The 129,860-nt window shown below is 43.8% G+C and overlaps 7 protein-coding genes and 1 long non-coding RNA gene across 9 annotated transcripts; 4 read left to right on the forward strand and 4 right to left on the reverse strand.

Moving 5' to 3' along the window:
• Window positions 1-7,653: 7,653 nt before the first annotated feature.
• mc5ra (melanocortin 5a receptor) lies at window positions 7,654-13,063 on the forward strand. Its single transcript, XM_034528781.1, has 4 exons — window positions 7,654-7,824; window positions 9,766-9,872; window positions 12,028-12,216; window positions 12,493-13,063. The coding sequence occupies exons 1-4, from the start codon at window positions 7,657-7,659 to the stop codon at window positions 13,061-13,063; spliced, it is 1,035 nt and encodes a 344-aa protein (XP_034384672.1). The 5' UTR covers window positions 7,654-7,656.
• A 2,276-nt stretch (window positions 13,064-15,339) lies between these two features.
• Window positions 15,340-16,992, reverse strand: mc2r (melanocortin 2 receptor). Its single transcript, XM_034528493.1, has 2 exons — window positions 16,637-16,992; window positions 15,340-15,916 (listed from the first exon to the last, which is right to left on the reverse strand). The coding sequence occupies exons 1-2, from the start codon at window positions 16,981-16,983 to the stop codon at window positions 15,340-15,342; spliced, it is 924 nt and encodes a 307-aa protein (XP_034384384.1). The 5' UTR covers window positions 16,984-16,992.
• An 8,441-nt stretch (window positions 16,993-25,433) lies between these two features.
• On the forward strand, window positions 25,434-36,285 carry zdhhc3a (zinc finger DHHC-type palmitoyltransferase 3a). Of its 2 annotated transcripts, none has more exons than XM_034528547.1 (7): window positions 25,434-25,527; window positions 26,399-26,873; window positions 27,320-27,444; window positions 27,674-27,770; window positions 28,028-28,109; window positions 29,082-29,212; window positions 34,898-36,285. In XM_034528547.1, exons 2-7 carry the CDS (start codon window positions 26,532-26,534, stop codon window positions 35,102-35,104), a joined length of 984 nt encoding a protein of 327 aa, XP_034384438.1. In that variant the 5' UTR covers window positions 25,434-25,527; window positions 26,399-26,531; the 3' UTR covers window positions 35,105-36,285. The 2 variants fall into 2 exon arrangements, with proteins under 2 accessions (XP_034384438.1, XP_034384439.1); XM_034528548.1 differs by lacking the exon at window positions 34,898-36,285 and adding an exon at window positions 30,332-33,947.
• On the reverse strand, window positions 35,817-38,011 carry LOC117727972 (transmembrane protein 42-like). The gene is made up of 3 exons (XM_034528551.1): window positions 37,613-38,011; window positions 36,686-36,832; window positions 35,817-36,598 (listed from the first exon to the last, which is right to left on the reverse strand). Exons 1-3 carry the CDS (start codon window positions 37,751-37,753, stop codon window positions 36,455-36,457), a joined length of 432 nt encoding a protein of 143 aa, XP_034384442.1. The 5' UTR covers window positions 37,754-38,011; the 3' UTR covers window positions 35,817-36,454.
• A 72-nt stretch (window positions 38,012-38,083) lies between these two features.
• kiaa1143 (KIAA1143 ortholog) lies at window positions 38,084-39,588 on the forward strand. Its single transcript, XM_034528549.1, has 3 exons — window positions 38,084-38,281; window positions 38,478-38,625; window positions 39,094-39,588. Exons 1-3 carry the CDS (start codon window positions 38,168-38,170, stop codon window positions 39,387-39,389), a joined length of 558 nt encoding a protein of 185 aa, XP_034384440.1. The 5' UTR covers window positions 38,084-38,167; the 3' UTR covers window positions 39,390-39,588.
• A 1,617-nt stretch (window positions 39,589-41,205) lies between these two features.
• Window positions 41,206-73,016, reverse strand: LOC117728032 (dolichyl-diphosphooligosaccharide--protein glycosyltransferase subunit STT3B-like). The gene is made up of 16 exons (XM_034528699.1): window positions 72,369-73,016; window positions 56,063-56,171; window positions 54,578-54,865; window positions 53,551-53,616; window positions 51,147-51,246; window positions 49,713-49,811; window positions 49,453-49,599; window positions 48,604-48,652; window positions 48,006-48,160; window positions 46,278-46,489; window positions 45,159-45,346; window positions 44,434-44,605; window positions 43,797-43,970; window positions 43,484-43,597; window positions 43,179-43,388; window positions 41,206-42,932 (listed from the first exon to the last, which is right to left on the reverse strand). Exons 1-16 carry the CDS (start codon window positions 72,671-72,673, stop codon window positions 42,852-42,854), a joined length of 2,469 nt encoding a protein of 822 aa, XP_034384590.1. The 5' UTR covers window positions 72,674-73,016; the 3' UTR covers window positions 41,206-42,851.
• A 4,465-nt stretch (window positions 73,017-77,481) lies between these two features.
• On the reverse strand, window positions 77,482-104,024 carry tgfbr2b (transforming growth factor beta receptor 2b). Its single transcript, XM_034528939.1, has 10 exons — window positions 103,782-104,024; window positions 97,417-97,561; window positions 97,137-97,330; window positions 89,309-89,604; window positions 88,969-89,217; window positions 88,434-88,547; window positions 88,071-88,208; window positions 85,320-85,461; window positions 79,682-79,809; window positions 77,482-78,443 (listed from the first exon to the last, which is right to left on the reverse strand). Exons 1-10 carry the CDS (start codon window positions 103,885-103,887, stop codon window positions 78,183-78,185), a joined length of 1,773 nt encoding a protein of 590 aa, XP_034384830.1. The 5' UTR covers window positions 103,888-104,024; the 3' UTR covers window positions 77,482-78,182.
• Window positions 96,177-99,504, forward strand: LOC117728170. The gene is made up of 3 exons (XR_004609097.1): window positions 96,177-96,363; window positions 97,089-97,547; window positions 97,713-99,504. It is a non-coding gene; the product is annotated as an uncharacterized LOC117728170 (long non-coding RNA).
• Window positions 104,025-129,860: the final 25,836 nt, after the last annotated feature.

Here is a 129,860-nt window from a genome sequence, read left to right on the forward strand (position 1 = left end):
TTCTGTTTTTGTCCCCAATACATAACAATGTTGTTATTCAACAGACCTTTCGGACGTTAAAGGTCACAGATTATGTAATTCCCAGAGGAATCGACGTCCTGCCATCAATTCAATTTTTTTCCCCGAGTGGGAATACAAATGTTTTTACTGCAGTAAAATCTAAAATAGGTATAATCTGAGTCGAGCTCAGCAACATAGAATATCTAAATATACAATGTTTAATCAGTAAACACAACTGAATGATTCGGTGTGTCTCCCAATGAAGATGAGCTAATTGTGAAGAAAAGCTCTCAATTGATTAAAGTCACACACGCTTTAAAAAAAAAAAAAAGAAAGAAAAGTTCATGTCGTTCTTTGTCCTTCTGAAGGAGCGGAACATTATTTTATGTTCACGGTTTCTTGCTGAAACAGAGTGACATTTGTGTCTCTTGAAGGGACTTTTTGTATCCTGACCTCAGGCCGTGCATGCACTGTTTTTTATAGGCCGGCGCGTGTTGGAGCTGACGCCGACGACAAAGTGCATTATTCATGGCGCTATAATGTCTCCCTGTGTCCAACAGGTCGTCCTCGTGGCAATTTAATGGACACAAAGGAGAAGCAGCAGAAAACCCAAAAACACCCGATGTATTGAGCTTCTATAAAGAACATAAACAAGAGATAAGAAATAACCCCCGCGGCTGAAAGAACGGCACAAAGCAGGCGGGAGGAGAAGACTTTGTGAAGACGGCCTCTTTGTGCTGAAAGCCTCTTTGCTGCATGTGGGAGATAGAAAAGGGAGGAAGTGGAGAACACAAGCGAGCCGGTTGCCTCTGACTCGGCTTCATGCTGCCAGCTTGTCAGTTAATTAGTTCACACTGCGAAGCGCTAAAACAATGTTATTTCTTTTGTGCACAACTTCCCTTTCATTGTGTCCGTGTCGCTACAGTGTAGTTTACGTAGTTCTACTGAGCTGCAGCCCTTAAGGGGTCCATGGTTCCACAGGTCTGTTCTGTATGCGCTGAATTATGAAGTTAGTAAATCTGACAAATATGAACTGTGAGAGGGAGCTGGTGACGAAATAAACACGATATGAACATTTAGTCTTTTTTGCTTATTTACTATCTTCCCTTTGACGTCAGTAATACTGCAAAGGAAAAGGTGAGTGGCAGCTTTTGTGTCCTGCAGATGTGTGTGAGCGTGTGTTTGTGTGTGTGTTTGTGTGTGTGTTTGTGTGTGTGTTTGTGTGTGTGTGTGTGTGTGTGTTTGTGTGTGTGTTTGTGTGTGTGTGTGTGTGTGTGTGTGTGTGTGTGTGTTTGTGTGCGCAAGTGTGCGTGTATGTGTGTATAATTTGTATTAAATATTTGCCACACTGTCAGATCTGAAAGGGGAATCCTCCCTCCCTCCTTCTCTCCCTCCCTCTTTCTCTCTCCTTCTCTCTCTCCATCCCTCCCTCCTTCTCTCCCTCCCTCCCTCTCTCTCCTCTCTCTCCCTCCCTCCCCCTCCTCTCTCCTTCTCTCTCTCCCTCCCTCCTTCTCTCTCCTGATCGCTCTCCCTCCTCCTCTCTCCTTCTCTCTCTCCCTCCCTCCTTCTCTCTCCTTCTCTCTCCTTCTCTCTCATACTCTCTCTCCCTCCCTCCCTCCTTCCCTCCCTCCCCCTCTCTCCTTCTCTCTCCTTCTCTCTCCTTCTCTCTCTCCCTCCCTCCTCCCCTCCCTCCTCCTCTCTCCTTCCCTCCCTCCCTCTCTCCCTCCTCCTCTCTCCTTCTCCCTCTCTCCCTCCTTCTCTCTCCCTCCCTCCTTCTCTCTCCTACTCGCTCTCCCTCCTCATCTCTCCTTCTCTCTCTCCCTCCCTCCTTCTCTCTCCTTCTCTCTCATACTCTCTCTCCCTCCCTCCCTCCTTCTCTCCCTCCCCCTCTCTCCTTCTCTCTCCTTCTCTCTCTCCCTCCCTCCTCCCCTCCCTCCTCCTCTCTCCTTCCCTCCTTCCCTCCCTCCCTCCCTCCCTCCCTCCTCCTCTCTCCTTCTCCCTCTCCCTCTCTCCCTCCTTCTCTCTCCCTCCCTCCTTCCCTCCATCCCCCTCCTCTCTCCTTCTCTTTCTCCCTCCCTCCTTCTCTCTCCTACTCGCTCTCCCACCCTCCCTCCTTCCCTCCATCCTCCTCTCTCCTCCTCTCTCCTTCTCTCCCTCCCTCCCTCCTCCTCTCTCCCTCTCTCTCACATAGAATCAACTGGTCCGATGCTCCAGAGACTCTGCAGTTGTTCTGAGCCAGTTGTGGGAGGCGTTCAGTCACAGCTGCTGCGAGAGGTGAGTCATTCTTTATTTCTGTCCTCTCATGATGGATTTCACCACCTCTTTAAAAAACGGTCATTTATATGATATCTGGTAACACTGGCTGGAAGCGTGTGCAATTTCATATTGCCGTCCTGATTATTGATTATTGCTCTGGTCACGTTCCATGACTGAACATGTCGGGGCTTGTGGGGTATTTTCAAGTTTTTTTTGTGAGGGGAATATAGTTGACTAGAATAATATGTCAAAATTAACTACTAACAGCTTCATATAAACCTAAAATTGTATTCTCAACTTCTAAATCCACATCACCAGTTATGATTCAACCCAACCTTCTGGTCGTACTCTCTAGCCAACAGCGATAATTCAGATGGGCCATAGAAAGAGTTTTGGATTATCTTTTTGTCTGTAATGGACTCAAAGCTGCATGTGCTGATGGGACGCTGTGTGGCACAGAAACAGAGCAAATGAGGGACTCTCTACTAAGGGTGACCCATCATTTATTGCCTTTCCCTGCTCAGTCTAATTGCCACTGCGGTCTCCAGGAAATATAATTTTCTCACACAGATTCGTCCCCACAGTGCAAAGCAGCAGCAGTGAGCATCAGTCCTTTGTAGGCGCTGACCTGCATCTGGTCCAGCTTCTGGGGGACTAAACCGGCCTCATTTCAGCTCTATTGTTGAAGTGTGAATGTGGCTGAGGGAGAGAGGAGTCACTTTATTAAAGCTCTTATAAGTAGTGACGCATGGCTTTGAACATCATTGGAAAACGGCTCCATGTGGGTCTCCTGGTCTGATCCAAAAGATCAGCAAAAACACACATCACCATCTGGTCATCTCATATATGGTGATGTCATGATATAAGATTACAGACGCATCCGTATTGTGCACTTCTAGGTCCTCGTGGATCTATTATTTTGTCAAATATCTCTGGAAATGTTAGCATTATATCTTGTTATTTGTTTGTTGATGATGTTGCATCAACCAGCCAAAAGCGTATGACTTGAATGGTGATTAGTAGGCTTGTTCTTAGTAAATGTATTGTTCCGTACGATCAATGCATTTCTTCAAATTAAAGATGCGTATTTGTCTTTTTAAGGAGAAGGACAACGAGCATTGAAAACAGCGCTACTGTGGACCTTAACTGTGCTCTCTGATCTGTACAGAAGACATTTATCAGGACTGCTCTTGAATTTGAGCAAATTGGAGAATAAAATGATGAGTAGAAGAACCTGAATGTATACAGGCTTTTATAACAATAAGTATATGGAGCCCCAAAACTGACAAAATGTATCAAAGGTTATCAGATCAAATCATATCAATATCAATCAATATACTGGACTGAATACATTAAATAATTGGCTACTTATAGTTAAACGAGTTAAATGGAGTGTACTAATAAATAATAATAATATTATATCCTTTATTAATCCCACAGTGGGGAACTTCTTCTCTGCATTGACCCATCCTTAGTTCATAAGGAGCAGTGGGCTGCAGTGAAGCGCCCGGGGAGCAACTGGGGGTTCAGTGTCTTGCTCAAGGACACTACAAGTGTCTTTGAGTACCACGAAAAGCGCTATATAATAAATATAAATATAAATGCATTATTATTATTTTTTATTATTATTACAACATGCAACTATGGGGAGAGCGGGGATCGAACCGGCTACCTTGTGGTTACAACCACTCATCCCTATCAGCCTTCGTACGACGTGTAACATCAGTGGGGGGATCGAGAGGATCGAGTGGATCTAGTTCACGTAGCTGGATCGCTAAAGACCGTCTTTTCATCGAGCTACCAGGACTGTATATATGACTGATTTATGAGGTGCTAATCAACAGCATATTACTACAGCGTTGTTATTGTTGATGCACGGAGCAGCCATCTTGGATTTTGAGGTCAGGGAACTTGGAAATTCCAGCTTCAACACAGAAAGAACGGACCAGAGGGAGTTATAAGCGGAGCGAGAAGTTTTCTTGTTATTCACAATTTGTGTGACTGTGAACAGTTTGTTATGTGTCTCCAACGAGCCGTTTGACGTGCAGAAGAAACTGAATAATCAAATGTTTCATTTTGAGAATAAATAATCATCATCATAATCACAAATAATCATTTGATTGTATTGTATTTGATTTGCTGTGCATCATTGTGGCTTTATAGTGTGCAATATTCAAGATGAAAACAACTACCATGGTGTTGACCTGTCAATCATTTAGTAGCCCCGCCCTAAAGCATACAGCTTTATGGTCTGTTTGACTCTAAATTACCATAATTTACTAAATGAACATCATGCTGCATTGAAGAAGACTTGAAACTAGAGATTGAGACCATAAACTCATGTTTACAATGTTTACTGAGGGAATAAATCAAGAGAGAAGTCATTTTCAGTTGAGTCATTCGCCCCCTGCTGGCCATTAGAAAGAATGAAACTTCAAGTCCCTTTAAGTCCCCGCTTGCTTCTTATCATATCAGCATTTGTAAAACTGGAAATATAAATGAGATATTTTGCAAAAGACACACGGAAATTTAAAAGATAAAAGGGCAAATTAATTTTATTGAATAATTGCTGATTAGGAAACATGAATCTACTTTATTGTTCTTTACCAACAAAATAGGATTAAAGTAAAGTATATTCATTACACACAAGAAGCCTCACAACACCCTGATAAGTGCAGAAAAAAGTAAAATAAAAATAAAAAAGAATAGGACACACTACGAACATCATACCATTGACCTACTAGTTTAATGGCTACTTTTAACTCCACATCCATATAACCAGCCTACCCTCATTTCCTTTCATGCACTGTATTCAATTAAATTCAATTAAATTCAATTTTCAATTTTTTTTTTTGTATAGCCCAATATCACAAATTACAAATATGCCTCAGAGAGCTTTACAATCTGTACACATACGTATTGTGGTAGATGCTCTCAAGTTGATGTTTTGGTGTGATTAACATTTCAAAATGATTGTGTTGAATTATAAGTGTTGTGCTGTGCATAATTGATGAATTCCTGCTCTCTGAATGAATAATGCAGGGTACATCAAACATAAACCAGTCCTCTGTTTTCATATATTTTTATTTGGATTTGAATCCCCAGCGAAATTAACACCAACGTAGGCTCATAAATGTAATAGCTATTCATGTTTTTCTAATCTATTCCACAGCATGAGCCTTTCCATTCATTATAATAAAAGTATTCATGCGTGGGCTGAGAGCAAAGTTATATCAGCTTCATTTGGGCTCAAGTTAACAGTTTGAACCAAAGTCACGTCCACATGTTCTGTTTTGACATGAGTCAGACAATAATTAGCTGTGAGAAGCTTCAGGATATCTCTTCTTGATTCTTGGGGACATTCTGATGCGGTGGGCGATGCCACTCATGAAATGCACCGACTTCAACCCCAAAAAATATACTGAAAAGCAGCAGATTCACAGCTGTCATCTGGTATACATTTTGATTTCTCTGCTCATTTTAATTGGGTCCCAGCTCATTTTCAGTAGCTATTTTATGAGTGAAAAATGATGTGATCAGACTTTATTATTAAAGGACTAATAACGAGATCAGGAACAACGGCTGTCATGCGGCAGAACCAGCTGAGCTCCCAGTAGACCACAAAACACTTAAAATCACTTCATTCACTCCAACCTGAGCAATATTAATATCAACACCCTGTGGAAATAGCCACATCTATTCTGCCTGTGTGTATACATTATTGTATATATTATTCAGTTACCGTAGATTATTTACTGCCTATTGTTTGAATCACTTTGATCTCACTATGTTTCTTGTGTGCACTTCACTTTGCTGCTGCAATCCTGTAAATGTCCCCACTGCGGGACTAATTAAGGAATATCTTATCTTAAAAGGATCTCTCTTAAGAAGAGAATCCAGAGCAGATCCTCTAAAGCTGAGATCTCATGCAGTCTGAACACAACGAGGATGCATTTCTTTTCCATGTTGTACTTCAAGTATCACATGATGTAAATGTTCTGTGCTTGTGGCTCGACATGATGGATCTGCAGCATCTTCGAGAGAGAGAGAGAGAGAGATCAACTGGATCTTATGACGTCTTCTGTATATTTGGGAATAACATTGTATGCTACTAATATTAAGAGATAATATGTGAGAACCTGGTTCTACACTCTGAAAAGACTCACCTATTAACTAAATCATGACGTGTAATTGCTCTATCCACCTTAATTATACTTATGAGTCTTTTTGATAGCAGCTATGATAACTTCTGCGTGAATCATTGCAGGGGAAAATAAATTCCAATTATGCAGATAGGATTCATATTTCCTGCAATTACTGTGTTCAAAGTGCATAGATAACAGCGGTAACATGTCTCAACTGACTCCAACATAATGGCTTTTGGTTTTGCCATGCAGCACCATAATGTGCTGCTCATCGTGTACCTTTGTAAAGGGATTTGGATCATTGAGACAGGACGCGGTCCAAACAAGGGTTATTATGATGGGCATGATGGAGAATTAACTTTTCTTTGCATGGCTTTGTGTCGGCTTTCCACTCTTAATGTTTTTCTTTATCGGTTTTGCCTCGTGCACCACATGACTTGAGGATCGTAAAACAGTTTTACATGAGCTCTGTGCAAACATATAAGCAACTCTAATAGTGAAGCAAACCCACAAAAGGACCATTTGTGAATCAATTACTCACCCCGTGTCCCCGCTGTGTTGCCTCGCCTCCAAAGAACAAGTCTTGACGAATGGAAGTGATGGTAAATGGGCGTATAGCAAAAATATATAGAAAAAAAGGTGTTTACAAACTCTCACACAACTCGTACCTAATCCAAGTCTCCTTTATCCAATCTGCTCACTTCTTCCAAAACACTGAGGACAAGAGAACCCAAGGTGACGTGGGGTGACAAATAACACAGATGGTCATTATGTGGTTGAAGTATTGCTTGAAAGCTATTTATGGATAATCTCATCACATCTCGTCAGCTGAGGCGAGACACTGAGGCTTCCTTGTGTCCCGTTCGCAGCGTCGAATAAACAAACTTCAGTGCTTTTTTTTGTTTTAGTTGACTGTTTAAAGACTGATTTATGCTTGCTGTAGCCGCAATGTCCACATGGCCAAAGTGACATCACACCATAAGACACGCCCCTAGGCAGGTGTACCATTTAGAGGGATCTATTGGCAGCTAAGGAATATGATATTAATATGAGCCGTTTATATCTGCATTCGGAAGGGTTCATCCTTTTGTAAAATAAATTTAATTATAAGACACAGAACATTTTATCTGAGCTTTAGTCAAAACTCGTAGATAATTTACACCTTCTCACCCTGAGGTGTGTCTTCCTTTGCAGCCCGCGTGAACGATGGCCTCCTCAATAGAGCAGCAGTGATCTGGGCGGAGCCACAGCCGGGATGAATCTGTCCGATGAGTCCTCCTTCCAAGAGGAGTTGCTGCTGGGTAACTTCACCTTGGCGTACTCCTACTACCACCAGAACTACACCCTGGGCCCCCCGCTGCACTCAGACAAGACCGGCACGTCCAAACCTGCGGCATGCGAGCAGGTCCACATCGCTGTGGAGGTATGAACATGAGCACGGGACAACAAAGTGTTTGTTTGTTTGTTTTGTTTTCTGACCCTACAGGTAAATACAGTCGACATTGTAACTTATAGAGATCACCATGGAAGTATTAATTATTATGTAGTAGTGCCAATTTCCATACATTTCCAGAACTAAAATAGATGTCACCATGAAACTTCACCACTTCATCACTGACTTTAAGAGGAGTTATTGTAGTTACAATAGAGTTATTGTAGTCCTGGCAACGGGGACGCTGGCGAAACTTAACGCCGCTCCGTCTAGGACTGTTTTTATTTGGGTTTTTTCTACCTTTTTTAGAATTTAACATTCATTTAAATTATTTTTAATTTTATTTAACAGTGAAGCCATTCATCTGACTTAATTATTCTGCAAATCTTGGATTATTTTTTATTTTGTGATTGCCGTTGGCTCCTGCTCTCCACCACTGCGATCTGGTCAACTGGCGTTGGCTGGCTAGCCGACAGTCTCTTGCTGGCTAGCCGACAGTCTCTTGCTGGCCGGCGGCTACCAACGAGCCAGCCAACTCCCTGCTGGATGCTCTCCACCGCTGCCGCCTCGACAATCCTGGACAACTGGCGTTGGCCGGCTGGCCGACGGTCTCTTGCTGGCTGGCCGACGGTCTCTTGCTGGCTGGCCGACGGTCTCTTGCTGGCTAGCCGACGGTCTCTTGCTGGCTGGCCGACGGTCTCTTGCTGGCTGGCCGACGGTCTCTTGCTGGCTAGGCGACGGTCTCTTGCTGGCTGGCCGACGGTCTCTTGCTCCTTCGTCGGCCCCGTTGCATCCACAGAGCCTCCCGCGGAGGGTTTGTTTGCTCCTGGCCTGATCGCTCCACGCTTTCCATCCCCTCCCTCTGGTCGGCCGAGCGCATCGCTGCAGCTCGTCATCACAACAACAGTCTCCAAGAGCGAGATGGTGGCACGAAATTAGGAACTGTTACAGCTCCCCCAGCACCCTCTACTCTTCCTGCTGACTCTACTCCCCAAAACCGGACTGGTACACCTTTTATTACCTCCAAGATGTCATCCCTTTATGCAGTTCTTTGGTTCCCCTATTTTAGTTTGTCTGTTCTGCTTTATTTTGTATTTGTAATTTTCTATTTCTCTATTGTGTTCATTGCCTATATGGCATTGTCTCCTTTGCCTCATGTATTTTCTGAAATGTTTACTTGTATTGATGTTATGTTTTTACCTTGCTTCTATGTAGAGCACTTTGTAAACCCTGTTTTTAAAGGTGCTATATAAATAAATGTATATTTATTATTATTGTGTTATAGGGTCAAAATATGACCTCATAGATGTCATCATGAAACTTATCCAGATGAATAGTTAAATGAAGACAATAATTTTTTGTGTCACAAGTTTTCTGAAAGGTTATATTTAAATATGCAAGTTAAGCCCTATCTAATAGTGTGTGTGTGTGTGGGGGGGGGAGCTACATGTTTATTTTTATTTCCACATGTCTTAAAGAAGACATATTATGGAAGCTAAATAACACACAATCTTAATTGCGTAAAAACAACAACAATGTTCTCACAATTTAAATTTCTAAAAATCTATTGTGCTCCATTGTAATCCATTATGTTCTGCTATACTCAATTGCCCATTCACTATTACCACACCTTTCTACTGTAACTCTTACCTCGATACTCTACTCCATTGGTTCCAAGCCTTGACTTGGCAGAAGAGTGACTTGGCCCTCTCGTATTGATTATTTTTACTAGTTTCAAATGTCTGATGTGGTAAAACACTCCAGGAAAAACAACAGCCTGACATTTTGTAAAGTAGAATTTTCTCTATCTTGCTAACTATCCATCCAACCCTCAGATGTATCTGTGGGGCAGTAACAACGTATTCCAATTTCAGGCCACCAGACTATTCTGCTGACCTTCACTCCTCCATTCTTCTGTTCTGCTCTCCTCAGATCTTTCTGATCCTGGGTATCATCTCCCTGCTGGAGAACATCCTGGTCATCACAGCCATAGTGAAGAACAAGAACCTCCACTCCCCCATGTACTTCTTCGTCTGCAGGTAAACGGTTCAGCTGTGGAACACACACCAAGGAATATATATAACGTAATAGACTGAAAAGCATCTTAAGAGAGTCAACTTTCCATGCTGTTTCAATTCGCCAGCGCTGCACGGTTGAACTAATCCTCAGACAAAGGTTTGTCCTGGCTCACGATTACCTGGATTACATATTACATGATTACGTGGGTTATATGTATAGATTATAGTGCATTCTTTTTATAGTCGTAGCTATGAACAGTGTAGTGTAGTAGTTCATCAAACTTTGTCCGTTCTCCTATAACTTGATGTGATACAACCAGTTGTGGTAATGCTGTAATATGATAAACCACAAGTTCATTTGGGATTGAATGAAAACATCATTTATCAAAATAAAAGGCACATTCACAAAGTAAAGTTCAGAGGCATCAAAAGTGGCTTTATTTCTAAAAGTGGAGATAATTTGACTATTCATTTCGATGACAAAAATATCACAAATTGTCAGAAATCCCCTGCTCTGCTCAGAGTTTATACATAATTCTAGTACATGGAAACACACTTTGATTTTCCTGTCGGTAAATGGACTGTACTTGTATGGCACTGATGAGAGGGGCTACCATACAATGTGCTACCTGCCCACCAGGACTATCTAAGGCCAACACACCGTAGGCACAGCTAGGGAGACATTTGGGGTTAAGTTGGCCAATGACACATCGACATGGACTAGCGGAGCAAAGGATCAAACCGCCGATCTTCTGATTGGAGGACGACCCTGATCACCACTGAGCCACAGTCGCCCTCATGTGATTGTACTGAAGACAATCACATGAATGTCATTTTGACATTAACACCACGTAGTAGACAGGGCTCTCTCTCTTTGAAAAGTTCAGAGATTTCATCAACAAGAAGCTCTCGGAAGAGTCATGTACACACATGTGAACGAATGAAAAGAGATGCTGGCGCTCATGAAATATCAAATAATTGTGACTTTATATGGATCGGAGCTTTGTGACGTAGATTTATTCCCTTGCTCAAAACCAAGGCCAACAACCCTCAGCTGACACGCCAGCAGCGGGTTGGGAGACAGAGCAGACATTCAGGTCACCGCAGTTTATTGGTCAGCAAAGGTTACGCTTCCATTCATGTGGTTTTGAATGATTTCTCTGAGGCGATGAGTGTGTGTCTCAGAGGGAGAGACAGAGCAGAGAAAGAGAGGGTTTCTGTAGAAGGAGTCTACATGTCACCATAACCTGCAACAAACCCACTGCCACCAATCCATCACCAGGGAGCCCATGAGATGGCGGAGGGGGTCTTGGAATCACCCTTGACAATGAACTCAATGTTTCTTAAGATGTATGTATGTAGATAATTACATATAAGAATAAATAAGCAACTAAGCCACAATGAAACATAAGTGCCTGCTTCAGTTTGAATTGGTTCCAGTGTGTTTGGTGCTACACACTCTCTTTTTGGTGTTATGTTTGTTTTTTTAAATGGCGGTTGCCAACATTAGGTCCTGTGTTCAATGTTGATCATAACCGTACGCTTTACTTACTACTTTACACAATTCTTCTTGTACTGGGAGCACACCTACTCTGAATTAGGAGGTCCGATAATGCCTGCACTCCATCGCCCTCTAATGACCCTCATGCTACCTCTGCACACTCACTGTCACCAACAACAACAAACCCCTAAAGATCACACAATGTGGTTCAAGACATGTGTCTCCCTCCCTCCCAGCAGTAACCAGTAACACTGGTCATTAACTGGCATTATATCAAGACATTGGAGCGGTTATGTTCTACCAAATATTCCATCGATGAATTGAGTAATCGGATAAGCATTCCTTTGTTTTATTTAATAGTAATAGTACACATACAAAAGAGACAATAACACAGACCAACTAATTGGTTTCCTTTTTATTAAAATCACCATTTGTATTACTTATATTGCATACAATAATATATAATAAAAATTTCCTACATGCCAGGAGATTAGATACCAGTCTCCCATAAATAATCATATAATTGAACATAGTTTACGTTAAAGGCCTTCCTTGGTGTAACCATAACAGCATCCCTGTCGCTGTCTCTGAAGACCCTCTTCTTCTCATTCAAGAAGACTTTTGATGTCTCTGTTTACTCAGAGCGTAACCTAACCTTTTTTTTGGTTGTTGCAGTCTGGCAGTAGCGGACATGCTGGTGAGTGTGTCCAACGCCTGGGAGACCATCATCATTTACCTCCTCAACAACAGGCAGCTGGTGGTGGAGGATCACTTCATCCGGCAAATGGACAACGTGTTTGACTCCATGATCTGCATCTCGGTCGTGGCGTCGATGTGTAGCCTGCTCGCCATCGCTGTGGACAGGTACTGATGGAGGGACACACGGTCGTACCTCTGTACGGCCGTGTGTGTATTGCCTCAGAAAGATGTTTCCAAGAAGCTTTTTAGCAAATGAATAAGAACTTGAAAAAAAGCAAAATGACACAGATTCACCATAAAGCTGCCGTGGATAAATTCCACTCCTATTGACATCTAAAAGGTCTCTGTCCTCATTGATATCTGCAATTTTCAGTGGCTAGGCTAGAACACCGAAGGGTACAGCTTACCTCTTAAATGTATTTGTATTTATGTATTTATTAGGTACGTCACTATCTTCTACGCACTGAGGTACCACAACATCATGACAGTGAGGAGAGCCGGATGCATCATCGGGGGAATTTGGACGTTCTGTACGGGCTGCGGGATCGTCTTCATTGTCTACTCAGACACCACCCCCGTCATCATCTGCCTGGTCTCCATGTTTTTTGCCATGCTGCTCATCATGGCCTCCCTCTACAGCCACATGTTCATGCTGGCGCGTTCCCACGTCAAGCGCATCGCCGCTCTGCCCGGCTACAACTCCATCCACCAGCGAGCCAGCATGAAGGGGGCCATCACGCTCACCATCTTGCTGGGGATCTTCATCGTCTGCTGGGCTCCCTTCTTCCTCCATCTGATTCTGATGATCTCGTGCCCGCGGAACCTCTACTGCGTGTGCTTCATGTCCCACTTCAACATGTACCTCATCCTCATCATGTGCAACTCGGTGATTGACCCACTGATCTACGCCTTCAGGAGTCAGGAGATGAGGAAGACTTTTAAGGAGATCATCTGTTGCTACAGCCTGAGAAACGCATGCACCAATATCTGCGCTCTGACGGGTAAGTACTGAGAGACACAGACTCGGAAGCCCAGCTTAACCATAAGAGACTCAGAGAACGGAGTTCATTGTACTTTTCAGCCACTACAGGGTCCAGCACATGTTTGTCTTCTATCCATTATGAGCTGGAAAGGGGACTCCCACTGTTTGTAGGGAGGTTACGCTACTATCCCCTAATGTTGACTCAAATGGCTCGTGTATTCGCTACATTAATTAGACAAACGTTTCTCTGATTGTTCTGCTTTGACCTATCTTTTTTTTATATTTTCATTTTCGTTTCTATCTTTCGTAAATCTTTAAATGCTGTTGTGTAAGAACACTTACAGACTTGCTGCCAACCACTGTACACGTCACCTAAGTCAGTGTTAGCTGTGACTGAAAATGCAGTATTACTCATAATATTTTCACCAACCCGAGAAACCACAACACTCTTGCCTCAGATGTGTGATACCTAAAAAATATATTACATATATATATTAAATATAACACGTCACAGCCAGTTTGGTTTTCAGCCCTCAAGTCAAAGTAGCCTGCTGAGGCTACGGGGCTGCTCAGGGAATGTAGTCCTGGTGAATCCTGGTGGGACGTTTTTTTTTTCCCCACTTGATTTAAAATATTGTCCAGAATGTCATGGTGCAAATTTTTGGAGTGTGAGCGAGTCCTGTAATTGATCAAAACATTCCCTCAATGCAAATACAAAACCCGTCCACCCTGGCCATACAAAGATGCGCACAACATGAACAGAAAACAACAGAAATAAATTGCCGTAGTTTAATATTTGATTTGATTCACAGAACGAATCAGATACGTTTTAAATTTTTTGCATCTTCTCTGAATAACTTGAAGGGCCCGGCATTTCACCACTGCTTGCTTGTTATCTGTAAGTGGGGGAAAAGAAGGCTGCTGCTAAACCTTTTGGATTGCACAGCTGGACAACAGCCAATTTCATGCCTGTCTGTATTTTCATATTCATTATAGCTGCTCTGATCTGTCAATGTGCCCCCTCATATATGATGATTCTTACCGCATCCCTGCCAAGGGTTTGTAAAAAGTATGTAAAGATGTCATAAGTTTACACTTGAAATGTAAAACTGGATGTACACACTGCTTCACAGGGCTCTCTGTGTGAGTCAGTGCCTCCAGCTGAGAGAACTTCATCACACAAAGTAACTGACTGCCTTGAAATGGCTGTTCTGCATCGTTTCTTAGTGGAGATTGTAAACATTCGTTTCCCAGTGTTACATTGTAATATTTATTACAAAGAAAAGAGCATAATTGTGTCTTGAGGGTGGTCCATGGCATTTTTCTTAATGCAGACAGCAAGACAAGATATACGTGTTTAGACAAAACATGAAGAAAACAGTATTAAAAGTATGTTTTGTGTTGTGTGTATTTGCCTTAACAAACATGCTTATTGTAAGTCCTGCGCAATTGTGAGATCAAAACAAGCATATGAATACGCACATATGGAAAAGTGCTTTTATTCAAATACAATGCTGTTCTTTTCCCTACAGGTTTATTTATTGGAGAAAAAACTGTGATTTTCTGTACATCCACCTCCAACATGTGGAACTGATAATTGCATGCTCAGCCTGATGTTTATGTACAGTCAGACCATATAAAACTGTTGTGTTGACATATTTCATGTTAGCTAATGGTAAATGCATGCAATATAATGTGAGGTTCCCGTTGCTTCTAATTTCTTATTTTTTATTTATGTGAGTCTGCAATAAAAGTGGTGAGCTGTTTTGATGTTATTGTTTGCACCAGGAGCTGTGGTATGATGGAAGTCACAAGGTTATGTGAATGAATAACATCCGTAGGAAATGTTCCTGTGGTGAAGATGGATTATTTTAGAAGAGATTGACACTTGGGAGGAGGGGGGGGAGAGGTTGCATCCAAGTCCTGAGAGAGACGGATGATGAGGTCAGGGATGGAGGGTTAGAGGCAGAGAAAAGGATGGCGAGTTATCAAATAAAAAAATAAAAAACAGAGAAACCCTCATGGTTATGGCTGTAGAAAGGATCCGTCTTTTGTTCGCATTCTCATTTTCGGTGGGCAGCATAGCTGCCATAACCCAAAGGAAACTAAATGTTCTGGTAGCCTTGATTTAGCCTTCTTCAAACACCAAGTAGGAACACGTGACCTAGTGTGAGCCTTTTTGCTGCAGGACGTCCTTAACCACCCACAGCTATTCATGAGCATTGCAGGTGTGTGTATCGTTGGCCCCCAGGTGTAAATACATGCAATGTGAAGCGATCTGCAGGTAAAGACTGAAATAAAAGGCGTCAATAGAGCTTCTCTACAAGCCACCTCTTCCAATCTGAGCAAAGCAGCATCTTCCTGAAGGTGTGTCTGAGCTCGGCGCTGCGGAAGGCGTAGATGGCCGGGTCGATGAAGGCGTGACTCATCAGCAGCACGACGTGCAGCTGGAACAGCGAGCGGTAACACTCACAATACGGGTTGGCGGGGCACACCATGATGATGATGAGGTGGAGGAAGAACGGCGCCCAGCACACCACGAACACCCCAAACAGGATGGTGAGAGTCAGGGCCCCTCTCATGCCGCTGCCCCACCGCCACTGACGCCGACACTTCCCCCTTCTGCCGCCGCCAGGCATAGCCGCGATCTTCCTGGCGTGGATGCGTGCCAGCATGAACATGTAGACGTAGAGGAAGCAGATAATCGCCAGGGAGACGACAAAGAAGACGACGAAGCAGATCATGATGAACTTGGAGGCGAAGAACCTCACCATGAGCACGGCGGACACCCCGCATGTCATCCAGATGACTCCCAAGATGGCCTTTGTTCGCCGCATCGTCATGATGTTGTGGTAGCGAAGGGCGTGGAAGATGGTGATGTAACTGGAAGTGAAAACAAATCATTTTATTTCATCAGTCTGAACCTTTTATGAAAGTAGCCAGCTACGTTTTTTGCAATGGAGACGCTACATATATATACTCTCTCCCTGTTTATATGTGACATATCTGCCTATGATGGAACACTTTATGCAAGATTTGATTGGCTGTATTGAAATAAGGTCTCGATTTACTAACTAAAAAGTTGATTCTTACATAAAAAGTTGTAAATGACATTTTCATGTTTTGAGTAACTTCATGCTGTCATACCGTGCTGACATGACCTGACACGAGTGCTGCCGTAATAAGTGTTCATGTCTTGTGGGAAAGTATTCGGAAAAATACCCCAGTGGATCTTTTAATAAGCTGTGGATCTACGAGTTAGAGCCCAGATAAAAAAATCTGACTTTTTCCCCAGAGTCCTAGTTAGTGAGCCCTCATGCTTTGAATTTAAATATGAGCCAAGGATAATTGGTTAAAGGGTCCACAATCAACAGAGAATGAATTCAAACAAATCAAATAAATCCTTCAACTTTTTTGTTTAAATCCTGCGCTAAACCCACCATAATTGGTGTTTCCTTTAAAGTCACTGAGGCCGCTTTCACATTTTATTTTAAATGGAACCATAAAGCTTTAAGCATCATTATGCCTCTGATATGGGGATTCTGTTGGATTACTGGGCTAGGGTGGAATACACTAATACCAATTTCTGTGCTCCATACATACCGGTCAGCAGCAATAGCCAGGAAACTGAAAATGGAGCCCACGAACGACATACACAGCAGGGAGTCCATCACGTCGTCCAGGTTAGTCTCAGAGGGACCTCTCTTCTCCAGGTGTCCCACGTTGGCAAACACGATCATCAGGTTCTCCCAGGTCTTGCTGAGGCTGGCAATGGTGTTGAAGGCCGCCAGGCTGCAGATGAAGCAGTACATGGGTGAGTGGAGGTTCCTGTTCCGTATGACGGCTACGACAACCAGCAGGTTCTCGGCCAGGCTCACCACACCGATGGTGAAGAAGAGAGGCACGGGGACCTTCACCTCGGGGCAGTCCGACTGATTCGTAGCGTTCATAGTTATGTCCAGATTTAGAATATGATCAACATAGGAACTGCAGCTACCGAGGCATTGATGTTCATGTTACGTTCTCAAGATGTGGAGAACCGTTCACATGGGATGTTTAGTATTAACTTCTGTGCTGGATTGCCTCAAGGTTAGACTAGAGTAGGTTATCAGTAGAGTATCTCCATTTTTCATTCTTGCCTTTAATCTTCAGTGGAATTATGTGACCAGCAATGACCTAAAATGGTAGTGGAGATGTTGTCAACTCGTACAGCGTGATTACTTCCTCCCCTGAGTAATCAAACACTCAGGAATGGTGGCGAAATCTGGTTCGTCACCTGTCACAAAATGTCCTTATCACCTACTGCACGTCCTATTTTCAGCTGGGGAGTGGGGGGTTAAGGGTTTTGCTACAGCTCAGTCATTATCTACAGCCATCTGCCTTCTTTTGGCCGTTTGCACAAGGGGCATGCAGGACATGTTGGTGCTTCTTCACACTGTGAGTTTGTCCAGGGCGGACAGAAAGATGGTCAATTATTGCCAAGGGAGATCTGGATTGCTGGTCTTTTAAACTGTGTCAATCGAATCCTGTCTGCTGGCAAGAATGTTTGCTTGATGCGTCACCTGCGGAAAGACAAAAGTGAAATTCATTAAATTCATTATAACCCACAGAGGTTGTCATCCTCCTCCTGTTGAGTGCTCACAGGCTGAACTCAGTGTGAATCATGTAGCATTTGAAGTCCTTCATTTGTAATGCACCTGTATTTTCTCTTTGATGAGACACCTTTGCTCCCACGTCTCACAGCTCATCTTGCCCTTCACCTTGAACATGTTTGGTTCCTCCTTTGTAATTGGACAGTTATGAAACTCATTTCAAAAGGAATATATTCTCATTTTAATAATTATAATGAAGGAACTACTCTGTGATCGGTGTTTGAGAATACCTGCCAGGCCTGCCGCAGACTGAAGATGATTATAATAATTATACCAAGCTTCTAAGCAAACCCCTCTGATCCCTGAGTGGCCTCAGTGTTTTCAAAATAATCAAGGATTCTTCATTAAATCCAATAAAAGAAAATATTTAACTGTCCCTTCATCTCCACAAACTCTAATTTCTCATTATAGAAACGCAAAAGCAGAAATTATGAATCCCCCCTGCAGTCCATCTGACGCAAATGGAGAGAGTGGAGCATGAGAATCAAAAAAGGCTAATTTATCAACAGCGTGTTCCTCGGCTCAATCAATGAGTTTCTTGCCGACTACGCTACACACTGCTCAGCTTTCGACTCGTACAGAATGAAAGATAACAAAGAATCCCAACAACAGCAGCCGTAACAGACGAAGATGTGAAAAGGCCTCTTCATATTGCCATCCGTGTTGTTCACAGAGGGATTTATTGACATAATGACACGGAAGGAAATCATCTCCACTGGTGGTATAATCATTTCAGGAAAACATTTCATTTTGTCTGATGTGTGTGTGAGTGTGAGTGTGTGTGCTTGTTTGTGCGTATGTGTACTGCTGTGATGTTAAAGGACAGATGAGAAAAAATCATAGTTTTATTTTTGAAGGCGCTCATGCCGAGGTTAAGTGGGCGAGCAAAGATGTCAAGCAATGTTAAAATTATTTAAAAAATTGTCAGTAAACTGCTGAAATAACAGAGAGAAGTTTTGAAGCGCTGGAAAAGCCAAGAAACGTATATGGTGTTAAATACTGTTTCCTAGACAATGTGTGTTTTCTAAACCTGACTTAACCCTTATCCCTAACCTTGTCTCCCACCATAAATCTTCCCTACGCGCAATTCACAGGCCCCATATGAATTGGCCCAAAAGGAGGTGCAGCACCTAACCAGAAAAGGGGAAGTGAGGCCCCCTTCCGGAGCCAGACCAGGTCGCTGACCCTAGACCCATGGGGGCTTGGCCCAGGCTCCTGGAGATGGAGAGGTTGGGAAGATGGAATCCAACGGCATGTTCAGAAAACACCATTTTGTCAAGGAAGCTGTCAAGCTGAAGAAGGAAGCCTTTCGGTCTTCATTGGCCAAAGAGGTCTCCAGGTGCCAGGGGACCAGAAGGGCTGCATTTGTGACAGTTGCTAAAGCAAAAAACTGGGTGTGGGGGGAGTTCGGAGAGGCCTTTAGGATGTTCTGGCAAGCCGTTGGACTACTCAGAAAGGGAAAGCAGTGTTTGGCTCAAGCTGTGTTTGGCAAGCGAGGTGAACTGCGGACCCATACTTAGAGGTGTATTGTCCAGCGGTGGAAAGAGCACTTGGACATACTCCTGAACCTGCCTAACGCGTAGTCTGTGGAGGAGGCAGAGTTTCAAGATATTATTTACCTCACCTGGCCTGGGAATGCATTGGGATCCCCAAGAGGAGCTGTACAATGTTGCTGGGGAGAGGGACTTAGCCAGCTGCCACTGGAATATTTCATGTTGCAGCATTAAGCTTACGAAGCCCAAACCCTCCGACACACCAGACCAGAATAAGTACATGAACAAAGGTGTCATTGGCCATATAGTGTTTCTCCCTGCTTCATAACATAGGCCTACTGGATCACAGCTTCTAATGATCAGACATGATATAAGAAATATGACATGAAACACATGTGACAAAGTCAAACATCCCTTCCTCCTCTCTGATTGAACATTGCAGCATGTCTTCCCCTTCATTAACTTCCTAGTTTCTCCTCTTCTACTCCTCTTTTGTTATGTGATGATGATCAAACAGCTGGCTTTACAAGGACGGACATTGTTATGCTATTGGATATGCCTCATGATTCTTTGATCTATCCTCCCATGCTGCATAATGAGGAAGATAAAGACCATTGGTATGCACAGTCGTAGCACTTCACTCATGTCTTTTGAGCCACGTACTGTCATTTGATAGAAAATGGTTGACTGTTTGTTCATTTAAAGCACAAGACACAGTTGCTGCACAAATATGATTGAAACATTGTCCAGTTCTCGTAAAGGGGCTGCGGTACAAAAGCAATGTCTTTTTTTTCTCCCTATTTCCTAAGAAATTACCATTCCTATTAGTTAGAACCATTAGAACTCCTACAGTTGCTCGAGCCATGACCCATCACTTATCGGTGAGCTCCCATTGAAAGATGATGAAAGCCTTATGAATCAGCCAGAGCTGCACAACATGGGAGCAGGAATGGTAATGTAAGAACCTTTAGTTTCATCCAGACAGAGTGTCCGTCCTATTCACCTCTGCTTGCCGTCCTTTCATTACACAGCCGACCCGTTGTTGTTCTGCCTGAATTTTAAGGTAAAGTGTTACTTAGCGTTAGATTCTCCTCATGTAACCATGATTGGTGGATTAGTTTGTTCTCTTCTGCCCATATGGTCAGACTCAGCATTCGGAGCATGTTATTATGTGGCTACATCAGGCTTTAGCAACTCAGAACCTTGGGTTTCTGCTGCCTACAGCTACGTGAGCATGCACTTACAGTAATGCACTCCTATATTCTATATCTCTAGACAACACATAGGCGAGTCTTTAGTTTAAGTGTCCCTGCCACATTGTGACTGTAAAAGCTTGAATTAAATGAAGAATCATGTAAAAAGCCTTACTTGTTCCTGCCAGCTGCTGAAACAACCTTCTGATTTAGAGGCCTTTTAGAAGATGATTTGTCATTTTTTGTTTTGTCATAATTCTCAACAAAAGGCTCTGAAGAGATTTATAAAGTGAACCTGTCCTCGGGGGGGTCTTGTGCCTCGGATTGGGTCCATATGGCAACGTTGTTGCTGGAGCCTTGAAAGGCTGCCTCACCAAGGCTGTGACACATGTTTTTTTATCCATTTCTTTGTTTTTCTTCTTTCTTTTTTTTGCCAGTATGTTAATTTATGATATCAGCACAAGGACGCTGAACCTCCCCCTTTTTCTCTCTGTCTGTTTCCACAGATTTGTCATTCTGGTACATTTGATTAATTCAATAAGTGTATCAACTTGATACAGAAGTGCAGCTCGTATCCTTTTCTCTGCTGTACGATCGTCATAATCACATGTGTGTTCCTCTGAAGCTTGAGTAAAGAGTCTTCTGTAACAAAGGGATTTTCTTGGCAGCGGAAAGTTTGACCCAACATCCAACTATTTAATTGATGTTGCAGAATAATTCATTGTACATCTGCGACGAATGTTATCATTCTGGTTCAGGTATGCTTCTTTTAATAAACCAACGAAGATGAGTAAACAGCAGTTGGAAAAAAAAACATCTTCTACCGCAGCATTACCACAAGTACATCCAGTATTAATAAAGAGAAGATACATTCAGGTCTCTCTTATGTAACTGTGCTGTGATTTCCAGCTATAATTTGAACACGTTTGAAGAACTTCCCTAATGACAGGAATGACAAATCTCCGAAAACGTATTTAATTTAAAGTGAAAGGCATTGCAGAGAGTGCAGTGAGTGATACACGTGTGAGTCTGTCCTTGTCTGGACACATACAGCATAAAAGCTCATTAGCCGTGGCCTCTGTCCCTCTGCCATGCCTCCCTCCTCTTGGCTCCCTGCACGGATAAAATTCACATAGCCTTCCTTATTCTCCACGGCGCTCGGCAGACGGATGTTATGTCACAAGTAAATGCAAAAGAAGTCACTGCTACATGAATGTCTCGCCCCGTCAGAGTGGAGAGAAAGGTAAAGGTACACTGCCAAGTGTGAGCAGAGAGAGCTGTATGTAGGTCTCCTCTTCTTGAATATGACAATGTATTTGTTGTTTTTCCCTCTTTTGACACTAGAATGGAGACTGATAGCTTAGTTTGGCTGGTGCAGGAGCATATCAGCATTTTGTATGATACAATAAGTGTGCATACACCCACATGAGGCACAACAACATCTTTTTTCAACCCAATCTCGTGGGAGGGCTTATAAATGTGCACGTCATTTCCGCATGTCATTATTACACATTTTAGGCTTTCCGCTATCTGCGTGTCATTAATTAAACGCCACGTCACTGAGAGACAGCCACACTTAGGTGGGAGGTTTAGAAAAAAAAGACATTATGGTAGGGGTGAAATTAAGTACTTAAACGAAGAAAAATGCATATGGAAAGAGGATAGCATGTCGCAAACATAACTTATGAAAGAAACAACGCTGTTAATATTTATTCAGAGAGTGCAGATAGTGACAGGGTGGGCTCCGAGGTAGCTCTGACGGAGCAGCAGCGGGAGGCAGTGCCTAGAGAAAGGTCAATGAGGCAGGAGTTCTCCATGGTGATTGTTAACTTATACAACGGTATGGTGCGCAATCGAGATTGTGAGCATTTCGATTGCCTCTCAACGCCTCTCAACATGTCGACAGCGAGCCAACGGGTCATCGCTAACCGTGCTAACCGTGCTAACCGTGCTAACAGCAATCACAGCAGCACGAGGCATGCCACTAAGCAGCAGCGGTGTGACAGTGAGCCAGCATGACCACCAGGACCCAGAAACTGAAGCAAAAAACTCCCAAAAGAATACAAAAAACCCTTTCAGGGGGAAAAAAGTAAAATTATATATATATGCCAGCAAGAAATGCAGTTCTTAATTTATTGAAGAAAGAAAATGCCCACAAGAGTCCAGGTGGGGGTATTGCAGCAAGCAGTATTACTCAGGTAGGTAACTTCTAGAATAGGGTATCTGTTGATAAATATTCAAGAGGGGTATCCATGATGCTGTCGCTCAACCTTTGGCACATGCAGTACACAAAGGTGAAAGGTCAAGTGTGTGATGGTGGTGGTGGCTGCCGGCACTGAATGGGCACGCATTCCATAGCGGTCGGGATGAAAGGAAAAGAGGTGTGGCTGATCATAGGGTGTTCAATCAGAGACGCAATGGTGCAATTAGTTTGACTCCACTCCTTCCTCCTAACGTATGCTGTTGGGTCTAACATATAGAGGCGGACTGGTAAACGTCTCTTTCTTCATGTTTTGCTGTGCAAACGATATCCTTTGGAGTAAATACAATTATTGATCAATCCAAAAAAGCAAGAAATGATTGGGAATAGTCCTGCGTCGCACTTCATGTGACAAATTCAACCAATGAAACCACAGCAACGTTAATCAAAGCAGGCTACAGGATATTTGGCCAGAAGCCAAGAGCAATGAGTCATGAAGTCATGGGTTATTCTGTATGATGGAGCCCTCTTTTTCAACTTCAAATCTTTATTTTATTCTATTGTATCGTCTTTTATATGTCATGATTTATGTACAAAAAGACATCATAATTGGATAAATGCTTGATGTATCTCTAGGAAAAACATGAACTCTTGGAAGAGTTCATGTTTTAAACAGTTATAAACAATCAACATAAAAGGGTATTAAAAAACGTTCTGACTGTAAAAACTGTCAGGTTATATTACTGTAATAAAGGTCAGAGTCATTATCTTCCAGATCTGTTGCAAAACAATGCTCCTTTGTACCAGGTGACGTTCCTTGTCCAACACGATTCCAATGCAAGTGATATGGGGGGTCAACTCAGAGCTAATATCACACTGAAAATCAAATGTGTATGTTGAGTAGCGTGCAGTGGAGGGATAGCATCACACCAGAGAATGTTTCTGTGGATGGCTGAAGAGTGTGAGGGCAAAGCAGCAGAACAACACCTTCATCTCTTTTCTTTATGTGTTCGCAACTGAAAACAGGTTATGGTATATTTATAATGTGCTGTGTAACGCCGGACTCATATTCTTCTTTCAGGTGTTTTCTCCTTGATATTATTACTGTAAATATTAACAGAATTATTGTCATTGTCAACTGACGATCTCACATCCGCATTTAGTTATTTATCTTTGTCTTTTTTGTATATCTTCCTTTATGTTTTCATTTTTTTAGTCAGCCCTTCAAATAGTCATCATTCTTTTTTTTCAATTCACATTTGTTCATTCAAATGTTAAAATAATAACCGTTATGGTCAACAGGACCTGCCAGGGCTGAGGGGTCAAGACCGGGCCAGCACCCCTTGTTATTCTGTTGTTCTGTTGTCTTGCAAGAAATACAAATATATTTTTTCAAACATCGTTGTCACTTTGAGATGGAGGTATGAAGCATCACTGAACGTATAAAACATTACCACTTTGTATTCTGTATAACCCTTAAAACGGGTTCAGAAAGCCTTATATCAAATAATAAATATGAAACCATGCAACATGCTGCTGACTCGTTTCAACATGTGTCTTCTTCAGGAATTGCAAACCACTTTTTATTCATTTCCAAACAGACACATAACAAGAGAATAGAATCACATCACCTGTGTATGCTTCACATATCATAGCGCCATCTTGTGGTTGAAATAACAGATGCAACAAGTGGTATCCAAACTAAACCCAGTTTAACATATGAGGAGGATTGGTCTCAAGTCTCCAGTCTTTGTGGACTCACACATGAAGAACGTGGTGAACCTCCTCCAGACCAGGAGCAGTGAGGTCATTGTTGCTCAGAAGGACCTGCTAGTCACCGTAGATGTGAATTCATTTTGATCCTCATGAGGACACTGTGAAGGCTCTGAGATACTCTCTGTCCATGAATGGGACCCAAATGCTGTCTGTAGATGTTGTGCTCAAGTGGTACGTGGATGATATTTGTCTTGAGTTTGGTGGCGAGTTGGAAAAGTTGGAAGAATTTGAACGTCTTGATGCCAACTTTCCCTTTTGACACCTTTTTCAGCCCTGTAACTCTACAATTTTTAGATGTTTGATGAATCAAAAATGGTGAGAGGAAACTCATATTCCCACTGCAGTCTGATTTAGTCAAATCAACCAGTTGGACGTCCGCCAAAAGAAACATTGATGTTATGTTTATTTTAACCATGTAAAGCGACTTTGAGCATTTTGAAAAGTGCTATATAAATAAAATGTATTATTATTAATATTAATAAAGAGTTCAGCTTCAGGCACCGGTCAGTTTACAGTATAAGGAAACTAAACAAGGGTCATTGGGAACTATTAGAGGAAGAGCAGCATCTAGGAAGCAGTTTCTCTCTTTTACACATGGCATATGTCCGATTGCATATGAAAATGGATTGCTGCATTATGCTGTACTGAGGCCAACAGTTATTTCCTTTCTTTCTAATCATTTATTTTTCAGTTTAGCTGACGGGTTTAAATACTGCAACACCCACGAGCCCCGGCTGCATTGCTAAGGAGAAGAAGCAGTGGTTAAGGTATTCTTTGCTTTACTCTTCCAATGTTATGCAGCTTCATGTATCTCCAGATGTGTGAATTCTTAAACTATATTATTTTGAAAACAAACAACTGATTAAGATGAGGTTATATTAAACACCCAACATAAACTGATTTAAAATGACATTACATTAAATACTGATGCGATACAAGATGCCCAACTGGAGATGTCTTTAAAACTATGACGGATGATAGATAAATAGATCTGGAAAATGGGTGTGTCCTGTAACGTGTGGAAAGGCTGGAAACCTTTCCGGTGATCCCATTGGCTCGCTTCCCCCATACGTCATGACGTCCCGTTGTTGGTGAAGGAAACGGAAGCCGCGCGTGTAATCGAGGGGGAGCTACTGAGCAGCACCGTCCGAGGAAGCCCCGAAGGATGCCCGTCTTTCAGGTGAGATTCAGCGGGATGTAACGCTCGTTAATCCGGCGAGAAGGCAGACGGACTACCGCGTCACAGCTGGACGGAGGCCCGCTAATCAGAGCAGACACGCGGGGTTAGTCTGTCTGACATGGGCGAGCGTCTCACGGCAGCTAGCTGTCTCACCGCACACACATAGTCTCAGGCCTGTAACTGTCTCACCTACCGCACAGGGCTATACACTGTCTCACCTACCGCACAGGGTTATACACTGTCTCACCTACCGCACAGGGCTATACACTGTCTCACCTACCGCACAGGGCTATACACTGTCTCACCTACCGCACAGGGCTATACACTGTCTCACCTACCGCACAGGGTTATACACTGTCTCACCTACCGTACAGGGCTATACACTGTCTCACCTACCGCACAGGGCTATACACTGTCTCACCTACCGCACAGGGCTATACACTGTCTCACCTACCGCACAGGGCTATACACTGTCTCACCTACTGTACAGAGCTGTGAACTGTCTCACCTCACATGTAATCAGGTGTTAGTACATTACTAGGTAGTACAATATATTTATTGTGTGAAATGGCTTCTCTGCGCTCACTCCTTCCAGGTAGACGTGTTGTTTCATAAGCATTTATATGGTTATTGAGGTGGTCTTTATTTCAGGTTATGTCGGCACAATACATTTACAATATTGCAATTTTAAGTTAATTTTTAAATCTCTGCAGTCACATCGTTGTACATATTGGATTGCAATATCAGTCACGGTTTTGTCGATATTCTTTCTGCCCCGTTTCTGGTGGGGTTGCCTACTTTAAGCATTCTTTGTCTGGCGTAGCGAATGTTTCGTCTCCCCTGTTGATGAAAGGTTCTTCCCTTCTTCTAGAGGACCAAGCCGTAACCTCGCCTCTGGACTGCGACCCTCCTGCTGCTCTCCTCCAGCATGCGGTGACTGAGATTGAGGCCCTGAAGGCACAGTGGATCCGGTGGCAGCAGCGTGCATCGAGTTTAGATGAAGGATGAAGAGCCCGGTGCACAGATGCAGGGATGTGGAGCACGGGCGCGGACAGGGCCGGACCGGGTCTGGGACCAGCTGCCTCCAGGCCGAGCAGCGCATCCCTATCTCCAAAGACGTCATCACTTCCTCCGCGGCCTCCGCCATGTGGTTCATCAGGGACGTCTGTGGCATCGTGTGCGCCGCCATCACCTGGCTGCTGGTGCTGTACGCAGACTTTGTGGTGCTGTTCGTGATGCTGCTGCCCTCCAAGAATCTGACCTACAGCATCGTGAACGGGACCCTGTTCAACATTCTGGCCTTCCTCGCCCTCGCCTCACACATCAGGGCCATGTGCACTGACCCTGTAAGTGGATCCTGTTCGGTGGTAATGTAGACACACAAATACACAGTGAGGTGACATGCTGGAATTTGATGGATTATTTAGCTTACATAACATGTCTTCTTTCAGACTAGTGGAATGAAAACATCCACAATACACATTTAGATGTTTATTTTACCACATGGGTCTGTTTGTGTCTGTACCAGTACACAATGACTCATATTGCATATTTAAACGCAACAATTCAGAAAACTTGTAATGCAGAAATGATTGTCTTTAATCAACTGGGGAAGTTTCATAGTGATATCTGTTAGTTCCAATGTTTACCCTAGCCACAAGTTAAGGGTCTTTAGCTTCATATCGTTTTTCATCAAATGAAAACACTTTACTTTAATTCATTGTGACGAATAATGAGTCGTAGAATAACACCGATGACATCTACTGTGTGGTCATGTTTGGTTTTTTTCCAGGGGGCGGTGCCAAAAGGGAACGCCACCAAGGAATACATAGAAAGCCTTCAGCTGAAACCAGGCCAGGTGGTCTACAAATGCCCCAAGTGCTGCAGCATCAAGCCTGATCGAGCACACCACTGCAGGTAGGACTAAAGAAAGGACGCGGCCCGCTCGCTGCCGTTGGTTACAGCGGCAGCGTTTTAGTGTCCGACTCATCATGAATTCTGACTTGAAGAAAATGCCCTCAGAATAAAGTGCCCGTCGCTTTCTACCAATGTTTGACTTGTGCAGAGTTGTTGCTGCTGCTTCTGTCTTGGAAAGTAGAGTCACTCTCCATTTCATTTGAATCCATTTCCTTTTCCTCTCTTGCAGTGTTTGTAAACGCTGCGTACGCAAGATGGACCACCACTGCCCCTGGGTCAACAACTGTGTTGGGGAGAGCAACCAGAAGTACTTTGTGCTCTTCACAGTAAGTGACGTTATAAACTGAAGAAGGTTGACAATTTTCCTGCTTTTCACAAAGAGATGTTGCCATCAGGTTGTAGTTCACTTTGACCGCCTTTTGATATGTATCCGTGTCACGCTGTATGGCTGCTGTGATGCATTACAGATGCAGATGGAGGTGGGGGGGGATTACTCAGAATTACTCAGAATATGACTGTTTGCAGTAAGCAGATTTCATGAATCCTTTTTTTTTTTTTATATTGTGTTTTTTGTTCAACCTAGATGTACATTGCACTTGTGTCCCTCCACTCTCTGCTCATGGTGATCTTCCATTTCCTCTACTGCTTTGAAGATGATTGGACAAGTGAGTGTTCTTTTTCATGTACTTTCTATACTGACAATGTTCTTTGAAATGTTTGTGTCAAAATGCACATTATTTATCAGTCAAATAAATCAATTCATTACTTTTAGCTTTACACAGAAACCTACATATTTGTATATATAACCGGTTTGGATGTTCTCTCTCCCCATCCAAACGCTGTACAGTCTGAAAACGCCTGTAGTTGTTACTGGTGTTCTGTGTCTCTGGGGCACAGCTGCAGAATCTGTAGTTCTTCCTCCTTTTTGAAAGTGTTTTAGCTGGCGTGTATATTCAGGCTGTTGTTGTGGTGAGGAACCAGAATCATTCTGCCGTAATGGGCAGTTTTTCTTGTCTGCTCCAGCAACCCAGAGAGAGAGAGACACACATGTGGGCCTTACTGTGCATGTATGTGTCCTCCTCTCTGGGGAAGAGGTTTGCCGAGAGACCTTCAGGATCCCGAAAAGATGTGCTGGAAAAAAGAACCAAGACCAACAGGTCATTGTATCTGGAGCCACCAATGAGCCGCGACAGGGCGGCTGCCACACACATTGTCTTCCTCCTGTGAATATAGGATTTATTTCAGTGATTGTTGGGAGAGTGGAACGACGTGTTTTATTTATTTAGTGTCTGTTTTCTATAATTAAGTGTGTTTATGATGAGTGACAGGGCGATTTAAGGTCTCGAGATCAACTTAAATTCTGAAGGTGTACAGGTACATTCTTCGGTTTACGTGTAAGAATATTTTATAGTTTTATTTTAGTTTTCTTTATCAACCGTAGCAATGCATCCTGGCGCAGCAGGAGAGGTCCTCTGTCTCGGTCAATGTAGCACCACACCTACCTGCCTTCCCCTCGAGCACCATCAGCTGTGCATCCTCACCATATTGCAGTAGTTCCTTTATGGTAGTGTGCTGTAGTTCCTCATACGGCCCTCTTCTCTCTCCCTCTGTGACCCCCCCCCTCCCATCCCCACCAGAGTGCAGTTCCTTCTCTCCTCCAGCAACAGTCATCCTCCTCATCCTCCTGTGCTTTGAGGGTCTCCTCTTCCTCGTCTTCACCTCTGTGATGTTCGGCACCCAAGTCCACTCCATCTGTACCGACGAGACCGTAAGTGACCCATTCTGTCCCACCCCCCTCTTATCTCACTACTTCCTCCTGCTCTTCTCCCTGCCGCTGCCGCCCCCCTTTGCTGTTAACGTTCGGCCTCGTTGACCTTCTGATTGAAACCGCCGTGCAGCCTGATGTAGAGTACGCTGGATTACTGCACGTCTTAACTTTGACTGGATCACTGTCTGAAGTGAGTAACTGCCAAAAAGAAAGAAACGTTGATATTGAGTGTTTTCAAAGGGAGATTTTTGGGGTGCAAATGCTCTTTCTCTTGAAGGACATTCAGTTCCTCCTGCGATTTCACTTTGGTTTCCTCATTTTTGGCAGTTACCTCAAAAGCACAGTCCAAATGGAGAAGAAAAGGTTTCCCCAAACTCTTTGAACCCTGCGGTCACATTTGAAAAAATGTACTTTCTGGAAAAAGAATCGAGAATAATTAAATCTAAATAGTAATGTTATCTTATGCTACTTGTGTGTGTGTGTTTTTTTAATACCAGTTATGTTTTAAAATGTGACAAAATGCCTATTTATTGTTTTAGTGCAATTTCTTAATTATATATGAATATAATGTCTTTACAATGTGCAAACAATGGTGGAGCCATGAATATGTAGCATAACCCAGACTGGTCTGTGTGCCGGTGCCATACTTTTAACCCGTAGGGAACACTCTGCTCCTGGCTTTACTTCTGGCCACAGAGGTCGTGGTTAGGGTGTGACACCACCCAGGGATGTAGTGAACCGATGCACATGTGATGTTTGATCTGTCCATGTATCAGTGGAAGAAGGAATCAGTCACCCCCTCTGTGCAGTTAGGAGCATCCTAAACCCATTCAGCCCGTCCTGAAAACTCCCTGTCCTGCTTTCAACTTCTTTTTGTCTGCAACTCTAGGTCAGATAAACAGACATGTGATCTCTTGATCAAGGAGGAACGGCTTTGACATGAACCACTGGAATAATGGGTTTATGAGTTTAGAAAGGGTTCACGTTTACTTTTCCCTTTTTTTTTTTATATATTTAGTGGGCTGAAAAAAAGAAAGTCGGTATTTGGAATTTGGTTTGTGTTGCTGACTGGGTCACAAAAAGCACACCAACTGAAGTTTGGTTGTCTCTCATTTTCAGGGCATAGAGCAGTTGAAAAAGGAAGAGAGAAGATGGGCTAAAAAAACTAAGTGGATGAACATGAGGGCGGTATTTGGACACCCTTTCTCCTTTTTGTGGTTTAGTCCGTTCTCTACCCCTGACCATGGGAAGGCTGAGACCTATCAGTATGTGGTGTGATCGAGGCGGCCGGGTCAGGACACAAGTGGGAAGCCCCGCCCACCCCCGTAGAGCTCAGCTGTGGCAGCCCAGTGCTGAACACGATCTCCATTGCATGTCCCCACACATTAGCCACGGACAGCTTCCCATCTGCTGCTTGTTTTGCCATCCAAGTGCGCTTTACGTTTATTTTTGTGTTGCCTTGTGGAGTTGCAGAGAAAAAGAAAGCACTTTTCATTTTGCCAATCCTGTTTGAAAACACTGTGATGAATCAGTTTGAGGTTTTTCTTTCTATATCTGTTGTACCAGAAGCCCTTTTCTTATCTTGAACTATGTTTACCCTTGCTTTTCCTTTTTATAGAGTTAATTCAGTTAAATTCCAAAGAAGACGTTGTCTCACGATCCCTAGTGAAGTCTGGCCATGCTGGTAGTTTGAGGCCCCCCCCCCCCAATCTGACAAACAAATATGTTTCTTTTGTTAATCTACAACATTTCAGAGAATAGTGTTCAATTGACCTGTTTAGTTCAAATAAAACCCAAACTATCTGCATGGCTACAAACTAGTGATAAGTGGAACAATGTCTTTTATGCAATTGGGACGAGTTGAGCCTTTTTTAAAGCATCCTCTGGTCAGACAGTAATCAGTGTTCCAGATGTGGCCTCTGGAATGGATGGGATGAATGGTTCCAACAGGTTCATCTGATCCATTCTGCAGGCTTGAACCCACCGGGAGCGTGACTCACGGCCACCAACCGTTCTGAACACTTCAGCTGTAACACATATTCAGTAAAACCAGGATCCTATTGGCCCAGAGCGTTAGCGCTTTAGAACGTTAGAGATTTAGAGCGTTAGAGCTATAGGCTTTAGAGCGTTAGAGCTTTAGAGACTTAACGGCTATAGGCTTTAGAGCGTTAGAGACTTAAAGCTATGGGCTTTAGAGCGGTAGAGCTTTAGAGACTTAACGCTATGGGCTTTAGAGCTTTAGAGACTTAACGCTATGGGCTTTAGAGCTTTAGAGACTTAACGCTATGGGCTTTAGAGACTTAACGCTATGGGCTTTAGAGCTTTAGAGACTTAAAGCTATGGGCTTTAGAGACTTAAAGCTATGGGCTTTAGAGACTTAAAGCTATGGGCTTTAGAGACTTAACGCTATGGGCTTTAGAGCGTTAGAGCTTTAGAGACTTAACGCTATAGGCTTTAGAGCGTTGGAGCTTTAGAGACTTAACGGCTATAGGCTTTAGAGCGTTAGAGCTTAAGAGACTTAAAGCTATGGGCTTTAGAGCTTTAGAGACTTAACGCTATGGGCTTTAGAGCGTTAGAGCTTTAGAGACTTAACGCTATAGGCTTTAGAGCTTTAGAGACTTAACGGCTATAGGCTTTAGAGCGTTAGAGACTTAACGCTATAGGCTTTAGAGCGTTAGAGCTTTAGAGACTTAAAGCTATGGGCTTTAGAGCTTTAGAGACTTAACGCTATGAGCTTTAGAGACTTAAAGCTATGGGCTTTAGAGCTTTACAACGTTAGAGAATTAGAGCATTAGAAATTTAGAACATTAGAGATTTAGAAATTTAGAGCTTTACAGCGTTAGAGATTTAGAGTGTTAGAGCTATGGGCTTTAGAGCGTTAGAGCTTTAGAACCTTAGAGCTATGGGCTTTAGAGCGTTAGAGCTTTAGAGACTTAAAGCTATGGGCTTTAGAGCTTTAGAGACTTAACGCTATGAGCTTTAGAGACTTAAAGCTATGGGCTTTAGAGCTTTACAACGTTAGAGAATTAGAGCATTAGAAATTTAGAACATTAGAGATTTAGAAATTTAGAGCTTTACAGCGTTGGAGCTTTAAAGTGTTAGAGCTATGGGCCTTGGAGCGTTAGAGCTAATTCTTGAGTTTCCTTCCCGTAAAACGCTGTGAGTGAATTCTAGTTCCCTCCGTGAAACAGTGAGGCAGTGATTAGAGTCCTGGTTCAGACTACGGAGCCTCATATGTCGTGATTGGTTGATGCTTTAAATCATGCCGTGAAAGCTCAGAACAATTGTCCCAATAATAATACACATTTTGCTGCATCATATTCGCATTCTGTGAAAAAATAAATATATATTTTGTACTGCCCCTGGTGTGTAAAGGCCTTTAGGCTGACCCTTTTTAAATGGTGCCAAATACAACACCTAAAGGAACAGTGCCAACATTATTGGGGATGTTTGGTATAGTATCTTAGATAGATCACTTTGTGCAAAACTAAGTAATTATACTTTTTTCCGCCCATCAGCTCAGGGCCTAGGCCAATCGATTCCCTGCAATACCGGTGCTCTGTTTACCCCTGGATCATTTCAATGATACAATAATCAATGATCCGTACAATAATAGTCTGATGGCCTGAGAGTAGGCAGCCTCGTAGTGTTCCTGTGACGCACTGGTCCAAGAGATGTCTGACGGTGTTGTATTTGAGCCTCACGTGACGGAGGAAGTGGCCTTTTTGAGAAAACTACAGACGAGGCCCAAAAAGGTCCCGCTGTAGTTTAATACCACTTTCTAAAGGACTTTAATACCTACATGTGGCCCAGGTGTGGAACATTGCCCCTGATTCCTCCCTGATACATGCTCGACATGAACAAAGCCTTTGATCCAGGGCACAGATGTATTTCCCCCATAAACAAAACACAATGTCCGCATGAATCATTCTGTTTATGCTTTTATGAGGACATGAAATGGTTTGCTGTTGTCGACCTCATCGTTAAGAAACAAAACATTGTTGTGAGAATCTTGTCAGTAGTTAACAAGCTGTGTGTGTGTGTTTCATTTTGTCATGTGGTTATTGCCGAGATGCGTGATATACACAGGTATAAGAGATGTTAACGTGTTCTAAGATATTAAAATACGTCAGTAGATACCCTCCGTGTCTAAATGAGACTACGAGCGTCCTCACCAGACCACACGTCCTCCTTTAGTGGTGGAGACGTGAAGTCATGTGACCGTGGTGGAGCGCCTCTATAGCCCTATAACGGGTTCTGCCGATAGCATTCAAGAATTTCTTGCTGAACAAAATATTTAAGTACCATGAACATTTGCCGCAGAGCTTATTTTCTGCAATAATCCAGAACCCAATGGGGAACCAGTGTGATGCTGCCTGGAAACCAACAGACGTCCTCTCTGCACCACTCTATTGCAGATCCTCCAAAACATGATTCCCTTTCCTCATTCACATTCACACATGTGATACAAATGCTAACTTGCACCGTGTATTTATTTCTTAAAAGATTTTCTGCTCTTCTGTGCATTTTATTCTCCTATTCTTTGTTTCCACGATCTGTTCTGTATCCTTTTGTTACCCGGATGTATGGTGGTGGCGGTTACTGTAGTGATGTATGATGACGCCAGGTCATCGCCGATTTTGTTTTTTACGGAAATTGTAATTATTTCTAAATATTCTGACAAATATTTCGGCACATGCGCGGGAAATAAATACTTCTCAGTTGCAATGCAAAAGAAGTGTTTGCTTGCTTTTTTTCTGATGTATTTATCTCTCTGAGTGCGGAGGCCCTTCTCCACCCTAATGTGCCACTCCACCTGATAGTCGGGCTGAAGGTTCTGCTCTCCTGCATCCACTCGCCTTCATTTCTCCTCTCTGTAAACTGCCTCTTCCCATGCCATGTTCTCCTCAACGTCATGCGTTTGCTTTGGTCGATAACTCAGACAACTCTTTGTCATCTTGAGGAGAGGTAAGCTTGCAGCAGAGGTCACGTGAGCCTCTCAAACACCAGCATGCAGATTTCACTTTCTAGGCCAAAGTACGCGTCATTTCTCCTTTCTTTTTGTTGTTGTTGTTGTTGCCGTTTCAGATTCGCCCAAACATTGTGAATGAGTGAGCGCTGAGTAATGGGATGCATGCACCATTCTGACCATTTGACTTGTTTGCTTCTTCCCCAGGTTTTATTTTGTGTTCTTTTATTTTCAAAGTGCATGCGAGTCATTTTTGTACAGTGTTATTCATTTTGGGAATGTTTCTTAGAAAACAAATGAATCAGAACGGATGCAATAATACTTAAAAGGATAGACTTCTTCCGCATATGTTTTATGCACATTGAAAGAGGAACCGCTGCTCCTGTCTTCACTGGCCTTTCACACGAAGAAGAAAGATGGAGGCTGTTCTTTATGGCCAGTGAGGACAGGAGGACAGGAGGACTGATTAGTGGCCCTAACTCCTTCAACATACATACAACTAATGAGTCTTGTAGAGGATCCAAAACTATCCTGTATTTAAATCAAAATGCCGGATTTGTGTCTGAGAAACAGGACCTATTAGCTAAAGCCCAGTGTGTTGTTTCCGTCCTCCACCTGGTGTCCTCGTTGTGTTTGACGGTGCATGTACACAAAGACATCCGGCCCTCGTGATGCAAGTGTTCACCCTCAGGCCCTCACTGTCGTGTCTTCACCAGGGGATCGAGCGCCTGAAGGGGGAGACGGGGCGCTGGGGCAAGGTGCCGTGCTGGGAGGCCATGCAGACGGCGTTCGGCGGCCCGCTCTCGCCATCGTGGTGCAGCCCTTTCGCAGGGCTGAGCTGCAAGGAGGGCCCGCCGGAGCACGTCCCCGTCCACCAGGGGCCGATCATCGAGGAGGACGTCATCGAGATTCCTCTCTCCTAGAGCTGCTCGTCTCAGTCTGCAGCACCTGTTCCGCCAGACATTTTGGAATTGCTGGACTTCAGACTTTACCAGGGGCTTTCTAAATAGCAAATCTACCTGGAATTTATATATATATTTTTTTTATACCTCGAATTTTTGTACATGTATCGCATGTACAACGTGCCCTTTCTCTTCCAGCGCCGGCAGTAAACGTAGATTTTGGGAAAACTTGTTATCAAACCAGCATCTTGGGTCCTTTTATGGCGAAGGGGGAGGAGTCTGTTTTTGGACTAAAATGAACAGAGCTGTTGTCAGTGGGTGTAGACATGCAATAATACTAAAACCGACAGAATGACAGGCTGCAGTGATGAACCCCCCCATATGTAAATGTCCCGTTGACTCCTGGTCTCGGGTTAAAGACAGTGCAACACCTCCCCAGTAACTTTAGTCCTCGTCCTCCTCGTCATCTCCAAATGACAGAAGGCTGTTATTTTTCACTGTCTTTCCAGACTTCACCTCCTTCTTTTCCTCATCAACTCCCTCCCCCCCTTCAACACGCTCCTCCTCCTCCTCTTCCTCCTCCTCCTCACTCTTCTTCTTCTTCTCTCCCCCTTCACTCCTGCAAAGTGTTTTCTGACTCGAGGTGAGCAGGCGACGGATTCCAACGTCTCAGGCGACGCCACTGAAAGTAGCACTCGAGTGTCACTGAAGCACGAGCAGTTGCTTTCACCACTTTGTCGTCTGAGGATTTTAATTCACTTTCTGCCTTAACATGGAAGCGTAGCAGGGTGGGGCAGCTCTCAGCCGGTTGTACATGTGGAACAGGCGTAGCAGGGTGTTATGAGGGTAAACCACTGGATAGGGGCTTTAACAAGGCTGCTGGTGTCGTGGGGCCGCTCGTGTTGCATCACGTTTACAGTATTTTAACAAATTGTGTGGGTTTCTTTTTTAAATTCTAAAACAAAACATATTTCATATATTTGTACATTACAATCACTGTTTGAAAAAAAGATGTTGCCGTTTTCTTTAAATTACAAAGTATTTACAATAAAATTGATGAAATTCAAACAGGACTAGCAACCACAAGTTTTCAGAAATGTATTTTCTAAATATTTCATTGTTTCTCTGTGTATTGCTTTCTACCAGCGTCATATTTGCGACTAACTAAATGGTACCAAAGTAAAATAAAAAAAATTACTTAATATATTAACCAGTTTTTTATTCTGAAAAAGAAAAAAAAAAGATACAAAGCAATCAGGGTCCTTCAACGTGCTGCAACAAGGGTCTGGTGTGTGTGTGTTGGTTTTCCCTGATGGGATGTACCATCGGTTCTGGGACATGGCCCAGTGTCACATTGTGTCTCTCAGTGAGCTACTGGTCCTTCTTGCCCTCCTCCGACGAGGCGGTCTGCGGCGCGGCTCCGTGAAGCAGCAGCAGTCCGCACAGCGTGAGAGAGATTCCCGCCCACCAGAGAGCTGCATGGCTCTCTCCAAATACGAGCCTCCCCAGGACGGCCTGGACACAAGACAGACTCTCCATGAGACAACTCGTCTTCCACATGCTCAGTACCGTTAGAAAGTAGAGGAAGGGGGAAGTGCTTACTGAGAAGATGAAGTTGGATGCAGAGGTAGTGACCGTAGCACTGGCCGAGGAGGAGCAGTGCCGGAGGGCCTTGGAGAAGAAGGTCCACATGACGGCGTTGCAGGCGACGAGCAGGCCGGCGCACAGCAGCCGCAGTGGGATGTGGAGCTGCAGAGAGTCACAGCGCCGCCGTCAGGCACGTGCATTATACATCATGCCGTGGCACCTTGACCTTTGACCCTCTTGCTCTGATGTCTGTCAGTATCAGGTAGTATTTCAAATGTAGTATACCAACAAATACCCGGATGATCTACTACATCCAGTCGTATGCAAACCATAGACTGTACCCAAGAAGTGTTTGTGGACTGATGTTTTGAGGCCTCGAGTTCAGCCGTCGCCATCTTGGCTTTTTTGCAATCGATGTACAGGAAGTGACCATATCTGGACTACGTCTCCGGCAGTGGCAGCAACCTTTCAAATCACCTTGTAGCCCCGCCCTAAAGCATACCCTGCTTTATGGTCTGTTTGACTCTAAATGGACCATAATTTACTAAATGAACATCATGCTGTATTGAAGACTAGAAACTAGAGACTGAGACCATAAACTCATTTACAATGTTTACTGAGGGAATAAATCAAGAGAGAAGTAGTCATTTTATATAGACTTCTACACAACCAGAGGAGTCGCCCCCTGGTGGTCAGTAGAGAGAATGCATCTTTAACACATGAAGCATAGTCTTTTATACAACCAGAGTCGCCGCCCCCTGGTGGTCAGTATAGAGAATGCAGCTTTCACACGAAGCATAGTCTTTTTTATACAACAGTAGTACTTAGACAGGGCAGCTGCAGTATGTACTGCAAGTAAAAAGTAAAAGTACGAGACTTTTCCTGGCCAACTACGCGCATTGTTGTGTTCCTCCATTGAACTGGACGTGAAGTTGATCTCACCCAGTCACAGGCTGAAGCTCCGCTGAGCCTCGACTCACACATGTCTCTCAAGTAGTCCGCACCGAGGGACAGCTTGGCAGACAGCGAGGCAGCGGCCCCCAGAGAGCCGGCCAACAACGCGCAAACAGACCCTGAAATCATGTCTGAATAACACACAACACCGGAAGTAGTCTGTGGTAGTTACACACATCAACACATAGAGCATGCGTACGCGATACCGACAATTTCAGAATAAAATGCTACCTGAAATCGATGGCTCCGTAGGATAGACCTTACCCATGCAAAGGTTACGACCAAACCAAATATCACGTGCATTACATTTATATATTGTATCATGTTGTACGGCTGTATTCATAAAGCACATTTAATATGTATACACCGTGTCAAAATCCATTTTAACCTTTATTAGTCATCGACGTAAATCGTCACTTCCACACATGGCCCAATCGCAGCGGGGTCTGAAGTCACGTGACTCGCAGTGGCCCGTCTTTATGACGTAGCCTGTGTTTTGGCGAGACGTTTGTGTCGGGCCTGCTCTTCATTCCTCCTCTCGCGATGAACAGAAGCAAGGCCAGCGGCGTCTCGTGGGTAAAGCCGGCGGAACCGAGCTTTCTGAAGAAGTTTAAAAATGACGTGGGCTACAAAGAAGGGCCAGACGTCGACACGAAGGTGCGTGGGGTCCACTTCTGGCCACACGAAGCCTGCAGCACACAGCGCGTGGCTGTCTCTTCTCCCGGCCTCGTCTTTGTGTTTTATGGGGTTTTAGTGTCAGTCTGCTGGATAAATAATTCACGGGGGGGTTAGTTCTCTCTCGGTGTCCCGCTAAATAACCTCTTGTCCGTGTTGTATTCCCCCCCCCCCTCAGCGCCAGGCGATGCCGACACTGGATGACGACAGCGGGAGCGATCGAGAGGACGAGCTGCCTCAAGTTGTGGTTCTCAAAGGAGGAGACCTGAGCGCAGAGGACGTGAAGAAGCTGAAGGGCGACATGCTTCCTGGAGGCGCAGAGAAAGGTGAGTTTTACTAGATGTTTAAATCCCATCTCCACATGCAACGTCTCCACGTGAAATATGCAACATCTCCACATGAATTATGCAACATCCCCACATGAAATGTCTCCAAATGCAACATCTTTATATGCAACAACTCCACATGCAACATCTTTATATGCAACAACTCCACATGCAACATCTCCACATGCAACATCTCCACATGCAACATCCCCACATGAAATGTCTCCAAATGCAACATCTTTATATGCAACAACTCCAAATGCAACATCTTTATATGCAACAACTCCACATGCAACATCTCCACATGCAACATCTCCACATGCAACATCCCCACATGAAATGTCTCCAAATGCAACATCTTTATATGCAACAACTCCACATGCAACATCTCCACATGCAACATCTTTATATGCAACATCTCCACATGAAACATCCTTCCGTTGGTGACTCTTCCATCTTGTCCCGCAGACGACAAACCTCCTGCTGACGGTAAAATCCTGTTCAAGAAACCCGCCAAGCGCTCCTCCTCTGACAAATTCCAGGGCATCACCGCCAGCTCCAGCAAGAAGAAGAAGAGGAAGAGTGATGGGGGAGAGAAGAAGAAGAAGAAGAAGAGTGAGGAGGAGGAGGAGGAGGAAGATGAGGAGGAGCGTGTTGAAGGGGGGGAGGGAGTTGATGAGGAAAAGAAGGAGGTGAAGTCTGGAAAGACAGTGAAAAATAACAGCCTTCTGTCATTTGGAGATGACGAGGAGGACGAGGACTAAAGTTACTGGGGAGGTGTTGCACTGTCTTTAACCCGAGACCAGGAGTCAATGGGACATTTACATATGGGGGGGTTCATCACTGCAGCCTGTCATTCTGTCGGTTTTAGTATTATTGCATGTCTACACCCACTGACAACGGCTCTGTTCATTTTAGTCCAAAAACAATCTACTTGAAGAGATTAAATTTGTCTTGACCCAGGTTTGGATTTATTTTAACTTTTAATCCACTTGGTACATTCAGAGATGCTCAGACAGGAAAATATGGAACTCGCAGCTTCAGTACAAGACCACGGCAACTCATCTTTGCCAAAAGAAGATGTAATGTTTACCTACCTCAAGCAAGTTCAAAGCCCTTTGAGACGTTTTCCTTTTTGTAATATTGAGCAAAACAAAAGTTCTCGTGAAGTAGATTTTTTTTTTAGTACTGAGATGAATGGACACAAAAACCTTTGGTTTTGGACCTTTTGGTCACATTTGCCAATTTGTAGTCAATGGGCTGAAAAAACCCAAGAGAACATCAGCAGGTGGTGAATAGGAGAGTGAGGCTGCTGTGGTGACTGAGGTGCTCGGTTCTACTCAAACTATGCAACTTATTCTGATCAGTGGAAATCAAGCAAACACTTTTGTTTCATTAAATGAGTTCCAATTGATTTTTTCTTGCCAAATTTGACCAGTCGTCAATCACCTGGGTGAAGAAATTTTTTAAAATCTTTTATGACAAAAGTAATATTCTTGAGGTTGAATCCAAACAGTGACACGCTTTCTGTGCTATTGGTGCCTTCCACTTCACAAACAAAGCAATGGGCCCCGTCTATTGGGCCCCGTCTATTGGGCCCCTTCTGGGCCCCGTCTATTGGTCCCCTTCTGGGCCCTGTCTATTGGTCCCCTTCTGGGCCCCGTCTATTGGTCCCCTTCTATTGGTCCCCTTCTGTGCCCCGTCTATTGGGCCCCGTCTATTGGTCCCCTTCTTGGCCCCGTCTATTGGTCCCCTTCTGGGCCCTGTCTATTGGTCCCCTTCTGGGCCCCGTCTATTGGTCCCCTTCTGGGCCCCGTCTATTGGTCCCCTTCTATTGGTCCCCTTCTGGGCCCCGTCTATTGGTCCCCTTCTGGGCCCCGTCTATTGGTCCCCTTCTGGGCCCCGTCTATTGGTCCCCGTCTATTGGTCCCCTTCTGGGCCCCGCTGGTGTTTTTCTGAGAGTAGCGTGCAAGTGCTCATTGTAGAATTTTCCAACGCATTTAATGATGTATTGAATTATGGATGTATATTCTAGCTTCGACAGTGGAGCTGGAGCCGTTTGTGTAGAAACTTGCAACTGTGGGATTAGTTTTTTTTTATGTGGATTTGTTTTTAATGTGTGCATTTTTTTACAGGCTGTAACAAAATATAAAAACATTAAATCAACTGTCTAACATCCTGTAATGTCAGCTCCTTTTTAAAAATACAGTAAGTAGATGCATAACCATAACACTGTATATGTATGTATGTGTATATATATATGTATATATTACATATATATACATTTATATAATATATATGTATATATTACATATATATACATTTATATACATATATATATATATATTTATGATTTATTTATATATTTATTCATATATACACACATATATATACACATATAAATATACACACATTTATTTATGATATATTTATTCATAAATATATATATACACATTTATAAATACATTGATACATACATTTATATATATATATAATATATATATATATATATATCTCTATGAATATATCTCTATAAATATATTTATAGAGATATATAAATAAGAAGGAAACCAGAAGACGTCATTTCAACCTCTTTATTCAGAAAAGGGCATGTTTCATTCTCACCTGCATCCAAATCATTACAATTGATGGAAGAAACCTCGACTTATCAAAAAGGACAGGATGCATTTTGGAGATCGGACGCTGCAGCCCCATCGTCCAGGTCATAAATGCACGCTCTGGAAATCATACACTGCTTTTTTCCTGTGAAGGCGATCCTCTCCTCCAGGTTCTGCTCGAGTTTACCTCTCAACAGAATCAAAGTGGTTTCTTGGGATATCGCCAAGAAATGAGAATTAAAGATGATTTAGAAGAAACCGTTTCCATGGGCACCAAATTACAAATAACAGATGACTTGTGTTGTATGAAAAGAAAAAGAAGACATTATGACCGAACTAAAGCGCTACTGCTCCGGTCTCCACTGCTTTCCATTCAGCGTTTCAAACTGGAAGAGCTTTAAATGGTGCTGGGCGGTTTTAAAATGGAACAAATGAGTTCTAAACTCTAAATGTTTTGTAGCTTTTGTTAATGATGACAGAACAGAAAGGTAGCGACTCCAGTGCAATTCGCCTGCAGCCAGAGTGATCGTTAAATATGAATAAATGCACACACATGCATTTCACTGCTCCGTGTCTCACCTGGAGCTCAGCAACGCACACGTCCTGTTACATTGAGACGGGTTCTGCTGGACTGTGTGAGCGACACAGTCCAGCAGCTGCTAAAGTGCAGACTCGGGGGTTTGTGGCCTCTTTGATATGAGATATGTGTTGAGGCACCTGCACACCGGCGGCCTCTCGTAGTTTCAGTGCGGGTCGACATTGTACGAATGAGACGGATTAAATGGTACAACTTGAGTCTTTCTCCCAGTTAAGACCAGAATAGTCTGAGGGGAGGAACACTGGTCTGGTGTCAGTGACGGGAGGGAAGAGGACTTCCTGTTCATCCAGCATGACCCAAACTAAAACTACTCGTCCACTCTGCTGCTCAATTTTTGGGCAATTTGGATTTGAAATGGTTCTCTTGAGACGAGCTGCTGGACTTTAATTAAGAAAAGAAACAAACTGAAAACATTCCTTCAGTGGAGGAACAACAGCTACGCCAAATACAGTAGATTCAATTTGAAACAGGAAGTCGCTGAACTACCTGCGTTTCTCACAGAGTAAAATGTTTGGTTTCTTTTCTGAAAGAAACTGCAAACACAAGAGGAGAGAAAAAAAGGACCAAGTTGCAATAAACACGAAGTGTCCACCTTATGGTGTGCAGTCGTAGGACGAGGGATGGCTTCTCCTTGTTGGCGCACGTGTACGTGCACCCTGCTGTCTGGTTCCTGTCGGCCCCCTGTGGGGGGGTTCATTCTGTAGCAGATTAAGGACGGTTCAATTCTCTCCATCTCCGAGCACATTCATGTACAAAAAGAAAAACGGGTCAAAGGTCACAGTTAGGGGTGGATCTCGGACTAGCCAACGTCTCACCTTGACCACACTCATCAGGTCAAAGGTCAGCTGGGGGTTGGACACATTCTCTTCCAGCCTGGATGACCTCTGCTGCTCTGTGTTCAACTCCATCGGTGGATTGAATTGTTGCTGCTTTTTATTTTTTTGCTTTTTTTAAATTTTTTTGTGTTTTAAGATGTTTTGGTCTCCTCTCCGTCCCACAGCGCGTGACCCCTACAAAGATCCCCGGGTCAGTTTCTTGCCCTTCTTGAGGGAGAGCTTGTTCCTGATGTAGCCCCGCTTCCTCTTGGCCGTCTGCAGAAGACACAATACAGGAAATAAATAAAACAACGGCACAAATACAGAGAGGAAGTTTAAGACTTTTCTACCTCAGATGTGCAGCTTGAGCTGGCAATCACATCACGAGGTACACAAATGCACTCAAAGGCGCTCGGGTAACGGTAACAATCTAAATTCATTTGTACAACCATATCTGAATAATGCATTTGTTTACATCCAGAACAGCAGGTCCTGCTGGGTCCGCCTGGGCTCCTTGCTCACCTTTTTGGAGGTGTACTTCTGCTTGGTGGTGTCGGCGCCTCGCAGCTTGTGCTCCACGCGCTCCCTGTTCTCCTGCTTTTTCACCTTATAAATCCTGACCAGCCAGTGCTCCGAGGTGAAGGCTTCCTCCAGGTGCTTCAGCTTGATGTCCTTGTTGCCGATCTCGGCGTTGCGCGTCCGGTCGAAGCCCGGCGGCGTCCGGAAGTCCAGCTGAACACAAACCAAGAGCACATGAAGCCTCGGTGCTCTTCTCCAGACTATTTGCTCAGTGGTGCAATGGACAGACTCGTATTATGGCGACGCACCTGCATTTCTCCAAAGCGGTAGTAAGACATCTTGTACATAAGGCAGTTGAGTAGCGTCGGGGAACCAGCTTTGTCCACTCTGAACTCTCCCTGTGGTGTAAAGTAGTCACTTTCCTGCGGTGGAGAGATGGGTGGAGAAAGGATTCACACACGATTCACACCCAAACAACTTCATGTCCCTCAGAGAGCCTCAAACATCCAGAAGTGAATATGTACCTCTTATGTTACCCAGTAACAAGACTGTGTGTGTGTGTGTGTGTGTGTGTGTGTGTGTGTGTGTGTGTGTGTGTGTGTGTGTGTGCGTCCCCCTCACCCTGATGTCCCGGGGGTGCTCCCCCTCTGCGATGCGCACCATCCACAGGAACTTGTTGATGTCGTCTCCCGAGTAGCCGATCACTCCGCCGAAGATGATCAGGACGTAGTCGACGTCCAGCGACCTCATGATGTCATAGGCCGCGGTCTCGTTCGATGACATGGCTTTGCCCACCTGAGAGGGGAACATGTTACCATCTGCATTCAAGAGAGGTCACGTATAAAACGACGTGCATATTAAAAAGTTGTTGATCAGCTGGGAGCAGCTTTGCCAAACAGATCTTAGAGTTGGTCTAGTTTAGTAATACAGCGTTATGTCCACTGGGTGGTGCTAAAGGACAACCACTCCACACTCTTCACGTGGATCTCAGGTGTGCAGCTCGCCACCAAAAGCAGAGGCTTTACATCATAAAGAAAGTTTAGTGACGTTTGGACCAACTGTTCAGGGTATGTTTCAGGTCAATAGGGCTTAGTGTGTGAGGTGTTTTTGGCCATTAATTACAGCGCCACCATGTGGCCAATTGCAGCAGACAAATAATAAAAGCGGGTCCTTCCCATTCAGAGCACAAACCCTGATAATAACGCGTCTGTTTGACACCATGACCACGCTGGCATCACAAAGGCCACGGGGCTCTCACCAGCGCTATGTGACTGTTGTTCCACGTGTTGTTGTCCACCAGCGTGGTTCTGTTGGCCATGCCCGCTATCTGGTAGCCGTAGTCCCACCAGGACATCACTCTGGCATGCTCGTCCGTGTTCTGCCTCAGCCAGTAGTAGGCCTCCCTGAAGTCGTCTAGGATGTTACGGGAGCTGAAGGAGAACGTTGTGGACGAGGAGAAGGCAGAAAGATGTGGACCTGGACATTGTCTGTCTAGTTTTACTGATAAAAGCCTTTAATGAAACCTGCATCACTGGGCCTTAATGGGCCAGTTCACCAAAACAACAACAAATAAAAATGCATTCACTGCTACTTGAGCCTTTTTATTCAGGAAGGCGTTTTTGACTTTGTGTTAAATCACTGTCAGCGATTTTCTTTTTTATTATAGTTTGTTTTAATTCTGATTTTTTTTTTTTTTTACTATGTACTGGCTCTGTGACACTGATATTCTTTTGAATGAAAAGTGCATTTCAAATAAAAATTATTATTATTATTATAGTAAAGCAATGTAAACATGTTGGACCGTTTATGTTATTTTTTTTACACGTTACGTTTTTTTTTACACCACAGTGGGAGACTAAAGAGGTGGATTTCGTATCTCAAAACCTACATCTCAAAGGCTACATCCCACAGAAGTCAATTGTTCTATACACATATATATTATCACTACAATATAAATGACCACATCCACAGTATTATTCTCACCCGTCGTTGTTGTATGACGCCAGTACCACACTGGGGCTGGAGTAGGCGTTGCTGGTGACCCAGGTGCAGTGGACGGCAAACATCATGAGCAGCATCAGCATCAGCATGGTGACGATGGACTTGATGTTGGGGCCCAGGCCCTCCTCGGCCTTCTCCTGCTCCGACACGTGTTTGCGTACCTTACCGGCCTGCAGGGGGGGAATGCAGCTTTAACACATGAAACAGACTTCTATATAACCAGAGGAGTCGCCCCCTGGTGGACAGTAGAGAGAACGCAGCTTTAACATATGAAGCATAGACTTCTATACAACCAGAGGAGTCGCCCCCTGGTGGACAGTAGAGAGAATGCAGTTTTAACACATGAAGCATAGACTTCTATACAACCAGAGGAGTCGGCCCCTGGTGGTCAGTAGAGAGAACGCAGTTTTAACATATGAAGCATAGACTTCTATACAACCAGAGGAGTCGCCCCCTGGTGGACAGTAGAGAGAACGCAGCTTTAACATATGAAGCATAGACTTCTATACAACCAGAGGAGTCGCCCCCTGGTGGACAGTAGAGAGAATGCAGTTTTAACACATGAAGCATAGACTTCTATACAACCAGAGGAGTCGGCCCCTGGTGGTCAGTAGAGAGAACGCAGCTTTAACATATGAAGCATAGACTTCTATACAACCAGAGGAGTCGCCCCCTGGTGGACAGTAGAGAGAATGCAGCTTTAACACATGAAACATACACTTCTATACAACCAGAGGAGTCGCCCCCTGGTGGACAGTAGAGAGAATGCAGTTTTAACACATGAAGCATAGACTTCTATACAACCAGAGGAGTCGGCCCCTGGTGGTCAGTAGAGAGAATGCAGGTTTAACACATGAAGCATATACTTCTATATACATTGAGCTTCACTGTCTACTACCGGGTACAAGGAAGGTTCGATTTATGACACAGAAGTAGTGTCAACCAAAACAGGAAGAGGATAGCCGTCGATAGAGTTACCAAAGCGTATCAATGTACGTTCCTATCCCCAGGTAGTGGAACAACACTGCTAAGCTTTGAGGGAACAACAACATCTTTCAGCATCACTTCCACTGCAACGTGAACATCAATTTACAGGCCTACCTTGTCGTAGAGGTTGCCGGCGTTCTTCCGGTCGTCTTCGTCGCTGCTGTCCTCGGCGGGCAGGCTCTGCCTCTTCATGTCGTCTCCCAGGTAGTGCTCGAAGACGCTGGAGAAGGCCACCGCCGACAGCATGCACACCACCGGAGTCAGAGTCAGCATCAGGCGCACCATCACGCCAGCAAAGTAAACAGCGCTGATGGCATACAGGGCCACTGGTGAGAGAGGGGGGGGGTATATATATACAAACATAATTATACATACACACATACATTTATATATACATACACACTCATAGACATACACTGTACTGTTCTCACTAAAGGTTGTTGTAAAAAACGTATTCTTCAGCTATACAGCCAGCTTGACGATACATTCTCCAGCACTTCAAGGAACAGACAGGTTGTTGTATTTGGCAGAATTTAATGAAGGGAAATATAATTTTGTAAAATTTCAATTGGCCCTAACAATAATAGAATATATATAGACAATATAGATATTAAAAGCGGGACATATCAGGCTTGAAATAAACTTATTTATATAATAAATACAAGTGCAGCGCTGCACTTTAAAAACAAGAAATTCTCAAATAAATGCCAAATGAAATGCTGTTATAAACCACGTATCACGTTCTATGGCCACGCCTCCTCTCAGCACACACACACACACACACACACACACACACACACACACACACACAACAAGGTTTCTGTCAGGGATATTCTTAAAAATGATATCCAGGTAACACATTTTTGATTTCAATGCCAAAGTGTTGCTGATATCACAAAGAAATAAAACAGTCAAACTCAAACAAGGCTCAACACAACTTTTTAAGAGGAAGATTTGAGCACTTCTCAAGGTCCTGTAATCAAAAATGTCTCTGTCATCATTGTTAATATACATGCCATTTGCAAAAACAATAACGTTTACAGAATTCTATTATAACCACAGCATTTATTGTCTGTTGCCAGGTGCATAGCTTACCAGCTGTTCATATTAACTTTGGATATTAGCAAGCATTCAATAATCTTGATCCCAATATAATATCCTACACATATCGAGCAGGTTGTCCAGTACACATCTGGTGTACAGGAAGTGACCATATTTGGAATGTGGAGTGATGCAGAGAGGCAGTATATGTTTCGTAACAGCAGCAACCTGTCAATCACAGTAAGGTCCGCCTTAAAGCATACCCTGCCTCATGGTCTGTTTCACTAAATGGACCACAAGCGACGGTTAAAATGAAGCTCTAAAACTTTGTCTGATTCGTATTTGGAATTATTATCTGAAGCTCTCCAGCTCACATTGAAGATACATTCATTGCTTTCATGTTTCTTCTGAAAGGTTTCATACAAATACCGGTGCTTTTGCTCTTCTCTGTAATCTGTAGCCACACAAGCCCACCCAGGGGTTTAAACTGGAATGCAAAGACCACCATCTTCAAACAGGTCATGATCTCCCCTCCACATAAGTTCCATTCAACTGGACGGTTTCATGATCAGATGTATAATATACAGCCATGTTATTAAAGTGAGATTGACATTGAATATTTAGTGATGTTACACATCAATCCTCGGAAGCTGAAGGACAACGGCGAACTATGGAAGTTCCACGAGCTTGGCCAATAACGGTGTTCTACCTTTAGATAAGATAATCCTGGGGACATGTGCAGGATTACAGCAGCAAAAGGGCGAAGTGCACACAAGTCTCTTAAGGACAAAGTGCTCTTACCGAAGACGCGTTCGTCGTTGATGTTCTTGATGCAGAACCAGAGGCCTGCTGGGAAGGTGCAGACGAGGATGTGAAGGTCGAAGAAGAAGGACACCCAGGTGGTGGGCTGGTGCTCAGAGACCGATGCTATAATGGGGATGTGGATCTTAGCATAGCTGTGGATACCATGGAAGACAGACTCACGTCAGGCACCGTAGCAACATGATGGGGAAGCCAAAGGAGGAGGATGGCAGTGTTGAAGTATGGTTACAAATATAATGTACATTTTATTACACTTTCTGATTCACACTTTCACTTTTATGATGGCTGACTGACTCAGAGACCATTAGAATATTTAGTGTAGTCCTCTTGGTTTGCAAGTGGAAATAGGCCTCAAATTTCTAAATCATTATAAGATGTGTTTATGAAACTGTGGACTAAATCAAAAGTTGGACTTAAGTTGGAATAAATCAGCCAGCAGACAAGCTGGAAGAAGTCTTTGAAGAAACTCACATGTCTCGTACAGTTTCCGCACATAATTAAAATCTAATTATCATCAGCGCTGCTCTAAGGTACTTTGTCTGAGTACAAGTACAAGATATTAGCTGAGAGGACTTACCCAGTATCCCAGAGGGAGTAGAAGCGCCCACTCCACGGAGCGATGTACCCTGAGTGACACACACACACACACACACACACACACACACACACACACACGAGACTGAATCAACGAGCAAACAGCCTCCGAGGGGGCGGGGCTTCAGGGCAAATTAAACCAACGATACGAGATACAACACAGTGAAAGGCCTCCAGAGTAAAGTGGTTGTGTACAGATACATACACACATTACAGGGGTGTTGGATGTGAGAACAATGTTGTTTCTCTTTTAGCCATGTGTGTTCACTCTACTGGTGTATTGTAACACATTAATTAAGCAGGAAGGAGCATGATGACCATGTAGGTATTGGAAAATAAGCTTTAAGCTGGAATAGCTCATAAAGCTTTCAGAGCTGAACATATTATGTTTTTGCAAGATCTGACAATGGCGCCACCTCATTGTTTTTTGTCCATAATTCTTAACGTCTGGTTTTACAGTGATGTGATGGGTTGTATAGTTGTTTGTGAGGCTTGTGACCAGGTAGTGATGCAGTATGATAGCTGTGAAAATATCATGGCATCCATATAAAGCTGGGCTGTACTGAATTGTGGATAGTTTCTGATGAATCTGAAGCGAGATTTGATTGAACTTTTTTGCTGTTATTACGTACTTGTTTATCAAATCTTAGATGTAAGTCGAGGATGATTACCAAGTACTTCACATTGTCAACCTCACTGATTACCTCATTGTTTATTTTTTTTTACCATAAATCTTGCATTTTCATGTCGTTTACGTATTGAAAAACAAATTGAGTGCTTTGCATCAGCAGAAAAAAAGGAGATGGAGATCTGTCGGGCAACGTGAACCGACCTGTGTATGTCAGATAGATGACGGAGAGGAACACCACTCCGGCAGCCAGAGAGACTCCCAGGAAGAACAGAGTTTGGAACTCCTGCCTGGTCAGCCGGTCCTTCAGGTACTGCAGGAAGGCGTAGACCTGAAGCAGCACAAACACCCCTGCAGAGACACGGAGACGACTTGACATATGCTCAAGCAGCACATCTTCCTCCTGCCCACCAGACAACCCTTCCATGTGTGAGAGCGGAACAGGTTGACCACGTGTTACTGACCTGCTGCAGCCATGTGTTCACTGGTCCTGATTGGCTGAAAGCCTACGAAGGGGATCTGCATGGACAGGACCAGGCCGATGATGTAGAAGGTGCTGTAGGCTGGAGGGAGAAAGGAGCCGTTAAGCCACCACTTGGAAATGTTTGAATCGTTTAAAAATATTCTTGAATTTAACATAATGCCAGAATCTACACAAAATGAAATGAAAATGCGTCCAAACTAAATGATGTGGTCCTCCACATCTCCAAAAGAACTCTCATCAAGTCAAATCGAATAATGTTTCTCCTGCTCTGCTAAAGTGTCCCAGTAGGCGGCACCTGCGAGCTCGACGCTGAGCGATGCAAATGCAATGGCCCGAACCAGTACCGTGAACCAGCAGCCGAGCTGATGCCCATTAGAGAGTACAGGCGTCCATCAGAGTGGTGATATTCTATGCTTTCTATTCTGCTGGTGAGATAATGGCATCCAGTTGGATTTCATTACGGTATTTGACGTTGGGAAGGAGGGTCACAGACTGGACTTAGAATGGAGGCCGAGGTATGCATCCCGGAGCACTGAGCCGTTACAACTTTTAAGTAACTCAATTACCGTGCTGCTGTCGGCAGAGTGCTGGTCTTCAGAAGGGAGGCAGACGGAAGGAGGTGAGCGGGGGATGGGAAAAGTCAGCTCAATGCTAAATTATTCATTTGGCCAATAATCCTGTTTGAGAACGAAGAATGCCCGGGTCGGCCCGTCTCATCTCCGCCTTGTCTTCCTTCTCTGGACCAAAGTTGATTCTACGTCTCACAGCTTTCTTGCCAGCCTCTTATGGACTGTTTACTGTCTTGATGTGTGGTCACGGGACTATGATCTGGTGCAGTATGTGTGGGGTTATCGGTTTGGATCTGAAACAATGGTTTGGTGTGGCGCAGTGAGCCCTGGGTCGAGACTTGACTCTCGATCAGTGAAGGCGAGTTCAGAGAGGCGAGCTCTTTGAAGGAAATACAGCTTTAATCTTTTTATATTTGCTTCCTTCCTGCATGTCGGTCTTTCCATCTCTCTGACTTTTATCTCCTCGCTTCTCTTTTTTCTCCCCTGTGTAAACCTGATATCTGACTCATTACAGACACAACAATCGGCGGCTAGTAGATTGCTATTTATTGTCAGTAAATATATAGATACACACAGAAATGACAAAGAATAACAAGCTACTCTGTGTCAGTACCCACTGCATGAATGTGCGTGGCTTTGGGTCTTTTAAAAGTAGAGAAAATACACACAGAGTGTGTGTGTGTGTGTGTGCGTGTGTGTGTGTAGAGCTGCTGCCCTTTACGTTGTCTGTTTATCCTGGATGTGCTACACTGAATGTCAAATGAGAAAAATTGTCCCCCAGCCTCAATTCATCTGTTCATGTCCTTGAATTCATGTCCACACAAGGTGGTGCGTGCGTATCTCACCTATGTAGACCCTCCGACTGAAGCGCTGCATGAGAAGCAGGACAAATACATGAAGGGGAATAAGGTTGATGATGAACACGTAACCGCCCCAAGCTGACACCTGTGGGACAAACGAAATAAGAGCATTTTCAGGTTAGCTGGAGCTTCGGCAACATTTGTCATTAATGAACGGGTGTAACAATTTGGAATATATGCATGCACAGGCAGCAACCTCTGGTTCTGAAGAGTGAAGCCAAAGTGTCTTAAAACCTGCATTCTCTCTACTGACCACCAGGGGGTGACTCATCTGGTTGTATAGAAGTCTATGCTTCATGTGTTAAAGCTGCATTCTCTCTACTGACCACCAGGGGGTGACTCATCTGGTTGTATAGAAGTCTATGCTTCATGTGTTAAAGCTGCATTCTCTCTCCTGACCACCAGGGGACGACTCCTCTGGTTGTATAGAAGTCTATGCTTCATGTGTTAAAGCTGCATTCTCTACTGACCACCAGGGGGCGACTCCTCTGGTTGTATAGAAGTCTATATAAAATGATATAATAGAAGTATAATACTTCTCTTGATTTATTCCCTTAGTAAACACTGTAAACATGAGTTTGTCTCAATCTCTAGTCTTAATTCTTCTTATTTGTGTGTTGATATAGAAAAAAAGATTCACATTTTAATTCCAATAAGATCGACTCTCGGGCTCTGTTAACAAAAAATGTAGTATGATAAAAAAAATGTACGTGATGATACGTAGATAACGTAATAATGTTCGAGCTCAGGTCCATATGGTACTTAGATAACATAATAATGATAAAGGTCAGGTCCATATGGTACGTAGATAACATAATAATGATCAAGGTCAGGTCCATATGGTACTTAGATAACATAATAATGATCACGGTCAGGTCCATATGGTACGTAGATAACATAATAATGATAAAGGTCAGGTCCATATGGTACGTAGATAACATAATAATGATAAAGGTCAGGTCCATATGGTACGTAGATAACATAATAATGATAAAGGTCAGGTCCATATGGTACGTAGATAACATAATAATGATAAAGGTCAGGTCCATATGGTACGTAGATAACATAATAATGATAAAGGTCAGGTCCATATGGTACGTAGATAACATAATAATGATCAAGGTCAGGTCCATATGGTACGTAGATAACATAATAATGATCACGGTCAGGTCCATATGGTACGTAGATAACATAATAATGATCAAGGTCAGGTCCATATGGTACGTAGATAACATAATAATGATAAAGGTCAGGTCCATATGGTACGTAGATAACATAATAATGATAAAGGTCAGGTCCATATGGTACGTAGATAACATAATAATGATAAAGGTCAGGTCCATATGGTACGTAGATAACATAATAATGATCAAGGTCAGGTCCATATGGTACGTAGATAACATAATAATGATAAAGGTCAGGTCCATATGGTACGTAGATAACATAATAATGATCAAGGTCAGGTCCATATGGTACGTAGATAACATAATAATGATAAAGGTCAGGTCCATATGGTACGTAGATAACATAATAATGATCGAGGTCAGGTCCATATGGTACGTAGATAACATAATAATGATCAAGGTCAGGTCCATATGGTACGTAGATAACATAATAATGATAAAGGTCAGGTCCATATGGTACGTAGATAACATAATAATGATCAAGGTCAGGTCCATATGGTACGTAGATAACATAATAATGATAAAGGTCAGGTCCATATGGTACGTAGATAACATAATAATGATAAAGGTCAGGTCCATATGGTACGTAGAGAACATAATAATGATCAAGGTCAGGTCCATATGGTACGTAGATAACATAATAATGATCAAGGTCAGGTCTATATGGTACGTAGATAACATAATAATGATCAAGGTCAGGTCCATATGGTACGTAGAGAACATAATAATGATCAAGGTCAGGTCCATATGGTACGTAGAGAACATAATAATGATCGAGGTCAGGTCCATATGGTACGTAGATAACATAATAATGATAAAGGTCAGGTCCATATGGTACGTAGATAACATAATAATGATCGAGGTCAGGTCCATATGGTACGTAGAGAACATAATAATGATAAAGGTCAGGTCCATATGGTACGTAGATAACATAATAATGATCGAGGTCAGGTCCATATGGTACGTAGATAACATAATAATGATCAAGGTCAGGTCCATATGGTACGTAGAGAACATAATAATGATCAAGGTCAGGTCCATATGGTACATAGATAACATAATAATGATCAAGGTCAGGTCCATATGGTACGTAGAGAACATAATAATGATCGAGGTCAGGTCCATATGGTACGTAGATAATGTAATAAGACAAGATAAAGTAATGAATGAACAATACAAAACAAAGTTTGTGTGTGTATTCTCACCATGTAGAAATACGAGAGGCAGCATCCGATGGACCAGAAGACAGATCCCGTCTTCACCGACTTCACCTGTAGTTTACAGAGGACAGCATTAAGAAACACACACACACACACACACACACTAATTTACATCATATGCGTCCACGAAGCTGAGCTACCTTTCCTTGAGGATTTGCTCCTTTGCTGCTTACAACTGTCTGACTTCTTCGTCATGTTTCCCTCGTTAATGACCGAAGCACCACGTCCTACACATCTTTACCTTGCACAAGGGCCGCTAACGAGGGCTTAACGAGGCCTGACTTATTGAAGGCCCGGGTGGGAGCCGCTGTTACTGGCTGAAGGGGATTGGATGAATTGGAGGAGCCGAACCCATGAGATTGAAGGAGAAAAGGGATAAAGGGTTGGGATAGGGAAAAGAATGGGTATGGATGCAGTCACTAGACACCCTTATTAAACTCATTCCGTCCGGTGGGATATATTCAGAGGAATTCATTACTGATCCAGAGTATAGAAACCAGGCTTAAAGTTAATCTAAATCAGGTTATGCTATTCCTTTAATGACATTAGCCATTATAGCCACATGCACAAACCACTGAAGACTAGAGGGATGAATAAATGTGTAGTAGCGGATAGAATAGGTGCCATCTGTGTATACATCATATGTCTATAAACACGAACAATGAACGATTACTTTATTTTGCATCACGAACGAGAAACTGGAACCTCTTGTGTGACTAGTAGGATGTTGAGAATGACATGAATTTGAATTACCTGCTCAAGAAACATCTGAAATGAACACTGAGGATGAATGAGGAGAATTCCACCATTCATCTAGTTTTTCACGGAGGGTTAACTTCATACTTAATGCTGTAAATATCAATTACGTTCCATACTAAATCTGAATGAACAGATTAATTTGTTTAGCTACTTGGCAGCCAAACAAGCAAAAAACTGAAACATTATCATTCCTGAACCTGCTGTGTAACGGAGGATCAGGACTGCCACCTGGTACATTATGTGAAGGGCGTACCCAGAGGTAGTAGGTGAACTGCAGGGCGAAGATGGCGATGCCCTCGTTGTCAAAGGATCCGGCCACGGAGCGGGAGATGTAGCCGGGCACGATGGCGATGAAGCAGGCCGCCAGCAGCCCCGCCCCCTGGTTCCACAGCTCCCTCGTGAGCAGGAAGGTGGAGATGGAGGTCAGGCCGCTGAACACCGGCGCCAGGAACACACACACGTCCCGGATGTGGACGGTGATGTGCAGCAGGTTGAGCACATAGTGGATGAGGCCCGCCGTGACCATCAGGCCTGGGTACACCTGGAGGGGGAGATGGAAAGGTAAGGGCAGGGAGTATGCAGTAAAGTGAGGTATCATGAGTCTCAACAAAAGCCCTAAAAACATCTCGTTTCATCTCTTCTCTCATGTAAAATGTATGTGAAGAGCAGAGCACCGGTACCGAGTGCAGAACGACTGGAAATGCTGCTTTAAACATGATTTACAGTTTGAATGAGGAATTCCAACAATAGAGCAAATAAAACAACCACATCACGCGCATCATCACCTCGACAACCTCAGTTCTCGACACAGCGATTGTTACAGAGTTCCCTGCACACAAAACAATATCTGAAGAAAACAAAAGCCCTGTTTAAGTTCTTTACATCGCCCCCTATGGTTTGCAGATGTTTTACTTTACGACGGTCTTTGAACACACTTTTGTCAGAAAAAGCAGCCAAAAGCAAAGCTTAAAATGTAAAAATAGTTCAACCAGATTCTGTAAAACCATTCACATCTGCGCTCCTCAGCACAACTGGGAGCCATGATCGACTCGTGCACGTGATAAAAACACGTGACTGTGCACGTCTCCTGCATAGAGGAGAGAAAACGAGAGGTGGCGAGTAGAGGTTGTAAAAAATGTAAATATGTAATATACTTAGCAAGTGTAGCATCAATGTTTCCCTCCCAACATTGGTAATACTTGGTGGTACTTTTGTATATGTTCCATTGTCTTACAATTTTTGTAAAATGAATCATCAACGGAATTTAACTTGCGTTTCTGTCTTTGTTTTGAGTTCCATCTAGTTCTAACCATGGAAGCGTTTCCAGAGAGGTGCAGTGACACACTAACGTCCGTACAGTAAGGGCCCTCTGGTGAACAGGTTAGCCCGCGATAGCTCTCCCTCCGTCAACCCCAAATAGAGAGATCACAATCACACAGAGCGCCGCAAATGGAGGAGGAGGGATAAGCATTCAGAGACGAGTGAGGAAGGTAGTAAAAGTGAGTCCGGTCCGCCTGTCCTCCGGCTATTATGGAGACAAATCTGCTCCCCGCTACCGCCCTGCCTCCCCAGGAGCCAGCTGAGAGCGAGCCGAAGAGGATGACTGACGATCCGTCACGGTAATGTGACTCATGAGGAATGAGGACACGGTAAAGGGTGGGGCTGAGGCACCAAGAAATACACACATCTGCCCAATCAGTCCCCAGCCTCCTGACACACCAACATAAGGAACACTCACCGTGCCCCCGACTATCCTACCCAGAGGGTACCAGGCTCTTTCGTCAAACCAGTTGAGGAACTCGTAGAAGCCATTGGTGGTGAGGTGGTGAGTTGCCCTGTAGTTGAACCTGCAGCAGTGGGAGAGAGAGAGAGGGGGGGAGAGTTGCTGTCAGACACAGAAGAAGATACAGAGGACATTTTACCAAACCGCTCAACCTTCAACATGACTTTATATGAAATCCATAGAATGCAAAAAATGTCCATATGCAGAGTTTATAACTGATTATGTTCTCAGACATGTCAAATCCACACACTGGTTTATGTTGTGTATGCATCCCTAACCTTTCTGGTGTGCTTCAAACAAACTCAGTGCTTTGCCCCTTTTGGTCGGACAGTTTTCACGCAGATAAAGTAAACAAAAAGCAGCAGTTTGAAAGCACAAATCTTCTGATGGTGAAGGAAACAGCAATCTCCTCGGCAGCTTGTTTGGCCCCGAGTGTACGGAAAGGGAACACAAAGCATGCTCAAGTGTTCATCGACCCCCCCTTCTCTTCATCTCAACCAAGGTTTTTTTTTGCGTTTGATAATTCTTCATCACTGTGTAGTTATTTCAGCATCCTTTTATTGTAACAATACAGAGCAACATCTTTAATACCGCTGCAGTAAACCATTCATTACATCCACGTGTGGAGATACACCGAATACAACGCTATTCTAGTAATGACTTCATGAACTTCATTAAATGAAAAGATTCTAACTATTAGGAGGCAATATTGCTAATGTCTTGCCCTCAACCAGTGGCGATCTGTCATCAAGAGGAGTGGCCTTGGAAACGGCCGTATGCCCTGGTGTATATTTGGAAGGCTTTTCTCCCATCAACCTTGAACAATTGTCTTAAACGGTTTCTACTTCTAAACCGTCTACCTGTCTCTTGGACCCCATCCCAACGAGGCAGCTTAAAGACATTTTGCCTTTAATTGGCACCTCTCTACTAGATATAATCAATGTGTCTTTGCTAACAGGGCATGTACCACATTCCTTCAAAGTAGCTGTAATTAAACCTCTCCTGAAGAAGCCCACTCTTAACCCAGGGGTGTTGGCAAACTACAGACCAATCTCTAACCTTTACTTCCTCTCTAAGATCCTTGAGAAAGTAGTCGCAAATCAGTTGTGTAGCTTCCTACATCAGAATAGTTTATTTGAGGAGTTTCAGTCAGGATTCAGAAAACACCACAGCACAGAGACAGCACTGGTGAAAATTACAAATGACCTCCTAATTGCCTCAGATAAAGGACTCATCTCTGTACTGGTCTTGTTAGACCATAGTGCTGCGTTCGACAACATTGACCCCGAGGTCAAACTTACATGAGTAACACTGATGACAAAGTATCAACATGAAGAAGTTTAGAATAACTTCTACCAGCAGGCTGACGAGGTCAGAAGAGACGCAGCGCTGCAGTTGCTGGTCAATAGGATTGTTTGTGTCTTCTAACCACGCTGCGTCATATTTTGGAGTTTGCGATCAAAATGGAGGGAACGAGAATCAGATTGTAATTCGGCATTCAAGCTATTTACTTAAGTGCTTATTATTATTATTATTATCAACTTATTAAAAGACGATCATTGAATTCGATGCATTGCATTATCACCGAGCATTAGTCTTCCAGGGACTAGAAATTGACAAACAACTGAAAAAGGAAATCTGCTTTGAAGGCCTTTGAACCAAAAGGCGACATATTGTTTCTCAACAAGCTTGATTTTTCTGAGCTTTTGCACCTTGAATAAAAGCATCGACCAATCACGTTGTGCAGAACCAGTCAAGTTGTGCCTTTGTTACTCCTTCCCCTCTTAACTTTTTACCCTAGACATGAGTATTTTAGCATTTTTCTTTGTGTTCATTCGCCACAAAACGTCCCTCTTCCTTCCACACACACGGTTTCATTGGCATTCACACAAAGAACAAAAGTCAACAGGAATACACCTGCCCCACCGGCCTTCTGTTTCTCCAGTCGGGCACACAGGCGGCTCGGTTGCGTCGGGCTCAAACAGAACCTTTGACGGCTGGATGGCAGCATACGCCTCTCAGCCCCCTCAGGAGACTACGTGCACGGGCATTCGTGCTTACCCTTCAGGCTCAGTTATTTGATTGAAGAAAAAGAAAAAGAAAGAAAGCCTCTTACACTTATAAATCGCAGCCTGAGAAAGCCGGCAGTATCTAAAGCCCGAGCGGACAGAAGAAACGCTCTGAACTCTCTGGGCGATGGGCTCTTTAACCTTTTCCAGCCCAGGTCTGAGACAAAAAGCCCTTGGGATCCTCTCATGAAAAGACACCCGCAGACTCACCAGAAATAGGATACCTAGCCTTTCTTGAACCAGGTAAGGACACGGAATTGACTCCAACCGCCAAACAAAGGTTTGTAAATGTGTCCATCGGTTTCCACTGTGAAACTCATTAGAGATGTTTAGATGACGTTCGTTTCCATGTTCTTCTCGAAATGAAAATGGGCTTTGGAGAATTATTGTTGTGTGTTTGTGTGTCTCAAAGTTTTATAATCCTACAAAATAGTATCCCAGCTGGAGTTTCAATTTCTTGCCCCGCTGCCCCCGATCAAGGTTCACAACTTCAAAACTAAAAAGACTTCGGGACTCGAGACGTCAGCGAGCGGCTAAGTCGAGTTCTTATAAAGGTCAGATGGCAGATGGCATTAATGGCAACTATGAAATATTATCCCGTTTCACCAGGACTTTGAGGCCGCTGCTAATGTTCAGCAAGGTCCAGTTGGAGAACATGTCCTCATGCAAAGGTCCGAAACGTCACAGTAATGAGTCTCTCTTGTGCTATGATTTAGTCCCATATGTATTGAAGTAGCCACGCAGTTATGTGTTAGGATTCTGATCATTTTGGGCTCTTAGAACGTTAATATTTCTGTTCCTTAATTTCTGACGCGAGTCGGTACGTTTGCTCCAAAGAGTTGAGCTTTGTCTCCTTCACACTGACGCTTTTAATAATCGTCACGTTCTCTGAACACATGACATAATAGTTATGAACTTCCTTTGAGAAGAATGAACATAGAGTCTGTTGTATAATAATGAACAGAGAAGAGTATGTTATAGAATAATGAACATAGAAGAGCATCTCCTAGTTATCGATCGGTTATAGGTCCAGGGTCCAGATACAATGGCGTCTGGGTCCCGATCCGGACCGCGGTACGCCTGTTGGTGACCCCTGCTGTAGGGAATGAAACCAAGCGAGGAGGTCAGACAGTAAGTGCTGCAGATACGGTCAAAATAATAAACTGATATACGATGCATGTGCACTACGTAGAACATATTTGGGTGGCCATTTGTTTAATTCCACAGAGAGAAGTCAGTGCGCTCCACAGTTTTTCACTTTCTCCCAGCCACAAATCCAGAGCTAGGCGTCCATTAGTGACAGCCTTTTGGGTTAATTATGGATATGTCTCAGGGAGAAAAGCGCTGCAGCAAAACAACAACATCATCATCATTCTCGGTGGACGGATATTAGACAAATTAAAGTCTGTAAATAACTCAGTTGCAGCTGAAATCTTTATTGCACAAAGGTAAATCTATTTCACCACACGTGGGATCGCAGTAATTCGTTCCCAAGGCAGTGAGTGAAAGTAAGAATAAAGGCAAGCATCATTTGGTCTAATCGCCATGGCAACACGTGGGGCAGCCCGCCACTGCAGATAGGAAATCATTGAGGGTGTGATGCACATCTCTGAGATGGATTACACCTCCATTAATTCATTGGTGAACAAAGTTGTTGTCCTGAATAAAAGGGACGAGAAATGACCAACTGGAAAAAGAAAGTCAACAAATAAACATGTTTTAATAGTACGTGAACTACACACAACACTATATTGCTACAAGCTCGGTCTGCAGAGGACTATTGAGCTAGCTAGCGCAGCATGGGGTTCAGCATGAGACAAACAGGAATTATGGGTCAAAGTCAAGTGTGTCTGTATTATCCCCGAGATGAAGCTTGTCCCGGCACAGGCAGCCAGATATAGCGCGGTACCACCACAGGGTGCCTCATTCCGCTGTGCCGGCCACATGTTCAGATGACGTGCCGTATATGGCCTGTGCCGGCTTGTGGAAGTGGTCTCTGAATGCTTGATGAAAGCGCTGACGCTCTCTCTCCTCTGCGCCAGACAACTATCCGCTAAATCATCATCGCCCTCTCTTTTTCTCTTCTTTCACAGCCCATGAAGACTTCTATGTTTGAGAACTGTTCAGAGGCGTGGCCGAGATGTGATCGAGGAGAAAGCAGGGAGGAGGCGATGGATGTGGAAAGATGGATGTAGAGGAGAGCAGCAAAGTTAGGAGGAATACTTTGACATATTATTCCCTGACAGGGATGTCATGGGGACCAATACTTTGGTACCAAGTCCATGCCATAATTATGAAAACGAGATGGTTTCCACAGTAACACAGGTGATCAAAGCTCAAGACTAATGGTTAGAAAATGTCAATTGTGACCCGTATTAAGTGTAAGTGTTTATTGTTGTATTTTTTACCCTGGTATCAAATTGGGTACAGAGAATCTTGAATTTCACTGGTATGGAGTACCAAATGTCTGGTTGAGTGACATCCCTTTTCAAAGAAGTGGATTTGCCCACAACTGTTTTATTATTTTGATTTCTTTCACCCCCAGTGGAGCTGAGGCTGTGCAGGGGAAGAGCAGAAGCCACAAGACGCCAGCAGAAAACAAAATGGAAACGCAATAAAAATGTGTAATCTGGCTTTGCTGCTTATTAAATAAATATAAATGACGTGTTCACGAATGTGTCGTTAAAGAAACACAGAAGTGTAGCTGAACCCAGCAGGTGAACACTGGTCTCCAAGATCCTAATTAAAAAGGCATAAGAAAAGTTGGAGATGATAATCACGTCGCAGGCTTGTTTTATTGGATTTTCAGCCAGTGCTCATGAAAACTTGCTTTATATATTTGTGGAGCTAGAAAAATGGAACACATGGAGATAAACCTATTGGGAAAATAAACAGTCAAAGAGGCCTCCCGGAAGTGCTCGTCCTTCCCTCGCAGACTGGTTAGCTTGGAGAACTGGACTTGTGTCCAAGAAGGTCCTGAAGCAGCAATCTGAGGGGGAAGATGGTGTCGCAAGGATTTGAAGCAGCTGTTCTGCACTGTAGTGATTCTCAAAATGTTTGAAACTTCAATTTAAGCCACAGGCCAGAAATAAAGAAACTCAAGCAAAACTGATGAAAAGTTCACGGGTTTGGTTGGAGCTCGTCTTCTGGTTGGTCAGTCAGAAGCACCAACAGCCTAACAACAACACTCGCCTCAACCCTTTGCAGTCATGATGTTTATTTAATGAGGAGACGCTTGGCTTGCTCTCGGGAGCAGAGCGTGGGGAGACGAGGCAGCCCGGCTCTGCAAACCTCGGTTTACTGCTGAGGAAAGGAGTGCTGTTCACGCAGCCTCGGGAAGAAATAACAGACAGCAGCCAACAGCCCACCCTGTGCGCATGCAGGTCTACCAGGTCTGCCGTTTGGCTCTTGTGACTCATGTTGGTAAAGGCCACATCTTCATAGAGCTTTACATTATTTGGTTTTGTGCATCTCCCAAAATGTGCTGCATGCAGCATCATAAAATAATGATGCCAGTCACTTCCACGCGGTGAGGCATACAGCTCATCAATTACACAGCGGTAACAGATCTCTACTCGCCATCGGCTATAATCCAGAGCCCAGGTGTCTGTGCACACACACACACACACACACACACACACACACACACACCTCCATTCTCTCAATGCTGTGGCTGCAGGCAGAACACACGCTTCTGCCCACGGTGTCTGGCGGTGCTCAAGAGTTCAAAGTCCAAACAGAGACTCTGTGCTGAACCAAATCTCTCGCTGAGGTCCAATTACTCGACAGAAAACAAACTGACTGGTCACGGCGGAAAGATTGACCTCCATTTAGCCGGTGGCTTGGTGCCATGACTCACCCTGTAAGTCAGAGTGGGTTATCAACACTTAGCACAGCGCGTGGGTACACAAGCGATACGATGTATAAGCTCGCTTCCTACAAAGTTCCATTTACTTTAAAGACACTTTTTAGGAACATTTAGGAGGAACTTGCTGTGGTTTCATAGGAAAACAATCAGCCTTTAACCACAACCAACAGTGTTCTCTTTTCCCCATTATGTGACTCCTTGCTCCTTTCGGCTTGTGACCTAGAACTCGATCTCAGCTCTTCATCCTTTAGGACGTCCCAATTTGCAAAAGGCATCTCCCAGAGCGAGGAGACTTGCCGGAGGAGCTATAAGCGAAGATGTAAACTGTATGTATTGCGGCGATGGAAAGCTGAACGTCATAATTATTTGAAGTCGCTTTAAGTTGACAAAACCCGAATGCAAGCATGCCTCATTTTGCTAAACACCTCGACTCCGACAGGTGACGTCACCATGTTCACGTCCACTTCTTACATGCAGTCCATGTTGCTGCTGTGATCTCATGTTGCCGTCCTGCCGTGTGTTGGATGCTGCTATTTGACCATAGGTCGGACCTCCTCGTTAAAGAAAGATTACATATAAAGTGGAGCGTTGACCCACAGCAAAAACAACATGTTCAAGGGCTCGTCAAATAACTCTTTTAAGGTTTAAATCAGACTGTTCTGTGACGACTGTCCTCTGCAATACCACCAGAATACCGGGAGCAGGTGTGTCTGTGTGTGTCTGTCTGTGCGCCTGCTTGTGTGTGTGCGTGCGCACGTGTGTGTGTGTGTGTGTGTCTGTGTGTGTCACTGACAGGCTTCCTCCTTGTCCATTAGCATCTTGCAGCACCATCCTCTCCATCTCCTGAGAGCGATAGAGGTGAAGGTGATTGCTGCCGCATGTGTCCTCACACTAAAAGGCCATTGAACCTAATGGAGTCATCAGAGTGCAAAGCAGAACTGTTCCCGATATGGCACATGTAGGTCGATGTGGCCACACTGGGTCCAACTATGCAACTCCATTAGGATCTAAGTAGAGCATTTGCAGTTCGTCATTGTGAGTCCTGGAGCTTTGTTTCTTAAATTAGAGGTCACGGGTTCCATCTATGGTGGGAGGCTGCCCGCATGATGGAGGAGGCCATTTGTTTCCATGAATCTGGCTTCTGGGGCGAGCCTGTCCTATTTGTCATTTGGCTCACGGGCTGAAAGAGGAACTCGCAGCCGGCGCTCGACGAAAGCTTCGCCATCGACCGGGGGCTCGTGAGACGCTTTCCCCTTTTCTAAAAACGTGCTTGTGGACAAAAATGTTTATAAACAACAACTCCTAAAGATGAGTATTTCTTCATTGAAAGAAGAGAAAAGAGCCACATGAATGGCTTTGGATAAGAGCTTGATTGACAGATGGCGCATCCAGTCACCCACCCAAGTGTTTTGTGAAAATTTCTTTTTTTTAGGATTTCATTTGAAGCAGTATTTCCTCCGTAAGTGGAATCCCTCTATTGGAGACCTGAGATGTGATCTCCTGTAGTCTCACAGGTCACCAGCCAGGATCAGATTCTTATTGTGACCGCTCCAATCTCTTTAACAGAGGAATACAGCAAGCAGGGACTGCCTGGGTTACTGTGCTTGAGCAACTCTCTGGGATAATCCAACTGGCAACCAGCAGCAGCCTACTGGCTGCAAAAAGACCAGGCAGGGAAATGAAAGATAGGGGCGGTGAAGGGGTGGGGGCAGAATATGGGGAGGAGAAAAGACGTTGTTTAAGAAGTGGACGTAGTCAGTCGTAGGTTTGTGGAGACACGTTTTGAAGCACCAATTGTGGTCATTTTGGCCGTCGCCATCTTTATTTTTTTGCAAACAGAAGTGACACGAGAGGGTGGAGCAGAAGCAGGGGCGTTTGTAGGATTGAAAGAAGGGGGGGGGGGGGGCTAAGCCGCAAGGGGAGCGTCACTTTTGTGAATGTCTGCGCGTGCCTTGGTGGATATCCATTGTTTACGACAGTTCATAGATTGGTTCAATCAGAAAGAGTGTGCATTAATATGTATCCAATCAAAAGATAAACTTAAGTCAATTAAAACCTGCCGAAGAATTTCTTAACAATAAAAAGGCAGTGTATTCAAGTGCAGTACAAGTACTGAAGTAAAAATACAGCATATGGCACCATGCATCTAGTCGGCGTCCCTATAATGTGATTAGAAAGACTGCACAAACTAATGTGTTGGCGGCATGCAGGCACGCTGCCAGAAGCAGCAGTTCAAAGCACAGTGGGAAGCAGAGAAATGCTGTTGCTCATAAAGAAGAACTCGTTAACAATGGCCATTCACTCGATTTTAAGCTTCATACTCAAATCATCTCAAGTATTGGCAAGAGCTGAAAACAACTCTTTTCTCATCTTACTGTGGATGCTAAATGGAGCTTTAGAATAGAAAGCAACCGTTTCTAATAGATTCTGGATTTGAAGATGAATGAAATGTTGTAATTGCTGTCCGCCTTCAAAAGAATCTGGCCTGGGACAGCAGATGAAAATTAGCCTCTCTGGCTAACTTACAGTTTTACTGTTAATTGGTGTGCATTTTTTTTTTAAATAAATAAATCCCAGGCCGCTTGGTGTATTTATACATCAGAAATCATGGGGGGAAAGTCAAATAATAGCTTGTTAACATCAAAACAAGTACCGATACCAATACTTTAAAATCTTCTCAATGAGTGGAAGCGATTAAGATAATTTTCATGTCAGGTAACATGAGGCTGGGGATTGGTGTGGAGTCAGAGGATAAACACTAAGCTTTATTAAGACATTTACAAATGAACTGTACTTACAGACAAATCCACTTAATACTCCATCACTAATGAATTAACTAACTGACAGTCTTATTTCTTAATTGTGCTATTTGTGGGCAACGCACAATTTTAGTTTTGCTGCACTCAAAATTGACATGATTAATTCAAATGAGAACAATTTATTAGAACCATCTCACAGCGTAATATGCAGTGGGCCAGAAAGATTGCCATTATGGCAGTATGTAGAGACCTTAAAAAGGTGTGCTTGGCTTGTGATTATTATCATTTAGCTTCACTTCCATAGATTTTGGGGACTCGTAAAAGACATATTAAAAAAGAAAATGGCCAAAGCAGATTTCATCAAAATCGTGACACCCCTGGTCCACATTATGGGGCTGAGCTTCAATATGTGGAAGACTACACTTCCCATAATCCAACGCCAAAGGGTCTCCCATTACACCCTCTCTTCCTCCTGAAGGCCCACTTATTTATTTCCCTGCAACGCCAATTTGTAAGGGAGGTGTTATTTATAAGGGACACTGACAATGTTGGTTTTAATTCCAACCTTGTGATAACCCGTTCTCTCTCTATAGACACTGCCTCTATTAAATAAACCCCAAAATGCATGAACCAACTGTACACTGGCCACTACTTTGTGTGAGCAGAAATTTTTTAAAAGAGGAAATTTTTTTTTTTTTAAAGACAAGGTCATGAAGGTTGCCAAAACTTAGCGTTTCATGGAGCAGCAAATACTGCCGTAGTCTACAGCTCCTCGCGCTGAGCCAATTCCCAGAGAGCCAATTAGCTGCTGATGGGGGGGGGGGGGGGCAGCAGAGCAGGAGGAGTAGGGAGCTCAAAGAGGTGAGAGTGCTGGGCTGAATGGTAAGGTCCACTGGCATTCAGAGGTGTGTGCGTGATAGTGCCACAAAGCTGGAGCCTTGGAGTACAGTGGAGGCCGAGATAATCTAACTGCATTAAAAGTGTAAAGGAGGGTATCCCGAGGGGGCATGTTGGATGTAACTAAACCCTGCACAAGCCTTTTTATTCTGGAGCTCTTCGGCGATTTAGTGTGTTATTTCAATAAAGAAACTTGGCCTGACAACCTCAGTCAAAGCAAGCGCAGCATAACATACAACACGTGACCAATTACTTTCACCGCTTATTAATCTCATTGCATTTGATAGTCAAGAAACGGACAAGGTACGGGACTATTGTTTGCAACGAATGTCCCAGAATCAAACCGGGGGCTGTTCTGGTTACACGGTGCGTGTGAAGCAACTGTTTTGATCAAATCATTTCATCTAAAAGAGGTAAAATGTCAAACATGCAACAGAACATGCTGCTTTCCTCTGTTTCAATATTCAATAGCATTGGGTTTGGGACTTTTGGTCAGACAGGACCAGTATCCTGAAAAGGTCGCCTGAATCCTGGTTAATACCACCACGGACATAGAAGAGGAAGGGGATGCAGTGTTGGAGCCCCCGCTTGTTCCTGTGAAAGGTGCTCAGTTGTATCTCAGTCCCTGAGGCCCACAGAACAAGAGCATCAGTGTTTCCTTTAACCCCGCCTCCCAGTTATCTGCTGATTTACAGATATCTATTTTCCAATGCAATACTATGGGGAAAGATGTTTGGCATCATGTGAGGGACTCTGTAGTAATTTCCCCGCGAGGTCTCAAGCTCTAGGTTCAAGTCTAGTAAATGATGGTCATTTAGAGTCAAACAGACCATAAAGCAGGGGATGCTTTAGGGCGGACATACTGTGATTGACAGGTCGCTGCCGCTACCAAAGACGTGTACGACGTCTCTACGTCACTTTTCTGTATTCCAAATATGGTCACTTCTCTTCATTAGTTACGGGAAAAAAACATGGCGTCAGCCGTAAACCAAGAAAGGATGAATCTAAGGAGGAATCTAAGGAGGAATCGCAGACTCTTCAAGACATCAGTCCACAAACCAATGGGTGACAGCACCACTTCTTATATACAGTCTATGGTTTGGCCACTAAACTAAATTTGCTCTAAAATCCAGTGTTCTCCTGGAGGGGCTTGGCCTCCATAGATGGCGAGCAAGCTACTGGTAAAACGAGGGTGACATGACCTAATAAAATAAGACATTTTCCATGTCCACACACACACACACACACACACACACACACACACACACACACACACACACACACACACACACACACACACACACACACACACACACACACACACACACACACACACACACACACACACACACACACACACACACACACACACACACACACACACACACACACTTTGGAAAAACAATAGTTAGTTTTTATATATTGGACATATTCTGTTCTTGTTAGCAAAACTGTTCTTGAAAAACAGACTAAAATATATAGTAAATATTTAGTTTGAAAACAAAAACGGTTGTAATTTGATTTTTTTTATTTCCATACATCCCATGATGCTTAATCTGTAATGAAGTCATTGCTCAGTCCCATTTTTATCTCAGTCTGTCGAAAAAAAGACCTTGGACCCCAAGGGTTAACGGCTCAATGCCATTGAGGCCTAAATGTGACCCAGTTGGACATAAAGATAATCACTTCCTGTCATCTTCCCCCCCCCCTCATAAAATCAAAATTGACATGAGTAAAACTGTGCGGTTAAATCGTCACCCCCATTTTGGATGTTGCATAATGAAAAACTAGAATTTGTGTTATGAAAGCTGAATAAAGGGGATCTTCCACATGTACGCAGTGGGAAGTATTTCCTGGGGGAAAACAAATGACTGACAGAAGTTGGCTTTAACGCTCAGAAATGTTATTAACAACCCTTTTCTGACGCGTCATTAATAAGCTCCATGCAAGTCAATGGTGCCGTAGAAGCTGTGACAAGGGGTAGCGTGACATTCAAAGTAATGGCTATCTGCCAGCTTCTGCAGTGCTCAGTCCACATAACACGCACAAGGGCTACATACATTACATCCTTACTAGAAGGCTTCATGTCACAATGAGGGCCAAACACAAATATAGTCCCGAAGCATAACAAAAAAAACTAAAAATGCAAACCCCGCTTGTATTTTAATAGAATCTAAAGACATGATGCTGCTGACCAAACAAAGGTCATCCCTGCAGTTTACAGTAAGCAGACACTTGGTCTGGCAAACACAGCTCAGGGTTGTGAAACCAATGATGTTGTTGACACCGTCAGAGAACGCCATGGTCCATTTAAGACAAACGATTGAAGTTTGCAACATCTGAAGGAAGATTCAAGACTTCAAGAATTGAGGGGAATAAAATAGATTTATTTAGAAAATAGACCCATTGTTGTGGGGTTTTAAATTGCAATGTCAGGGGGAAATAATGATAAAATCATACTTCCAATGTCTCAGCATTTATAAGACTTATTTAATGCCGATTGAGAGCTTATTTCTAGATTAAAGAATTCATTAATTTTTAAGACTTTAATCCACAGGAACCCTGTATATTGAAAATGGAAAACTATTAGAAACACATCCAAACTAACACAATCCCACTCATTTCAGTTGCTAAGTGAAAGTCCTGTATTTTGCTCAGAATAATAACATTATAATCTAACAGGTTTTCTTTGTTGTCAGAAAGCACACAAGCCAGAACACGGTCTTTTGGTAAATAACCAACGGCGTTCACGTTAATCAGTATTGTATAGTTATAGTTATTAGAATCGTCATCAAGTAACAGGTCTCATCACAGGCAGCCATGTAAGAACTTTGAAGAAACAAATGTTGGTTAAAGCAGGAATTAGCTCCTCAAAGACTTCTTGTGACGACGATAACGATGACAATGCAGAGGACAGGTTTGCCCCCCCCTGCCCCCTTGGAGGGTGTCTCGGTTTCATGTCTGCTTTAATCTAATTCTTCATAAGATGTAGTGGCCACCGAGTGACGCTAATTGCATATAAATTCCCTTTCCAGCCATTATTCATGAAGCTGGAGCTTTGAGCGTGAGATGACAGGTGGATCAGATGCCGTCTCCATGCCAGACCTCCGAGGGCAGTCCGGCTCACTAGCAAGTGGATCAGACAGAGCTGTCTAAGCACTAATGAAGCTGCTTTACTCTATCTGCCATGTTCCGTTCGTGATTCACAGCCCAAGCTCAACTGGGCCGCCTGCCTGACACCAGTTACGGCCCCGTCTATCGCTTCTGAAGGAATAGGACCTATTAACCAGCCACATCAGATGGACACATCAGAGAGAAGGACAAGGCTAGAAAGAGAAGAAACAGGGGAGCAGGGGGGGGTTCCTCTTTTAAAAGATGAGAAGCACCGGAACATTACGAAAGAACAAGGGATCTGTCATCAAACAGTGGGCAGGAAAAGGCTGTAAACTCTGCAACTTGTATCTTCCTGAACGCTCCACAACCTCGAGGTGTCTTCAGTGTGACCGCAGAAAAACCAAGACTCATTCCGCACCTTTGAAAAATGCAGGTTCAAACTCCAGCCCGTTGTACATTGATAACACGTGGCCAAAGACTAGCGACTTCCCCTACACACACACACACACAGCCAGAGGGGAGGCCGAAAGATGTTGCAATGCATGTCATAAATGTACAACCAAAATATGACATGACCTTTCATATATTGCATCACCAGAGTTCCTGCAGGACATGCATACACACACACACACATGGGTGAAGAACTCTCCACCCAGCCAGAGCTTTCAGGCCTCCCTCTTTCACTCAGCAGACAAGACACTGGCAGTTTAATCCGCCTGGTCTCAGAAGAATCGTTCAAATGCTCACAGTGATGCAATGCAGGCTTGGGCCAAGGCAACAGTCCCCCGGAGCGCAAATAAAAAATAAAACGAAATTAAAGCTGCAAGCAGCGATGTGCTCACGTGGTCGAGAATGTCTGCGACCGTCGGAGTCAGCTTCTATGAGTTAACCGTTTTTTCCTTCATGGAGCGATGCTGGAAATTATACATTGCAGGCAGTCCACCATTTGCTGTATCCACTGTATGGTCCGAGACAACATAATACATTTGAAGGGGATCTGATAAATTCCCTTCATCAGGAGTTCAGTAACGTGGCTGACTGACTGGTACCGTTTAGAGCACCATATGATAATTTTCTCTACGACGAAGTCGTCACGAGGACCCTAATAATAATAATAATAATAACTAGAAAATTTCGCAAGAAATTTTAGATGGTGTGGCTACCACCGAGGTGTTTATTTATTTATTTATATATATTTATCTTGAGGGGAGGTGAGGAGAGTTGAGGGGAGATGAGGGGGGGGGTGAGGAGACTTCGGGACTTCTTCCAAGCACCAGGCTGCTCGAGATTCTTATGAACTTTAACAATTGGTGATCCTGGCGTGGAGTCTCTGAGAGAGCCTGGTGTTTTGAGGAGTAGCTCGAGGCTACAGAGTAGCATGATATGAACTAGGCTGAACTTTGCTGCAGGCCTCTCGAACAGCTGGCTCTAAACTTTCCCACACACAGCGCTTATAAATCACGGTCTGCAGAGCCGGTTTTACCGAAATCTGTGTAGATTATACAGGAAACATTTAGTTGTGGGGAGATCGGAGCTGGTTGTGCGAGGTTTTACATTTTTAGCGTGAAACATGACATAGATTATTCTAAACTATTCAGAGCATGGTCCCAAGAGAGTTTCTTTTCAGTTTACATGTTTTACATATGCCTACCAAGTTTCATAAATGTAGGTGAAACGTAGCGCTGGGGCTGCTTAAATGAATGTTTGTAGGGGGCGCTATCAAGCCATATTCCCATTCTGAAGCATTAGAATCATATCAGGTAACTACATCTTTGACTTTGACTGTGTGCCAAGTTTCGAGCATGTTACATTGGTTTATTCAGTGACGGCGAAGGATCAAACTTCGCCAATCAAACTTCACGAATGCTCCAACTCGCCGCCCTTCAACGAATCCATACAATCTTCACAGTGAAGCATTATAGTCTTAAGTCTATTCTGACATTTTGAGAGGGATCTGATTAATCTGTGAGGAGAAGGGTATAAAAGTAGAAAACATGTAAGGTGGCGCTATGACTAGAATTCCTTTGATAACTTTTCATTGCTAAGGTCTCTAGATGACACTGCTCGATTTTGGAATGAATCGGGTTGAAGTTGAGTTTGCTGTTTTACAACTCCCAAAAACGTGAACAAAAAATGAAAAAAGGCTAAAAATGGCGATATTGAGCGATTGACTGCAGCGCACCCTAATGTTAAAATATTATGAAAAGAATAGGGAACGCTAAGGGATGCAATGTGGACATATGCTACCAATTTGGTGAGGATAGGCCAAGTCATTTGGAAGTTATGTGTCTTTAAATATTAGGCCACACCCCTTAGAAGTTCATTGGTCCATATCCTCTGAACGCAATGAGATAAACACGCTTTTGATAAGTTTTGATGACATTGAACCAATAATGAACCACAGAAATGTTCGTAACAATCGAACACAGTGTTTGAGAAAATTTGAAAAAACTTGTTTTTTACCAAATTAAAAATGGCGGAAGATCTGATAAGGCGCATTTTATGACCACCATTGACTTTTTTGTAGAGCAGGTCCAAGTTGACATGTGTACCAAATTTCAAGTCAATCGGTCATTGTTAGCGAAAAGTGTGGGCTTTTTGCCTCAAGGGGGCGCTATAGAGAAATTTCTTTATACCCAAATGCAAGACCTCTAAAATAAAAATGTTCACCAGTCCCAATATGCATGTCAAATTTAACAACTTTTGGGATATGATAAAGGCCATACAAAACTTTCATTGCTAGAGAAGAAGAATAATTCCTAGAAAAACAATAGGTTCCTCTACGACGAAGTCGTCACGAGGACCCTAATAAAACAAAACAGGATTGGACAGTATCCTCCAGAAGTCACGCCGGTAGAGTTTTTGAAATCAAACAGAGGTGAGAATAGGCAGTGCGATGAAGAGCGCCACCCCCCAGCTGAGGAGAGCTTTCATGTCCCATCACACGTATTAGAAGGGGACCTCACGGACATCTGGATCCTTCTTACACACTTCCAGTACACGCTGCAGATTTTAATTCAAGAGTATGGAAACTTTAATGGGCACGCTGAATCCGACCGCTGGATGGTGTCACGCAGAGTTAGGGGCAAACACATGGTTTTATATACACATCAGATACACTGAACCCTTGTTGTGGGGCTAGTGTGCAAGGAGAGGGTGCGCTGAGGCCACAGAATACATGATGGCCCCTCTAATCAGGACCCAAGAGCAGAGGTGCGTGTAAACAAAGGAGGGGAATCGGTGTCAGAGGGACTTTGCTCGCGGGCCGCTTCTTCTGTTCCGGGTTCAACCCGCTCACATGAAAGCTGTCACCCACCCCTTCTTCTCAACTGGCTGTTACAATGTTGCACTTTATGATGACGACACACAGGCCGTCACGTGGTACAAAAGAGGTGAAACCCCATGAAGTGTGTGTGTGTGTGTGTGTGTGTGTGTGTGTGTGTGTGTGTGTGTGTGTGTGTGTGTGTGTGTGTGTGTGTGTGTGTGTGTGTGTGTATGCCTGTGTGTGCGTGTATGTTTGTATGCGTGTGCGTGTGTGTGCAGACCAAACTCACCAGGGGTCAAACTCGTGAATGATGCTCTCGAAGCGGATGACAGCGAAGAGCCGGGCGCTGAACCCGGCCAGCCAGGCCAGGAACAGGATGGTGAAAGACAGCAGGGACTGCCACCCGGCCGGCTGCGACAGGCCGCCGGACAGACCTGCTCCTCCACCCCCTCCTCCTCCTCCTTCCTCTTCCTGCCCGGCGTCGCTGCCTCTCTCCGTCACCGCCGTGCTGCTGCGTCCATTCCCCGAGTACGACGCTCCGGAGTTCAGCGAGGATCTGTGTTTGTTGTCGGAAACCGGGTGATGCTCCGCCATATTCTACGTCAGCCCCGCGGAGCGGAGCGTAGCCCCCCCCCTCACCCCGTTTTCTTCCCTTCTTCACTGCCACGCTCCTCTTCCCAACCCACTTGCACCACGTGCCCCCCTCCCCCTAAAATTCCAGCTGTAATGGCAAACTTTCAAACCAACCGCAAAACCATCTAAATGATCCCGCGGAGTCACATAGCAGCTCGGCTCTGCAGCAGAAGAGTCACATGGAGCTCGAGCAGTTCCTCCTTCCTTCCTTGGAGCTGGATGAGGGGCGGGAGCTGCGCGCGGAGCAGGAAGAGCCGTCAGCCTCTCACAGCGAGACAGGTACGACCGAGGGCGGGGCCACGGTGTCGGGAGGAGCCCAATCACACGGTCGAGCGCGCTTGAAAGACAGCCAAAACGACCAATGACAAGAGAGCCGCCTGAAGACGTCGGCTGACGGACAGCGGGACGCGCGTATGGCGCTCGAACAGCGCAGGGCCGCTGCACCCGCAAGAACCAATGAAATAAATACACTGGACCTATATTGTGGAGCAGGAACCAGAATGACAGGACTAGGGGCCAACTGCAGGCCCTAAGGGCAGCCGTCCACACCAGAAGGAAGGAGCCTGAGTCCCTAATAGAGATATCAACAATAAAATGTTCAAGAAGCACAACCATGTAAACTAGATGTTTTTATTATCGGTTAATAAACAATTAGCTATTGCTTATAGTTGAAGAATCAGAAGCCATTCAAGGGTCCAGTGATGTTATACTGCACCTACTTAAAGTTGGGGGACTCACAACACACACAATGGAGTTTCATTAGATCCTCTTCTTTATTGATGTATTAGTATCATGAATAAAGCCATTAAGTACAACTTTAGGTTATTTTTATAATAGTGATTTAAAAAAGTGAAGAGATGAGATTTGAGTTCAGCTCCACTGTCTACACGATAAGAGTTGTTTTTGTTTGTCTATTTCTTGCTTTAACAAACAAACAATTCCTTCCTTCACATTCACCCTCCCTGTCACTGCCCTCTTAGACCCACTCGATCACCTTTTTTTAAAAATCAAAGTAAAATGTAGTTTTGTCTATTATTGCCGATAACCATTAAAGGGGACAAATCATGTTCATGATCAGAAAACATGTGCTTTAACAAGCCAAACAGATGTGGTTCCAATGCCTATGTCACATGCAGGCTCATTAGAAGAGAGTATCTTCAGCCAAGGCTCGTGAACTGCCTCTGAGCCAATCAGAGCAGGGTCTTAAAGAGACAGGCGCTGAGAGACAGTAAAGACACTAGGAATGACTAAAGGATTGTTTTTTGAACATGAAAGCATGAAAACATGCTCTGCATTAGAAATCCAGAATATAAGTATTATAAAATGCACTTGATATGACCCCTTCAAACAAAAAAAATTAGCCAGCTTCATCATTTTATAATCTTATAATCTCCATAAATGAGCATTATAGAAGCCAACTTTCCAGGGTTGTACATACTTACCAAAGGCCTACATTTTGGTTTGCACACACGCTCTAACTTTGTAATGCAGTACCATTTACAGCCACCAGATGGCCACCAATCTATTTATTCAATTTTTACTGCGGTCAAAGCCAGAATGTCATCTGAATGATAAATGTGCAACTAATGTCCAAGATTTATCTCAGTTAGTAAAAAAAATATTTTTCAAACTCTCGTGTCCAGATGCTACATGCTGTTTGTGTGTCGAGGGCCATCTTTCAGGCTAGTATGTAAAGGATAGTATGTATTTTAATTTGACACATTATGTAAATCCTCTAAAGTAATAATAAAGTGTCTGTCTTTCCCCCCAGATGACATTTATGACATAACTGATCACGTTCTGAGAAGAAGTCCCTGAACATGTTGCTGTCATGGAGGTTTTTAATAGTAGTTTAATCAGCCGGTATCTTGAATCTGTTCATCAGATGGATTTGTACAAACATAATGCCTAACGATGCTTTTTTTGCTTCCTGCAAGTGAACATGTGACGTCCCTCCCACACACAGCAGCTGGACAAAATGCAAATGTCCTGTGTAATGAATAGACATTTAAAAATAGAGAATTCATGGATGGGCAGCTTTGCTCAAATCCTCAAGTTTTTACTCCTTTTCTCTCTGTGTTGAGGCCACAACATGACTATATCGTTCCTGTGGAACCATATGGACCTAATGAACCTACAGATCTGATCCCAAACCTGTGATCTACATTAACCCAATTATACAAACTGACCAACATATGCAAGTTAGTATTTTACACTTCTTAAACGCTAAATATGTACATTTCTAACATCAAACTTTAAGGGGCTTCACATTGCTGCCAGGTGGACACGATCCCTCCCTCTTGCTCCATGAAGTCCACCACCAGCCCTTTCCCAGAATGTGAATCAGGTCCATGTCCCCCGCGGACCTGAGGGCTGATGGCCGTCATCATGTGCTTGTCTCGATTCAATTGAATTCAGTTTATTTTGTATATATGTATAGAGGGCTTTACAATCTGTACACATATGACGTCCCTGACCTTTGACTTTTGAAGACTTTTGGAGACTTTTCTGGCGTCTTGGAGACTCTGACGTGTAAGCTTGAATCGTTCTACAGGTACTGTCCTCAACGATGATGAGTGGGCCAGGATGTCTCTGCAGCACCAAAACAATTCATTTTAAACAAATATCGCGTCTCAAAAATTGCGGAATTAAATTTGGATTCATCATGCAGACTTCATACCATTTGGGGTTCAGTGTCCCACTCAAGGACACTTTGACATGCGGAGGGACCCGGGGATTGAACCGCCAACCTTGTGATCACAAGACGAGCCACAGATGTCATTCTTTAGTGATTAGTTACTTACAGTGTGGACTTCTCTGCACAGCTCAGGGCAGGATGGAAGATTTCTGAGGAGCAAACATTTGGTCCAGATAATTGTTTAGGGTGTTTAATGTATCTCTACGATCCAAACTAGAAAAGCTGGAGGCAGTATTGAACCAGCGTGAACCTTTGTTTGCCTCTCACTGTGAGTAGTTGCTTGGCAACTGTGCCAAATCGATGACTTGTCTTAGATAACATGAAGTTTGTGTTATCTAACATCTGACAGCCCACATCAGAAATAAGTGGTGCATTTAATATAAATATAAACATTATATATATATATATATATATATATATATATATATTATATACAGTCCTATCTATCATTTATTGACCTTTTTAAGTCAAATGAAATCAGTCTGACTGTCTTTGGTGTTTCTGTCCACCAGAGGGCAGACGTGTTCTTTCTCCCAACAAAGCACCACCTACTACTGGGGAACGAATGGAAGTCTTTAAAGAATGGAGAACCCATGTTTCAGTCTGCAGTACAATAATACCGCGGTGAGTGCACCCCGAGGAGACGCGGAGAAATCCAACTTGCCCACACCCTTACATTTGCAAAAAAAGAAAATAAGGCAGAAATCCTACATCCACTGTGTGTGACAGACAGGTGCATCACACCTGGAAATAATGTGTGAAGCGGACTGATGCGGACCGGTGATTCCAACAACTGCAGCACTACTGAGGGCCTCTAAAAGAATGGAAGAGAGGCAAAGGAGTTCATTCGGGACAGACAGGATGTTTGACCCCGAGGAGAGTCACAATGCCAGGAACACACCGGTGTGGACAAAGAGGAGAGCCGGGGCTTTAAGAAGGAAAGGACAGGGGAGGTGGGAGGGGGGAGGGGGGCATGTGGTGCACTCTGTTGCCCGTACCAGAGCTGGTTCGTCCACGTCACTTCTATCATCGACTGCAAAAAACAACCAATGTGTGATGTCACCATGACGACATCCACTTCTACTGTCCACTAGGGGGCGACTCCTCTGGTTATATAGAAGTCTAAGCTTCAAGTGTTAAAGCTGCATTCTCTCTAATGACCACCAGGGGGTGAATCCTCTGGTTGTATAGAAGCTTATGCTTTGTGTTAAAACTGCATTATCTCTACTGACCACCAGGGGGTGAATCCTCTGGTTGTATAGAAGTCTATGCTTTATGTGTTAAAACTGCATTCTATCTACTGACCACCAGGGGGCGACTCCTCTCAGGTCAGGTCAGGTATGGGGGCATGCGCCAAGGCAGCGCGTTGCTGCGTCCAACTTCCGCCGATACTCCCGGGGTGTCCGTATGGCCATCCTCCAGGCGGACACTCCTCTGGTTGTATAGAAGTCTATATAAAATGACTCTACTTCTCTTGATTTATTCCCTCAGTAACATTGTAAACATGAGTTTATGGTCTATTCTGACTTCACCCTGCAGTGTTTAAAAAAATAACGTTTTCTTTACTGAAACATTGGACTACTTTGGACAAAGGGATCGTTTTTTCTAGTTTCTGCCATTTTAGATTTGATCCAATAAAAAATATGATCGTAAGAGGAAAACAGGCCGTACCGCTTTTGAATAACTGGATTGTTGAATCTGGACTCCGTAGTGGAGGGGAAACCCATCCTCGACATCTCTGTACGCTCCAGGAGCTGGTGGACTGACGTTTTTCGCCGCCACCATCTTGGTTTGCGGCCGTCGCCATGTTGTTATTTTTGCAATTAATAAACAGAAGTGACTTAGCGCTTAGACTTAGGAGTGACGTAGAGACAGTGTGTTGGTGTGAGTTATTGTGAAGTTATGTCACAAGTGTTAACGAACTGAGTCAGAAATCCACAAGTTGAACATTAAAATGTCAGCAACAGCATCACGTTGTTTATTTAGCTTTAAATGTCCCCACTAAATAAAATATGTCTTTAAGAATACACTCTGCTAGTTTGTATCTTTTACAGAAGGAGCGAGAGGCGTCTCAGTATACAGACATATCTTTAATTTCATAAAGAGATTTACACATATTTTACAGATATGTCACATTGTATGGTAGGCAACAGATATTCAACATATAGAAATAACACAAACGTTAAAATACATCTCTATGAAGTCAGTTAATCTCTGGTTGAAATAGAAGTCGTTTCCCTTTTGTTTGGGGTTCGTCTCTTATGTACAAAACTGTCTATTGCAATATTTACATTGTGCTTATTGTGCAACAAGGTTTTAAGTATAGCTGGGTAAAAGCACACACACACACACACACACACACACACACACACTCACACACACACACAGACACTCACACACACATTACATGTCTTTGGTGTGACAGCTTTGGCCATGTTTGTTTCTCAACCTTTTTACTCAGAGAAGCCTGTGACTAAAATAAAAACCTTCTTCTGTGCATCTTTGGAAGCTTCCAGTTAACTTTGCCTTTTTTCATTGGTTCTTTATCTTTTCAGCTAATGAAGATTAAGTTATTATGCGTTTAGAAGCGCTGAAGTCCAAAAGCGTCACCCAGAGTCTCTTGTGTGGTTTCTCCTGGGCTAGAATAAGAAATGACGCCGTCCCGGGACGTCCAGGAGCTCAACTCCTGGAGATCCCGGTCATCAGTCTCACGAAAGCAGAATAAGTGCCCTTGTTGGGGAATAATACTTCTTAAAGTCTGGTTCCTCCCTCTCACTTCTCGTCGCTCACTGAGCAGTCTGCGGCGGGGACGTCCTGTATTTGGGAGATCTTCACCTCCTCCCCGGGGATCCCCACCTCCATCGGGATCTTCAGCTCGGCGGGGATCTTCTCCGCCGACGAGCTGCGGCTGGACAGCTTGTCCATCTCGTCCTCCAGCTCCGAGAGGCGCTCGGAGACGCAGTGGGCGGTGAGCCGGGCCTCGGGGTCGTGGTCCCAGCACTCCGTGATGGTGGCGCAGATCACCGCCACGCCCTGAGGAGGAGGGAGGGGGAGGTTTACCAACTGTTTGGGGGAAGGGGGCGAATTCTCAACGCAGAAACACCTCGACCTTCCTTCGTGCTCATGCAACACATTTGACCACATACTGAACCTCATGGTCGTGTTGCCATTTAATTTAATTACATTTTATCAAATATAATTGAATCGCAGACGTTTATAACCTTGTTTCTATGTAAGGAGATGACAAATCAGTCTGAATATACAGCAGCAGCAGTGTCAGAGGCAGGGTGAAACAATCAGAGCGGAGTATTTAAAGTGTAACTTAGGTATTTTATTAATTTCTAAAATATTTTCCCCATCCTTTAATGGGCATACAGGTTTTGAATTTGGTCCAGTGTCCATGTGCGTCCAGTAAACCCGACAGGGAAACTAAACCTTTTTCTTCACCTTTTCACTCGATCTGGCTGGTTGTTATGGTGTCATGTGACTTGTTGTCGAGGAGCCGGAGAACAGAGAGCGTAGCTTCGGCCTTATCTCACACTTTTCATGTGATGGCTGAATATTCAACGTGGATGTGACTTCAGAACGAGACTTTGACTCTGAACGACTAGATCGAGTGAAAGGTGAAGAAAAATGGTTTAATTTCCCTGTCGAGTTCTTTCCTTAATGTGGTCAAACATGTCTAATATCAATTGGAGCCCATCGGTGGTAAAAACAAGAGGAAGTGATCCTTTCATACCGAAAACTAACACCATCACCTTTCGTTTGATCAGCAGCAGATTGCATGCAGTGTCCGCCAATAATAATAATGTCATATAATATATAGTCATATAATAATAATAATGTCATATAATATAAAGTCATATAATAATAATAATAATAATGTCATATAATAATAATAATAATAATAATAATAATGTCATATAATATAAATTCATATAATAATAATGTCATATAATATAGTCATATAATAATAATAATATCATATAATATAAAGTCATATAACAATAATAATAATGTCATATAATATAAAGTCATATAATAATAATAATGTCATATAATATAAAGTCATATAATAATAATAACATATAATATAAAGTCATATAATAATAATAACATATAATATAAAGTCATATAATAATAATAATAATAATAATAATAATAATAATAATAATAATAATGTCATATAATAATGATGACCAGATAAATGTAAATAAGGGAATTCCTAGGAAAGTGCTGGATTGGAGTGTTGGTTGGTGTCAGCGTCTCACCTGATGCCGGAGCCAGGTGTCAGGGATCTCGGGGCGCCCCCTGTCCCTCAGCACGCTGTCCTTCATGCTCTCTACACATGGGTGCTCTCGCACCTTGGCGCCGTACGCAGGCTCGTAGTCCTTCACCTCTGCGGACGCAAACACAGCCAAATATTATTATTAATACAGAAGGAGGAACAAGTGAATAAGAAGTGTAATAAATAAATAAATAGTATCGCGATGAGGGGAAACGCTCGCTCTGGCATTTTAACAGAGTTTATCTTTTTCTAAAAAACTATTCTCACAAACCTTTAGACTGTACAGAGCTCCGAAATAACAATCCCTCGTTTTTGTTTGCACTATGCATGGGCAAAACATTTTTATAAAAAGAGAGAGAGAGATTGAGAGAGAGAGCATGACGTCGAAAACCGTGAACATTTCAAAACAAAGTTCCGGGACCGGGTCCAGACCTCATGAAGCCAGGCTCACAGCAGCTGCTTCAGTCTCTTCAGTGTCTCTAGATCTTCACAGTTGCTGTGAAACGAGACACTAGCTGTTGCATAGTCGTCCATGAAAATGATATGCAAATATCTAACAAACAGCCTCAGGGTCGTGTTCTATGTACCTGTTGTTCTTACGCTTCATCACAAGCTGTCAAACACTGAGGATTAGTAACTTGTTTTTTCGGTGTGACGTATTCCCAGCATTTGCTTTTCTCTGGGCATGTGAATCAAAATGTATTTAATGTTTCCTGTCATGGGAAAGCCTTGCTCCAGGACCACAAGGCAGTCAACAGTAAAGTCCTTCAACAACTTTGGTTGGATTCCGGGAAGGAAGCCCAAACTCATGAGGCAGCGTTACGTTCACCAAACCTGCTCGCGACTGCTCAACGCTCGCTCGCCAAGGTGTCGTTTGAGACTTTAGGAGCGGATGAAATGGACAGCGGAGGATGTTCTCACTCCTTTGATTGTGCTGGATGAATCCTACTGAGAAGGCAACCTCCGGTTCTGCAGAGTGAAGCCGATAAGGAAGTGTCCTAAAGCTGCATTCTACTACTGACCACCAGGGGGCGACTCCTCTGGTTGTATAGAAGTCTATGCTTCATGTGTTAAAGTTGCATTCTCTCTACTGACCACAAGGGGGCGACTCCTCTGGTTGTATAGAAGTCTATATAAAATGACTCTACTCCTCTCTTGATTTATTCCCTCAGTAAACATTGTAAACATTAGTTTTTGGTCTCAATCTCTAGTTTCAAGTCTTCTTCAATACAGCGTGATGTGCATTTAGTAAATAATGGTCAAACAGACCATAAAGCATGGTATGCTTTAGGGCGGGGCTACTAGGTGATTGACAGGTCAACACCAGAGACGTATCAATATGTCAGTAGTTGCAAAAAATTAAGACGCGACGGCCAACTCGTGGCATCAAAAGCAATCTTTGATGTCACGACGACTGTCCACTTCTTACATAGTCGTTGGATTGTGTTTGCGATGTGGGGGTTCTGTAAATCCTCACACAAACACATTGCAAGTTCATGGTTTATTATCTGCAAGCAGAAACGTTGATTTAAAATTCAAAGGCGTTCACGCACAACTTTATTACTTTGTTACTAACTAGCTAACATAGCCAACTAACTTATTAGGACTAACTAGCTCTACATTGCAGTATCAAATCAAATTGTTTTTATGTCTCAAATGGTGAGGGTGATAACCTTTAACCTGGGACGTGTTAGCTTCTTCATCAATCTTATGGCCAGAATCTGACTCAGCAGCTGCACATCAGTTTTGAATAACATGTGTTGTCCATGCTAATTAGCGGTAATGGTCTGATGGAATCTACGAAATGTTTCATTGGAGTGGTCTCTGCCGCTGTGTCCTCAAATATAGGAAGTGGGAAGGTTGGAGTGGACAGGAAGTTGGAGATCTGGGATTGGGACTGTGTGCAGAGAAGCTGACTCTACAGGCCCACACTTCCTGTTTTTGACATGTGGAACTTCCCCAACCGTTTTTAGCGTTTTAAAAGCGGATCCAGCTGGGCGGGACTCCGTTTCCCTGGAGGTTATTTATGCCAGCTTCTCTGCTGTTTAGATCTCCTGCTGTGGAGCTGGTATAAATACCACACATTTTCCTGGACTGGATTCAGCTGAAAAACACAGAACAGCGAGCTGACCCAAAAATGAGAATGGTGGAAACAGAAATAAAAAGAGGTGGAGTGTTTCTAAACATCAAGACAGTGGCGGAAAAGGGTCCAATTTCATGCTAGGATCTCAATTTCTGCACTTGTCCTTCTGGGCAGAATCTGGGACACAGAGAAGTGGACAGACAGAGATCGGGTCCATACGAGAGAGGTATGGAACACAGCTCTGGACATTTAAAAAGCTCTGAGAAGAATTCCCGTCTTTGAGAACATATTTCTTAACAGACTGCAACCAGAGCCTCAGTCTCACTGTCCTCCCTTTCACTGTCTGGGGGCCCATGGTTTAAAGGCCGGGTATATCCAATCTGAGGGGGCGGAAGGCGGTTTACGACAGTTTCCTTTACAGATTATTTGTCTGAGACCTTTTGTGGCCTGGAGGTTAGCAGGAACCACTGTGGCTGGAAACGCTGTCTGGGATTTCCGATCTGGAAAGAAACACAACTCTGAAGTTTTGACGCTTAAGATGCAGGCGTCTCAACACGAGCCGAACGACATCGTCAGGAGTGAACCTGCGTTTAGCTAATGAACCACACCCTCTCGTCAAAAGTCTTTTCTCGATCCAAACCAAGCATTGGCCAAAGTCCAGGGGGAGTTGTGGGCTGAATTTCTGTGGCAAGCCCATTGGGTGCCGTTTAATGTCCTCATTTGATGGGGGGCGAAAAGCAAGAGAGTGTGGCGCCTTCTCTAGTAACAGGTGAATCTATTTGTATCGGTGTCCAGGCCTGAAAATGACTCCCAGTTGCTGGTTAGAAAAGTGTCGAAGCACTCGACGACTTCCAATCTTTTGTATGTAATACTGAAATTTGGGTGATGAGCAATCAGTTATTGTTTGTTCTTGGTGGCGATCGAGGGGGACAACATCTCGCGTCGGAGCCACGGCAGTTAGCCTAGCTTAGCATAGAAGTAGGAAGTAGTAGAGACAGATTGACTTGCTACACAGCTGAAAAATACGCCCACCGACACGTTCACTGTCCTATGACATTTGCATTCAAATGTCAATGTAACAGACAAGTAACTGTCCTTTATTTACTGTGTTTGGATTAAAGAACGATATAAAACGATAATTTAAGTTATTATGAAGATTATTATTTTGTTGATTATGGCGGTCCTTGTGGACAAAAGTGCTAGTGTTTTCCAAGCACCGCAGCCTCTTTGGAAAACCTCCCATTTTACTGCAGCAGGTCTGTCAGGCGTCCACTGTGTTATCCTGGTTCTGGTTCTTCCGTGCCTCCCTTCCCTCCAGTGGGTCAAGCTGCGTGGTGCCGGTGTCGGCTCCTAGCGGCTGTCCGGTTGCTGCTGGAGTTTCTGGTGAACCTGCATTAATTTCGTCGGATTTTGCTCCCAATCCGCCACGTTGACAAGTATTAGTAATGACACATGAAAAATAGTCATCTTCACGCTGATGGTCTCTTCGCCTTATGAAGGTCATATAGAGGCATTGGTTTTAAATGGAGACCGTTTTAAAGTTCCTCATAGTAACTTAAATAAACCTCGCCAGATATTTCCTCCTGCCTCCAGCCTTTATACGAAGCCAACTGCCTCCTGGCCTCCACTACCCCACGTAACCCTCCACTACTCCGCATAACCCTCCACTACCCTCTGTTACCCCACGTAACCCTCCACTACTCCGCATAACCCTCCACTACCCTCTGTTACCCCACGTAACCCTCCACTACCCCGCATAACCCTCCACTACCCTCTGTTACCCCACGTAACCCTCCACTACTCCACATAACCCTCCACTACCCTCCGTTACCCCACATAACTCTCCGCTACCTTCAGTTACCCCGCGTAAACCTCTGTTACCCCACGTAACCCTCCACTACCCCACGTAACCCTCCGTTACCCCACATAACCCTCCACCTTGCCGGCTAAATCAGGACATGTAAATTAAATACTCCAAAAGAGAATGTGCTATAACCGACCACAACAACAATGACGGTTCAAGCGTAGTATTTTTATCCAGCATTCTGTCCCCTGGGGTGGAGGCAGAGGACGGACACACGGACACACACACGGACACACACACACACACACACACACACACACACACACACACACACAGGCAAGATGAGGGCGTTTGTGCAGCACCTCCCTCTCTCTTCCTTGGTTTCTAAGATTCTGCGTCCGAAATAAACACACACACGCGCACGCACACACACACACCTACACACACACACGCACACACACACACACACACACACACACACACATACGCGTGTTGGAATGTGACTGTCTGGTTCTAAATGTCTCAGACTGTCTAGAAAAAAAGCACAACTCGGCAGAAGGAATGAGGGAAGGAGGGAAGGAGGTGGACTGGAGCGACTCCCTCTCTCCTCCCAGAGAGCAGATGGGGGGGAAACAGAAAAAAGTTGTCTTTGTGCTTCTATCCGTGTGAGATCTGACAGACACCAAGGCTGAGAGTGAAGGTGAGGACTTGTCCAAACGGTTGTTTGAGGGTCAAGACTTGGTTTTATATTGAACTATAGGCTTGGATTCGCTCCCCCCCCGCTCCATACTAGGCTAGAGGGCCTTCTGGCATTTGTTTTTCATAGCAATAAAACCAATTTACTTAATTTATCAGTGCCCACGTCCATCAAATAAAAGTTTTTTTGTGGTGAGCAGGGCCGGTACTTCTTAGAAGAACAGATAACAGTTGTGATACACAAGACACAGAAGAGTCCTGGAAGCGTTTGCGCAGAGGGATTTTGGATTTGGTTCGTGCAAACGGCCAATGTTTGTATTAAGTAGAATTAAGTGATTTTGATCAAATATTAAAAAATTGTCAGGGTTCGTCAAAAAATGAGAAATCCGTTTCTGTTTACGATAACATTTTTGACGATAAAAAAAAGAAAAGCATGCCTCTTTGGGGTTCAGAGGGTGAACACGGAGCCCTCCACCCCCCGCACACAGCCAGCTGAAACAGGTACAGTATCCACTCCTGCTCTCTCTCTCCCTGATTTCCTGCCCAAAGAAGGGCAACAGAGTTGAGATCGTCTCCCTCACATATCAGACATTCCTCAGATTCCTGCTGCAGACCTGGAGCTGAGGTCGAGGTGCAGTCCGTCAACCCCCCAGCCGCCGCATAACAGGAAGCAGGAGCCTTATCCTGCTCTACGTAGGTCCCGCATAGTCGTACAGTGGGATGTTGTATGTTGTATATACTCTCAGATTACAGTATGCACAATCATGTATAAAAAAAAAAATAAAGCTTTTTTCCTGCAGACAGTCTGTTGTCATAAGAGTTCTACGGACTCGCCTGATGAACTTGTTGTGATAACCCCACAAAGTGTGACCCCAGTTGTCCCCTGTTGAGTCCTCTCAGTGGTTGGGAATTCACCTCAGCAGAATCTGTTTTGTTCTCTAAGTGTGTGCTTGTGTGTTACATGACATCATACTTCCCACGGCCAGAAACATGTCATTGTGTGTGTGTGTGTGTGTGTGTGTGTGTTTGTGCACTGACCTCCGACGGCTTCACACCTGGACGTCATCTCCCAAAGCACAAGGGCCATGGAGTAGATGTCGGTCTGTTTGAAGGACTCGATGTTCTCCAGATTGAGTCGGGCCTCCAGCACCTCCGGAGCCATGTACCGCGCCGTGCCCACCTGCGGCACAGAGACACCAGGTGGGGGGTTAACGCGCTGGGCACACTCGGGTCGGGCCGGTGGTGAAAAACACACTGGCTGGCTGGAAACCCTCGTCTCGTCGCCTCGAAAAAAACACACGCGTACTTTCTAGAAAACGAACCCAACGTGCACCTCTCCCACCACGACTCAGATGACGCTGTTGTATACCTTCCCCTTGAAAGCCGACTGGCCCTGGTTGGCCAGCACCAGCCAGGGCTTTTGTTTCTAAAACGTTACGTTTCCCACATGAAAACCAGTCGAGCTAACATTAGCAGGGTATGTTAGCACATCATTAACAAGCTGCTTGTGCTCTTTATTGACAGTAACAGTCACCAAGACCACCCGGCTCTCCAGGAGCAGTGAAGCAGTGATCTTTCATTACCTTTTTTTTAATAAAAATATGATAGTTATGCCGGGAGTGCAGTTAGTGACAGTGTGGGCTCCTTCATGGGCTGGCAAAGGGGGGGGAGTATATATATATATATATATATATACATATATATAATAGTAGTCCTGGCAACGGGGACGCTGGCGAAACTTAACGCCACTCCGTCTAGGACTGTTTTTATTTGTTTTTTTTCTACCTTTTTTACAATTTAACATTCATTTAAATTATTTTTAATTTTATTTAACAGTGTAGCCATTCTTCTGACTTATTTGATTATTTTTTATTTTGTGATTGCTGTTGGCTCCTGCTCTCCACCACTGCGATCTGGTCAACTGGCGTTGGCTGGCTAGCCGACAGTCTCTTGCTGGGCGGTGGCTGCCAACGAGCCAGCCGACTCCCTGCTGGATGCTCTCCACCGCTGCCGCCTCGACAATCCTGGACAACTGGCGTTGGCTGGCTAGCTGACAGTCTCTTCCTGACTGGGTTAGGGTTAGGGAGAGCCGGCCGACTCCCTGCTCCGTGCTGTTGCTCTGAGGCTGGTCGCCTCTCAGCGGTCCTGGTGCTCCGGTGGTCCGGTCCGTGGTTGGCGATTGCGTCCTCCCGGCTGTCATGGTTCTGCAGTGTTCCACCTCGCAGCTCCTCGGGCTCAACGCCTTCTCTGCTCCTCCGTTCGTCTCGGCCATCGGGGCGCTCGGACTCCTTCGTCGGCCCCGTTGCATCCACAGAGCCTCCCGCGGAGGGTTTGTTTGCTCCTGGCCTGATCGCTCCACGCTTTCCATCCCCTCCCTCTGGTCGGCCGAGCGCATCGCTGCAGCTCGTCATCACAACAACAGTCTCCAAGAGCGAGATAGTGGCACGAAATTTGGCACGAAATTAGGAACTGTTACAGCTCCCCCAGCAGCCTCTACTCTTCCTGCTGACTCTACTCCCCAAAACCGGACTGGTACACCTTTTATTACCTCCAAGATGTCGTCCTTTTATGCAGTTCTTTAGTTAGTTTTAGTTTGTCTGTTCTGCTTTATTTTGTATTAATTTTGTAATTTTCTATTTCTCTATTGTGTTCATTGCCTATATGGCATTGTCTCCTTTGCCTCATGTATTTTCTGAAATGTTTACTTGTATTGATGTTATGTTTTTACCTTGCTTCTATGTAGAGCACTTTGTAAACCCTGTTTTTAAAGGTGCTATATAAATAAATGTATTATTATTATTATTATAAAGTCCCAGTGAGCGGCTGAGGAAGAGACCTGAGGAGCTTGTATGTCACAACACAGCCTCTCCCCCTTCGTCCATCCCTCTATTGCCTTATGAAAGCTCCTAGACCCCCAGAGGGACTTCCAGTAGAGAGGGACCAACACAGCCAGCTCATATCTCTCCAAAACAACTCAAAAACAAAGCTAACTGCAGCAGATAACAGGCGTTCTCTTCAATCCCCGACACAACATGCTGCATTCAACACCTTACAACAGTCCCAGGGAACAACTCTAGAAGTGTTGATGTCATATTCAGTGAAGGAAAGTCACCAAGTCCACAACTTTACTCTTGTATTTCTATTTCCTGATGCTTTATTCTTCCAATCCACTACATTTCAGAGGGAATTATTTTACTTTTGTTTTACTACATTCAGCACAGCTTTTAAGTCACTTTTCAGACTAAGAAAAACACAGACGTCCATCTTTCCAATGTTTACCGAGGGAACAAATCAAGAGAGAAGTCGGGTCATTTGTCTCACAGACTTCTATACAACTAGGAGTCGTCCCTGGTGGTTAGGAGAGAGAATGCAGCTTTAACCCTGAGTCGACGCCCCCTGATGGTCAGTAGAGAGATTGCAGGTTTACCACATGAAGCATAGACTTCTATACAACCAGAGGAGTCGCCCCCCTGGTGGTCAGTAGAGATAATTCAGGTTTAAGGCACTTTGGGATTAGCTGTACTTTTCACAACCAGAGGTTGCCGCCTGATTATGACATATTTGATATGATAGGTTCATGTTCATAATGATAATTTTGGGGGAGTAGCTTTGTGGGACGGGCTGTCAGTGATACTAACTCTGCGACTTTCTCGAGAGCTACTTGAAGCAAATTATATAAATTATTATTATTTAGATCATTTGCTGCTATTCGGACGTGCAGGACTGTACCTTACTCAAATGTCCTCTTTAAAACTAAGTCACAAAACCAAAAGAGACTTTTTATCTGACCTGTCCACTGTTGGCCAGGTCATCCACAGACAGATTGCTGTCCAAACGGAGTCCCAGCCCAAAGTCGCACAGGCACAACGTCAGGTCGTTCTTCACCAGGATGTTGGAGCTCTTCAGGTCTCGATGGACTATGGCCACCTTTAGGGTACAATAGAAGGAGGGGAGACAAAAGCACGTATTGCATAAAAACACACAAATAAACTAAGATATATAAAGACATTTCACATGCATTACACACATTTGCTGATCATTAAGGCATAAAATAACGACTGGGCAGATGTGTAGTTTGCTGTTCCTATTTTTACAATGAGAAGAGTTCTTACGATTAGTGACGATCACATGATCATATTCACACAGTCCTACCTTCGGGCGCCCACAGAGGAGGCGGTCACTGTGCAGGTGGGCGACGCCCTGGGCCAGACACAATCCCAGCACCTGCAACTCCTCCCAGCTGATCACGTGACGAGTCAGGTGCTCCTGGAGGGCACAGAGGTTTAAATCTGTTTAAGAATAAAACTTCTGAATAAAAAGAAATAAAAAAATCATCTTTGGCGGACTCTACCATGTACATTTACTCAAGTACAAATCTGAGGTACTTGTACTTCAATTGTGTAATTCTTTCTTATGCCACTTTTGGAAATATTATACTTTTTACTTCACTACATTTATCTGACAGCTTTAATTATTTTACTTTAAAAATAAATATAAAGTACAACTGAGTTTAGAATATGTAAAACATTTTGTGGGTCCAGCTGCTGCTTACTAATGGGCACAACATTTTATTAAAACTGGTCCAGTATTGAGGGGTTAGTTACCCTCGAAGTGCCTAAATACTGCCCCAACATTGCCCTCAGGTACTACTGACTCATGTTGGGTTACCTCAAAGTGGCGGTCTCACCTGGAGGTTTCCTCTGTGGTGGAAGGCGGTGATGAGCCAGTACTGTTTCTCCACCTTCCTCTCCTCAGCCGTCAGGAAGTGGAGGATGTTCTCGTGCCGGAGGTCCGCATCGGAGAAGATGTCCTTCTCGTTCTTCCAGGAGGCGTACTCCTCGTAGGGGAAGATCTTCACGGCCACCGTCTCGAACTGATCCGATGTGGTCTGCTTCAGCTTGGCCTTGTACACCTGGGCGAAGCGTCCTTTTCCCACCTGGGACGGGATCAAAGGCAATGACATTGGTTAGAATTGAAGTTCGGGTGGTTTAGAGCAGAACAAATCTGAAGAGCCCCTTGGTCTGTACCAGCATGTCCAGCTCTATGGGCAGCGGCTCGGTGTTGTGGTTCAGGTGGTTGGCGTGCGTCGAGCTGCTGTCCGACCCATCATCGTCCATCATGATGGCGCAGGCGTCGCTGCAGTCCAGCCCACCGGCTTTCGGTTTGCGCTTCTTCATGCTGCTCTCCCACTCTTGGCTCACGCGTCGGCGGTAGGCTCGGTGCCAGTAGAACATTCCGGCCACCACGACCCCCATCACCAGCAGAGGTAGCAGGCTCACCAGGATCACCGACACCAAAGGGTCGTCCGGGGTTGGATCCACGACTGGAAAAACAAGACGGAAGAGGTCTTTGTAACCGTGCAACACACCGGGACAAAGAGAGTGTTCGAGGAGCTCCAGTGCAGCTGTTGCCACGTAGAAGCCTTCCATTGAAGACAACGGACTACTCGATTTTTTCACTTTATTGCTGTTGTTAAATTACGGACATTTTTAACCTCCAACAGGACAACACTGTTCCGATGACCCATATGGCCATTGATAAACCCGCTACGTGTTACCTGTTACACAGTACCACGATTCAACTTAGAATCTTTCAGACTTCAGCCTGGTTGATTTGGTGACTACTGGCATCGACTTGAGGCGACAGAAAACCCAGACTGCCATGAGCAACCGCAATATTAAAAACTGGTCACAGTTGGCCACGTTTAATGTGAGCGAGGCGCAGTGGGAAGCTCAAGTGACTTATTGCTTTCATACAACGATGACAACCAACATCTGGCTCGGTTTCATAAAATAAACACAACAAATCCAAAATGCCATAATTCATCGATAACAAATAATCGTTTGTCCGCCAAGCAATGTTCCATGGCGACATTTAGCCAAACGGTTGCCAAGCAGAAGCAGTGGAAAGCATGCTTTGAGTCCGGGTCCAAAAATGCTTTGCCATATTATTTTTCATCCCTACAACAATCAATAGCTCAAATTCTCCGATAGAAAAAAGGGAAGAAAAATCAAATATCTGCGCAAAAGTGTGATAAGATTGTCCAATCATATCATTTGGACTGTCCATTTCATCAACTTTTTACTCACTCGGTAAATAAAAATCCACAACAACATCGGACAATCCGAGACAATCTTTTTGTACTGCAGACAACTGTAATCATGGACGGGAACTATCCCTTTTATCATGTTTGGTCTGCGTGAGCAGTGACTTGATGGAGCTGTGATATCCGTAGTGAAGAGTACAGTGAGGCTGATATCACATGCACGAGATCCCTTATGCAGGCCATTTGTACCATCACATTGAAACTACTATATATATTAGTAGGTCCCTTCATGCCATGTTCCATCCGTGTGTGTGGGTCTGTGTATCTTTAAGTTTGTGAACTCAGCAGAGAGATGTCAACAGGCCTTCTGTGGACACTGCCAACAGCCTTTACAGCTTCATAAGCTATATCATTAACTAGACGTCAGCCAACCCTCGGAGCTGCAGCGACGGGGAGAATACAGTGGGAGCCTGTCTGCTCGGCTTGGCCCGGCCCAGGTCTGCTCTGGCTGGGCTCCTCTTCAAAGGGTGTCTCACTCTGGTCTCTCTGGGCCAAGCCCGGAGGAGCTCGGGACTGAGGACTGACCGTTGACTTGCGTCTATTTTGCGTTCAGATTTCCCTCACAACGCTCTTGATGAACCCTTCAAATGGTTTCAAGGTTATTGAACAAGTCACAAGCTTCATGGAATACATCAATAAATAAGATCGTCTTTCACTACCTCATCGAATTGATCAATTTCTTATTTTTCTCACCAAATATTTCCCATTTGTGGTGAAAAGTGCCTGAGTGCATTTTAATTTTGATGCTTCCGAATGCTTCTTCGCCACTAAATCTCAAAGTGTTAGTTACTAGAATTTCGTGATTATATACTTACATACTTTAACAAAGAATAAGTAAGTAAGGGCAAACTTTTACTTGTAAAAAAGTGTCTTAAAAATTGTGCAATCAGTATTTATCAGTAATCTTATTTTACTTTTAAGGTAATATTTAACATTATGAATAGTTTTACTGAAGTAATAGAAGTTAACACTCCATAACAGCCTCAAATGGATTCAGGCAAACGGACAACACTTTCTGGACAGTAGTATGAAAAACATAGAATTTATTCATTTCACTACTACTGGGTGTAATTATTCTAGTAATGCATGGAGTTTTAAATAGAAGCTTTCTCTCAATATGCTCAGCAAACTTAAAATACTTTTTTCCTCGCATGAGTGAGTTACGTAACATGTGGATAGGACGGCAATGACGTCTTCCGTTAAGTCACATGTTGAATTATAAAAGCTGCCAGAATGAAGAACGACACAATTAAGTCCAAGGCCGACTTCCAGCGCTGTTTTCGGTGAAGACACATGAACTTGATGATGAAGATAATATAAGCAAGGTGTGTGTGGCCTTCTCATCAGCGTGAAAGTAGGTCGTGACATACGACCGCCAGACCGTCAAGACACTTCCATATGTCTGTGCATGAGAGTAGGCTTTAAGTTTTTTTTTAAGATCACGTGGAGGTCTTTGAGGTTTAACGGGTATTTCCTTGCCCTCTTTCTGCCGTGATTAGAGCGCACGACTGTGTTCATGTGATCAGACGCTGCCAACACAAACTGGCCTTTTCCAGTCAGTATGCCAGCGTGTTCTCATGCAGTGTTCATGGAGGTTTGACACATCCTTCCAACTAATAGAGGGATCCTCCCCTCTAGCTGGCAATTACACACGCCATGTGTGTGTGTGTGTGTGTGTGTGTGTGTTTCAGGATGTGAATGCTGGCTTTTCAAACACTGCCATCTCTGACTCAAGCTCTTAAATGCTCTAACCGGTTGCTAATTTCTTGGATCCTCTCACTGTTTGGCGAATAACAAAGTTGCGAGTTAGATATACAAATAGAGGAGGAAAGTGACACAGCCAGACATGATTTCATGTTCGAAACGGGTGATGGGTGGATAGATGGAAGCCATCGTAAACACTCCCCCGTGCCAGTTCGTGCAATGAGGCGTTGGGTCTCATTGTTCACGTTAACTTGGTCAAGCATACCCACCTGAACATTGTGGCTGATGATCCACACTTCTTTCTGATGTATGCTGTGACTTCTCCTTCATCTTTTCAAAATCTAATGAATCGCTGACGTTGACTCCTGGTTTCAACTGTAACAGTGATATGGAGATGGGTGAGGTCTTGTCTAGCAGCTTCCTGATGTCTACAAATAGTAGCTGATAAGATGCTGCTCTCGCGGAACCACGAGCGACCTTGTGTCCATCAACAGAGGCAACATGGGTCCTTACACCAGTGGTTCTCAAACGTTTTCCGTCACGCCCCACTTTGGAGGAAGAAAGATGTTCGTGCCCCACGGCCCCAACAAAGTGGCCCATGCTAACTTTTTATTGAAATAACTTTTTGTGATTCCTCCATCTGTGCTTTTTCAAATAATAGAATAAAGAAGATTGCAACCACTTTCAAGTAAACCAAATGTGCAATCACTTTGTTAGAACAATGCAAATAAAGTTATATATGTGCAAAAAAGCACAATGGCAAAGAAATAGCTTATTGTGGCTGCAATTAGCCTGTTTTGCACTGGATATCTTTTAAATATAATAACAATAAAGTGCAACCTAAACAAAACAAGTTAAAATATTTGGCAATAAAGAGTTTTACACTGCATACATTTTCAAAACAATGACGTGCAACCTGTGCAAAACAAAACTAGTGCAGATATGTGTCAAGTTTTATTAGTATTAGTGGCTGCAATGAATGAGCCTGCTTTTCACTACAAATCTTTATAAAACGGGCTTGATACGGCCACTCTCAATTCATGCTCAATGTTGAGCTCTTGTTTTGAAGGGCAATAGCGGAAAAGCCGATCTCAATTCATGCTCAATGTTGAGCTCTTGTTTTGAAGGGCAATAGCGGAAAAGCCGATCTCAATTCATGCTCAATGTTGAGCTCTTGTTTTGAAGGGCAACAGCGGAAAAGCCGATTTCACGGAGATTGGCTTTTGGCAAACCGGCAAGAATCAATAATCGTGGCCGTCACGCATGCATAACCTGTTAACATCGTAACATGTAGACGATTAACGACTTGTTAATGTTTTATGTCCGTGTACTTTGAACTTTGAGAACCTCTGCCTCACACTATGAGGAAAATTAAAGCATTTCTCTGAGCCAATGTCTGAGGGGTTATATGTCACTAGATGAGCCTCATAAAAACAGTATTTTACCATCTTTCCCTGTGTAGTATTTCCTCTGGTAAACGTATATAAATAACCTGCCTTTACCCGAGCCGGTATCGGATTATGTTTGACCAGCGGGGAGGAATCCTGCCGCAGGGAGGCTGGTGACACGGACTAAAAATGATTACCACACTCACTATTTACACGTCTTGGTAACCACCTCCTCCCTCCAACATCTCTGCATCTCCATCTACTTCCTCATCACATCTCAGTGGTCTCTGTTTGTTTCTTTTCCCTCTTTCCTTCCATTTCATGCATCTCACAGTTGGCCTGCGTCCCTATGAAGCAGTCTGCTGTGTGACTGAATGACAAGCCAAGATTCCACAGTGAAGGAGGAACCGTAAAAACTTTTTTTTCTCTTTCCTTTATTGGTCCATTTCCATCTTGTCCTCTTTCTCTTTGATGGCTGCAACAATAAGCGTTTCTAATTTATTCTTCCCTTTTCTTATTTTGATCTCTTCCTCATCATCGCCCAAAGTCGTCAAAATTCCCCCCACTTCATGTCACGGGGAAGATTTCATTCATCACGAAGGATAGCTAAATAAGCCACGAAACGACTTGGGGGAGATCCGGCTACGTACGAGTGAAGGAATCCATGTCGGAGGTGAATTGGCTCCAACTCCAATGTCATTCCTCACATTGCAGGCCTGACTTTGAGGAGAGCACAACTGTAAATGCAGCACTGAAACAAATAGCACGTTACTGTGACAAAGCGCTATTTACTTTCGACGCCTTCCCTTTCCACCGAAAACTATGATCACGAGCTCCGAAACACATGTGTAACTGACACTGGCTGGGAGGCGGGGTCAGTCTGCTCTGAATCCTCGTACAGGATCTTAATTAGAAACAACTGCCGTGTCACAGAGGCCCGCACATGGATCCCATGTATATCAAAGTGCACACACTGATCGACGATAATGCTGATGGGTTGCGACGGACATTATTTTTGAAAAAAAAAAAAAAATTCTGGCCAGGCTTTGTTCAAAATTGATGAAGTAGCTGAAAAGAAAAAAATGTGTTTCTGCTTCCCCTGCTTTTGGTTATCAAACAAAGTAATATCATTCAACAGACTTGAATGATTTCCTTTAGCTCCCCACTGACATCAGGACAGCAGAAAGTCTAAAGCTGCATTCTCTCTACTGACCAGCAGGGGGCGACTCCCGTGGTTGTATAGAAGTCTATGCTTCATGTCTTAAAGCTGTATTCTCTCTCTCATGACCACCAGGGGGCGACTCCTCTGGTTGTATAGAATCACTGTGCCGCTCAAAGCTACCGGCAACTTTCAAGGTTGAATGTTTTCTTGCATGTCACTGGACGCATGAGTTACTGTCGAGAATCAATCGACACCCCTTTGGCATCAATGTGACAATTTTGACCATTCCATTGGAGTGTATTGGCTCTCTTGCGTGTCATACGCTTCAGTGAATAGCAACCGGATTATGCCAAAAAAAACAAACACTTATAGAGCAAAAGTGTCGTGCCGTTACAATACACAAGCGCGAGCGGCCGCATCAGTTGAGTAGGTGGTTTGTCAAAGTGTCCGAGACCGCCTACGAATGTGGTCTAAGCAATCGGATCCCAAAGCGTCCGAAATGCTTTCACAATGTTCACTCCCTCGTGGAGACATTTGAAACCACATGCACAAACAAATTATGAGCACATCACAAGAATGTGAACGCTGGGGCAGAACAATGTGAAGCATTCGTGGAGGAATAAGCCATGGCAGTGGTCCAGCAAACAAACAAGGACTTCCTGCTGCATGTGTCCTCAATGGGAGGAAGGAACCACAACCCTTACCCTCAGGGTGTGTGTATGTGTGTGTGTTTGTCCATGTGTGTTTGTGCATGTGTGTTTATGCATGTGTGTTTGTGTGTGCGTGTGTGTTTTTGTGTGTCAGTAAGAGATGACAGAGTCACTGACAAATCACTATTTACACAAACCACTCATTTGGAGATAGAGCTACTGAACTTGAATTTAGAAGTGCTTCCTTTTTTCCAGTTTGTCTTGATGCTTATTGATCAGGAAGGGATACTGACCTTGCCAACTTCACCGTGCCTCCTGCCTCATGGGCCCGGCCTCCCGCCTACTTCGCCCTGCCTCCTGCCTCAAGGGCCTGGCCTCATTGGCCCCACCTCCTTCGCCCTGCCTCAAGGTCCTGGCCTCATTGGCCCCGCCTCCTTCGCCATGCCTCCTGCCTAATGGGCCCGGCCTCCCAACTCCTTCGCCCTGCCTCCTGCTTCAAGGGCCTGGCCTCATTGGCCCCGCCTCTTTCGTGATGCCTCTTGCCTGGTGGGCCGGCCTCCTGCCATGACCCTGCTGACATTCAGTCACTACGGAGGTGTTCTCTGTCTAGTTCACCATGCTGTTTCTGATTTCAGTTAAACAGACAGGAAACCATATGTCTGGTCTACACCACACACACACACACACACACACACACACACACACACACACACACACACACACACACACACACACACACACACTCACACAGATGCCGAGACGGACACTCTCAGCAGCCAATCACACGGCGCAGAACGCACACAGCTGCCTTTCTTGAGCATTCCCTGTGTTTACGTGTGTTGCGAAACACTGCGTTTCCACTTCCTGTTTGTGATGACGGTGCAATATCCACCCAATCCACACAGTACAGTAGAGAAACCACAGTGTGAACTAAAAGGACAGCTTTACAGTTCATGTCGGCGACCACAAAGAGGGCAATAACGAAGGAAGCGGCAGCGACAGACCACCGCAGGAAGAAACGTGATGATGACACTGAAACATTTGACATGCCACTGAGACTGATCAGCAAACGGTGACTACGTCCACTCTTTGTATACAGTCTATGGTCCCAACTTGGCAGAACTCAAGGTTTTAAAATGTTCCATCGAGAAGCTCGAAGTCGTGCCCCCAAAATGAATGAAATTAAGAGAAAAGCATATAAAATGGCAATTCTTGAGTCATGGTTAACTACTATTCCTGGCTCCTTCTCAATAGAAAATGTCCGTAGACTGCTTTGATAAGACTGAAGGTGGCGTAGCACACTCGATAACACAAGTTAAAACACAAAGAGTGAGACGATGCAACTGGTTGTACATTTGACATGCCATGTGTGATTGCTAAAAACTACAGTGTAAAGTAGTATATAGTATATATTTGTAGTTTCCAACGCATTGTTGATATGGTTGTTTTGTTGAATGTGATATATAGCAATGCCAGCCTTATCACTTCATCCTATAGCTCTGTTAGTATATCCACCAACTCTCTCTTTGGTTATGTAGCTGCTAAATGCTCCACTATGGAAACCAGCTCATCGCTAACTGTGTTTATCTGCTGTTGTATGCTGGGCACAGTGTGCAGCGGATTAATCAGAGTCTCTCCAGGGAAAATAGCTGCACAATGTGGAAACAAAGCAGATACGGGCAGAGAGACTTACCCAGATGTGAAACCAAAACAGTGAGATGAAAAGATGCTAAAATGCTGAGTTCATCATTAAAAGTGACCCTGCTCACAATTCAATGACATCGTTTGCACTTACAGGTGCAGCTTTAACTTCAGTAGAGGGCATTAGCCTCACTGCGCACTCACCGGGGGTGAATAAGAGTTGGTCGTTACACTCGTCCACGTCCGTACAGGAGCAGATGTGAGCCATCCCGCTCGTGGTGTTCTTCTCCTTCATCACGCAGGTGGAGCTGTTGTAGTCGTCCAGCATCACACCGTAGAGCGACGTGGACGGGTCGTGGCACAGGGTTTCGATGGAGAAGTCGGTCTCGTTCTTTCTCCTGAGAGACGGGCAGAGGTGAGACTGTTAGGCCCATTAAGACTGATCTGGTTACATCCCGTCTCAGTTCTGCTCTCGGGTACCTACCAGATGGAGACACAGACCTCGTTGCTGTCCATACAAATGGACGTAATGGTGCAGTTGGACATGCAGGTCCCCGTGCCGCTGCAGGAGGAAAGCTTCACGTCGCAGAACATACAGAGCTGACTCATCTGGAAGTAAGGGGGCATACCTGCAGAACACACACACACAGAACGTATCCATCAGGTTAGCTTCATGTTTCAGGCAAGTGCTGTCCTCAAACTGGAAATACAGCAATTTAAATACCACCTCTTCGGGGGAAAAGTCTTAATTCTAACTTCTGCATTGACTTCACTTGGCAGAACTGGAGGTGGTCTGGATGCACCGATCGGATTTTTCAGTCCCGAGACCGATACCTGGGCTTTGGGGCCGATACCGGCGCACTGAGATCATCCTTTTCGTGTAGAGCAACATCAGGTTTGACTCAAACATCGCTTTCAAGCGACACGTAAGAAATAAATGCATAGATAGAAATCTATTGGTGCATCCTGACTGCAAACTAGGTACTGTACACAACTGCAGGAACCACAGGAAAGCATCAGCTGCTGAATGCCACAAGGCCATTAAAACACGGTCGACGCAGGCATCCCCAGAGAGGGAAACACCTCCACCGGGCTGGATGGGGCCTGAGGAAACCATTGAGCCATACAGGAATAGGCCAGGCCACACTGAACCACAAACACAGGCAACCACAGCTGAATCAATAGGCAGCCTGTGCCAAGCTACAGCAAATTCTTACATCAAAACCACTTTGGATACATAAACCCCAAAACCTCATGGAATATTAAAAGAATGCCTTGAAAACACTGTGCACATGGATTTCCTGAAAGACGCAATAAAACTTTTTTTTAATATGCATTCACGCATCAAAGAAAAGAGTTTTTTCTGATCTGTCCACTGTAGATTTTCAGGATGAGCAGACAGACCCGTCTCCTGCAGAAAAAATTACTAACACGGCTAATCATAAACTTATGGCAACCCCCTTTTTTTATTTGCTCTTTTCATGTTTGACGGGCTAGAATTTTGCATTTGTGATCCATAATTCTCCCAGAGATACATTAACGTAGTTTGATACGGTCACCCTGGGCTGGTTGGTAGCTGTAATCAGCACAATCTCACCCGTCATTCTACTACCTGTTCAGACCTGCTCGTCTGACTCCAAGCCCCCCTGACAGATGGTCTCGGTAGGCAGGGCTGTGTTGGAAATACAGGTAAAACTGGAGGTTTTAGAGCCTAAACATGCAGAAAAGAAGGTCTCTTCGTGTGGCTTTTGAGTTCAAGTAAGAGTGGGTTGGAAGCGGTGTATAGTACTGAGGTTTTGTGGTACAACCTTCCGGCTCTGCACCACACATCAGCTTTTCCAACACTGTTTGCAGCTGTTCCCCCAGCGGCTTTAGCTCGATGCAAATTATTGCATCGAGCTAAAGCCGCGAGTTATTCTTTTATTTGGGTCTTTCAGGAAAAAAAAGTGTGCTTTCCGGTCCTGATTTTTCTAAAATAATTGAGATAGCTAATTCAACGGCAGCCCCTCACTCGTCCAGAATCCAAGACGCAGTCAACTCAACTGCCGCAGAGCAGTCCTTGTATCGCTAAATCATTTGACACGTCTGCGATGTCTGCAGAGCAGAGCTGTGAAACCCGACCAGAGGCGTGACTCCACGAGTTCTCATTGGCCTCCCTTGTGACCTCAAACTCCACGCACTCTCCTTTGAGGCTTCACTGCTACGGTTGTACGTCTTCGTGGTGGATGTGTGCACGCTGGTGTGCATTAAGCACAGTTAATATACTTTGGAGACGCATTCCGTCACACGGTAAGAGGGTAGTTTGGGGACAGGCCCGAGAGCGTGAAATAGCAGGGCGCTCACACCCACGCACAACCTCAGAGGCAAATAAAACCTGCTGATTTAGTGCAGCAAAGGGCCACAGAGAAGGAATAACTGAATGAGTAAGGCGGGGTAGAGTTGCACCGGGCAGCCGGTGAGCTCAGCAAGTCTTTTATGGTGTTGATTAATCTTGATTGCACTGTTGTGTAATGCTTTTTGATAGTTGGTTGTTTTTTGCTGGTAAAGGGTTAACTTTGATTAACTGTTGTCACTCGTTCCTGCCCTGCACTGCATTTACCGTCTTATTGTCTACAGGTTTTTTGCAAATATGTGTACATGAATAGATAGCATGTTCAGAGATATTAATAACACCAAGCTATTTCTATAACCAACGGCTACCATTCGAAAGAGTTCCGCCAATTACAGTATACGTGTAACATTTTTAAATTTCACTCTGTTATGACTGTAAGGAGACATATCTTTTTTGTATCGTTGCAAAGGGTTCCAAGACTAAAAGGGTTCAGCAAAAGTCCCCAATTCTAGATCCGTGATGAGACAACAGCGCTATTGATCTTCGATAGTTAGAAGCAACTCTACTTTGAAGTCCCACCACCGGAAAGTGAAAGGGTTTCTGTGCATGAAGGTCTTTAGTGGTATGTGGGTCAATGTTCCAGCTGCTAAAACGCTTTGACTTTCTCTTTTTATTACGGCTGCACTTTTTCCCTGCTGCTACTCCAAGTGTAGGAATTATAGTATGAAAACAATGTCGACCTCAGTGTGTCACAGGAAAGCGTGGACTGTCATTAACCGTGCTCCTGACGGCTCCTGAAGGGGCTGTAATTGTGATGTGAGATTTCTTTGTGTTCCTGTTAGTGCAGCAGGGAAACCGCGCTACTGCGAGCTGCATCCGTCTGGCTGTCAGGCCGATGAATTACATTGATAAATACCTGCGTTTCACTTTTTGGCCCCAGAGAAAGTGAAGAAAAGTGTTCACATTAAGACGAAGATCCTCCAGTAAATAAAAAAAAATGCGGTTTCATCAAATTAAAATGTAAAGTGATGTATTTGGCAGGTTAGCTTAGCATAAAAACTACAAAACATGTAGGTTCATATTTACACGCACAGACATGAGACACGGTATCAATCTTCAGCAGCAAGAAAATGAAGAAGCATATTTTCATTGAATTTCTTACTATTCCTTTATGTACAGATATTTCCTCCTCCTTGGCTTTGACAGCCAATTAAAAACATCGTCATCGTAATAAAATCCTTATATCCAATATAATCTAAACAACAACATTCACATCCATCTACTGGAACAATTCCAATCTTATTTTCCTGGAGGTCATGTAAAGCAGCTTATGGTTTTTTAAAGTCATATAAAAGCAAAGCGAGCAGCTGGAAGGCCCTCCTCTGGCCCCTCCCCTCTCCTCACATCCTCAGCGGTTTGGAAATCAACTGAGGATGTGAGCTCACAGTGGACGGCCGGACCGACAGGAAACGTGACAGCAGTTTATCACCCGTCCAGGAAAAGACTGCTCCAACGGGAATGGAAACGGGGAAAGATCTGCACAGCAGGCCGGCTGCAGGGCAGAGTCACCAAACTCAGCTTCCCTCAGTGAGGGAGCCCTGCAGTCTTTAATGGGACACTTTGCATTTCACTGGTTTCAAAAGGTGCAACTGGGAGGTCGGTCGGTCAGGATTTAGCAATATCTGTTTGCTTTTGTGTGGTTGTATCAAAGTGCACAAAACTCTCAACTCGTAAAAAAATTCAGATTATATTTGATATAGTATTATATCAAAATATTATATGTTGCTAACTAAATCGATAGTATTATGGAGAGGTCTCTGCAGGAGCAAACAGGATTGGATCCTTCTCTGCACCCGTGGAGGATTTATTTAGTTGTCCACATTTGATCCCTGTGTGTGTGTGTGTGTGTGTGTGTATATATGTGTGTGTGTGTGTGGGGGAGACAACTGGCAAGAGGCTGTGCGCTGCTAAATAACTGCCCCAGCAGGCGGCCCAGCTCCCTCCCTCCACTCCTGAAATGTATCCTCCCTCCTCCGCAACTCCCTCTTAACACGACTCCCTGCGACTTGCACGTAACCCTCTCATTCCTCCCCGTCTTTATCTCCCTCCCCTTGACTCGCTCCGGTTCGCCTCCGTCTCCATCCATCCTCCTTCTCTTTGACCCCGGGAGTCGGCGAAGCGAGTCGAGAGGGGAAGTCGACTAATATGGTAAGAAATCAAAGGGAGACCCTTCAGTGAGGTCAAGTGGGTGACCCCTTCTCTGCTCTCCTCTTCCCAGACTGAGGGCCAGTCTAGTCGGTGTCGACACAACAGGGACTCGCTCTGGGGGACAGAACTGATACTTTGGTACCAAATCACTGCCGAAATGTTTTATACGGAATGTTTGTAACCGAGGATGAGAGAACATAGTAGTGAATATGGGTAGTAATAGGTAGTGAACATCAGGTGTCAGCAGCCGATGGGCAGCAGAGTCCTGCTGGGCAGATAACGGAGCTAACAGCCAACGTTGCATTGACCCCCTTTAGATGCGTTGTATTGGGCCAGGGTCAACTGTAAGATTATCATAATGCCTGTTAGCTAATGAAACAATAGGCGATGCAAACGTAATAAAGGACTAACGAGCATGTGCGTTCCCAGTTGTTGTTGAAGTTCATTACCAAAAAGGTACAACACATTTATTTACTCCATGTTAAACACAGATACAAACTTTTCCTGGTGGCCTTCATCAGAGTGTGTGCTGAAGTTCATGGGATTGTATAGTATTGGGGATCAAGGAGTTTCACTGGTATCGGAACCGCTATCTAAATTAAACACCGTCTCCCTCTCAAACTACATCCGCGATAACACAATGTGTACAATTAAAAAGAATCACCCACGAGTCATCTTCCTGTGCCTCAAAACAACCTATTTATCCATCTCCCCTTTCCTCCCCTTTCGGTCCATCTTGGCTGAAGGCCGGGATCGGGAAACGGAGGGAGGCCTTTGCACTGAGATTCCCTGGAAAGGAAGAGAGAAGGAACCTTCCTGCGACGACCAACTGAGCGGACGGTTTTCCACATCAATTGAAAGCAAACACTGAGAGAAAAGATTGAAAAACAGAAAACAACGGCCCTGATGTTTGGATAAGCATCATGTCAAGCTGCTCGGGGGTGACCGGGGGAGCAGCTTCCTCCAGGGCTGAGGAGGAAGAGGCAGAGTAACAGGGAGTGTGTTGATGGGTGGTGGTGGTGGGCATGTGGGTGGAGGTTTGCGTGTCTTGTTGTGCATCTGTGTTGGTGTCTATTTGTGACACATACAATGCAAGCAGGACCACACAGTCTCTTTTGGTATGTGGGATTTCCAGGTTGAAAATAGGCCCAATGCACCGTGGGAGGCGGCAGGAACCAACAGCAGAGCCGGGGGGGGGGGGGGGGTTCACAGGAACCGAGGCAGAATTGTGTTTGCCATTCTCATGCTGTGTTCAATCTACCCACCTGTCACCAACAGAAAGAAGTGTGGGGAGGCTTCCTGTGATTGGCTGAAGTGGGAGGAGCTTGGTTTGACAGAAGGAAAGTCACTGTTCACACATGAGCATACACTCATGAGAGGAGAGAGCGTGCACACACTTACAAGGAGGCTTCAGAGGAGACACAGAGGAGATGTTGGGCGGTTTATGTTTTGTCCAAATCACACATTGAGATGTTTATTTTACTCGTTTGTCTATTTGCGTCTGTAGAATTGTCTTAAATTCATTAAAAGCTACCATTAAATAACTAATTTTCCTCCTTGAACACAAAGCAAGCACAATTGAAATGTAAATACATTTTGTCTCAAGAAGTTTCATGGTGATGATGTAGTCTTCAACATGTATAATATGACTAAACATCTCTTTAAATGCTGTTTTATCTCCAGAAGTGTCCTCTTCTTCAGCAGCTCTCGCATCCACCAAACTTTACACTTTCATTCCTCTCTTTTCTGAGCTTTCTGCATGTCATTCACAGCCTGATTCATACAACAGTTTGTTCCTAAAAACATGACGAAAAGTGCTTTTCTTATTTATGGAGCGATAAAAAGAGATATCCAATATATGTCTAATATGTCAACAAAATGAAACATGAATTTTGGACCTGACTTTACCCACTGTTACGAAATAATGCATATTGACAGATCTGGAACAATACGTGAACTCCAATGTGAGAGTCCAATAACAAGACCAGCATCTTTACAAGGAAGTTATTTTGCACTCCATATTAAAATGTGATATTAATGTATTAACTTGTATGAGCCCCGTCGAGAGAGAGTACTTGTAGTACTTATAGTCGTTATAGTTATTATAGTAGAAAAGATGTTCACGGACTGGAGAAACACGTGAACGCGCCGCAGAGCTGAGTCTGGGAGTCACCTGTCGCGCCCGCTGCGCGTGCTCTTTACAACGTACCGTCCCGAGTTTGCTCCACAATAAGAGTGACGCCGACGTTACCGGGGGAGAGGAGCGAGCTCGTGCGTTACTTTAAAGTTTAGGGAAATGCGCAACTCACCGGCAGCTCCGGGCTCCAGCAGCGCGGTGAGGAAAAGGATCGATACAACTCCCCGTAGAGACACAGTGCGGCGCGAGCCCTCCTTGGTGCGGCGCGAGCCCTCCATGGTGCGGTGTCCTCCGTTCAAGAAAAGACTCTCATTCACATGGAAGGTTGAAGGAGGCACGCGGGGAGTCCAGCGGAGGGTTGGGGCGCTCCTCTCCGCTCAGCAGCTGGAGACTACTGCTGAAGCGCGCACACACACACACACACACACACGTACACACACATATACGCGCACTCACGCGTACACACGTACACACACATATACGCGCACTCACGCGTACACACGCACGCACATACACACGTGTCTGACAGGAAACCGAGAGAGGGAGAGAGGGAGGACTCTCTCTCTCTGTGTGTGTGTGTGGGCGTGTACAACTCATGTTGTGGGTACACACATCTGTTTACAGAGTCGCGTTGTGGGGACCCACCTTCTTTCCTGGGACAAGAATGTATGTCCTCATAATGTGAAATCACCACATTTAAGGCTGAAGACTTGGTGTAGGGTTAGGTTTAGTCTCCTGCAAATTAATGTAAGTCAATGTAATGTCCTCTGAAGCGATGGAAACACTGTGTGTGTGTATGTGTGTGTGTATGTAATTACATATCCAAATACTGGCAATGGGAACAGTAAACAGCTCTCCATAAATTTACATAAACTCAAGGCCATGGCATGTTGCCAGCCAGCTTTCTGAACAAAATCGGTAATCATACACTTAATCATTTGTTTAAAACTATTATTTTTCATTTCAAATGTTAAATACTTTTTTTCTATAAGGTCCTCCTTTACCCTCCTTAATAAGGTCCGTAACACTTGGGGTCCAATGTCTTTTCCTCGACTTTACATAATTTCTTAAATTCACCTTTTAAAAGGCACTTTTGATACATACCCATATGTCATACATCTCAAAATTGCAGAACAATCTCAGATATCTATATAATGAAGCACCATCGTCTTTAGGCACAGTGTAAAGAGGTCATTTGGCCCTAAAGCTGAAAAGTCAGATTTATTAAAATTCTTCAAATCTCTTGTGAAAACATCCCTTTACTCATGTGGACAAACTTTTTTGGTGCTGGGAATTAGTTTACCAGAGCATTAGGTTCACAAAAGCGGTGGAATATATGAATAAAATAGTAGATACATGTAATAAATGTCTAAAACCAAATGTTGTAATATTGTTTTTTGAGTTTTCCAAACCACAACAGAATATGTCCTATGTATAAAAACAAACTATTAACTGCCTGAAAACTGCAGTGTTTTTCCGAAGTGTAAGGTAGGAGGTCCTTAGTGATTTCTTAAGTGTTCATTGCTTAGTTTCACACCAAATATTGACGGACACACGATTCCACAAATTACATTGAAGAGCTCGACACAAACGTCACACGGCACGTCCAAGCTCTTGGCTCGCTGTGTGAATCACGTACGATCTTGTGAGAAGAAGGACACGGAAGTAGAACGTCTACAGATTACGGCAACATCCAAACCATATTTCTGTACCGTTTTACCGCGGGGTTATGAATATAACTCGCGTAAACACTGTAGGACGTGCCGGCAACCTCCAGAGGGTTAAAGCTACTTTGAGGAACTTTCCTTTTGAGTGGATTTTGGCGGCCCCGTGGACCCAAGTGGTAGTGTTTCAGAGTTACCAGAGTCCCTTTGGAAAACCTCTCATTTAACTGAAGTACGATCTGAGAGTTCCCCGCTCAATCCTGGTTCAGGTTCTGGCCTCACTTCCCTCCACATGGCCCAGCAATACAGCTTAGGTCTCCAGCAGCCTGGTGTTGGATCCCAGCGGGAGATGGCGGAGCAGCGAGGCGAGGCTCTGCTCTTGACTTGAGGACGAGACGCCGCTGACGGGCACGCGGATCTCCACCTCCCGCTGGATCTCTAACTGCAAGTTGGATCTGGGTCTGTCCAATGGCGAACTGGTCGTTGCCGCAGGCCCCGCTGGGGTCTGGGCCGAAGCTGCATGCCATAAATCGATAGACTATCCAGAAATAGTCCCATGGAGGTCACATAGAGGCATCAGCATCACATTCAGAAGGTTCCATAACATGGCAGTGAGCTCAGCTGCATTTGAAATGGCAGCACAGAAACTGAGCCCAGTGACAGAGATACCAAAGCTGAGTCTACCTGTCTGGTCATATGAGGCAGCAGGTCTGGGCATGCTGCTCTCGACCAACACTGGAACTGAGCCACTCACTCTCCAGAGTCTTACAGCCCCTGCCGACCCCTCTCCTCAGCAGTCCTCCGAGTCCAGCTCCCTCAAGGCCCGGTTCTGTTTGTGTTCGGGTCCCACAAGACAGCTGTAGTAGAATATACGTTACAGCCGGGGACCATCAAATAGAGTTGGGCTTTATGTCTAAAAAAGTGAATGCTTTTTTAATAAGTAGGGACTAGAAGGAACATTATTATGTTTACAACTAGGGGTGTTTTTGTTAATGAAATAGTATCCAACACAACCAGCTAATCATACATTTGCAGTTAGTTCCTTGGTCACCACTCAGGAAAGTGAACTGCTTTGTGTCGGGTTGTGCATATATTATTGCTCAGATTGGAGGTTGCACAAATTCCAGCTTCCATCTCAAAACCAAGTGATCAGGCACTTTCGACCACTCAACATGCAGTTTTCCATTATATTTCCCTAGAAGAAATACCTAACCCACAAAAGCAGCATTTGTATGTCAGTACTCACCCCGTGTTACCTGTCATTGTTTTTTCAAACGGAGAGTAAAAAAAACAGAAAAGTCTTGATGAATTGAAGTGGGGCCAAAGCTATATCTAAACATCCGTTTACAAACTCTTACAACTCGTGCAGTTTATCCAGTCGCATGCTCACTCCATCACGAACACACGCAGCTTTGCTAAAACATTCCTATTACTTACAATGAAAACTTCTGTATAAACATCATTCCGCTAGCGCAGGTGCTCTATGAAGTGTGTTAGGTAGTAGGCTAAGGTTTCAGCCTATTTGGGAAGTACTGAGCGTACTCGCGAACACGGCCCAGGACCCCGACTGACATGGACTCTTATCCTCCTCCTAGACACATTACATGAACATATCTCGGTATTCATCGTACTGTGAACCTTTGCACACTCCTTGGACAATGTTGCACATAACGACCACTTCTTAAAAACGCACAGCACTTTAATTATTTTCAGATTTGATTTTCTTCTATTCTATATTTAGGTTTCTTGCTTTTTGCGACACTTTGTTATTTGTAAAAAAAAATATTATTTCAATTATGTTCATGTTAAGCAGCAAAACTCTGCAATGATTTGGATTATAATGAAAATAGAAAATATCACCGGCCTTGTACTAAATAGCTGATTGATTGTGCAGTATTTGTCCATTTCTGCCCTCCAACTCACACCAACTTTGTATGTACAGTAGGGCTGCAACTAACGAGCCCTGTAGACCCTCAAATCAAGTGCTGCAAGTTAATTGTGTATTTATTCAAGATGAGTTATAGCTAGAGGATTGAATGTTTAGAAATAAAAATGTTGTACATTTTATATTTCTAAATAACAATTTATTGACATTAAAACTGCAACTAATTATATTAATATGCAAATATTCCTCATTAGCAAACAATATTGATGGAAAACATAACGGTTGGCTTGATTACTTGTATATACAACATATCACGATGTCCGTGTTAGCCTACTCAATATGGTTGAGTCTCTGCTATCAGCTGAAACTCAGAAACATGGTTCAGACTCTGCATTTGATGGATTTCTAATATTTGCTTGTTTGTATGGATTAACTGACAACTCTGAAAAATGGAAAACAAAAGTTTGAATAGCATTGAACAGAAACTGATGACACCAAATTGATTGTCTTGGTCAGAAGTAGATCATTTTGACATAGTTGGTTTATTTAGTTAAGTCGTCATCTTTCTACTAAATTGTGTGCCAATCCATGTGGTAAACGAACCAACCGGCCCACAGACAAACTTACAATGAGGTCATCCATGTTTTGTTGAAAATACAGTACAAGGAGGTATTTGACTAAATTTACAAAATGAACATCATGCTGTATTGAAGTAGAGTCATTTTCTTAAACACTTCTATACAATCTGACTTGTTTTTGCTACAAGAAGAGTCTCCCCCTGCTGGCCATTAGAAAGAATGCACACTTAAGGCACTTCACTTTTCAGAAATGAACATTGTCGCCTAGTTTCAAGGTGCATTTATTTACTCAACATTGTTACCTGTCATCTTCTTCTCACCAGGGCTCTAAACTGGACTGTAATTCAGATGTTAGCAGATGTACATTTAATAATTAAGATTTCAGTGTCAAATCAATTAACAAGGGAGGTGTTCCAACATGGAGATAATTCTTTAAAGGCGACGTAAAATGATGGATGCTCTCCTTCATTACGCAACAATTCAGGGTGAGCTCTCCAAAAGAGCTTTCAGAGCACTTATCCTTATTTTTCTTCAAATGTCAACACGGTTTCGGAGGCCTTGTTTTATGGGTGACATCATGACAGGATGCTGTTTTTTTAACTGCTGAGTGAGGCAAAGTCGCTGTCCGACAGGATTCTTTGGCGAACGACAACTTGTGGAGTGATTAATGCAAACATGCTCCACTTGATCAGACAGATTAGAGTACAACCACACAATCTGGTTCTTTTACACTCTCGGTTTTCATGCTGTAGTGTGTGACGGGGCATACAGGAAACGTTCATTACAGACAGCACTCTCCCCCTCTGTCTGAGTGAAACTTTGTTTATGACCACAAGGCAGAGGCGTCGGTTCTTTGAAACACTTTTTTGAGGAAAAAAGAAAAGAGGAAAGAGCAGGTCTGAGTGACGGCTGAGTGAAAGTGTTTTTGTTGTCCACCTGGGTGGCATGTGGTGTGAAGTGTGAGGCTTGTGTTTGATGTGTAAAGTCCCTTTCTTTTTTCATTATGCAGATTACCCAGCAACCACACTGTGAACAGCAAGGAACAACATGATGTGTCACACATCACAGACACAGCTCCTCAGTGAGTCAGAGCCTTCTCGCTCTCTCAATCAACACACAGCATTCCTATTGGTCGCAATCACTCGTCGCCATGACAACCCGCTCAACAAGCAGGTTCCGTGCTGAACTCATTTCTGCATGCTAGCAGCTAACCTAAACGGCTGTGACAGTAGTCAGTTAAACCACAGTATCAGTGGTAGTACTTTAATGAAGGCTGCCAAAGACCACGGTTGACCTTTGTGCACAGTGGTATAATGCAGTGTGTGTGTGTGTGTGTGTGTATTCCAGCTCCTGGAAGTCCAGCAGACTCCATATGGAATGTTGGGAACAGCTGTGGACATGAGTGAAAGAATTTACACAGAAACCTAACCTCTCACACACACACACACACAGACAACTCCAGTCATGCACATATTTAAAGGGAGCAAACATTCATCGATCCATCTCTTTGCAATTCTTTTCTCCTCAGGGTCCCGGGGAAGTGGAGCAGATGATGGTATTTTGTAACTCTCTTCTCTCAGCGTGACCGAAGGAGGTTCTACGAGGTCAGCAATCTAAGATTCAGAATGTAAGACGAAAAGATAATCAAACAGTCTTTCTTTATAGCACACCATAGCAAAACTAGCAGGTTGCCTTTGTTGTCAATGAACCCATCGGATGGGAACAATACAAACAAGAGCGCTCAATGCTCACACGACTGGCCGTATTCAAGGCAATGGACGGACACATCGCCGACGAGAGAAGAGGTCAGAGACGAGTTCCTATTCTCTCGTCCATATGAGAGGAAAGAACTGGCAAAGTTGTCGGGCAAGAAAAGTATGGCGAGTCCAAGAACGGGACAGCTGCTTGTCACTTCTCTTGCAAAAGGAGCAGGAACGTCCTCACAATCAAAATCAGGAGTGTTTATTTGCCGGGTACTTTGAACATACGAGGAATTTGACTCGGTTAAATGTGCATAACAATAAACATAGGCATAGAGTAAAAATATTATACAAAAAATAAACAATAATGAATGTCTCATGAATGTCCAATAATAATTTGCAGAGTTTGAGGGAGTTGCATGAGAAGAAGCATCCAGATCATGTTCCAGACTGATATATTCTAATACATATCTTAATATGTTCTGTAGCAGAATCACACCACATATTTACACATCTTCTGTCTCATGCAGGCAAGTCCAGACATGCTGTGCTGTCTTCTAGCAGTTTGTCTTCACCTTTTCCTTGAACTGGACAGGAAGCAGGCGGGGTTTTGAAAGAAACTGCCAGAAGGAAAAAATAAACTCAGTTCCCAACAAGCGAGAAGTCAACAGGCTCAGCTTCATTCCTGCGTGTTGTTATCCTCACTTGAAGATCTTGCAATAAAGACTGTTTCCAGCAGCCTATCCTCCAGAAGCTCACACAAACACGTAATTGTGTCACTCTTTAATCGACACATCTTGAGGCGATTAGTATGCGACACATGGGGGTTACGAAAGTACGTAAATTCCCCGGTGTATCGCGCACGAAAGAACACACACACGTTCCAAACCGCCAATTGAAAGCAGCAGGTAATAATAATAATGTTCCCGTGAGTGTACTGTGCATTTGACCCATCCTTGATTATAAAGGAGCAGTGGGCAGCAGTGAAGCACCCGGGGAGCAACTGGGGGTTCAGTGTCTTGCTCAAGGACACTTCAACATGCAACTATGGGGAGAGCGGTGAATCGAACCGGGTACCTTGTGGTTGCGGGACGACCACTCTCCCTATGAGCTACAGCCGACCCAACCCTAACAGTGTGTTGAAATGCACGTGTCTGGCACATTGTCTGCAGCCAAAGAGAAAGATACATGGAAGTTGTTGACAGCAGCTTGTCCGCAAGCTGCCTCACCTCATCATCAATCTACCACATCCAGTTTGGCTATCTGGAGAAAGCATCACGTGGTAATTGTATGTGAGAACAGTAGAAGCTCATTAAGTACAACAATGGTCTTTTCTCTGTCCATTGTCTTCTGCGCTGTTTGGAGCCCAGCAAGGGTTCTTTCTCCAAGAGAAACCAGAGGTCACACATTTCACAGTAGAAACTCAAAGCCCTCTCATCATATCCTCACTCAGCAGTTCTTAATGCCTGGGGAAGTACCCCTCCACCCCCGGCTCTAATGCTTCGCCCACCAGTGGTATTCTCCACCTCGCAGTGCTGAGGAAGGAGCATTGTTCAGTCAGATTACTCTCCCTGTAAGCACAATCCCTTTTATATGACATATAAAAGGGATTGTGCTCTGTTCAACTATGTTTCCTAGCATCCCTGGTCATGAAGTCAGGAAGCATGAATGTGCTCGGTCAACATTTTGGGTGCTTGAGTAAAAGTTTTTAAATGTCCCAAATGTTCATGCAGGGTGTGCTTTAGGGTGGGGCTACAAGGTGATTGACAGGTCGCTACGTCTCTACGTCACTCCAGATACAATCACTTCAGATATGGTCACTTCAGTTCATTGGTTGCAAAAAACACACAATATGGTCCAATGACTACGTCCGCTTCTTATATACAGACTATGGATCAGAGGGTACACATCCAGACAGACGGACATCCAAATGGAGGCATAAAAACATAAATGGTCTCGACGGGTGTGGAGCTTTCATGTGGTAGAAATGAGGCATCGTCCGAGAGCAGCACCGGAAGTGGAAATGTGGTGTGTATCGGGTTCAGTGCTATCACAAGGACCACCCTGTCCCTGCTACACAACACCATTGTCCTGCTCGGAGGAGGAGGATGAAGGCTATAGTGGAAGTGTTGCCCTATGAAACCTGAGCCTTTGATTTTCCATGTTTCTGTATCACTTCAAGGAGGCCATTTGCTGAAAATGCAGACTCTTGGGACAGTGACAAGACATTTCAGCTCTCTTTGAGGGAAACGTCTGCTGTAATCCAGCAGCTGTCTCTAAGGAAACCCTCACGAATAATCCAGGATCATTGCGTCTTCCTCCTGGGATCTCTGGAAGATCAGAGCGAGCTGGAGAGAAGGAACTGATGCGGATGTCAGGAAGTGTTTGTTATGTTTTCTGAAAAACACACACACAAAATCAACCAGAACAAAATAAGATCTTCTTAAAGGATAATCCTGATTAATTATATATTTTTAACACTTTAGCTTTCAGCCCCATCTATAATAATAGTATTCTTGCCAACTTAATTGCTGAGTTGTGGGAACAGGGCGACATTGCCAGAGGAAACCAAACCAACCAAACCGGAGTTGGAAAGGAAAAAGCAGACGAACATTAAAAATATGACCTAAACTGTGTTCTGTAAACATTTATCACAATTTAATCTTTCAATTTCACCTCAAGTTAAAGTAGTTTAGATAATGTGGCTAATATACAAGCTAATCTGAGGGCTCATGCTGCTCTTTAGTTATATTGTATATCATTTATAATTTATATTAATATAATTAGATTATATTACCTGTACAGTTTCTATGTTTATCTTTATGTGTATTTTTTATAGAATTCTAATTATTGATATTTAAACACAACAACTGCGACAGATCAAAGTTGCACCAGAAAGTCTTTCAACTTTGATGAATGTTTACAACTATAATTATGGCATAAATGTTCACCTCTTCTCGATGTGTTTGGCTGGAATGTTTACAACCTGTCCGATCGTGTGCCAGCTTGTTTCTTCCATGAACAAACCTATTTTTAGCAATATTGTCGCATTCCAAGATCCCACCCATTACGTCAGCAAGCACGATGTCATAATAGCCAATAGCTACCTCTAAGAATGAAACCTAAATTGTAATGAATCGTCGTTCCCCTCTAATTTAACGCCACAGATTATTTCACAAGCTGTCATACTGCCAGTATTATGCACCTCGATGATCCAGTTCTGATGTAAAGATGTCACAACGCAACATACTTCCCCGTAATACTACACTGTTAATCTTGATTACTCCCATTACTGCCAACCTCACTAATCCTGCAACTCGACCTTTAAATAACAGATCAGTTCTAAACTGGTTCTTAAGGAACTCAAGCAACATGGCTTAAGACAGAGTGGGCCAAGGAGGCCCTTGTCCTGAAGATTTAATAGTATCCTTTTTTAAAAGTGTTTTAAATAAAATATGATTATGAGATTCTTTGAATGTTTTGTAAATTAGCTGATTAAATCATGTCGTTGTGATGATTTGATATGTTCTTTTACATTAAAATCTTCTATTGAGGCTTTGGAATGAAGCTTCATTACACTGGTTCAGGCTTTTATGTGTTATGGGTGAAGAGAGACAGGAAAGAGAGACTAATGTGCAGCAGTGGACAGCCCATACACCTGGAGAGATTCTACTTTTCCTCCTAATTCCTCAACCCTGTGACCCTGTGACCCTGTGACCTGTGTTGTCATCCTGCGACCGTGTGGAACTAGTATGTGTTTATGTGTGTTTTTAATGACCAAAGGAAATGGGGATGCCAGAGAATCGTCTTTTACTATAGAAAAGAAGAAAAAGAACTTGTAATAGAAATAACATTATCATAATCTCCATTATTGTTTCAATAATCATATCAAGCCTTTCCTCTCTTCTACTTTAGCTCAACACAATCTTTTCCTGGCACGGACGCAGGAAAGATGGACGTCAGCGCCAACAGCGCGAGGCGTTGTTGGGAAAGGCCGCGGGGAGGGCGGGGTCTTTTTCTGGATGAAGAGACAGATTTGAGTATATTGTGCCAAAACACGACATCACTCGTGACAAATGGGGATCGAGAGGAGCTGGATTTTGGATGCAAAGTGAAGGGCTCTTATCATTAAGTGTAATGGATTGAAATGTTCACGGCTTGAGGCGGATGGAGGTTGAAGGTTAGGGTGAATGTATTGAAACTGAGGAGATCAGTGTTCAAGTCCTGCAAACTGCAAGAATATTTCTGTGTCTGATTTGTATTCTAGCCAATCGCAGGCCGTTAGATTCAACGCTTTGTCAGGGCCCTCGGCGTCTGGTAGAAAGGCAAAGTTCCGCCCCTTCCTTGTTGGTCCTTATTTAGGAAAATATTAGTTTGATCCCCTTTGAATTGCGCCATGAATTACACATTTATTTTTCAGTTTAAGATAATTTAGCAGGTCAAGAAAGTCACACTTTGTCATGGCCCTCATCTGTGCTAGCTAGCTGGGTAACCTGTTGTAGCAGCTAAAGGCATCAGTTATGTACATGTACACATGCAGTGTTATCTTATGTATGCGCAGTGGCGGCTGGCCCAGACTTCTATACAACCAGAGGAGTCATCCCCTGCTGTTCAGTAGAGAGAATATAACTTCAGCATCGGCTTTACTGTTGGAACAAAGTGTCACTTTTTGGCCAGTTGTGGCTAATTACCTACTCCTAGACACAGAATTACCTCTTTTATCTTTAAAATGGTGTCCCTAAAATATGTTTAGACTCATGTACATCACCCTGTGATCAACCTACAGATATATTTGCTGACATGAATCATCAGCTTCTCATTTTTTATATATCTTTTTGGACATATGACCATGACGTCTGATCATATGAGCATGATTCCCAAACACGAGCTCTTGTTATTCAAAGCCTGTATTCATACGTATTCATACTATTCATTCATACTGTATCAACGTCTCGAGTAAACTCTAAAGGTCTTAAGCCCCTAATACGGAAGTGCATCATCCTTTTCATGTGTGTACTACCATGTTGGGGGTTCACTTCCTGTTCTCAGGATAACAGATGGTTATTTCAAGCAACCTCAAACACCTTAAAGATACAACAGAAAACATGTAATCCAATATAATGTCAATACCATTGTGGAGTTAATTATGATCTACTGCTCAGTCCTTGTTGGTGATCCAATAGTAGACACAAGACAGGCTTTGGAAGAGACAGACTCATTGTTAGTAATTAGTTCTCTTTTCAGGCTCCTCTTGTCACCGATATCGCTGATGCTCGGTAGATGGGTACCAATGATGTTCTCTGCGGTTTGATCCCCACTGTCTTGGGCCGTGCACAGGAACTTCCTGAAGAAATACAGCTGTTTATGAGCTCTGTTTACCAGGATGAAGACACGTGATGCTGATTCCCAGGACCTCAAAGCTGTGACCTCCACCTCAGCTCCATTGATGGAGACAGGTGTGTTTTAATGATGCTAAGTCAGCTGTTTTCTGAGCATCCTTCTGTCAGACTGTTGTGAGTGTGTAATCAGGCCTATGGTGGCACAGATGTTGTGGAAAGAAAGAATTTAAAAAGTGCACTCACTGGATGTATAATAATTTGAGGTTTTGCAGAAATGTCTAATATCAACCTTCGTGTCTGACGATGGGGTCGTTTCATTGGATTTGTTGACAACTACTGAAATATAAAGTAACACAAGACACACCTTCTAATTACAGAGAGCGCAAATTGTTTGAGGAAAATGTATACAGCAACGAGTCCAGGAGATTGTGACTATGTGAACATTGGATAAGAATTTAGAGGAAAACACCATCAAATAAGAAAAGAGGAAAACAGGTTTAAACACCAGAAAGGCATTAATACACCCCAAAATAATATGCTTCATATGGATTCATGAGTAGCTCTTTCTATTGTGCCACAGCTTGTATTCATTTATGAAATATGTATTATAATTATCATAGGTGTAATACTATCCAAAATGTCCATTTTGGATAGTGGCCAAAATGTAGCTTTGAGCTACAAAGAAGTGAATTTATTTAAATTATTTAATCGAGGAAGAAACAACACACAAAAGATTGTAACAGTACTCATTATAATGTTTTATAAAAAATATTGTACTTTATTACATTATGGGAATTATATATTACATTATGGGAATTGTAATAGGATCCAGTGAGTGATCATAAACTAGGAAGTATTATGACACTTGACCTTAAATCTCATTATACAATGCTTTATAGTGTGTTATGATTAAGCTTTATGGGATAATTATGAGTGCTTATAACTGTGATTATCCAAGCAGATTATAAGTACAATGCATCATAGACATCTTGTTTCAGAGAAACTAAACAGACCTCTCTCCATAAGTATCTGCCAGTGTTTATGTCTCCTGTGAACCGACGTCTGCTCCTCTGATCTGACGCCAGAGAAATTGTGTTGAAAAAATGAGAAAAAACAGAGAAAAAGGAATGAAAGCCAAATTATGACAATTTGAATCCCACTAAATTTGAAGGCAGCGTGAGAACTTGTCTCTCCCCCCTCAGGGGCTTTTTGTTCTGGCTGCCGAAGCAGAACTGCAGAGGTTAGGAAGTAGAACAGGGCGGATCATGTTCTGCTGACTGATGGGCCCCGGCTCCCCCTCGGAACCAAGGTTGTTAAAAAGAACACACAAAACGCCTGCAACACGTGTGCAGCGCGTCACCGTGAAAAGCTTCCTATCCTGATGTCTCCATGGTGATTATTCCGGACCAGGAACTTCCTCTTTTGGGCTCCTTGTTCTCCTTCTTAATCTCCTTTCCCCATTCAGATCTGCACTTTAAGTATCTGGATTTTCTCTCTTCTGGTATTTATGTAGATCAAAACATCTCTTAGCGCCGTGTGGAGTGTTTGAGCAGATGTCTTTCTGTGTGTGTCTGTGTGTGTTTGCGTTTGTTTGCGTGTGCGTGCGTGTGCATGTGCGCGCGTGTGTGTGTGTGTGTGTGCGTGTTATACATGGTTACTCTCCCAGTGTGATGATGTGTAATGATTTCTAAATGATTGTTTGTGTCCGTTGTCATGTCGTTAAAAAAGTGCCTGACGAGAACACGCAGCCTATGGGCCAGACGACTTTGGCCCAAAGCTGAATCTATTTTAGGACTCCGATGGGCTAAATTGTATATCACTCATTTATATCTTTAATCGGTAATTGGCTAAACTGCTTCTTAGACCCGCCTCTTGATCAAAAATCGATTTGGCCCAAGTGCAGCTGAGACATGCAGACAGGCGAAAAGGAAAAGCATATATTTTGCGCAGATATCCTATTTTACAAATATTACTGTGTATATTTCATATTTCCAAAACACAACTATTGACAATTTTTGTGGCTCAAGGTGGGGCCAGGCCCACCTTGAGCCACAAGGTGTTAAAGCTGCATTATCACTACTGGCCACCAGGGGGGCAACTCCTCTGGTTGTATAGAAGTCTTTATTTCATGTGTTAAAGCTGCATTCTCTTTACTGACCCCCAGGGGGCGACTCCTCTGGTTGTTGGTTGAAACATAGACTTCTATACAACCAGAGGAGTCGCCCCCTGGGGGTCAGTAGAGAGAATGCAGGTTCATTGGAATGGGTGACATTACGATAAAAGAAGTTCCCCAGGAGCGATGAAGTAGATGTTATGTTCGTCATGGAGAGGTGCAGCACAGAGCCCACGGGAGATATTCAACATCATTGTTGTGTGTGGAACACTGTAATTCAATGGTATTTGTTTATTAGATTTTGTATTATTATAGAAAACAAGCTCTGTGGCAAGAGATTTTTGAGGCAATCAAAAAAGTAAAAAGCTAACTTTAAAGCCAATGGCTCTAATTAAATTAAACCATGGCCACCACCGCTAAGCTAGTGTTTGGCGTGATGACATTTTGTTGTCTCATTTAGCCACTTCTGGCAAGACACGTAAAAGCTTATAAAGTCCCGAGAGGAATATCTACTAATTTGTTTCATGTTGTAGAACAAGATGTTAAAATCTATTAACCACAGCCTTTATTTCAGACATCTAAGCAGACCCATTTTTTAAAATGATGTGATTGTATCAGGATGATTAGATAATGCCATGCATCTGTTGAATTAGAGAACTATTTAAATCTCTATTTAGATCTACATTAACTTCTATAAGTCAGACGAGTTGCTTACCAAGGCCTACTTGAAAACTGTTGTATAATCGGCATATTGAGAAATATTATTATGAGATTTTCCTTTTTTTCCTTTCTAATCTTGGTAATTTAAGTACTTTAACCATCGATGCCTGGTGTTGTGAAACAGCTGAACAGAAGACACAAATATGACCGCCGACCTCCATTTCTCTTTTTGATAGCGGGAAAGTGAGACAACAGAAATGATTATAAGTAATAAGTTAAAACTCCTCAACTACATGAGGGTCTTTTTTTGGTTTTTACAACGTGATTTATGAAAAACCTAAAAGGGAAAGTGGCAGGATGTCTCCATGGAGGCATTTGGCCAAACACTTATCACGGAAAGGGAAAAAGAAGGATGGAAGAAGGACGGAGGGAGAGGAAGCGGTGAGGAAGTGACAGAGGACGTGGGACGTGAGGAACAAAAGGGGGGAAAAGAACAACAGAGAAATGAAGGGGAGGGAAGTGGATCTCATTTGGTTTGTTACATCATCACGTTGGCCTCGCATGTCTTCTCTACACGCAACCTGCCACATCGCCCTCCCAGCAGCTAGGAGTCAGCAGTCATATAGATGAGTTTTCCAAAAGGGGGAATCCCCACCAACCATGAGAGATCTTTGAGCATTCAGTCATCAATGAGCACACTCAACATTCGGCTGATGGGTTACAGCATGTGCGATTTGCTGTGGACAGACACACACACTCACGCTTCTATACACACAACTGAATACATAATCTCCCTGTGGGAGTAAAACAACGCATGTGGACCCACGTACACACATATTTGTCTCATATATTAGCTGATTCTCAAGTGAAGTATAAACCCACTAGTACCTCGATTAATACTCAAAACACTGTGGAGCTGCGTTTGGTTGCTAAGATACTAAGATACCAATGTCCTGATTGTATTAAATGTACGCCAGCTTTAGCTACTTTCTTTTCCTGTGCATTTGATTTATTGCTTGATTTCCTTCATTAAATGTATGACAACCCATGAATGCACCAAAACTGTATGTGTATTATTTGGTGTATATCTGTATTGTAATTAATTTCCTCAAGCTTTTCTTTGCATTATAACTTGGATGTTCCTCTGTACTTTTGAAAAAGGTGCCGGAGAATAACCTGGACCCGGTCTATGCAGCGCACAACGCGGCTCAGTCAGTCCCTCTGGTCCGGGCAGCGAGCCGTGGCCAGAGGCTTAGTGGAGATCAAACACTCGCTTTAACCCGAAAAGACAAACCAAAGCTCAATTAGCCCTGTGTCAGCTGACTGCAATCGCACCACAAGGGATCGTTGGCCGAAGAAGACGGAAACAGACCGGATTAACACGACTCTTCTTCTCTCCTCTTATTGACACATTACAACAATGTCGGAATGTATATTTAGAAAGCATGTCAGGTGGCTGCGATCAAGGCAGGTGCTGACGAGATTTACGCAAAACAAAAATAAAAAAAGGGAGCTGGATGTAGAATTGTTGATTGTACATGAAGTATATTCCATAATGATCTCAGTTTGGATATTGGCATTTGATCAACGCTAGTAAAACCAAACCATGTGCCTATAATATCAGGCTCCCGTGTTAGCACAACACAACTGAGCCCAACTTTATGACCCTTGTTGATCTAACTCATGCAGTGTTCTCTGTTTGTACCAATAAGCAGTACATTAAAAACCTAATGGAGAATTATTCTGCCAGAACGTGTCTCAAACCAACCTCGTCTCCCACATCGAAACAGCCCTCTCATTATGGTTTCAAGGGAAATTCATTTTTTTGTAATGTGGTTAAGCATTGTGGATTGAAGCAAAACAAACAAAAATGCAACAAAACTATTTGGTTAGGTTTAGCAAAACATCTGGTTTGGGCTTAAAATATGTATGTTGGTTACTTTATGGAAGTTACAGATGCACATTTAGTCAAGTCAAGGTTGACTTTTGGCTTCTTTTGTTACTTTTGTAACGTCCATAACTCGGCGGACTATGTTTAAACAGACTATGATCAGAAACCTATTTGTGATCCGTCAAAATAAGACGTGCTCCGGGAGAAAATGCGCTCGATATGTCACGTTACGAAGTTGACAATGCAGGTTCATTTTACGGAAACGTCCTTTTTAGGACCAGGTTCAGGGCTGCAGGGCCTGGAGCCTGTACGTAGTTCACAAGTCTCTGGTCTACTAGAGAGAGACACCATCAGTCAACAACAATTACAGTTGTTATGTAACCTCACCTGCTTATCAATGGACCCAACAATCCCATGTTTATCTAAAATCGATGGCAGTTATTGGTTTTGAACTTTTTTTTTTTTTTTCATCGGACCGACCTAAATAGATTTTGTTTCTTGAATTATGAAGAAGAAACAAGAAAGAATCCTTGAATTGACAAGTGTACAACTACTTTACACATTTGTATTTGGTGAACCAAAACTGAAAATCTTTTTTCAGAAGGTCGCTAAGACGGTAGAAGAAGAGAGACTGCCTCCCTACAGTGTATGATTTATAGTCAGCTAAATGTAATGTAACATTAACCCTGAAAACAACTGTAATAATCGGTTCCATGTTTCAAGCGGGTGAGGCTTGTTTGTTGCGCGCTAATGCATTCCAGTGTCCTCTGCACGGCAACACTGGGTTACTAATAGACACGCCAACACATTTTCACTTGCTGCAGTAAAAAAAGAGTCCATCACTAAGTGCAAACAACACCTTCTCTCTCCCAGCTCACCAGATACCAACGCTTGGTCCCTAACCCTTCAGACCAGGACGCTGTGTAAATGCTTGTCAGGAAACACCTATCACGTGCATGAGGTTTCTTTTTTAAATAAACCTCCAATGTACCGTAGGTTAACTTATTTTTTAAGGTTTTTTTTTAAGCAACACAACTACTGTATGACTCCTCTTCTGGTTACTTTTGATTTAATTAATCAAAGTGGCCGTGGGACAGACACAGTCTCATCATAGAGTCATCGTGACTCCATCAGCAACATGCCAGTAGACATATACAGTATTTACACTCTTTTCAACATCAAGGCTTGTTTAAAGCAGTATCCTGTGTGGAAACCATGTCCTGCCCTTGTGCCATCCTGCCTGAGCACTGCAGAGTATATTAAACATTCCTTGTGCGCTGGTGCAGTGGAGCAGCAAATGTTCATGCAGTCCTCCTCTCTTCCATGCTTCCATCTTTAATGATGTCTTTGTTAAGCCCACCAGGCTTGAATCTAATCCACACAGCCCCCTCCACTCCTGGACCATTTTTATGTCAAAATCCCTCTCCGCGTTGCCCCTCTGTCTCCTTCACTTGCCCCTTAACCTCTGTTCTTTTCCCATCTCCTCTCCGTCATTCCCCTCCTCACATCTCTGTTTACGCTTGCTGTTAGGTGCGTCCCCATGGCGACCGATCTGGGCCCTCAGACCAACGTCTGGGCTCGCAAACGTATCTGGGGAGGAAGAGTGGAAATGAAGAGGAGAGAGAGAGAGAGAGCGAAAGAGAGAGAGAAACCGAGACAGAGACAGAGAGAGAGAGAGAGAGAGAGAGTGGAAGGAGATTGGATCCAAAACTCTCTTCAGACATGGCACTGAAGGTACATCTGTATGGGAAAGCGAGTTCATTTCTCCAGCTTGAATTATCTTTTAAGACACACATGGGGTAAGTGAATCTAAACTCTAGGGATGAGGAGGAGAGAGGCCGGGGGAGATTTGTGCTGCAGATTCCTCTTCGCAGCGCACCAACAAGAACAAACAGAAACAACTCATATTTCCCTCCAGGAGTCATAAACATCAGCACAGCAGGGGAGCGAGGACCCTCTGGGAATACTGTATGAACAGCAGCAGCATTAGCCTGACGTTTGCAGGTGAGAGAGAGGGCGACAGACGGCTAAATGGCAAATGGATTTGGATTTCCGACTGAAATGACTGGCCGGGCTACCTGCCTGTCTACCTGCCTGTCTACCTGCCTGGCTACCTGCCTGTCTACCTGCCGGGCTACCTGCCTGTCTACCTGCCTGGCTACCTGCCTGTCTACCTGCCTGGCTACCTGCCTGTCTACCTGCCGGGCTACCTGCCTGGCTACGCACTCTGCAGTCACTATACGTCACTGGAGTCTCCTGAGAAGCTGCTGGCTTGACAGCTGTCAACTAAGCTGTACTAACAACAGCCGCGTTCGTTGTTTCTGTTCAAAATGATAGTTTTGGGGGGCGTGGCTTTAGAGGGAGGTCTGAACAGAAGGCTGCCCGCTACTTTCATCAGAAAAGAGTTGCCACCGCCACCGCCACCGCCATCGCCATCAACCATCGCCACCGCCACCGCCACCGCCATCGCCATCAACCATCGCCATCGCAACCGCCAAATCATGTCCGTCTGCTTAATGTTAAAAAAACACTCTCAATTCATTCCTGTTCCGGTTTTCCTGGCTCGGTTTTCCCCCCCACACACACACACACACACTTTCATGAGTTTTACTGTTATTATTTCTTTGTAGCGGTCATGCTCTCCATGCAGTGGTTGTTCACATGGAATATATTTGTGCTTTGTGTTTTATGACTCAGTGGTGTTGTTGGGTTCTCAATAAGTCAGCAAGCTCTTCAAACATTTTCATGTCACGGACCTCAAAGCAGGAGTCGTAGCACTGGTTCCAAATTGACTGGTTCCTCTCTTTTTCCTCCATCTGCTTTCTGCATGTAAAAATGTTTTAGTCGAAAAGTATGAACCTGAAAACAAGCATATTATTAACAGTGCATTATATTTTATTAGCTGATCACATGTTATGAAATGTGGCCGTACTTCACATGTATGGGTACCTCAGAATTATACTCAATTGAAGTGTCTAGTTATGTTTCACCCAGCATGTGAATAAATGACACAAAGGAGTGGAACAGCAGAAACAATCAAAACCCACACACACACACACACACACACACACACACACACACACACACACACACACACACACACAAAGACAAAGGAGAGTAGTGACAGCTGGACAACAGTGTGCGAACAAACTGTCATGGTTGTAAACGTCTTGGCCGGGATTTCCCCAGAGCTATCCGAGCATTAAATTCTCTTAAAGTATCGGGTCATGGTCCAAATATGCGTTTGTGGCACACGGCCCCATTTGTTATCTCGGACCTCTGAGTGTGACTCACGGTCTTGTAGGTTTACGGTGGGTGTTTCTGCACATTCAAATTAAGCTGTCCCCCGACCAGCTGCGGAGCCTTCGACGTGACGGTTATATAACCACGGCAGTGTTGACAAGGAAATCTTGGATGTATTACTCGCAGGCCAAAGATTTCTGGGTCCCCTCACAATAAAAAGGAAGAGTGTTTCCCCCAAAGAAATAGAATAGGAGCACAGGGGACATTAAACTGTCTACCGTGGTCATTTGACTAGTACAGTAGAAGATGGCATTTGTAATTAGTTGTTCTACTGTTGGAGAGTGGATGCAGCTCCGGAGCTAGTAAGCGAGGTAGCTTGTCCATATCCAGAGCATTGGACAGTGAAGCAGAGTGTCCGGCCACTAGCCGCTGTTTGGCTTATTTTCGGTAGCCAGCATAGCATGACAGCATGGTGGAATTAGCTACGTTAGCTGGCATTGTGGAATTAGCAAGTTGTCCAATTTAGCTAGCATGGTGATTCTCCCGTGCTTTAATTCTACATTGGTTACAAAAAATTAGGCCGAACAAAGTTTGTTACTCATATGGCGATACATGCTGTAGAGTCTTTAAATTAGTGCTGGGCAAAGAGGAACAAAAATAATCGATTAATCGCATGATTTTTCTGTGATTAACAGTGATTAATTGCGTTATGAGCGAAATTAAATTCAATAATGAATTAAAAACTAGTGTATTACACACTTTTATTTTAAAGTAATGTTATCAGAACAATATAACAGGCACTCTGGGAGCAACAGCAAGTTAACATACAGAATATAAATCTGTTTTCTTTTTTTCCTGTTCAGTAGTAAGGGTCCCTGTTAGAGTGAGCTAAAGTGGTCTAGAGAATCTAGGATCTGTGGCTAGGATACATGTAAAAATGGCCGCCACTTTGACCATCCAGCTCCGTTGATGTCAATGGGAATGTCCGGTCGACATTCGTCATCCCTCTCAGCTACAGATGTGTCAGGACCTGTCAGGGAGTTTGCTGGTGGGCTTCCAAGCCGATGATAATATACAGTTGTGTAAAGCCAGAGGAATGCGGCCGGGGAACAAAGCTTGCATTGTGTGGCAGGGGAGATGTCTGTCTCAAGCTGCTCCTCTGCGGTTTGGAAGTATTCTCCCTCTGTCTTCCATAAAGCTTCACAGGACGGAATGATGCAAGTGGGCACACACATGTACTGTGCATGCACGTGCTTTCTGCTGCTGCAAATTTTTTTATTGCCTCAGTTTTCTACACACAGAGCGTCCCGTCAAGTGGATCTTTTATTGCAGCTGAAATGTCATGCAGTGAGAGCCGCGGGGGTCGCGTGGCTGTGGGGGTCAGGGTGAGGGGTGAGAGGTCAGCGGAGTCAGATGAAGCAGCTGATTGTACAGTGGGACAGTAGCCCTGAACATAAGGAGTGAGTGAGTCGGCGGCGAGGCCGAAAGGTCAGAGAACAGATGAGTGCTATCAGACGAGCATTGTGCTATCACACACACACACACACACACACACGCACACGCACGCACGCACACTACATCTAACTACCTAAGTCTTTGCACACACACTTGCAACGCTTGGAGTTGTCAACTTATCTTGTGTTTTGGTGCACTTTTGAACATGCAAAATAGGGAGGATTTATAGATAGAAAGAAAAGTGATGATGTACATAAAGCCTATGTCCTATCAAGCTGTTGAATGACTGTTTTATGGTGACAGAACATTATCACTTTAGTAGTATTTTCTACACACAGCAGGCCTCCCAGGGGATGCAGCAGCACAGATAACGGGGTTGGGCGTCGGTATTATATTTATTACATTACAGCTGGATTGTAATTCTGGGGCCTGGATTTGATCGTTGTTTCGTTCTCATTCTTTTCAGGAGGTTGCTTGTTTTTGCTGTCAAAAAAGTTTTCATGGTTTTGGTTTTTTTTAATAAAGAAAACATAACAACACTGCCACCTGCAGGCAATCGTTGTTCAACACATCTTTAATACACCTAGACAGAACAAGAAGACGACATTAGACAATACTAGTGAAAGCAGTCAGTTAACATACATAACAATGACCTCCAGTAGTAAGACAACAAGGTCATAAACAATCAGTCTGGGAGGGTGTATGAGAGGGAAAAACAAATCGAATAAATAATGAAATACATATTTGTTATCAATAAAGCAATTAATCAATTAAGTAAATATAGGCATCGCACTTCAATTTGTGACCAGGGAAGTGTTGCAGGGTGCAAGAAAACACACATCAATCAAACCAAACTTCACAAAGAGAAAGCTAAATGTTTTCTCTTTTTATGTTTAATATCTTTTCATCCTTTTTTTTTCTGAGATCTTCTGGTGCTGATTCACACTGAGATCAATTTCTTGATGATTTGATAATATTCTGACTTGCACCGTGGCACATTAGCGTCCAGCAAAAGCATGTATTTATGAAAATGTCCAAAATGGGGCTGGGAGAAGAACATTGTCCCTCGTTAAATAGCTTACTCTTCTGCAAACATCTGACCTGCTGCTGATGACAAACAGTGAAGGACCCAGAACAGAAAAGACCAGAAGGAAGTGGCTTTGTTGAACACAAGAGGGCTCCCGAGACCACGGAGAACAGCACGAGGCCACAACTGGCAGAGGTATTAAAACTGTTTTTTGCAATTGATAAAACACAACTCATGAGACCAGGGCCACTTTTTTTTGTTGAAACTCACAAAAATGCTAAATGTCTTTCAACTCTTGCTCAAGCAAACCCTTTTTTGTTCTATAACTCTTCTAAAAAATGCTATTTTTGCACCACAACTTTAAACATTTAATTTCCACAATGTGAGTAATCAACGGTGATAACTATTCCCCCGTAGGGACATGAACACAGTTACGGTATTGTTCTGTAAATGAAATACAGTACAGGCCTCTATCTGTAACGGTTGGTCATGAGCTCTGATCGGTTTCCACAGGTGCATTCTGGGTGCAGGTGGTAATTGAGTGCGGTAACACAACGACGTGTCTAATGTAGATAAACAAAGACACACAAAAAGGAGATTCAAATGTATAATTTAACACGTGACGTGGTTGTTTGTATTCGTGTATTAGTTATTGTAAACCTGTCTTTGTGCTGACGTCACGGGAGGAGGAGGAGGGGGAGGGGGGGGGGGGGGGTCTCTCTCACGTTTCATTGTGCAGACACGTTTTGCACACTCAGGGGGCTTTTACTTTGAAATCCCTCTTACGCAGACAGCTCGCGCGTTCCCCGACACGTTTTGCACACTCAGGGGTCTTTTATTTTGAAATCCTCTTACGCAGACAGCTCGCGCGTTCCCCCAGGAGAGAGGGGGGCCTGGCTCCGTGCTGTCGGCCGCGGTTTCGCGACGGTTACCGGTGCTGCTGAGCAAACTGTCCCCTTTTCTTTTACGGCAGCAAATTGCACCGAGTTAGCAAAACGGAAATATGTATTAAACCAAAGTTGGTGGGTGTCTCGCGCGCGCGCGCCTGCTCCAACTTCAGGACCACCGGCTGTCCAGTGTGCGGAACTCCAGCAACACTCCGGTGCACGGGAAGTCCCTCCGGTAAATGACTCTTGGGAAGCAGCCGAAGTGGAATGCGCTCTGCCGGGGACATGAACCATGGTGAGGCTCTTTACTTCCTAATGCTAACTCCCCGGAAACGAGACGCAACAGATCGTGGACCTGCAGATCCTAGACCTGCATATCCTGGACCTGCAGATCCAGGACCTGTAGATCCAGGACCTGCAGATCCAGGACCTGTAGATCCAGGACCGTCAGTTCACTCCTGAGAATCAAGATCATTTACTTCAGTTAAAGTGTTGTACATGTACCCCACTGCAATTAGAAGTACTCAAAGTATGGAAGTTAATGTACTTTTTCTGCAGAAGTAAATATCCCTGAGTGATGATATATGTGATCATAAGGTGGCTTCAGCAGCACACTTTTTAATTTTTTTTTGCAAAAACGCCAAACATTCCCATTTTAAATCTTCAGATCAGAGACAAATGTATTTATTTAATTAATGCATTACAGTTTCAGTCCCACATTCAATCTCGATGGATTTAAGTCATCTCAAATAAGAAACCCAAATGTATACAGAGAGAACGACCGCTCCTGAAAGGGAATACAATGCACTCCCCCCCCTGTGACTCCATGCAAATAATACAATAAAACAATAAATAAGTCAAGATCTTTTTCTAAACTTTGAAAATAGCTCTGTTGGCAGGTCAACACAGTGTTTTCCTCCCTCCTGAGTATCAGGCGTTATTCAAGCGGTCCCTAGTCTCACATTTCAAATGGGTTCCATGTGCAGAGTGGACCGGCTTCTGGTCTGAACTGGCACCACACAGACTCTTTTCCTCTTCTATTTCCTCCCTCTTCCTTTTTTTCTTTCCTCTTCTTTTCATGGTCTCGTGTTTTAACTTGTTTGGACATTTCTGTGCTGTTCACTCAACAAAAGGTGTTGCGTGTCTTTGTGCTGTACGGTTAGGCTTAGGGGGTTAAAAAGCAAGGGGTTGAAACATAACAGACCGAATAACCACCACTGCTCTTTGGTTAGGGGGAATTCCATGCCGGGCGCTCGATACCCAGCGGACCCACAGGATAGTCGGTTCTACGTAGGTTTTAACACCAGGGACTGCTGCTCATTGTGGTCTCAGAAGTGCTTTCTGGTTCCCTTTGCTCCACGTCAGCTTGGAGAGAATGATTGAGTCTTGATTGAGAGTTGAGTCTGCGCGCCCACAATCACACACTCCCTTCAGTTCTGATGAGAGGAGTTTGGTTTGTGTCCACAGTCTGAGCCCGACGTCACCTGGACCCAGAGCTCTGCAGTCACTCTGAAATCAATTATGAACTCCAGGTGGTTCATCAATATGAATCGTAACTCCTCTGGTTGTATAGAAGTCTATGCTTCATGTGTTAAAGCTGCATTCTCTATACTGACCACCATGGGGCGACTCCTCGGGTCGTATAGAAGTCTATGCTTCATGTGTTAACGCTGCATTCTCTCTACTGACCACCAGAGGGTGACTCCCCGGGTCGTATAGAAGGCTATGCTTCATGTGTTAAAGTTGCGTTCTCTCTACTGACCACCAGGGGGCGACTCCCCGGGTCGTATAGAAGTCTATGCTTCATGTGTTAAAGCTGCATTCTCTATACTGACCACCAGGGGGCGACTCTTCTGGTTGTATAGAAGTCTTTGTGTCATGTGTTAAAGCAACAAACACTCACACAACAACTACTCAGACAATAACACTCAAAGAACAACCACTCAGACAACAACCACTCAGACAATAACACTCAAAGAACAACCACTCAGACAACAAACACTCAGACAATAACACTCAAAGAACAACCACTCAGACAACAAACACTCAGACAATAACACTCAAAGAACAAACACTCAGACAACAAACACTCACACAACAAACACTCAGACAACAAACACTCACACAACAAACACTCACACAACAAACATTCAGACATCAACCACTCGCACAACAACTACTCAGACAATAACACTCAAAGAACAAACACTCGCACAACAAACACTCACTCAACAAACACTCGCACAACAAACACTCACACAACAAACACTCACTCAACAAACACTCACTCAACAAACACTCGCACAACAAACACTCAGACAACAAACACTCACTCAACAAACACTCAGACAACAAACACTCACACAACAAACACTCAGACAACAAACACTCGCACAACAAACACTCGCACAACAAACACTCACTCAACAAACACTCGCACAACAAACACTCACTCAACAAACACTCGCATAACAAACACTCACTCAACAAACACTCGCACAACAAACACTCACTCAACAAACACTCACACAACAAACACTCACTCAACAAACACTCAGACATCAACCACTCGCACAACAAACACTCACACAACAAACACTCACACAACAAACACTCACTCAACAAACACTCAGACAACAAACACTCACACAACAAATACTCACACAACAAACACTCACACAACAAACACTCAGACAACAAACACTCGCACAACAAACACTCGCACAACAAACACTCACTCAACAAACACTCGCACAACAAACACTCGCACAACAAACACTCACTCAACAAACACTCACACAACAAACACTCACTCAACAAACACTCAGACAACAAACACTCAGACAACAAACACTCACACAACAAACACTCACTCAACAAACACTCGCACAACAAACACTTGCACAACAAACACTCGCACAACAAACACTCACTCAACAAACACTCGCACAACAAACACTCACTCAACAAACACTCACACAACAAACACTCACTCAACAAACACTCAGACAACAAACACTCACACAACAAATACTCACACAACAAACACTCACACAACAAACACTCACTCAACAAACACTCAGACAACAAACACTCACACAACAAACACTCACACAACAAACACTCACACAACAAACACTCACTCAACAAACACTCACACAACAAACACTCACTCAACAAACACTCACACAACAAACACTCACTCAACAAACACTCACACAACAAACACTCACTCAACAAACACTCAGACAACAAACACTCACACAACAAACACTCACACAACAAACACTCACACAACAAACACTCACTCAACAAACACTCACACAACAAACACTCACTCAACAAACACTCACACAGCAAACACTCACTCAACAAACACTCACACAACAAACACTCACTCAACAAACACTCAGACAACAAACACTCACACAACAAACACTCAGACAACAAACACTCACTCAACAAACACTCAGACAACAAACACTCACACAACAAACACTCACACAACAAACACTCACACAACAAACACTCACTCAACAAACACTCACACAACAAACACTCACTTAACAAACACTCACTCAACAAACACTCAGACAACAAACACTCACTTAACAAACACTCACACAACAAACACTCACTCAACAAACACTCAGACAACAAACACTCACACAACAAACACTCACACAACAAACACTCACACAACAAACACTCACTCAACAAACACTCACACAACAAACACTCACTCAACAAACACTCACACAGCAAACACTCACTCAACAAACACTCACACAACAAACACTCACTCAACA

This window comes from Cyclopterus lumpus, chromosome 25 (assembly GCF_009769545.1).
Source record: "Cyclopterus lumpus isolate fCycLum1 chromosome 25, fCycLum1.pri, whole genome shotgun sequence".
NCBI classification, from domain to species: Eukaryota; Metazoa; Chordata; class Actinopteri; order Perciformes; family Cyclopteridae; genus Cyclopterus; species Cyclopterus lumpus.

Excerpts from the sequence above, each read along its gene's own strand:
- mc5ra (XM_034528781.1), top strand. The coding sequence starts at position 7,657 with ATGAATCTGTCCGATGAGTCCTCCTTCCAAGAGGAGTTGCTGCTGGGT. Across the intron at positions 9,873-12,027 it reads ATGTACTTCTTCGTCTGCAG|TCTGGCAGTAGCGGACATGC; the intron begins GTAAACGGTTCA and ends TGGTTGTTGCAG. Across the intron at positions 12,217-12,492 it reads CTCGCCATCGCTGTGGACAG|GTACGTCACTATCTTCTACG; the intron begins GTACTGATGGAG and ends TGTATTTATTAG.
- mc2r (XM_034528493.1), bottom strand. The coding sequence starts at position 16,983 with ATGAACGCTACGAATCAGTCGGACTGCCCCGAGGTGAAGGTCCCCGTG. Across the intron at positions 15,917-16,636 it reads CTGGCTATTGCTGCTGACCG|TTACATCACCATCTTCCACG; the intron begins GTATGTATGGAG and ends TTTCACTTCCAG.
- zdhhc3a (XM_034528547.1), top strand. The coding sequence starts at position 26,532 with ATGAAGAGCCCGGTGCACAGATGCAGGGATGTGGAGCACGGGCGCGGA. Across the intron at positions 26,874-27,319 it reads GGGCCATGTGCACTGACCCT|GGGGCGGTGCCAAAAGGGAA; the intron begins GTAAGTGGATCC and ends GTTTTTTTCCAG. Across the intron at positions 27,771-28,027 it reads AGTACTTTGTGCTCTTCACA|ATGTACATTGCACTTGTGTC; the intron begins GTAAGTGACGTT and ends TGTTCAACCTAG.
- LOC117727972 (XM_034528551.1), bottom strand. The coding sequence starts at position 37,753 with ATGATTTCAGGGTCTGTTTGCGCGTTGTTGGCCGGCTCTCTGGGGGCC. Across the intron at positions 36,833-37,612 it reads GAGCTTCAGCCTGTGACTGG|CTCCACATCCCACTGCGGCT; the intron begins GTGAGATCAACT and ends GACTCTCTGCAG. Across the intron at positions 36,599-36,685 it reads CATCCAACTTCATCTTCTCA|GCCGTCCTGGGGAGGCTCGT; the intron begins GTAAGCACTTCC and ends TCTTGTGTCCAG.
- kiaa1143 (XM_034528549.1), top strand. The coding sequence starts at position 38,168 with ATGAACAGAAGCAAGGCCAGCGGCGTCTCGTGGGTAAAGCCGGCGGAA. Across the intron at positions 38,282-38,477 it reads GGCCAGACGTCGACACGAAG|CGCCAGGCGATGCCGACACT; the intron begins GTGCGTGGGGTC and ends CCCCCCCCTCAG. Across the intron at positions 38,626-39,093 it reads TCCTGGAGGCGCAGAGAAAG|ACGACAAACCTCCTGCTGAC; the intron begins GTGAGTTTTACT and ends CTTGTCCCGCAG.
- LOC117728032 (XM_034528699.1), bottom strand. The coding sequence starts at position 72,673 with ATGGCGGAGCATCACCCGGTTTCCGACAACAAACACAGATCCTCGCTG. Across the intron at positions 46,490-48,005 it reads CAACGACGAACGCGTCTTCG|TGGCCCTGTATGCCATCAGC; the intron begins GTAAGAGCACTT and ends CTCTCTCACCAG. Across the intron at positions 45,347-46,277 it reads CCGGCAACCTCTACGACAAG|GCCGGTAAGGTACGCAAACA; the intron begins GTAGGCCTGTAA and ends CCCCCCCTGCAG.
- tgfbr2b (XM_034528939.1), bottom strand. The coding sequence starts at position 103,887 with ATGGAGGGCTCGCGCCGCACCAAGGAGGGCTCGCGCCGCACTGTGTCT. Across the intron at positions 97,331-97,416 it reads GAGGTCTGTGTCTCCATCTG|GAGAAAGAACGAGACCGACT; the intron begins GTAGGTACCCGA and ends CCCGTCTCTCAG. Across the intron at positions 85,462-88,070 it reads ACCTGGCCAACAGTGGACAG|GTGGGCACGGCGCGGTACAT; the intron begins GTCAGATAAAAA and ends TCTGTGCCGCAG.